This window comes from Pieris rapae, chromosome 10 (assembly GCF_905147795.1).
Source record: "Pieris rapae chromosome 10, ilPieRapa1.1, whole genome shotgun sequence".
NCBI classification, from domain to species: Eukaryota; Metazoa; Arthropoda; class Insecta; order Lepidoptera; family Pieridae; genus Pieris; species Pieris rapae.
In genome coordinates this window covers 4,479,746-4,621,597 of record NC_059518.1, presented here as the reverse complement: position 1 = coordinate 4,621,597, position 141,852 = coordinate 4,479,746, and the positions used below count along the sequence as shown (strand labels likewise).

Sequence of the window (141,852 nt, the reverse complement as noted above, 5' to 3'; positions counted from 1 at the left end):
ACAAGCTGTACAACCGACCGTATTTTATTATACCAAGGTTTAATAAATAAATAACGTTTTCAGAATAGTTCGTTTCAGGCCGAACTGTGCGGCGCGACGCCGACGCCGGCCGGCCGGGGCGTTTTAAAACCGTCTCGTGGATATGAGCCCTAAGGGTTACTTTATCCAGTTTTCGTATAAGCCTTTTTTATAATTTTGAGATTTCTATAAAACTACAGATACTTTTTGTGTCTTTAATTATGACATAATAAATGTACATTAATATAATAACATGAATACTGCAAAATTTAACGAAACATAATATGGTGTAATTATGTTATTAGAACCATAAAGGGATTCTCAAAGAGAAGTTACAAACTATACAATGAGAAGGCATCTATCCAATTGAATTGCAACTTGAGCGCTGAATGTTCAACTTGCGAAATGCAATTCAACTGTGGCTTCGAGTGCAAAGTTTTTTATAAGTAGTAAGTATTGTACACGTACTTTGAAGTACACGTACGCATACGCGGAAAGTGTTTTTATTCTATCGACCCAATAAAAGATCGCCCTCATTATATCGTTATATACTTTTATAGACAATACCTAATATTGATTGTTAAATGTATATATATAATGTAATAATGAAGAGGAAAGATGTACTTGTTTGAATGGCTTTAAAACCACTGGGAAGTTCTTTCACCATTAGAATGCCAGATTAACTATGGTGAACATAGGCGTGGGATGGGATATGGAATATTTAAACAAAAATAAGGGATTAGTATGAAAACTTCGATATAACCTAGGTGTGAGAAAAACACCAATAAAAATCCCTATACGTTGCGGAAACTATTGACAATAGAGTCAAGTTATGTTTTACAGTTTTATCGCAGACATCAATATACAAGAATCAGGTATAACACATGTCTAACTTTTTCATATTAATGAATAAAATAAATATGCAGCTGTGCGAAGACGAGACTGAACGCTGATCAGTCCATTACCTATGTTTTTAATTTTAAATATAAATAAAGGGTTTTTAAAAGCAAAAGACGGTATAAACCTGCTATAAATATTAATAAATACAATTAATATAAAGAATAACATAACTCGGTTAGTAGTAGTTTTAATTAGGCCTAGGGGAACTAGGTAATACAAATGAATACGAGACGTAGCGCTAACAATAATGAAATTAAGTATCAGATTTCGATTTTGATTTACAATATTTGAGTCATAATTTAGCAATTTTGACTTTCAATCAACCGTAAATAGCTTAGTAATCCTTAACTTTTAATGTACGACACGGCTAAAAAAGGCGGTTAGGTTTTTAAACTTTCAACTCAGGTTAAAATTATTGTATCATACATTTTCATTTAATAATGGAAACGCTAAATTGGTTTAAGAGATAAATAACTGTATTATTTGAGATTAATTTAAGAAAAATCATTATTGTGGTGACACTTATTACAAATTAATCTTGACAGGTTTTGTCTTTATTAGACTTGGATGTGTATATTGCATCTTATTTGTTTTAAAGGAAAGTAAAGGCTGTTTAAATTTCACTTGAAAATTGACCAACTGCTGACACAGCTCATATGGTTGTTCCAATTTTTAATAGGTAGATAGAGTTTAGAGGAAGATACACCGCGATACACCGACATAAGAGTTGTTTTAAATATATGTAAGTAGTACTTAAGATGTTGTTTCAGTATAATAAATCAGATTTAAATATTGCTTCGTCTTGTTAAATCTCTCTATCCTCCAACGTCCTACATGCCTTCATGATCCTGGTGAGCCTGCCCGATGCTTATCCCAACTAAATATATAATCATATGTTTAATTATCCAAAGCAGCTTACTAATACATACACTGTGACATTTACTGCATATAAATTTTAATACATATTTCACAGTATCAGTAGTACTAGTAGTAGTAGCCAGTTCCACTGGCTGACAAGCTGCACACAGGCCTGTAACTGCCATATCAAGTTTTTTGTATGGTTTATACTCCCTTTTCTGTTTCGTCACAATACTTAATGTATAAGCAATGCATAGAAAAATCTGTTGATTTAGTCACCACTCACAGTCAACTTTATTTTTATACATATATTATTCTTTATTTTTTTTTATCACTAGGCAAAGCTCTATTATATATAGTAACACAAAATGCTTTTATATAAATTTGATCTATTATTGAATTGTCTTCTTGGATTCAAAGAATATTGAGGTAAAAATGAATATTGTAATCGAATGTGGCTCACGCATTCCTTTGACATATCTGAATATTGAATTTGTTACGTCGTTAGATGAGCAGCTGATACAGCTGTCAAGACATATTAATATAAATAAAAGTGACTGTTTCTACCACCTTCATTTATTTTTGGAATGAAGAAACTGTTCCGTATCTGTTGTTTAAAATCGTAATCAGAATCGTATCATTGTTATCCCTTATTCATTCAAAGGTTCAAATTTCCAAACACTGTCTGTAACAACTGACGTCGGAGGTCAGACACATACTTAACGATACTTATTGACTGCTTCATTTGTTTATTAGTGGTCTGACCAATTTATAAAAAAAGCGTTGTTAAGCGCCTACCGCGTTACCGCATTGTTAAGCGATAAGTACTTTTACAATGAAAACTAAAAACTGTAGTTGGAAGTTTAACTTTTTTATATATTTTTTTAAATTTATTATTAACAGTAATTGTCATGTATTTTAGAATAGATGGATTATAAATTACACTGTAGAAAATGTATTCTATATTATGAGGTACTTACATTAATAAATAAATAAGAGATGACATATCTTTTGACGTATATCTTTTTTCTTATAATGACGTAACAATCCGAGCACAAAAACGTTACATTTATAAATAAACACTGATGAAAAATTTAAGAGAAAATATTCTAATTAAATTGATTTTAATTCGACTATCATTTGTTTCAAATTTAAAGTTATCAAACCGTTTAACTGTGGCTTCGTTGTTTTGTGTACATGACAGCTTAGACACTGGACTATGCATATTTTTAAGAAAATTCTTGAAAGAATTGCTTTAAGTGTGTTGTATTTCTTTCTAGATTCATCTCCTAGTTGCAAGGTTCCATGGTGTAATGGTTAGCACTCTGGACTCTGAATCCAGCGATCCGAGTTCAAATCTCGGTGGGACCTACTCTTTTTACTTTCACTGTTTACTTTTCATAAACAAATTACTGATATTGTTGTAACTCTTTAATGGGCTATTCTCAAATGTTAAATATATTCGATTAAACTACATTTGGACAAGCTTTTTAAAACCTTAAATAATATCTCTTTTATCATATACTTACTTTATTTTAAAATTTAAATTGTAATGAATAATTATGTTAATTATAATATATATATATAGACTAACACGTTTTATTATTATTAAAAAATGAAAGCAACTCACTTTCATCTCTGTCTTCCGTAACCTATCTCAAATATATCCAGTTCTGGTGCAGAACTAAAGATACTCTCAAAAAAGAGATAATAAGCGGAATTGATGACGCTTTGTATGAAAATGACAGTTCAACTGTGCCAATATCCTATGTGAAGATCTATGTGAAGATTTTAACTTACACCAGTTTTAATAATGATTAAAAAGCAATTTGATTTGTTTTAAAAATAGACATGTATATTTTAATATTATTATATTTATTTATTATATATTTGGTTTATATTGATATTCAAATATGAGTGTAAAGAGCGAAGAGATTGCATTCTACCCGTCGCCAATAATGGATTGTCTTCGTAGCCTTTGGTTATTGGGATTCAGATGGAGATCGATCGACTGTCACAATCTGATCTCAGATTGTTATCAATCTGAGATTGTGGATACATTATTGGGTTCGGGCGTAAGTCTATAATCCAAAATTATTTCCAATCCAGATTTTTTGCGATCGACCGATCGAGAATCTGCATAAACTCTATATGAAAATCCCTGCTTTGTAATTCTTGTAAAAAATGAATTGGTCGTGCCTCACGTGGTTTCGTTTTACGTGTTGCCTTAATCCTTTTATTAATTATAGGGTTCGGGTGTAAGACAACAGGGCATGCTTCCGGGATTCTAAATACTCTTCAGGCACATACCTACAGTCCCAGCAACTCCAGCAGGCCAATGCTTACTCTACTAATGATTAACATATTCCTAATTATGACTACTACTCGGAAAGTTCTCAGCCAATACTAGATAACTTTTAGAAGTATGATCGATGATAGAGAATAATTTTGAAAATAAGGCATGTTTTAATATAATATTGGTTTAGGCTTCGCGTTTTCATTAGATGTTATAATGAAATCAATTTCGCTTAATAAAGGCTCGGCTTTAGTGTTTCAAACTAATCTCAAACTAAACAGAAATTGTTTATGGAACATTGAACCGTTTCCTATGTTAATTATTTTAGTATGTACTGCTACAGTTCATTACTAATAATAAATGTGAAAGCTAAGTGAGTTAGATACCAAAAAACCTTCAATTAAATTCAATTCAAAATCATTTATTCATGTAGGTAACTTAATGTACACTTATTAACGTCAAAATAAAGAAATATACATAAAAGCTTCTTATTTTACATTTACTGCCAGTTCTTAAATCAAGGGCATAGAACGGAAGAGAAGAACTGGCAATAAACTCTCCGCCACTCTTTTTAATCGCTATGTTTTTTCTTTTACGTTTAGTAGGTTAGTAGTAGGAGCTGTAAACATTATATATGTTACATATGACATCTTGAGTAATAAAGAATATTAAAATAAATTAAAAACAAAGATTTGTCCTCTATTAGCAGAAGGGATTTTGAAATAGGAGCACGCACTTACACACTCATGGGAACAATACGCAGTTACGTAAATAGAAACAACTGATATTACCGCATACACGAGTTCAAGTACGACCAGTCACATAATTTCCTTTTAATATCGGTATCTTTCTGTATTATGAAAAAAATTAAGGCTTTTTTTTTATCAAAGCCAAGCCAGTCAAAATTGTAACAATGTCCAATGTCAATTTTAAAAGCCCCAAGTGACACTTATGCCAATATGATAGCGAACATTCCAAAAAAGTTTTTGAACATTCAAAACCGTATTTTGCTTGTTGCTTTGCAACTCGCGTCGTAGAGCCACAAGCCAATACTTGTCAAATTTTGCGATAATATGCGAAAAAGGTATTTTGACAGATTCTGAGGTTCATATCAAATTAATATAAAACTTTCCCATACAAAATTTAATTACCATAAACTAAATAATAATAATAATTACACACATCACTTCTGTGACCTCCAAATAGTTGAATATCCCGCAGATACTTACAATTTGGTAATCAAATCAAATCAAAAATCATTTATTCATATAGGTAACATAATGTACACATATGAACGTCAAAAAAAGGAAGTTCCCAAAAAGGACGCTCCATACAATACAAATTTATACATACAAATCGATTTTCAGCTCCAACGAGCAAAAATTGAAACGGAAACACCAAAGTATTTAGTACTTATGGCGGCCATCTTTTTTTCTGCGATTTTTTTTCAACTAGTACCCCTCCTTATTAATTGGTTTTATTTTATAGTATAACCTGTTGTGAGATACATTGCAATTTAACGGCACTTATAATCTATGTCACCTCTTCTTCCATCTTTCACAGCTATGATGTTTCCTTGTCCCATAAACAACATTATTTAACTGAATATTATATGGGATCAGATGGAATTTCTCAACACTCGTACCACGTATGAGGACATGTTCGCTATGACACGTCCGATATTGATGTGTTTTTATACGGCATTTGTTTATTATAGTCAAGAACAATTCACTTTTCGAAAAAATGGTTTCTTATTGGATTTTCCTTTGTATAGTTATATGTTAACAAATTTTTTAAATACATATTTCAACGGAATCTAATGACTTCTCTGGAACATTATTGTCTCTCTGTTTGTTTAATCTGCGTTTTTGTATTCATCGTATTATTCTAAAGTTTTTAGTTTTAAGAAATGGCAGCTCTTAGTGATTTCATGGTGTGTACCTATAAAAATGTTTAAGGTATTAATGAGTAGGTACTATTCAAAAAAATAACATGAAATTCATACACCTTTAACGATATGCTTTTATGATTAATTTATTTATAAGTTCTAAAACAACGTGTATGTATAAAATTATACAAGAAAATATGACGTCATATCAATTATATTAGAATATAAACAAAAAATTAAACATGGAACCATTGAAATGGCACAATAAAGTAATTAAATCTACGAGTAAGCATGATATATCGAGTTAAAAATTCCTAATAATTAACATTTGTTAGATTTATTTTATTACTAAATTCTAAGCTTTTAAAGCTTTTACTTAATCAAAGTACAGCAAGCCGTGTTCTAGTGCCAGACCCAAATTCACTGAGTGGATTCATTCATATGTTCTAACGAACTGTCGCGACATGAGGGTCATCCACATCACAAGTTTGTACTCCAATTAACTAACTCGTAACGCGAACCGTGTTGTTTTAGTTCCTAGCTCTTTGACTATTGAGTTTGTGGTCGACACTTTAAAACTTCATTACGACGTTGATGATATTGAGTCCGTCAGATAAATGTGTAGGATAAATTTCATGTAATCTCCTATAGTAACACTGGAAATATGAATGCCAAAGCAGAAGAGTTAAAAATATATATTTAAAGATTATATTATTCTACTGTCTAATAACATTTTAATTGTGGTTGGGTACTGAAACAAACTTCATAGGATTTCCTTATTTAATATCTAACTCTTATTCACGACGTTTTTCTTAGCTTTCAGTGTTACATTTTTATAAAATCAAATTAGTCAATATAAACAACAGAAGTTTATTATTTAAATTTGTCTATTTTTCTTATTACAGAATAAATAATCAAAACTTCTCTTAAATATTCATAGACTCAAAAATAGGCAGATTCGGTTTTCGGTCAAATACACAAGTAACAGAATAATCGTCGCTAGTACATAGTACATATATGTGTATCCCTGAGATTCGTATCACTAATCAGCTAATTAATACGGGCAAAGGATATCCCAAACCCATTGATAACTTATCAGAGGGACACACTTGGATTTATTAGAGAAAATCGCTTTTGAAATTTCCACACGATTGGGTAGACGCTATTCAACCAATTCTTTTGCAGATATAAAAATCCGTGAAGACTTGTCTGGCTTAAAAAAGGTAGATACCGTGATTTAAGGGATAACACTCACAAACATATCTATCATTGTTTTATATGTAAGGTATGTTGTAAAAGATATGTTATAAATAGAGAGGTCTTAATGGGTACCACGTAATGTTCCATCAGGTCCTCCAATAAGTACAGATTACAGATAATTTTTATTATAGAACGTATATTTATTTTCAGAACATAACCAAAAGCAATTGGAGGTTTAAACGATCATGAATAAATGGGAAGGGAATACAAAAATATCTTGTGACATTTAAAGGCCTCTTAACAGAATTTATGGTGATCGTTATAGGACAACAAGTATACATATATGTGGAAGTTTGCCAGGATACAAGGTGTAATGCCCAAGAGAGTGTTTTATTACTTTCGTCTTGATTATTCAAGAACGTAATCAATCTACTTTCAAATTTTACAGTTTTGTTTGGTGTAGGATTTGGTACATTAACATTTCATGACACTCCAGTCCTGTCGGAAACAATTCTAGTGCGATTCCAACTGTTCCTGCACACATACATCATCTATGTAGTATATTAGTTTAAATTTTTCTCAGTAACTATTATCCGCCATAGCCCTTGCTACTTGGAAACTGTACGTAACTTTTTAATAGTTCTTATTTCATATATTATAAAATCCTCATCGCACTGATGGGTGACAGAATAGTATCGTTCTACTGAGTGCATACAGTGATGAGATGTTGTTTATTTATTTATCATTATTTTATCCCACGCAATGTCGGAACGATACTACAGAAAGTTGCTAACAAAATCTAAGCATAACGTCGGATATCCTTTCAGAGGTCACGTCAAAGTTTCAGTACGGAAAAGAACACCATTCTTAGTTTCTTACTTCTAACTTTTAATAGTAACAAAAGTTGGCTAAAGTTTCGACTTCTTGAGGAAGTGTAAAACTTTTAAAGATTTTTATAAAAAATATTTAAATTTATACTAACTCTATAAAAAGACGTTTAAACGGTATTTAATATTTTAATAGATTTATTTCAACTGCGTGGTTGATTTGTATAGTTTAAATTTAAATTATTCAATTACTACCAGAACACACGTGTTTCTCAAAATTTTACAGCGCAAATTATCGTGCCGAAACCTTGTAACCAATATGATGTTGTTTTTCTTATGCAAATATTATTTAATATATAAAGCTTACCAACCAAAACATTTGACTTGAAAGCACCTTCATACCCAAATGTCACCATAATTATCGCTTTGTCATGAAGGTACGACTTCTGAATAATAAATCATTCTGGGTCCGTTTAAATGATCTTTGGACCGACTCGTTTGACCTTTTGGCTCCATCCTTTTACACCACAGATATGTAATATTAGAAAATATAATATGTCATAGGTGAACCACCAGATGTTAAGTGATACCGCTACTCTCAATGCCAGAAATAATTCAACAGAAATTAAACATATAATTTATAATCGGGGAGTACAAATGATTTTGGTTCTTCGAGACAGATTTTAAAAGTAATTTATGTTTATCTATGAAATATGAAATATTATTTACATACCAGAATATCTTAGTACATGTGAGGGGGAAAAAGCAAATTATATTAATATTAAGTATAATAATTTACCTGGTTTTAAGTGGTCTGAAAACCAATGTAAATATTAATTAAATCGATTGCTCTGAGACCAATATTTCAGTTTAATAAATATGCACTTACTGTCTAAATTCGACGAACTTTTAAGGTAGTGTCATAGATAATTGTAGACATAGATTGGTGTGTTTCATGTGTACATAGAAAATAACTATATCTATGACTACAGTATTCAAATGTCGAAATCCGATATATCTTCATTTGATCGTAAAATATATCGCGTGAGCGGTCTAACCAAGCTTTTCCATAGCACCGAGTGATACGAACTGATAGTTATCTTTTAACAAAATGTTAACTTTATCGGGATTTTCTATTAAGAAACAACATATAATTTAGATCGGATCAAGAAAAGTAATTTCTCGTTTATTTACTGAACTAAATATTTAATATTTTATTCATATATCTTTCGTATAATATATATAACCGTTCTAAGGAATATTCGAATTAAATATAAAAGGCTATTCGCCTGAATGAAAAGTAAAGATTGACGACATAATTTCATAATTAATATATAAATACCTGATTAATACACAAGATAGTACTTTAAAAATCCATTCGCTTGTAGTTTTTTCATGATATACATCAATAACTTCGCGTATTTATAGAATATACGTATCCTAAACCTTGTTTACTTTAATTTACAGTGAAATTGAGGAAACAAATGTAAATAAAACCGAAAAAGAAAATTTATCTATTGCAATTAATATAAGCAATAAAAAGGGCTTACAGACAAAGTTGGGTTCTTTTCAGGCAAATGAGAAATCTTCAGAACATCTTTTGACGTCCTTTTCAGCGTATCTTTTAGTTTACTTCGGAGGTTTATATTTATTTTTCACGAACATCCATTTATATATATATATATATATATATATATTCTGATACAGTATAGACTTTTACGAAAATCATTTGTTTGATTACTAGTCGTAACAGGCTTTCGCTGACTGCGATTTCCAATAATTACATAAATCCAGTTAAGTAAATAATGTAATCAATTTCCGTTTGTAATTCAAAAACAATGGTGATGTTTGTCTTGTTAATCATGGAAGTAGATTGATTTATACAAACTGGAACCTTATTCAGGTTTCGTTTTTATACTTTTCTGCATCTTTTATAGGTGTTTTAATAACAATAAAAGTTAATACCAAAAAAATATAATAGCTCCCAAATTTCTTGGTTATCTAAGATTTAGGGCCTCATAGCCTAGCGGTCTTTGTATGTGGCTGCTATGGTGAGGGGTACTGGGTTCGATTCCCGGTTCGAGGGTAAGTTTTAAATTTATTCTCGGCCTTTAGTAGGGTTGTATGGTACCGGGCAAGTGCTTAAACCGTACATGGAAGGCATGGTTGAATTTCTGTAGTATGCAGAGGGCATCGAACTATAGAAAGGAGACTGTGTAGGTTTAGAACAGTGGTCAGAAATTCAACATTCCTTGGTTATGTAAGATTAATTATTTAAACGATACGTTGTAATGAATTTCACTGAAATAAACCAATAAGGAGTTTTTTGTAACACTCGTTTAAGTAACACAAAACTAAAACAAAATTACTAAGGATTATTTCTTTAGACTACGAAATCCTTCGTAATCCGAACGTCTTGAGTCGCTGTAAAATAAGATAACTCATCAATCACGACTCCTTTCACAGTTTTGGCCAAACAAATTGGTACTGAAAGCTTCAAAAGATTTTTCTTTACGAATCAAAAAAAGAAACCATGGAAAAATATATGAAAGAATTGACAAGAAAATACACTTTGTATGTTTATTTATCATGTTTTTTCTGTTATTTGATTGATTAAAGTTATTATTAGTTTTATTTACATTACAAATTTCGCTCCTCTGCATATTTTTTATTTTCATTTTTTTATTGGAGTTGATTTGAATATAGCTTCAAAGCGATAAGAGTGGTAATTGTAATTTTCAATGGTTTTACTATTTTTTCTATACCATATAATTATTATGCATGAATTATTAAAACTTCCTTATATTTAAAAAATATCTTTTAGCTAAATTTTTTTTTCATAATTCTAATATTTTTATCTAATCGAAAATAAGTGACAACATAATAAACAAACTGTCACATTAAATATGAATTTATACCTAGGTGATTCATAACAAAAATCTCATTAAATTTCAGCCATTATGAAAACGAATAAAACAAATCATTCACCCGTCTTCCGCCCACTGAAAGTTTTCTTAAACAAGAATGAGAATAAGAGAAGTAGCGCCGAGCCTAATTTAACTTTAACCAAACAAAACTCGATGCTATGAGTGTTAATTTTAATTAAAAAGAGGTATATAAACACAAAAACAATGTAGATTGGATTCAACAAAGGGTATTTTATAATAAAATACCCAGACACAAATGTTCAAAATAAATAAGCCTCTAGTTATAATATTTATTGAGCATTTTCTATATAATAAGTGATTCAAAAAATGTCAATTATTGTAATACTGTAGTTAAATTGGTTTAAAAACTTTTCTTTGTCACATGACAAGAGATACATGCCATATTCTACAATGGCAAAGAGCCCATCTCTTGCTCTGTCTTCCTTTTTGTTTGCAGACGATATATGTATATAGAATAGGAGGCCTATGAGTCATAGACACGCTGATCTCTGAAACCGCCAGATTAGATTGAGTAAGGTAATGTAATTAAAACAAATGTTTACATATATTATACTGGGTGTCAGTAAAGGCTTAATATTAGTAATGATAATTTTAATTATTATTATAACAATAACTAAACTGACTTTTAGTACTCAGAAGTTGGAGCTTTGCTCATTCTAGAAAATTGGACATTTATTTAAATTACAAGAAAGAATTTTACGTACTCGTATACTTCAAAGCATTACTCCATTGTTTCTGTGGCATTGGCATCTTAAGAATTTGTTTAAGCTGTAAAGGATGCCTTTCGTTTTTACCCTTTTATCTCAGAATTGAGATTGAATTCACGTATTTTTAATATCGTCGTCATATGTACTTACGTATATAATCTTTAGTAAGTTGAAAATTGTATAATTTGTATTATTAATAGTAATATTTTATTTATGGGTGATTCGTTCTACTGGCAATCACCTGTAGTTTACAGCTGCCCTGTACCTGAAGAACAAGGGTCTCGATATTGGAAAATAGCAGTCAAGCCGCACCTTATACAATTTTTCAGCCTTGTAGAAGTGTTATACATGCAGCAGGCTTATATATAAATCACGTGTCACGCTATCTACCTTGCACTTGTTCTGCTACCATTTCCCTTGAATAGTTTACTACTATGTTACTAATTAATATAACAATAACCTTAGCCACAGCAACACTTGGCCGAGTCTGCTTGTTATCTATAAAGAAAAAATATGTTTAGCTCGTAAGTGTCTAACGTGCACATTTTCTTTTCTCTTTTAAAATAACAAACACATGCGTACTACATATTACCGCCACAGCCTGAACTATAAAATAAACATATTGTTAGAAAATGGTAGCATACTAGAGAGTGTATTCGCTATGAAAATCCATACCTTGATATCAATATTAGTAGCATATTCTTTAATAATTCACATAAATGAAATGAAACTGCCATCGCGGCTTAGATATTATTTGATAGATGTTATGTCATTATAGTCTTATATTATTTTATCACTACATAATCACATTATTTAAATATGTGAAAACGTTATCAAACTAATATTAATTAAAATGTTTCACTGTAATCATCATTAATAGATTAATATCAGTTTGGTCAGATTTTTAAAAAATCTAATAGGAAATTTTGAAGGAATATTTTGGTAAATTATTATATTTCTTGTTTGCCATAGAAAATGTATTTTTACTATATATAATTCCAGATTAAAGTTTGGTATTTTTTTATCTAGCGTCCATTTAAATAATCTTAATAACATAACTTTACTATTTAAGGATATATTAAATATAACATAGTGTTACGAGCTAGGGGATCGGATAGAAAACGCCGTCGAATTATTCAAGGGTTTATTTCAATAAAATCTATGAGGAATTCGTTTACACTAATATCTTGAAATTACGCACAGAAAAACACTTATAACACACACAATGAAACACTGTCACTAATCACTTAAATCACTCAGTACTTTATCACTGGTATCACTTAATCGCACTTTTTCTCTTCGCTGTTTATCGCTTGGAATCGCATTCAAAACTGAACTGAGTGATCGCGTTTTGGCTCGCTTATATATCCCTGGGAAGAATCTCGAACGATGTTTCCGATGTTTACGAGAACTTTCTAGGCGGGAGCGCTACTGAGTAGCGATCGCCTAATTCTAGAACGCGCGTACTTGCTATCTCTTTCGCACACTGCTACGTGCTTGTCGTACGGCGTTCTAGAGTTCTCGGTCTAGCTTCGAGAAGGTTCTTATCTTTTCTCTCTTTCGCGTATCAAACCGTGCTTGTCCCACACCTAGAAAATTCGTTCTAGAATATTCCTTCATCGAAGGGCTATAACCAGGCCTGAAAACGCCTGAAAACGGGTCTGCTGAAAAGTGTACCATTCGTCTATACGTGTTGTGAAACCGACTGAAAAAATGTTTCAGCCTCCTGAAAACTACGGCAACATTATGTAAATTACGATTTTCTAATATGTGATTGACCCTCTCCTGAAACGGTCATAAATCATATTTCAGCCTGCTGAAAAGTTCTCTAAGTAGTGGAAAAATCTAAAAACATTGCAGTTGACCCGTCTTCGTAACACTACCCTCTCCTTAGACATGCTCGTCCCGAGCATCATTACTTCCTTTATAGGGCGCCAATCGATTTATGTGAACGACTTTCGGTTTGCTCCTTAAACCACTCATTTTCTTGATCCGGTAAGTAACGTCATTAATCTTCGTGACTATCGTGTATGGACCGTCCCAGTCGGCTTGAAGCTTTGGTGATTTTCCTTTGCGTTTTGTCGGGTTATGGAGCCATACCTGCGAGCCTTCTTTAAATTCTATGTGATTCGTCTTCCTGTCATACCTTATCTTCGTAGTCTCACTTATTTTGCTTTGTGATGCTCGTACGTGTTCATGGATTTCATACAGTCTATTACGCAGATCCGCCGCATATTCTGTAACACTCTCCGGGGTGTCAGGTGGTCGTCCAGTTACAATATCTGCTGGTAATCTAAGTTGTCTCCCAAACATGGCTAAAGCAGGTGTAACGTTCGTTGTTTCATGAACCGCAGACCGGTATGACATTAAAAATAACGGAATATACTTGTCCCAGTCCTTTTGTTGGCTGTCCACCAATTTTGCTAAATGCCTTTCCAAGGTTTGATTAAAACGTTCCACCATTCCATCTGACTGTGGGTGATATGGAGTAGTCCGCGTCTTATGAATTCCCATTAACCGGCATACTTCTTGAAACAGTTGAGACTCAAAATTTCTACCCTGATCACTGTGCATCTCCAAGGGTACTCCAAATCTAGAGAATACGTCATTTACAAGTATCTCAGCTACTGTAGCTGCCTCTTGATTAGGAATAGCGAATACTTCGGGCCACTTTGTAAAATAATCCATAACAACCATGATGTACTTATTTCCTTTTTCTGTTAATGGAAATGGTCCGGCTATGTCAACTGCTATCCTCTCCCATGGTGCTCCGACATTGTATTGCTTCATACTCGCTCTAGTTCTCGTCTGTGGGCCTTTAACAGCTGCACAAGCTTTACATTTCCGAATCCAGTCTTCTACATCTTCGCGGCAATGTATCCAATAAAATCTCTCTTTAATTTTCAGAAGAGTCCTTTTCACTCCTAAGTGCCCGCCTGATGAGCCATCATGATACATTTCCAATATGTTGCGAACCTTGGATCTTGGCACAACTAACTGCAGATGAGATGCATCCCCTCGAGTATTTTCCCATTTGCGACATAATACTCCATTGTGAAGAACTAAGCTATCCCATTGAGCCCAGTAACTCTTGGTCGTGGTGCTAGTAGATGCAACGTCATTCCATCGCGGCTTGATAGCTGAAGATTGCATCCAGTCCAGAATTGGTTTAATGTCAGAATCTTGTTGTTGCTCTTCCTGAATTAATCTCCCACACCAATCTGGACTAATGGTGTCTGTCCTTAGTATCCTTATATGGGCAACCTCTCTACCTTCGTGTCTTGTACAATGTTTGCAATCGTCCTCACATGGCCTTCGAGACAATGCATCTGCGTTCCCGTGGGCTCTGCCCTTGCGATGTTCGGTAGCAAAGTCATACTCTTGCAGTTGTTCGATCCATCGAGCCACTTGTCCTTCCGGATTCTTGAACTGAAGTAGCCATTTTAATGCAGCATGATCTGTTCTAAGACGGAACTTCCGACCTAACAAGTATTTGCTGAAGTGCTGCAGCGTCTTCACAACAGCCAGTAGTTCCCTCCGAGTGACACAGTAGTTTCGTTCTGGTTTCGACAACGACTTGCTGAAGTAGGCTATTACTTGCTCGTGCTCACCTTTTACTTGTGATAGTACACCTCCAATGCCAATTCCACTGGCATCTGTATCTACCACAAATTCGCCATCTGGATCCGGGTAGCCTAGTATCGGAGTCTCACATAGGTGGTTCTTGAGCTCATTGAACGCATCTTCGCACTCTTTGTCCCATGTGAATCGCCTCTTTTCTTCGGTGAGTCTGTGAAGTGGTTTTGCAATATCCGCGAAATTTTTCACGAATCGTCGGTAGTAAGAACATAAGCCTAAGAAAGCGCGGACTTCAGTTTTATCTTTAGGTACTGGCCACTCCTTTACCGCAACTATCTTATTGGGGTCTGTTCGAACACCATCCTGTGATATAATGTGACCCAAGTAGCTGACTTCTCTTTTGAAAAATAAACATTTCTTAGCACTAAGTTTCAGGTTGGCTCCCTGCAGTCTGGTGAGCACCCGTTGAAGATTCCGTATGTGATCATCGAAGTCTTTCCCAACGATGACTACATCATCCAAGTACACTAAGCAGGCTTCTCCTATCAGCCCTGACAGTACTTTCTCCATTAGTCTTTCGAAAGTGGCAGGTGCATTGCAAAGCCCAAACGGCATAACTTTAAATTGCCATAGTCCTTTTCCAGTTGAGAACGCTGTCTTCTCTTTATGACTTGGGTCTATCTCCACTTGCCAGTAGCCACTTTTCAAGTCTAAAGTTGTAAACCATTTGGCCCCACTTAAAGTATCCAAGGTGTCATCTATTCTAGGTAAGGGATAACTGTCCTTCTTCGTGATATCATTAAGACGACGGTAGTCGACGCAGAACCTTAAACTGTTATCCTTTTTCTTGACTAAAACTACTGGAGAACACCAAGGGCTAGAAGATGATTCAATGACATTATGGTTTGACATTTCCGCAATCATCTTGTCTATATTCTTTTCATATGCGACAGGTACTCGTCGCGGTCGCAAACGTATTGGTGATTCACTTCCAGTCTCAATTTGATGTTTGACTACTCCTGTTCTTCCTAAATCTCCATCGTGTGTAGCAAACATGTTTGAAAATGTATTCAATAGTTTCTTTGCTTTCGCAATTTCTTCTTTCGTCAAAGTTTCCTTACAGTCCTCCAATACTGCTTGAACTATCTCGCGTTGTTTACTGACTGTATCATCTGTAGTGATAGCTCTATAGACGTCGTACCCACTTTTCAACGTGTTGCCCTTTAGAGAAACTACCTCATCTCTACACTTGAATGTGCCGTTCTTCAGATCAATCTTACAGTTGTAATGCTTCATGAAGTCTAAACCGATAATACAGTCATCCACAATGTCAGCAATTACCACCTTGTGTCTGTATGATCTCCCACCAATCTGAAGGTAGCGATACCTTCTCCTCGAACGGTTATGTGCTGGCCAGTAGCTGTAAGGAGCTGTACATTTCCACCAGAAAGACTTTTGTAAAATGATTTCAGAAGTTGGTATCTGATAACTGTCCGGGAAGCTCCAGTATCAAGGGTTAACTCACACCTAGTTCCGTTAACTTCTCCGTCGATGACAATGGTATTCCCATCCTGAGTTTGAGAGATCATAACTTTTGGGGCCTTCCTTACAGATCCGGCCAGCACCCGCCCCGTGGTCCTGGCTTCTATTCGTTTCCCTGCCGCTGTTCAGCGGCAGTCACATCCACTTCTTCGGGCTGCCCACGTCTTGTCTTCATTTCACTTTGGAGATTTCTCTTAGGGCATGAAAACCTCATATGCCCTACTTCTCCACAGAGGTAACAAGTGGGTCCACGTTGGGAAGTACGTTTTTCCGTGACAACCCTAATACGGTTAGGTCGAGAATCCTTGCAAAATGTTTCCACTTCCAACGCATGGGCAAGAGCATTCTTGAGGTCCTTATGATGTCCTAGGTTCACAGCCATTCGAATTTCACGGTCACGAATACCGTCGACGAAAGCTTGAACCAGCATCTTGTCTGCAACGTCTGGTGAGGATGCGTAGGCTTTCCTAACCAGCGTCTCTATTTCTACTCCCCATTTTTGCAAGCTTTCATTTGATTGCTGTATCCTATCCTTTAATTGAGCCCTATAGACGTGCTCTAAGTGTGCATCTCCGTACCGTGATTCCAGGGCATCCAGCAGTTGCTTCAACGTCACTTTACCTGTCTTGGTATCTAGTATGGTGAGGGCTTCATCTCGCAGTCCCATAATAAGGGCGGTGACAGCTTGATCGTCATTCCACCCGTTTGACTCTACTACAGTCTCAAACTGTACCTTGTACGCGCCCCAAGAAGATTTACCATCAAAGGGAGGCACTTTTAGATTTCCAGATGGTGCTACAGACGTTACGACACCCGTGGTCTTCAAGCACTGCATTTCATGTTCCAATCCGAGAATCCGTTTGTCCTGTTTCGCTAGCTTGCTATCCACGTCAGATTCCAAATTTTCAATTTTTTTATCAACTTCTTGTTTAAGATCTCCTAATTTTTCTCCTATATGACGAGCCTGCTCCTCCATCATACGACGTGTCTGAGCCTGTTCTTCCACCATTTGGCGTGTCTGTTCCTCTTGACGTCGTGCCTGTTCTTCCATCATTTGTCGAACTTGTTCCTCCTGATGCCGGGCCTGTTCCTCCTGACGGCGTGCCTGCTCCTCCATCAATCGTCGTGCCTGTGCCTGTTCTTCCATCATTTGGCGCAGAGCAAGGAGGATGTTGGCGTCGCTGCTTTCGCCCATTCCGCGGTTCGCATCAAAACTCTGTCTCCGGGCGGCGTCACGTGCTGCTTGTGCCCTTGTCTGCACTCCCTCCGCAGCTGGAGACTCTGCTACAAACTCCTCTGGATTCTCCCTTGGAGTAATTGGCATTTTTCTATCCCACTTCTGACACCAAAATGTTACGAGCTAGGGGATCGGATAGAAAACGCCGTCGAATTATTCAAGGGTTTATTTCAATAAAATCTATGAGGAATTCGTTTACACTAATATCTTGAAATTACGCACAGAAAAACACTTATAACACACACAATGAAACACTGTCACTAATCACTTAAATCACTCAGTACTTTATCACTGGTATCACTTAATCGCACTTTTTCTCTTCGCTGTTTATCGCTTGGAATCGCATTCAAAACTGAACTGAGTGATCGCGTTTTGGCTCGCTTATATATCCCTGGGAAGAATCTCGAACGATGTTTCCGATGTTTACGAGAACTTTCTAGGCGGGAGCGCTACTGAGTAGCGATCGCCTAATTCTAGAACGCGCGTACTTGCTATCTCTTTCGCACACTGCTACGTGCTTGTCGTACGGCGTTCTAGAGTTCTCGGTCTAGCTTCGAGAAGGTTCTTATCTTTTCTCTCTTTCGCGTATCAAACCGTGCTTGTCCCACACCTAGAAAATTCGTTCTAGAATATTCCTTCATCGAAGGGCTATAACCAGGCCTGAAAACGCCTGAAAACGGGTCTGCTGAAAAGTGTACCATTCGTCTATACGTGTTGTGAAACCGACTGAAAAAATGTTTCAGCCTCCTGAAAACTACGGCAACATTATGTAAATTACGATTTTCTAATATGTGATTGACCCTCTCCTGAAACGGTCATAAATCATATTTCAGCCTGCTGAAAAGTTCTCTAAGTAGTGGAAAAATCTAAAAACATTGCAGTTGACCCGTCTTCGTAACAATAGCATAACAATCCGATAGCCCAACATGTTCACACATATAACACTTTTTTATGGGACTTGGTAAAGCAGCAGTCGCTTGATGTTTGCCGCTACCCATGGATACTCGCTACACTAAGAGGTTTGGAAGTGCGTTGTGGGCTTTAATAAAACCTCTTTTGAAGACCTCTATATCTATAATATCTTATAAGTCGGCTTAACTTTGTTCATGGATCTTTTCAATAATAGTAGATTTTCAGGATATGTCTGTTATCTCGCGATGTTCACGTTTGTTGTACAATGATTATGTGGTGCACTGCGTCACACCCTTATTTTTCTACCTATTCTTTCGTATACAATAAATATATATAATGTATTTACTCGAATGAAGTTAATTAGAAATTAACATAATTACCATTTCAATAATTCCATTTAATCAATTCAGCACATTGCGAATGAATTTAATAAATCATACGTGAATGTTTTCATGACAATGCGGCATTTAAAATAGTTATGATAGTTAAATCTTGGTAAATTATATTGCTAGTGGGCATTTTTTTAAATTACAAAAATAATCAATAATTGCCGACACATTAGAAAAATTATTTTTACCATATAAAACTATTTGACGTATAGACCATGTCGAATGCAATTCAAAGCAACAATTAATAATATTATCCCAATTCTTGATACCGGTCAATCACCAATCACCATAGGGCATAGACGATAGTCTAACGTATCGTATACGATATCACTGTACCAAAAACAATTTACTTCAATTGTTAAAATAAAAATAAAATAACTCATAAACTAGAAAAAACTAAAATTATATTCTAATCGTATTTAAAAATGTTAATAGGTAATAGCTTATTTATTTTGTTCTTCATTCTTGTATATTATTCAAGTCTCAAACGATATTCTTTGTATTATCTGAAAATCCTTGAAATATTCTGATGCGTCCATAGTGTGGGACTTAAAGAAATGATGAAATATGTTTTGCTCAAATCCGATAATATTTCATATATTCCCATGGATATTTCCATACAAAAACCCTTTAGCGACGAACCACAGTGCACATTATATTCAGTTAGTAAAACAATATTGATTATTTGCTTTGAGCTTATAATGCGACTCGTGGAAGTAATGAAAGTTTTCGTCTTCTGTCATCAAATAGCTTATGAATCCTCGCATCAATATCACAGTTAAAGCAAGTTAATCATGAGTATTTTTTATTTATATTCTTACTTAATGACATACCAATTATGTAAATGTATAATTGTAAATTAATACGGAATACAACTTCATAATCCAAAATGTTTAATATAAATATTCCTGAACAATAACTGGAATTTGATGGTAACATTTCCTTTGCGACCTACCTGAATTTAGAAGCGAGAGCTTTTCTCTCTTGTACGTCTTCCTTGTAGGTAGAAGTTAAACATGAGTTTTGCAGGTAACTTATGGTTCCATTAATGGTTTAACTTATACGTTTAAAGACTGTGGTATTTTTGGTAAAACCTCTAGTTTGAGATATGAACGGAAACCAGGAGTCGGCAAATCACAATACAAGTTTGCCTTTGGGACAATGAACCCGTCCACGCTACTGAATTGAGATAATATTCACTCGGGGGATGCAGTAATAGGGTATATACATATATGTACGTATAACATTTCTCCTCTTCTCCGCCTCAGATATTATATTATACTGTTGCCTATGCCCTTGCCCGTACTAAGTTAAATAACATTTTGACGGTTTTACGAAACAGCGATAATTTATTTTTTGCATTCATGTAAAAATGTTATGTTTAAATAATTAGTAATTAATATTTCTTAAAGATAACAACATTAAAAAATATGTTTTATCTTAAAGCTTCATTATTCTCATTTAAAATTATAATTTCAGTTTCAAAGCCGAATTAGCTTTCAAATACACGTATTGCTTTATTATGGTCTTCATAATAACCGCACTTAGAGGCTGTAAATAATACCAATTTTTAAATTTTTGCTAGTATAATTTAGTTTTACACATATTATCCAGTATAAGTTGAGACCCCTCAAATACATACGCTCCGTGAAGTATCGATAACGAGTATTTTTTCAGACTAAACGATAGCGTTGAACAATTAAAATTCTGAATACAAAATTGAAATAATGAATTCACTATATAATATATAACGTCCTGCCATGCTTTAGTGTGGTTAGGAGAGTTGTAGAAAAGAGTTATTTACATTACATTAATTTACAAGTAAGTACCAAATTATTAATTAATATATTAAAAAAGGAAAAATCGTTACTAAAGACATATCAATAGAAAACATGTCATTCAATACCAGTATAAAAAGTGTAATTGCGAACAGGCTTACTGCATTTAACTTTGAAGACGTGAAAAATCTACTAAATTGTTAAGGCTAATTATAATCAAATAACGCAGTAAATAGATGCTTTTTAGATTTATATTTAGACCCCTTTCGTCTTACCGTACTTTTTATATTGGTTACTAAGATTAATAATGTAACCACACCCTTTCAAACCGAATGGATTTGAATATGACGACAACAATAGCATTAGAGCAACTTATAATGTAGCGGTTTAACGTTAACATTTCGTTATAAGTTGAATAGCTTGAGAGGTTTATTGTGTGGCTATTTTACTATATATATATACGGGTTATTACCAAATATGTTATGTAAAAAAAGATGTCAAGAAGTATTTGAAGAAGCGGGAAGACTCTGATTTTTTTTAGTAGGAGATTTAAATTCTTAGTATTATTTGTTGTTTGAAATGTTAAATTTCAGTTTACTTTTTTTTTAAATGTATCTTTGTTTATTAATGTAGTTGCTTTTTTCTGTTTTTATACAAATATTGTTTATCTATGTTATCTGCCTTGGCGTATCTGTCTCATTAGGTATATGTATAAGTATAAGCTATTAGATTAGATATCTATTATAATTAAATAATTTTTTGTCGCCTTCTAAAACTCGAAATAGGATAATCAACAATCAACATTTTGTTTAAAGGTTTAAAATTACACAGCATCAAATTTATTCGTGGCTTTATTCCCTTTACGCATTTCTTAACTAACACTCTTTTACCGGTACACCTTTAAAAAGGCTTCAACTATTTCTGGTACTAATGTTGTATGTAAATGTAAACCTCAATATTTGAGCGCATAGTCTAAACCGGGCGAAATTTATATAAATCAATCTAAAAACCAAAATACCTTCATTCAGTCTTAGGGCATGCTTATGAATGTCAGGGTTGTTTATAAAATTTGTGAATGAACAAGATTACGCCAAATACATTCAATACATTAAAATAGAAAATAAACTGATAAATTACTCTGCTAGGTAGGTAAGGTATTTAGATAATTCAACATAGTTTACTTCTGCCACGTATATATTCATAGTTTCTGTAGCATGTGTAATACATATACAAATTAAACTTCGTAGCCTCAATTTAAATCCTAGACAAAGCTGGTTCCAGCCGAAATACTACTATGTATATGGACCACGTGCTATCATAAACACAGCCACAATGAAGGCTTTAGTGTATTTGCGATAGTGCCTTTATAGGTTCCCAGCAATGAACTAACGGATAATATCGAGTAAAGTACCGTATTTATGTACCCGACAGCCGATAAGCTGTTGGTTTTAGTTTAGGCTTTCGGAACACACTACAAAAAGGACGCGAATATTTTTTCTTTCTTTTCTTTGAGTCTTTGATTCATGTTAACTGATTTAAATTGTTTTAATTTTGAATTGTTTTCGATTTACTTTTAAAGAGAATATTTAATTTTATTGTCTAACTGGTACAAAAAATAAAAAGTGGCTTTTAAAAAGTCTAAAAAATATTTATTCAGCGTTTATCTTTGGAAAGCAAAGGTTCCTTACGTTAAAAACCAATTATTATGGAAAATACTTCTTCATCCTTCTCATGTTAAAAGATTACAAGGAAAATTGGCTAAATATTGAAATTGGGGTTCAATTCTCACGCTTCGAACACGTCTCATAGCTAAATAAGGTACTGTGTTGCGGTAATGAGGTATCAGTTGAACTCATGTACGAAAGTGGAAGGGTGTTTATTAATCAAGGACTTGTAAAGAGAATTAATTTTATTTCAAATAACATTTATTAATTGTTGAAATTTTTTATTCATAAATAATATAATTTTTTTGAATAAATAATTGATTTTTAAATTTTGAAGAGTTCATAGTTTTGGAAAACATATCATTTTTAATCACTTAAAGTCTATTAAACATTCCAGCTTTAATTCCCCAATGGCAACAGGAAGTAGATAGTACCTTGTTTCGTATGTTTGTACCATTACTGCGATTACTTTTTACGTCATCATGGTATATCGATATGTCAAACCTTTGTGGTAATAATTATTATACATGGGTAACACTGAAAATGATTAGAACTGGCCAGTAAACATTGCTAATAAAAACCTTTTTTGAATTTCAATTTTAGAACTGTTTGGTAGCCTATATATGTAGTATACTGCATTCATTTGTCATTTGTTTTTGTGAATTGGCGGCAAATCTAAAACTCTTGTTACACGTGAAAATAAACCTAACGCGAGAAAATTTTCGGTGACTGATATAATGACTATGACTTTTGTTGTGGGCTTACTCAACAACAAAGCTATGGCAATCAAGAAAAGTATTGGCAACATTCTACATTAAGCCGTTCTTCATTTTCTAAACACTTTCAGTGTTACCTAAGTATATAAGGAAAAGTAAATCGTCTGAAATTATTATACTGTTTTGAGTTTTCTTCAAGTGTGGCTAATTGATACTAAAGTATATAAAGGATTGACTTGTAGACTTATAAGTATGGCCGCAAGAGACTGACCACCTTGTTGTTTGTACATTTATGATAAGTGAAACGTCTACTGGATATCAATAATATGGCACTATATCTTCTAAGACTTTGGTATAGAAAAATTCAACTGCGCAGAAGAATATTCAAACGCTAAGCATTTTACTTCGACGATGTGGATAATTTAATTTATATGTAATCATTTTTTTATGTTCCTATACCACACTATTACACAATATGTAATGTATGTAACTGGGAAGTTAAAGGCTCCTAAAATATAGTACTAACTTCATCAAGAGTAGGCGTTTGGTGTTTAGGCAATATATAAATTATAATTAAGTAAATAAGCAGTTGTAACAGTCATAATTTATTCAATGAAACATAAATATAACATATGTAATTAATATTATTAACATATGATATTAATTTTATTGTGAAAGACACAAGGAGTGGGATAGTTGGCACTATTTGTCGAATAGTGGAAGACTATGAATGTGGCCGGATTTAGTAAATACCCACTATTCGTACCGTATACAGAAATTCTGATCTGGGGCGTTTTTATTTTTCAGTATACAATAAATGTTAAATTATATATTGTTATTACTTCAAATCCTAACCCCACTTTTAATAAATCTCGAACCTACATTATGGAACTAAGAAAAAATATGTTGTTATCAAAATTTCTTCTGAATTTACTATATTTTACGTTTGTAACACAGAACAAATTGACATAATCAAGTGAAGTGCCCGCGAGTCTGTGGAGGCACCAGCCAATTTGAAAGGTATGACTTCAACAAATTGAATTGTTGGCTTGGAGAAGAAATAACTATTTGTAAATAATGTCAGGGAATAGGGTTATCTCTACATTAGGCTGAAATTCAGATTTAACACTGAGCAGTCTGAATTTTAAAACTTCTAAACACATGATTTCTTATTTTATTTATTTATTCACTGACAGGACAGGTCCAGTCCAATTGATAGACTGAAATTAAATAGACAGACCTACAATTATATACATAACTTTAGCTAATCAGAGTTTAATACGTGAAATAAATAAACCTTGTACGTTATATTATTCAACAACAACTTGTCTACAAAAATAAAACTGTTCCATAGAGATGTCGCAGGATGGTAATTCAATATTCAGACGGTAATAAAAAAAACAATTCAATAATAAGATTTACGGTGGATGGATTTATTTACTAACGGGTTTAATAAATAATATTTACTTGAAGGATACTTCGTGTTGATAACCCTAGTTCTACCCGATTCAATTAGAATGATTTATTTGTTTGAATATATAATAATATTTACCAAATATTCTGAACAAATATAGAGTAACGTGGAAATTTGCAAAATGGTTAAATTATAAGTTATTATTGCTTTTTTAAATGTATATGACATTAAACAAACAATAGATTTAAAATTATAAAGCACTTTTAATCGATAGCGACAACTTCTATATTTAATTATAAACATATTAGAGCGTGTAATAGTTACGTTACTGTCATTTGCCACTGTCATTATATCATAGAGCTTATAAATTAATAATGTCAAAGTCAATTCAGTTCATACGAATTAATTTGATTTGTCAACTAGATCCATAAATTTAAGACTATTCGACGGTTGATAGTTATAGTGATTCATTGTTATTATTATTATTAAAAGTAATTTATTATGGCGTTATTGTCATCTGACATTATCGCAGAGCTTATACAGTACATTACAGTACAGTACAGTACAGTACAGTAATACCAATCCTCCAAATTTATATATAAAAAAAGTTTAAAAAGGCTGGCAATGGCGACGTATGAGTTTCAGGCGACGTCTAGTCAGAATACGAAATTCCAGCCGTATCACCTCGAAGTCCACCGATCCACAACTGAGCGCTTTACAAGTCAGTTTTTGTCGCGCACCACTACTCAGTGGAACCAACTGGCCACTGGTCTTTAGGACCAATTCATAAAAGGTCGGCAACGGAGTCGCTCGAATGCTCTCTGGCATTGAGATCATGGGCGACAGTATCACTTAACATCAGATGAGCCCGTTTGTCCATACTCTATAAAAACGTTTCAATTACCTACCATATACAAAACAGTTACAAAGAAACTATTTCTAATCGATAGTATTATATAATTTACATGATGGAATCGTTGACGGGTGTATTTTCACACCTGTAATATAAAGGCATGATCCTATGTTCAATAGTATATGTCTTTATATGACAGGGATAAGCTGTGTTATTAAGTTTAAAGGGATTAATAGCTCTCCCGAGCAATATTAGACGTGGTACACTGATTTGTCCCGATTTATTGAACTAGTGTCCTGTCTTAAGTTGGATTGCATTTCAACATATAATACTAATCACGGACAGACTGATCAAATTCCCTCTTTCCGGTAGAAGCGCATCGCAATCCTTGATTCTCTTTTATTAGACATTTGTTTCAGGATATTTTCCTTCACTGAAAGAGAAAATGGCTTACCATAGTGTCATAAGATTGACAATGTACTGATCGCTGTCCTGTGAAAAAGAGTTTGATAAAATCTGCTTTTATAGAATATATTTAAATAGCCATATATAGTGTGACCAGCTCAATAAAGCTGTAACCGATACAAATGGTTTGAATGAGCCTGGGGTCACATTACCTGATAAATGTCTCTCAGCCCCTTACAATACTTGGGTTGCTATATTGAAGCAAATATGGCGGCGAGATGAATATTAACACTATAAAGTTAGCTAGTTTGTATTTTGAATGTGTATGTTTAGGTTTGTTTTTAAAATTTATTTTTATGTGTAGTTCTAGATACACTGAATACCATTGGTTTTATGATATCAAAGTATCCATATTCGGCGTAAAAGTTCTTGGACAATTTCAGTATAAGTCAGAAGAATTTCGATATCAGAACTAGACTTGCAAGAAAATAAACGTGTACAAAATTTTATTTTAAATAAATTAGTTAACACATTGAAACTAGGGTTTCAATGCGTTTAGGACCTCCAGTGGCAACCAACATACTAAACACTTAAATTATTTACATTAATTGCCTGTGACATTTTTTTAAAACATTACTTAAGTATAATATTAATGGGCCGGCCGAAGAGCTTCCCTTTGCATTGGTTAACAGTACACCATTGTTCCTTCACAATGTTAAATAAATAAAAAAAACATGTATACGTTTTTACAAGTGATCATTAAAACGAAGTAACAATGTTAATTTTTACCACCATGTTTAAGAATAAGACGTCCGAGTTGAATATTTGCATCTTACGCGCGTTCTACGTATCTTACAATTACTAAGGGCGCTGTAATTTTTTTGCATGTTTTTTTGTATATATGGTGCTGTAAGGAACCCATCTATATTTTTGAAAGAGAACTGTTACGATAAACAAACACTGAAAGCTTTGCTCAAAAAAAGGTCAGAGGCATGGAATGAACCCTTAATTTAATTATTTTTCATTGAGTACTCTATACTTTCCGTGCTGGATGAAAAATCATAAAAAAATTGGATACATAAAAAAACGACTGATATGATTTTATAAAAACGAGAGTAAGTTATATAGGATTATTACTCACGTTTTTATACTATTACTTTTATATTATTCTATTACACGTTAACAATTGCATTTGATTGATAAGTAAGGCTAAGAAGGAGTATTTACTTCTTAATAACCATGATTTCATCTTTGAAGGAGTTATATAGAAGATATATTTCCGCTCCACTTCATCCAGTCTGCCGTTGACAGCTCATCTCACATGGAGTTGGAAACTGCAATATGTCAGACGCACGTCCTTTTAACAATCTTTTTTAAATGTATACTTGCAAAACTCGATACGTATTTTAAATTGTGAAAAATTATTCGAAATTTAAAATACGTAAAATATTTAAAATTATAGGGATTGTTATCAAAATCTTCTCTAATATCTGGAACGTAAGTTTAAAACATTACATTGCAAATCCCACGCATGCCAAATTAAACCATTAACGTTTAAATGTAATTCAAGCACTTAGCTGTAATTACGATCTTGCTTTTATAGTATGAAGAATTAGGTCGACTTAAGTATATTAAGGTTACAACCAGATATTTAATAATGACTCTAGAATCACTATTACTATAGTCATATTAGCAAATAAAAGAAATCAGTATTAGGTTTGAACTGATTTGACTTTGGCGTTTATAATTTATAAGCTCAGTGACATGTAATAACAATAACGGACAGTAACACCACGCCATCTGTAAATTTTGAGTAATAAGATCAACAAGAAGCAAAAAAGATAAGTACAAGCCTAGTTTATATTCATACTAAAGTTCAAATTACTACCCGAAAATGTACTAGAAATCCCTACTTTGTAAGACTGTTTATTAGACTGACGCAGTGCGTTTGTATTACTAGGTATTGAGGAACTACGAAAGATTTGTACTTATATTTACCTTGGAAAACGATTTTCTATAAAGTTTTTTTTATACTTGAGTTACTTAAATACAATACTACTATAGATATAGTGAGACATGTAAGACGCATTGCAACTTAATTTAATAAATAGGATTTGTGAATCACTAACATATATTAATAATCATAAAATTCGACAGTTAAATATTAAAATAGGTTTTAAGATCATTTCCCTCACAATGTCGGTATAATTTTAAAGCTCATTTACGATTTTTATCCCAAACTTCAGTATAATGTAGATCGCGATCAAGGGAAAATATACTTTTGATCATGCAGATTTGACTACGTTCTGATAAGGTATAGAAGGCTAATCCCTTACTTGTCTATGAAAGAAGATTAAAAATAGACCTAAATATTGTCATTAAGTATTATATAAATATTATTTACTAAATGTATACATATATAATACAACAATGACCATATACCAGGTTCCCTTCCTGTTGAATAATTTTATTTAAGTTTTTAAGTTCAAGAAATGTGAAAAATGTCAATCTTAATTATTTATCATACATTATTATTAACTTGTAAAAAAAATTTTTTTTATATAACTTTGTGTTGACAAGCAATTTAGCTTTACAGGAACTATTCAATGTAGCGGGAAACTAAATTTATATAAAAGTTAAATGTTCGATACGTACATTGTACACCGTTGTTACATTGTATTACATTACATGCTATTCAGACTATGAAGGTAAGAACCCAAGGTAAATTTACCCCAGGCTCTTACCGCTCTACAATTGAGCCCAGTGGATCATGTTTGCGTTCATACTGGGTTCATATTGCGTTTATTCTTCTAACTCAGAAGTACTTAAATCCCAATTCATATAAACATTGAATACAATTGCATGCAAACTTCAAACGTTCGCCAATTATTCAATACAGTCACTCGAGTTAACTGCATCGTGTAAACAGCACAAGAATCGAATTATCGATCACAAATACAGAGGGAAAATGAATCTAACTCGTCTGTTTGCTGAATTATCAAGTCAGCATTGGAAATGGAATGAGTAGGTTTGGTTTTTAATTATACCTCGATACATGTTAACGATGAACATTTGTGCTTTCTTTCAGGACCTACGCATAAGCGGTTCTATAGTTTTCCTACTTCTATACAAAAATAATTGTATGGAGATAACTATATCAGCGTTTTGGTTTTCTTATAATAATATAGTCTATTTTATTTTCTGTATGATAACAAATTTGTGTTGTCTATCGTAGATGGTTTTCTAGAAGATTTCCTTTTTTCTAATTTTATAGACACTCAATTTGGTAAGGGAGTTATCACTTTTCTTCAATTTCGTTTTATTCGTACTTTATTGTTCACAGTATCGTTACATTGTTGAACCGTTTTATTTCGACGAATTTGTATAAACAAATTCGTCTCTTTCTGCCAAATTGAGATCAGGCTATAATGAAAAAAGAGAGCAGTCTCACTCGCAATCATATTGCTATTGAAATTATTTTAAATTACTTAAATAAAATTGATACTGTTTTAAAATATATATTTGTGTGTTGTGGGTGACCAAAAAACAGTTATTTCATGAAGCATAGCGCATGTTTAATATAAAAGGAATATAAGTTGTAAATAAAAATATTACTTTAAATTAGCAGACTTACAAGTATAGTGTTAACCTCCACAACCTCATCAGTATTTGGCAAGCAGTTTTATAGTGCATAAAACGTCCCGGTACATAAGTATCATTGTTATTTATCTCCAGAAAGATGTTTGTAACAGCTTTACAACCAATTTTATAACATATATATATCACAAGTTATTTTTTAATAAATAAAATCACTTTGGACCAAGCAAATGTACAACAGAACCATGATAAATTATTTCTATTGGATGTATCGGGAAGAATAAAGCGAGGAACAAAGATTTTATACTAACAATTTCATTTGAAGTGAAAAACAGCCATTAAATTTCACTGAAGCCATTTTTCTGTTATCCATAATCGTTAGTTAGTTAGTTAGTTAGTTAGGTATTAAGGTTTCATTTAATTATTTAAGGCTTTTTAAACATATTTAATAAAATAATAAGTTCAAATATAGTTATGCATTTCACATTTCATTTTTTTTTCATGTAACTAAACATCACATTTTTTTTATAGAACAGGGGGCTCACCTGATGTTATGTGATACCGCCTACAATGGACACTCTCAATGCCAGAGGGCTCGCGAGTGCGTTGCCGGCCTTTTAAGAATTGGTACGCTCTTTTCTTGAAGGACCCTAAGTTGAATTGGTTCGGAAATACTTCATGTACAGTATTTACAATTTTATGAACCTAGATATTAAAAATAAATAAAAAATTTATACTACATTAAATACATTAAACAGGGTGATACTGTTCATACAATGTAAAAGATGGCAATGACTCAAGTCAACCCCGCCCAAAAACTTAACTTATATCAAAGCGTTTATTTTCCGTAAAAAATCGATTAGTAACAAAGAATGGAGGGATCATTGAAGAATGAGCCGCCAGCGTGGTCACATTGACGTATTATTTAGCGAAAATATCTTGAAAACACACGGGAGTAGAATTCGAACGGTCACTGTAAAAGTAATGATTTAAAAAAAATCTTCAGGTACATGTAACCGTTCAGTACATCATTGTACTTTGCCATTTATTTAAAAATCTGTTTCTGTTATATTTGCATGACCTGACAATGCTTGCTCACATGGATCACTCAATTATATGATAGAAACGTCAACTAGTGGTTGTATGGACATATGTATTTGAATGTCAAAATCATAGAAGTTAGAATCGTATATCTAGTAATAATCATCTAAGTCATAGGTAGATTAGTAAAAATATCTTTAACATATTAATGTAACAATTGTTAAAAACAAAAGGCATACATTAATGAAACAATGAATGAAATTAAAGAAAAACCTTGGCGATTAAAAAGAGTTGCAGAGAGTTTATTAACATTTATTCTCTTTCGTTCTACGCCCTTGATTTGAGAACTGTATATGTGAATGTAAATTTACAATTAATTTCATTTTTTTACGTTCATAAGTGTGCTCGTATGCCTACCTGAATAAAGATATTTTTATTTGATTTGATTAAACGTGTGCGCATGAAATCTATAACGGTATTTCGCAATATACTATAAAGTTTTTCCGATAAGAATAATGTTTTTATATCACTCGATCATAGCTTCTTAGTAAATTATTATACTATAATCTGATAGTGTTATTGGCGTGAAGAATCTTAAGGAGTTTTATCTTTTGTTATTGACGTCCCTCAATAAAAAGGCTTCTTAAAGGCCGGCAACGCAGTAGCGTCCCTTCACTGCGAGTACGCTATGCACGTTTTCTAAGTAATTACGTATATTATATACGTGAAGTTAATATTCGAATATATAATGAATGGTAAAATGTTATGCAATAATTACCTATATTTATTACTAGATTAACATAAAAGAAAATATTTCACGTAGGAGCCATACATAATCCTTTTGCTTTTTTCAGTTTCATGAATTCGTTAATAATTTATAAAAAGGAATATAAAATTGTAAAAGAATAAAATATTCGATAAGGCTTCACAATGGAGAGCGCTTACCCGGATATCCGGTCTTTGTGGGCGAGTTGAGTATCTGATAATCTAAGTTTTAAGTAAGTCATCGTCGCAAAGTGAGCTTTATCACATATAATGTATAACATTACCAAATAAATCATGAAAAAATTTATTTCTACACTATAAACTGCATGTACTATTTGTCTGAGGACGGCGTAAAATCTGGTAAAATATTTTTGTTTCAAAAGCACAGTTTACAGAGTTTAATAATAAAAAAGATTTTGCATTAAAGCCTATAATTACCCGGTTATATTCCTCGTCTAATCCGTTTCTAGTGAAGTACTCTTTGATAACAACTCCATTTTCTCTATGCAAAGAATTTCCTGTTTTTACATCAAATACAAATTCATTAAATGAACTCTAATGCAATATTTGTTTTGTCTATGAAACCTTTTAGGTACATGTTATTATTATAACATAAGGAACTATTAACTAATGCGAACTTGTAAGGGTTTTGACTATATACAATTTTAGCTTAAAGATATTTAATATCTGATTTGACGTATGCCTATGCCTTAGCTGTCGTAAATGGACGTCCATAGCTAAGGTACATAACCGGAATTTCGAACATATTGAAATTAATCGAATTATTGAAATTTATTTACTATTGGGCAAATTCGAGAAAATATTTTTCTATATTTTGTCACAAGCCATTGGATATGTGATTACTAACAAAAGCCTTGTATGAGCCATTAGTCAAGTTCGCGATATTTTCTTTTTTCATCAGTGTCACTCACAATGTACCTATCGGTGTGTGAACACCTTTGTCGTTCAATGCTTTGTACCTCGGTACGTCTCTTAATGAGAAATCTCTATGCAGTTTTTCATGTTTCTAGTTATCAATAGTCTTTGTTTCAGATAACATTTTCAGGTTATGAAAAAGTACTGAGAATATGAAAGTTATATTTCACGGTTATAAAGATTTTTAAGATCAAGATTAAAATAAATATATGCTTAAAGCCGATCGTCTAATTGCCTTCACAATTATAATCAATGGCATAGACGACAAGTGTGTCTACCACATCTATTATTACGACTTTAGTATGGAGCGTCAAAATGGCCTTACGTTTGAATTCCTTAATTAATCTTGAAGGTCCATTTTAGACAGTCTCGCTACCACTCTGACTAGCCCAGGCGAGTCCCTATGTCAAGTACGATAACCGTCGCGCGGGCTTACATGTGCGCACTTTCAACTTGTTTTCTTGAACATTCCGAATGTTCTTTTCAAATTCTTAAATGGAAATAACGAAATATATAGATTTTTTTTCTCAAGCTCTAGCCTGATCATAAGCAAGCGACACATATCACAATTAAGCAAGAGGTTTCGGTTTACCTTTCGATTTTCATTTGTTAAAACAATATCTATCGATTTCTATCATTTGGGGATAGTGTAATTGAGAAAAAAACAATTAGATAGCAACAATTTTTAATTTTTTTTTTGTATTTTTTACTATGCATTGTATTAATATATTTTTTAAATTATTTGTTTTAAACTGAACAATACATCTTTTGTTCATTGTTTTCGCTGTGGTAGAAAGATAATTTAAGTTTTTCCATTATCCGTGTCGTTGACTGTTGAGCTAAAATTAAAATATATAAATATTAAAACAATTCGAATAACGATAACAAAGATTTTTTTATTGTTATTATATTGATAAAAGATCGATTATTATACCCATAACCTCTTGTTAGTATTTTTGTTTACAATATAGGAAGGGCCAAAAATCGATGACGTGAATCAAATGATTAATCATTCAGCTATAACGAAAATTTATTGATAACATATATTATATATATATTTTTTTTTGACACCAAAAATATAGACGAGCCAAATATTTTTACCCTTGCCCTTTCATTTTAGCATAAATGAAAGAATTACTAAGAAACTGCTAGAAAAACGACGCTATCGGAAAATATCAATCATTCGAACCCAAAGTATAACTTCTCCATAATATTACAGATTCAAATGCATACATGCATTACTCTAGTGAAATTGAACCCGCTACCCTTGTCATGCAAATGTGGCTACAAGATTGAAGCTCAGTGCAATTTGTGGAATGAAAATCTACTATTTCCTATAGACGGAGTTAACGTTTCTTGGTAAGCTGTTTTGAGAATGTATAACGATTAGTTCTTGCCTAAATTATCTACTACAATAAAATATAGGTAATTTTAGTATCTTTTTTACTTATAAAATAACTAAGTAAATTCTTGAGGTCTAATTAAACGCCTGAAACGGAATAGAGTTAAAAACCGGTCCCGCAAAATTGTTTAATTGATCTTTCTTTTAGAAGGCTGGATAAGGCTTGGATGTGTTTTGTTGTATTTGTAAAATCCAATTAACATTTTGGGTATAACATTAAGTTTATAAGCTCATCAAAACCATTTAGTCTCGTAATGGCTTGTACATTTAAAATTGAAACTAATGCATGGTTACATCGTAGCAACCCTAACACGCCTAATTTAAAAGCTTTCATTGTATGAAAACTCGGCACTTTTACGTGTATTTTCCGAGCGTTTTCAATCCAACCACTCTTAAGTAATCCTGTGTCCTCTAGTTAACGAAGACTGATGTTCCCTTTTTCACACAATTTCAGGATAGTTTTAAATACTTCGCTAAAATTTCTAAACCTTTTTATCATGGAAACATACTCATAACATTTTATTTTAAGCGTGATATTATGTTGATTGCCATCTTAAGTAACTTCTTGATGGATTAGTAGTAGTACCTATACCAACGAACCGTACTATGATGAATAGTGTAGTTGCAGGTCTTGGGTTCGAATTCAGGCAACAATGTGTCACACAATCAGATAAAATATGACCAGTGTACTTGTAAAGCTGTTTGCCTCAAACAACGTGTACATATACAATTATAAAGAACTGTTTGGTAGTTTGCTGTACGACCTTGAAAAATAAAACATCAGAATAAGGAAAAAATATCGTCTTAATTGACACTACTATTTTCAGAAAATGGAAGGGCGAAAAGTGATATTTGATGTATATGGTTTTTCTGTAATCTTTTTCTCATAAGAAAAACACAATAATGTCGGGCCTGACGATGCCTCATATGTACGCGTTTATTATATTTTTTATCAGTTCTCAGTATCATTCGGTTACCATATTCGTATTTGTCAAATAAATAAAAACGTCTTGAATCGAAATAAACATTTTTATCTCGTCATTTATCTATTTCTATCAAACACATCAAGAGAAGAACATTTTATTAGTTCAAACCAGTAGTTTCTGAGTGCAACCAAACAAACAAACAAGTTTCTAATAAAGTTTAGATAATATTATAAATACAATTGGAACAATGCTTAGTCTCCCGTTGTATGATAAAAGGCTGTATCTAGATTATAAAGTCCTTCACCAAGGCTTTATAAAATTAAATGAAAATGCCGCACAATGGAATGATCATATCATCGCAGCCTCCAATAATCTCTTGAGATTCCAACTCCAAGCCATAATTACTAGGCTTCTATTTCTAGGTCTTTTATCCTCACAACAAACTTTAGAACTATTCTCATTAAAAATTCTTGGGATCCAGTATAAAAAGGTGTTGACTTAGATAAGAGGGAATATAAAAGGATACACTTATATGATAGCTTTAAAAGTGATTTCTTGACATTTCATAAAATAAGTAAATTTACATTAATATTGTTTCTCTTTTGCGGTGTAACTAAAATTGTTAATTAGCTTCTTTTAGGTAACCAGAGAATTATTAAGGAAATAACTGCTGAGAAAACGACTTTTTTTTAATAATAGTAACATAAACACAAATCTAAGATATTAATTCTCGTGTCACGGTCTTTGTAATTAAACTCCTCCGAAATGGCTTGACCAATTTTCGTGAATTCTGTGAGCATATTCGTTAGGTCTGCTAATCGGATAACATCCATTTGTCATCCCCCTAAATTAATTTTTTAGACTAAACTGTTTGTTTTAATTTTCTTTCTTATGATATAGCATACAAAAATTAACACTGCCCTTAATTTTCTAATATACATTTTCCAATTTTCTAACAAACTGTTATTTGATATTACAGGTTGGAATTTTAATGAGCAAGTCGGAGAGAAAACTTCTTCCTAGAATTCAACTTTAGAAACTCTACATTATGAATTTTCTAATAATAACAAAACATGTTTACATCCACCTAGTCCAGAAAACTGCAGCACTGCTTTACATATGAAAATGCATTATTTTTTTAATAATATATAGGTATTAATGTTTATACCCATATATATTTATTGGCTTTTATCTGTCTTTAATCTGTTTGGCAACGAATCTATGGATTTCCAAGGGAAATTTCGCCACTGCTTGCTCCAAAGATTCTTTAAGAGACTCAATATCGCCGTATCGTTTAGTTCAGGCCATGTCCTACATATTTTGAAGCCTAAGGGGTTGCGGTCTGGGCTAGATAAGGGCCAGTCTTTAATTCTTATAATGTCCGGAACGTTGCTTTCAAGCCAGGGTTAGGTAGTTCGTGCCTTGTGATCAGATGCAGACTCCTGCTGGATAGTCCACTGTTTATTTTAAGTTTTGCTGAGAGGTTTCATATGACCCAAGACTCTATCTTCTATACACTTTGCTTGAAGCTTGCACTCCTTTTGTGACTCCTTAATAAGACACCTTTATTCTTGAGCAGCTTCTCTAAGCAGAAATGTAAGCGTAGACCTTATAATTTTGCTTATTGTAGTGTACTGCAATCATTAAATTTTTTCGCAAAATCAAAGGATTTTTTGAAATAATATCACGGATATTTCAAATTCATAATAATAAAAAGTTGAAAAAAGTTAAGTTATGTAACAGAATTATGGCCACATTAGTTAAATTCTCGGTTAATAAATGTCACGCAATAGTATTACCTCTATACGTATATAGTGTACATCAGATTTTTTGACCTTCAGACCCGAGGTCGTTTGTTCGAATCCCGCCATTACACCATTGGAATTTTCTTTCTGTGTGCCTAATTAACACTTGCATCTACGGTGAAGGCAAACATCGTGAGGAAGCTGGTTTGTCTCACACCCAAAAATCTACAAAAGGGCTACTCGGCCAAACTTTCAAAAAGACTAATGCAATCTGTGGGAAATACCAATATAGAGTTGCAACGACACTGGTTTTTATTTTTGATATTCGAAAATTGTATACCAGCTAGCTTGGTGGTGTTTAATCAAATAATGTACTACGGTATTATATATTTAAAAGATTATAAAAAGTATACAGTATTTATCTGCACATTTGCACTTGAGTTTATCAAAGTTTAGTAAAAATTCGATTTTTACTAACAAAAATTTTTAATTTCAAAAATTTACTTATTTTTTTTCCATTTCATCCATCTCAATTGACTGAATCGTCAAAACACCCTTGTTTTATAATGATAATAAGATGTTTTCTGAATTTTACTTGAAGAACTTCTTTATTTTCGGTTTTTATTCAATTTAGGCCCGTTAATCAAACGAGGATTAGGCGTAATAAAAAGCCTTGTTCCGAATTGAATAATCCAGCTATTATTGAATTAATAAAGTATTTTTGCTTCTGCCATTATATACAGTTATTCCGTGAATTATAATTTGATTTCATTGACCCTGTCTTGGTAGTTACAGGACAAATTAAATTATTTATTAACATAATTTTGATGGAAAGTGAAATGTAAATAGAGTACCTTTTATTTATTGTACGATCAAGCTTTATTAATAAAACTTTGATCCTTGTTCATTTAAAAAGATGTGCCTGAGAGTGCCAAAACTTATTATTGAGGTGCACTTAGATAAAAGAGGAAGAAAATATAAACGTTTCACCAGTGTTTATAGATCGGGTACTAAATGCCTCTTAAAATCTTGACCGAACGACCTCGATGTTACATTGTTGCTTATTGACAAAATATTTTTGTTACATTGAAGGATACTAGATAGTTCTTATGACAGTTGAAGGTAATTTTAAAACATAATAAACAGTTTCGGGTTAAAATACAGCTCAGCCAGTTTACTCTTTTTGTTTTTAAATATTGGATGTTAAGTTGATAAAAGTAGAATTAAGTATAACGATAAAAAAGAATATTTACTATAAATGAAGAACCACAATGTGATTATAACAAAATATATAATTATTTCAATAACTTAGGAGTATACTGACGAAAATAACTAAATAGAATAACCAATGTTAAATCAAAATACATGCAGCGATTTTACCTGTGTACTTTTTCATAATAACTGATGTATGATGCTAAAACTGACAGTAGTAAATGTGATCTATTAAATTGGACGTACTGTAGTTCTATTGATATATTTATAAGTATCATTTCGCAATTTGTAATAAAAACTTTTTAGTCCGAAGGAAAAAAGACTTTAACACGTTAACCATGAATTTAATATTATTTTATTTGTATTATTTTTTATCCCGCTTAGCATATTAAATTCATCATTGACGTGTGTTCTGCCTCATTATCAAAAAATCTACGACGAATTTTCCGTTGAACTGTATTTTATGAAGAAAATATTTGACAACCTCTACGTAGTTAAGTTACTCCCCTCATGTAACCTGAGATAAGCAAACAGAAAAAGTAATATTCGCCACTCAGAGTTGAGTACTCTTAACCTGTATTTGAAATCGAGATCTGATATTATCTGTGCCCTGGCATTGAAGGATCACCCGTCAATATTAATGGACAGAGTTGCGTGATTTTGACATAACAAGGGAACATAAATTAATATATTATTAACACGAATGTTTCGATACGACGAGTATTCACACCACATTACTTAATATTATACTGTTAGCTAAATGTTAAAAACAGGCGTTAATTTTAATGTTAATATTGTATCAAATATAAGTGTAAATAGATTTTCTTAAAACTTAAAAAAAAAACTTAATATAGCTAAATAATACATTCCTTTTGGGATACTGCACTCTTTGAAAGAACAACTGAAAACTTTTAAAACATATAGAAATTCTTTTTGTGTAGTATCTCACTGACCACGATTACTATAAAAGATTTGTACGTCAAAATATATTAATAATGTAATCTGTGCTACATGAAATTGGACTAAATAAAGACTTGCAGACTAAATGCGTTTATTACACTGTCAAATGGTTTTATTTAATCTGTATAGTATCACGATACAGAACTGTATTTAGAAAGTAGGAGGTTCATTTGTAACACTTAATAATTTTTCTTAAACGATTAGAGAACCATCTAGTAACGCAGCTTCATGTATTGATTAATCAGTTGCCTGCTGATAGGAAAAAAAAAGTCGCATGCAAAATATTAATCCAAATTCCGGGTTAAAACCATTCCCGTCAGACGCAGACGTCTCTACTCACAGCATGCATTTATTCATTCGAAAGTTTTTACATCGGGTCGGCTTTTAATTTGATTTTTATACGCCCCGTAAGCCCTGCATCGTTACTGTTATAATTACACTTGTAAATCGATAGTGATGGCTCTTTTTGCCAAACAGAAGTTAACAAAAAAATTCGGTTGCGGCTTATATTATACGTGGTGTACCTATTGTAAACGTACGAGGCTTGTTTGGACTATTTCAAGTTGGATACTCTAAAACTTAAACTAAAAGTCTATACGTACCTACGGCTCGCTTATCTGCTAGTTTAAATGGTCCAGTGAATAGGCTATCTCGTTCTTACATCTTTATTACAAACATGGATGAAAATATTGATGTGTTTTACAGTCACCAACATTCCGTAACTTTGTTTTGCAGTCTCTTAAATCTTAATGTGGTTTAAGTTTGAATTTTTGTTTGTTTATTACTGTTACTTTTTATCTTTTTAGTTATTATAAGAATAATTTGTTTTTTGTTTAATTTTTGTTTATTTTGTGGCCGTTTCTTTTGTTCCTTTGATATATTGCTTAAGTTCTAATGTAATTGATGTGTATTTGTGATGTCATATTTCCTTGTATTTTAGGCATACACATTGTTTTAGAATGTATCTTAATATATATATTTCTTGTGTGCGTGTGTATGTGACTGAACTCCTCCTAAACGACTGGACCGATTTAGACGAAATTTTTTGTGTGTGTTCAAGGGGATCTGGGAATGGTTTAGATTCACAATTTTGTTCGCTGGACAATATTTTTTTAATTAATTTTCAATTTATTAGTTGTTGTTGATTTTGGAATGTTTTACATTGGATCCGACAGACGGCGCTACCATCGCAGTGTCAAATTTTAAATAATATTCGAATTTTAATTTTAGTCTGTCCCGAAATTTAAAAAATGTTTTGTTATCATTGTGTTATATCGTGTGTGACCATGTGCTGGATCGTTAGATATTGTCATAACATTTGAATAATAATTTTCATCAAAATGGCTTATTAAAAATTGAAATTTTGAAATTAAAGACGTGTAGACAGGACAACGTCTGTCGGATCCGCTAGTATATAAATAAATAAATTATACAACATAGGCCGCTATGCTGTATAGCGAAATTTTCTCAGACCTCAAGACCTCAAGACGGCTTGCTGGGCAGAAATGATGAAGAGGTAATCGCTGAAACCTGAATCTCCGTCTTTTAAATCATTTTACAAAAATGAATAAAAAAATTGAAAAATGTTTTAATTGTATCGCATTTGAAGCCGATACTTGACAAACTATGGTTTAGTACTGTAGATGAAAAATGACGGTAAAATGACGACTGTAACGATTATAATTCATAAAATATATTGCTAATAAATTTAAATAAAGTAATACGAGTCATGAATGCTTTGTACATAACAGCTTTGGAAGCTAATAAAGCTTTGTAAATAATAAAATTGCGGTGGTAACCGTTGATGTGAAATTGTGCAGAATTTGAGATTGTTTAACACTCATGTATCATTCAGAGCAATGTAATCCGATATATGCTAACCAATTTCAAATTCACGAATTGGTTGTAATTTTATATATGTAGAGAGAGAGAGAGAGATGAATATGTTTATTAAATAATAGTATAATTACGGAACAGCAAGATTTATCATTGTAGTACAGTTATGTCAAACCTGAAATAAATAAGGCATTGAAGTAATATTAAAGGACAGTCTTATTTTCAATTAAATAAGTTAAGACTGCCTTAATTATTATTATTTGTAATACTAAGCTTTCTGCTTTACTGTTTCACGATATTATCTTGAAATCCACGTTTAAATATATTACACAGAATTGATCAGCCATATAATTTAAAAGTACTAAAAAGTTTTATCATTATGTTTTTACTATACCTAAGCTTCAACCTTGGAACATTTGTAGGACGCAACCGTGTAATTTAAAATTCATGTATGAAAACACTCCTTTCAAACAGCAGTACAAATCAAAAGGCAAACGTGTTAAAAGCCAAACCTCAGTCAGCTATTCAGTTTTATTTAACCACATACGTTAACAGGGTGTGCAACGTGGTGTAGCACTATTTTGTCAAATACTTAATTAGTAAAGGCAGGAAAACCGCACATTGACATATAAATGTGTGATAAAAATATATCTGAATATTGTGGTCAGCAGCAAGGTAACATCTGGATTATCCATCTCCGGCATCAGTCTAGAGTCTCTCTTCTTGAGGTTTAGATCGGTCATACTCGTCGATACTGAAAATAAAAACCCATCAAAATAAATAATACAATTTGTTATGAACCGATTCTCAAAGTGAATTTTCTTTTAGATTGTACTAGGTTAGGTAGGCACTTGCAAACATTCTGGTTTTGCAGGTGTGGTACTGGGGTGCACTGTGTGCAATGGGCACCGCGGTTCATCACTTGACGCACCTGCTCCTTTGTTTCCCAGTAAAAAGAGACAACCCTATATCTTACATAATTAGCGCGCACTCACCCTATACATTAACATCCATAATTGTGGGTAAGTATTTATGAAAAATAACTTTCTCTAGAATTACAGCGACTGGGCAAAAGGTTATATAAACATTATTTCGTCCATTAACGGTCTTGAGAAAATTAATTACTCGTCTTAGTAAATGTTAATAATCAGATACCTAAGACAATCAGATACTTATGTAAATATTTTATATAATGGAGATACACGTGTGAAAATTACAGAACTTAATTTCAGCGCTAACCAGATTTGATTCTTCATAATCGAGTAGCCCGCAATATCGCCACGCATAATCACGATGGCATTCTTTGTATTTTGTATGAGTCCGCCAATTGTCCGCGAATAAATTAAAAATACTAAAACAATATGTAGCAATTAAGAAAATAGTAATAATAGCAAATAATCACAATTTTATTGTAAACCAACAAATGATCACACACAATGGTCCTCCGCTGTTGCCATGTTGGTTTCTGTGATTAGATAAGCCAATATTAGATTGATAAAGTGTACAATTGCACTATTATTCTTTACAAATGTATGTATATCTTAACAGGATGTCCAGACCGATAGCGTATAGGTAAGTATACTCTGAAATGCATTTTATATTCGGCCACACCTTGGACATGAACCCGTCTAACCAGTTATTTATGTTTGATTGATCTACACCAAACTTTTCAAAAGCATGTCCTGCATGGAGAAAATTTTATTGTTAATTAATTCTATATAGAAATATTAAATAAAAGACTATTTGAAAATTCAATATATTTTAATTTAAGTTTTTAGTTATAGTTTCAAAATTACTTACTATGTTTCATTAATAGTTTCCAAGTAATTTCATTCTTAAACCTATGATTTATGTATGTGAGATTCATAAGAATTTTTAGAAAGGCTGGATTAAAAAAAACTCGGGAACACTGGTCTACAATTCTGTAGTCCTAAAAAAATCTTCAGATACTTGCGGCATTGGTCAGTTATATGTATACAGCTCTATATATCGCTACTAATTTTACAAAGTTTTATACTGTATTGTGCATTATCTGTATGAAAAATAAGCAATATGCCTCTCTTAACATAGCAAGACGTATGTAAAAAACAAGTCACATAAATAGTACATACCTTTAGTTTGAGTCGAAAAGAAAAGCAAAGACATAAAAATAAAACGTATTGCCTTTATGGCCTTAAAAAAATTTCTTACCCTTATTCTAACTTAACTCCAAACTTATTTGAAAGGAAAATAAATCATTTTCTTAACACTGAACAAACATAAGTTACAAACTGTCTGTAATGATCAATTTTCGCGCACGACCTCATTTGTACCCTAGTCCCTTACATTCAATTTATACGAAATGGACTGGATATAGACATTGTTAGTCTGAAACTAGACAGACGCAATCAATTCACACGTTATAAGGTCTGACAATCTATATTATAAAACTAGTTATACATACCTTTTATATATGTGTTTAAATTGAAAAACTTTCTGACACATAACTAAAAAGGATATTTACTTTAAAATAAAGTGCACTAGCCCACACACAAGAATTCCCTGCGTCGTGAGCAGCTAGTATTTTCCAATCATTACGGGATTTGACAATAGTTATTTCATAACACATACATTTTGTATATCAACTATTGTTGCACAATAAATAAAATCCGTTTTAGCATAGGAATGGTTGCGAATATGTTTAAGATTGTTAGTGTATGTATAAAGTTTTGAATCGTTTGTGAAAATTTGTTTTTAAGAAAGATAAGTACTTAGTATAAAAGTACAAAGTGAGCTAGTAGAGTCCCTTAGGCAAGGTTCCGAAGATTCTGACAGCATTCGCCGTTTGAAAATTAAATATATTACGGGTCTGTTTCACAATGTATGGATAAAGTACCAAATAGCTATGCAATACATACATTATTCGGAAGATAAGTTCCGAAGAAATTTTGCGCTACCTGACAGTCGTGAAACGCAACAATACTGTTTATCTTACCAATAAGTAATAAATAGTTTATTTAGAACTTATCCGGACATTGAGAAACAGACCCTATGAATATTTTATACTTAAAACCAATGTTTACTAAAGGAAAAGGTTACAAGAAGTATTTTTTTCATTAATTAAAGAGCACAATGACACGAAAATTCAAAAATAAATAAAAGTAAATAATGGATGTAATTTTACACAAAGCATCAATTGCTTAATGATTGCTGGATTGAAGATAGTATGATTGCAAAACGTGATTTGATATAGCATCGACCAATTGGCGTCAAGAACAGAAGTGTTTGTGTCAAACATTTGCTCGACTCGACAAGACTTGGTCGAATTGTTTGACGTTCACAGTAGAACAAATGATGCTTTATTTTAAGTTCAAATAAATCGCTAGCAAACGAATTCCTTCAAAAAGTTTAATAAAAAAAATATACCAAATGGATTTTCACTGGACTTAAGGAGAAAGCGCAACAAACATACGCAATATGCCGAGTGATTTGTTCGTTTCGTCTTATTTACCTACACTATGTTTAATATTAAAAAAAAACTGAATAACATTTAAAATTTAAATTACTCGGCTTATGACTACTTTGTCTTTTGCGAATAATTTTATAAATCAGGTAATTTTAAAAATAACCGTTTATTTAGGTATACATACATGCCACATCACAATAACAAGATTTAATAAATAAAGGCGAAGTATGCAAATTTGCGGTCATTCTGATGAGAACAGTTTGTTTCATATAATGCAAATATTAAAAAAATGCAATACCGAATATTGAAACCACATTAAACTACTAAATAAAAAAATTGCGTGCGTATTAAGTACGTATGTCAGAAGTAAAACTACTTTGTAAATAAATCATTACTAAGGTTAAAGCCCCAATAGATCATGTACCAGTCTATGATCACTCCATGAAATTGTATATCTAAATCGCTCTCCCCTTTTTCATCGACAGAAACGCTGCACATCTTCGTGACGCCAATATTATTATTATAGCGTTTCATCCGTGAAAAATTTTCCCTCATGCGCCTAAAGAAGTTTCACTTCAAAAATCATGTCGGTAAAAATATGAAAGGTTGTCAATAGTTTCGGATAAGATTTATCTTATTCATAAACGTACAAAGCTGAATGTTAAATGTTTTGTCCCGTTCGTTCACATTAAAAATGATTCGAGTGTGATAAGAACATCCGATATTTTGAAGCTCGTACATGAGATCGTTAATTCCGGACAAATTTCGTTTTCTACGTGTCAGACTTACCTCACGGTTTCTACTTTGAAAATAACGATTCATTTCATAGGACAACAAACAATAAATCTTAGAGTGATCGTCAATTGACAATGCCATCTAATACCTAAGTATTAAGGTGGAAAATAGCGTAGCTCGTAGTTTCTCATAACAATTATTTGTGTCAGACTATTGTGGCCATTCGGCCGAACATTTGCTATCTTGATGGGACTAAGTGCTGGAAAATCCATCATACGTGTTTGAAACAAAACACTTGTTTTCAACGATGTAGGCGTGAGGATTTTCTTGGTTATGTATTTCAATGTCGATCAGAGCGTGAGTAGAAAGCGAAGTATTGGGGAACATATTTTCATTTAAAATAGATAGATGTCTAGACAAGTATTTTTCATGAATATAGGACTGATATCGATGCCATGTGTCCAATATACGCGATATAATTCTCGATTTAAATTGATGAATTTAAATTTAATAAACCTGGCAAAACTTAAATATCCTTTAAATTTTAATTTAATTAATTCATTATCGTATATTTATTTGATTTGTTGTCGCCAGCCTAAATGTCCGTCGTCCGGAAACGAACCCAGAATTTCTGGTTCATTAACTGATAAAGGAAACGATAGATATGGAGCATTAATATTTCAGTTATATTAAATAAAAAATGAGTCATATCTGTCATGTCATCCACTAACCCACACTTCGTAAGCGAGATGGCCTTCCCTTCAATGAAATCCTGGATTTATAAAAGCTAACTATGTTGATTAATTTAAATAATCGGATATATTTATTTATTTTGCTGCCTTATTCAATCGCTCATAGCCTGACGCAGATTAAACATACCATGATTCAGCCGATCATTTTGATTCCATAGTAGTGATACAACATAGTATATGGTAATAACAGATTCGTGATTTATGTCACGTAAAAGCGATACGTCAGGAAACAATTTGCACCCCGTGGCGAAAGATATTTTTTGTCAGTTGCAAATGATATTGGTTTATATCAATGGTAGTTTGAAGAGTGGTTTTGGAAGATATTTTTGGTAACGTCAGAATCAGTTTCATGTTACAAAAATTTACGCATCGATATTTGTTAGAACGGCTGAAAATTGTGCTATTTGTATTATCAATATATCTTTATAATTATATAAAACAAACTCCAGGGTCATTTTGATTTGTTGTATTTGTCTAGCTGTCCCGAAGAATAACTAAATAAGTTAAAACTTTGTAAATTTGACGAAACAAATCCAATACAAAATCTTCATGGGTTTCGTAACTGTGAACATTTAATCTTCATCCCCACAATATAGTAACCTCTACTTTCAAATTAAACAATGTATGAAAATAAAGATTGAAATGAGAATAATGGCGTATATTATTAAAATGTAATGTCAATAATTAAATGAGATTGCTTTATACTTTGGTTGTCATACTCTAAATAAAATAATGAACTTAATATTAATTGTATTTGCATTACTTTCTTAATATAATAAATTAGGTTTAGCTAAAAGTTACACGACATTTATTGACTGTTAGGCGTACGGAATTCGCCTATATAAGAATTATTAAAAAAAATATCACTCACATTCGATGTGTTCCTATATTATGTTGATTAATTTTAATGTTAAATTTCAGTTTACTTTAGTTTTGTTTTTTTTTATGTATCTTTATCTATTAATGCACTTGCATGTTTTCTGTTTTTTATACATAAATTGTTTATCTATGTAATCTGTTTTGGGTTTCTGTATTGTCTTAGTGTTTTGTATTATAATATATTTAAGTATAAGCTGTTAGATTACTTATAATTAAATAAATAAATAAATTAATTGTAATTACCTACAAACTCTGGCAGAAGTAATTATAAAGATTAACAAAGAGACCCATTGAACACACACTCCCGATTAGCCATTATGGTCCCATTAAGTCACATAATTTAAGCGAAACTTAACATAATTACTCGTTTCCAGAACTCCAAATAATTTAATTTATTAAAGGGTAAGCAGCGTATTTGAATACGAAGTTAATTTAATAACCAAAATACGGCGACGTTTTCGCATTTTGCGTAGTTATTTTTGTCACTTTTCGCGGCATAATTTAATGACATTTTTGATATAATTAAAGTTTTCTTATGATTTTGGCTAAGGTAGTTGCTTCTTGGCGTGTCTGTTTTGTGTTGGGTTTAAGGCAAGTGATTTGTAACACTAATGCTGTTTGAGTCTTAGGGGTACCGGTTACCTGGTATAATGGCAATGACTGTTGAGGAAAGATAGCAATAAATTGAAAAATTGTGGAATTTTTTGTGTTATATATAAAATAAAAAAGCTATATTATTATTATCTCCTTGGTAGGGCAGACGATATACTGTATTAAGCCACGCAGCCTCTGCCCACTTCAACATAGCTTACGTTTCAGCCACAAATGAGCGTCACTGAGATAGTTTAGGGCAGCCACGTTTCCTATTCCCTTTGGGAATCCTATCTAGTGTCTGGTTTGGGTATGTCCTTGAGGTCCTGTTAATGAATATGTCCTATCCGTTTACATAGGACTATCTAGTTACGGATTATACCCTATACATCGTTAGCAAATATGATAACTACACTCTTCAGCTACAAATCACTACGATGACGTTATACCGCTCAATCGCTCAACAAAGTTATTTCGACCACTAAAAAATACAGGTTTTCCACCGTAGTTCTGCTTTCTACATATTATAGCATTTTAAGAAGTGTTTATTTAAAACTGAATACCAGGTAATGACTTTGAAACGCCCCATTCTATTGACAGAATGCTTAGGCCATTATCGCTTAAATTGTTTGGAAAATCGATTAACAAGCAATTACCCGCCGGAAACCGTTAAGCGATGTGGACTGTGGTTAAACTATGGGTATATAGTTAATATCTATTTACAATTAGGCGCAGTTGCTAAGTTGCAAGAAGGAATATTCCCGTCACAAAGAACTAAAAACACTCTTTACTATACTTTGCAAACGCGACTCGCATTGTCAAACTTGTATGAATTACTTATATACACGTTTGTAAAGTGGCCAATTAAATTATTATAGAGGATCATTAAATATTAGTAAGTATCTATTAGATAATTGAATCCATTTGAATTTGAAATTTCGCGACCAATGTCCATGCAACATGCATTTCTCGAATCATATATAATCATTGACTTTATAACATTCCGTTCAGAAGATAGTTCTTTGAAAATTAGGTATCAAAGGATCTAAGTTTTGACGTTTTATTAAATCAGGACATTCTTACACTGCATACATTTTCTTATTATTCTTATTTACTTGGTGTATGTAATATATTAATTATAATATTACAATATCAAAACTTATAACAAATTTCCCAGATAAGTTAGTTATTACATACTTTTTTATTTTAATAAAATAAAATTTATTTATTTGAAATTTCTAATATGTCGAAATTTATAGATACATATTAGGTAGGAAATAAATAATTTCAAGGATGAAAAACTGGATTAAAGTACGAAAGCTTTCGACGAAAAGCTAAAAATAAACTAAATTTTAATTAACTAAAAGATCTGATAAACTTAAACACTGCTTATCTTAATAGATCCGTTTAATCAAACCGAAATACGCTTCGGTAGAAAATAAGCTTATATCAAAGGCTTTTATTATTTCCTCCTCTGAGAATAAAATACTTTACAAGTATTTCGAAAAAGTAAAAATAAAGTATTCGAAACAATAACGTCAAAATAAGAAACTGTAAAAAAAGGAAAATCAATCAAAAGACGAGGATAATGGTTAGCAACTTTAAAAGTGAATAAGTCCAAGAAGATAAAATAAATTGCGTCTGCCCCAAATACACGCTAATAAACTTTATGTTCCGTTTTCTGTTATATGTTTTTCTTAGCTACTTATTGATCAATACAAATTATTATGACTTAGGCAATATTGACATTATTGGGTAACAATGACACGACTCTCAAAAAAATATTTTCGTACTTGTTAAATATCCATTACACTCCCTTTGCCCCGAATGATTTATACCGGCACCCCTCTGACGCAACATCTTAATAAAAGGAGAAGGACAACGCACACCGGAGGCTTTTGATTTTGATACTAGCCTCGGACCTCTCAAATTATTTGAGAGTGTCCTGTTATATTAAAAAAAACTTAAAATAATATAGTTAATTGTCGCGCATATTTTATCGGGCTGCCTTAATTATAATATTTAATTAAGTTATCAATTATTTTAAAACTGAATTAAAGCATTTAAATCCATTTTGTTTTTTTTGGGGTTTCACAGCTGGCCTTCAATTTACTTTGTACCTAAAGTTTATTTCATACACAACAACAAAATGAAAATATATTTTTTGTATAAATTTTTCAAGTGTGATATTTATATTTTTTTATTTCATAAATTATAATACGTTCAAGAATACCGAGCTATCAGAGTGGGGCACTGGATTGACAAACAAAGATCAGGTAAAAAAACATTTAAAAACACAGTTTGAAATAAATCGTAATCGTTACGTTTTCGTGTTTTTTTTCGTCTAATTACGACCGAAAATATCGAAATTGTATGCTTTAAAGTCTTAGTCAAATTTTGTGTTGACCCGGTCCTACAAGAACCTATCGGATCTTGTATCTAAGGCTCCTCGGATCAAAGGCGTATGTTCGGTGGTGAAAATGATAATTCATGTAACCCAAACACTTAAAACGTTAATTTCACCTCCTGCTCCAGCACTTTTAATTCGTTGTAAATCATATATTTTTAATTCGTTGTAAATCGTATATTTAATTTAAAATTTAATAGCAAAAGGTCGAATCACTATGTACCCAAGTTAAATACAAAAAAAATACATACAATAAACAATTGAATTGATTTAACCTAAGAAGACATTAAAATAGTATTCGATGTTTGTCCGATTCCTAAGTACAAAGGTCTATTATTTATATAAGAAGATTTGCTTGCAAAACAGTGGGCATGCGCCTTTTTATTTTTATATCACCAAGATACCTTTGATCTTGGGAAAATTTTCTCAATCCACACGTGTGTAAATATAAGGATGCCACAAAGGAACCCGTGGAAAAAATGTTTTTGTTTTTTTTAAATCAATTTAATTATACTCAAAAATAAAAATATGACATTAATGATAATTAATAAAAATAAGTCTAAATATATATAGTCTAGATAGTAAAGAATGTGGCACAAAAGGTAATGTCTTATAGGTTGAAAAAAATTGAGAAGTTGCAGGAATCTTGGGCTTTATGGAATAATACAACAATGATATTTCATTTTTTATTATAATGTACATTCTTAAAATATACCGAACCAATAAAGAACCCACAGTTTCAATCTTAGCCACTGATACTTTCAGCAGTATATCCAAGTGTTTCAAAAGATAATATCCTTCGTAATCCGTATCAAAAATATTTTGTTTTGCTTTTCCCTAAAATGATATTTATTATTTAGTTTAGTTGCTTAATTTTATATTTTACTAGCTAAATAATAATTAATACAAAGTTGATTATTTTGATTAAGATATTATTTAGTTTAATATCACTTATAGATATACATTTTGTTATTTCAAGATTGCCTTTAACTGTAACAATTTAATTTATATAGTCTCTAGCGTAGAGCAGGCAACATTGCCAGACTACATTGTGATGCCTATGCTGCTATGTGCTGTATTTAATTGCTTCATGTAATTACCCCAACAATCATGTAATAAAGTTGTTTATGATTTTGTTTATTGGCAGATTCGGCACAGACATTTAAAAAAAAGATCTCTGATAAACATTTATTATGATCACTCATCACATTTTTACTGTACATATAAATAAAATAATTAACACCACTTCCAACAAATGTTTAAATAAAAAATAATAGTAAAGAGCCATACAAGTACTATAATCCACTTAACAGTGTGACCGATTTCCGTTGCCTAGGTAACACATTTGAAAAGTCATACGTTCCATCAAAAGGTATCTAATTACAAGGCAGAATACGTAGAGGTGCATTTGACCCATGTCACAGGTTTCTTAAGGAATCTTGACGTTGATTCATTACCCGTAAAATCATGATTATACCCGACATATAATGTACTCCGTAATAATAATTTTTTTGAGCATAAATTACTTTCTTATATAGATGCATATTAAATTTATTTTGTGTACATGCAAAAAGGCTACAATTAAAACAAATACGGGTAGTGACATTTTTATTTATTTATTATATATCACAGTATGTATCACATCACATCACACACATATCACATAAAAGTATGTTATATTAGAAAACCGCGCTGGTTTGTATTAATGTAACCATGGCAGTCTTGTTTAGGAGCCCGACAAATGCATATAAAAGTAGTGTTTTTTAAATTTAGAGTTTATTTTGTTTGGCTGTCTAATATCTGTTTGGGTAGACTATTTATTAACCGCAGTACTCGGTAGCAAATACCTCAACGTTCTTTCGTGCAAATGGTCTCTCTACAATCTGCGCTCACATATTGTTACTCGTTGAGCAAGGAAAGCACCAGCTATGGCTTTTTATAAATAACTAGCGGCTCGGCCCGGCTACTCACGGATAGACATTTTTTTTTTAATTTTCACATAAATAAACAATAAATGCAGGACAAACCTTAACAATAATGTATCGTTGGCTGGATTATTGAATCAAAAATTAAAAAAATATGAAGATATATAATATTTTTTACACATACAATTTTTGCAGTTTTCTACTAAAACTGCAAAAATTGATGGATCCGTATTTTTTCATATTTAATGTAGGTTGTGTGTTGTGTATGTGTAGCATTCAAATTGTGAAATTTTTAAAACCGGTCCGGTATGGGTGAATTCGTTACAAATAAACTCAAATACAAATTTTTTCTCTTTATAATATTATAGTACAGATTTATTATATTTTCCTAGAGAGTTAAAGAAATATTATTTTTAACGTACAATTCTATTGAATTATTGTATTCATTCTTTGTTAATAGAAAAATTTTAGATGTGAAAAAGATGACAACTGTTATAATGTAATCTTATAAAAGTAGAAAAGTGAAGCTTTCAGTGAAGGTTTTGTTTTCACTTCTCGGATTTAACCAAAATAAAACCATCCATTTCTTTCACTTTTATTATATACTATTGTTAGTTATAGCTAAAACCATATAGGTTTTTATAGGTTTCACTAATTTGAGATCGTTTCAGTATCTAAGTAACACAATTTTTACGATGATGTCGTGTTATTACTGTTATCAAAGTGTCATAACTTTTATGTAATAGCTTTTTTAACGTATGTTCTAAAAAATACAAAATATGGATTTCACATTTTAATAACGTTCATCTGTGGCATCGTAGTGGATGAACCAATTTTAAATGTTTCCAGAAAAGTATTATGTAATTACAAATCTTAGATATTGAACTTTGAACGAAGGTTCAATCAGTAAAACGGTTTTCTTATACCCATAATCGTTTACGAATCAGGTCAATAAAAATGGGGCACATTGTGTCTTGTAACTGTAAGTGGGGCTGACCGGAGTTAAGACTTCCAGAAATGTGTAATTACAAATCTTACTATTTAATCTTTGAACGAAAGTTTAATGATTAAAACGGTTTTCAAAATTCACAATCTTTTATAATTGGTCCAGTTCAATCAGTGTTGGCCTAGTGGTTTCAGCGTGCGACTCTCATACCTGAGGTCGTAGATTCATTATTTAACATTTGCTCGAACGGTGAAGGAAAACATCGTGAGGAAACCGATTAGACCCAAAAAGTCGATGACGTGTGTCAGGCACTGAAGGCTGATCACCTACTTGCCTATTAGATTTATAAGTGATCATAAAACAGATTCAGAAATCTGAGGCCAAGACCTAAAGAGGTTGTAGCGCCACTGATTTTTTTTTACAATTAGACCAATAAAATTGAGTTGACATATTAACTAATAGTGGATTACTTTTCTCAACGATGACATAATTATTGAATCATCGTTCTTGTATGGAAATTAGGAAACAATTGGAAACGGACGAACAAAAATGTGTCGTTCGTAGAATGCGTCGTTTACACAAATTGTTTGAAAAATCGATAGGTTCGAGCTGTCTAAAGCTGAAATTGTGACATTTACGTGTACCAATACTAGACGTATAATTTGCGCTAGAATTATATATATTGCAATATAAGATTTCTTAAAAATTGTTGCAAAGTTTATACTTTATTATTCTCATAAATTTAATTAAGATTTTGAGTAAATTGTGAATAGAAATAAACAGTAAAAATAAAAAGTAAATTGTGGCTCCATAGTTGGCATCTGTTTCATAGGTTAACACCGCTTACCAGGAGCTCCAGGAGCCAATTAAAGGCCACAGAAGGCAACATGAGCTGACACAAAATGAATTAAAGAATTGCTACGAACCCTCTACTAACACAATGCTACGAACGTTCTACGAGAATGCTACAATTCTTCAAAGGATTAACATTTTTAATTCAATACAAGAATATTTTTAAAAAGGTTCTGTTATTTAAATATCGAATATAACCTTGAATAAAATAAATCGACTATGACTTGAGTTGCATTTTAATTAGTGCTTTATAAGCGTCGCGTAAGCAAATTACTAACAATAGTTGACTAATTATTCTGTTTGTACAATACTCTGTGCTAATTGCACTGATTGATCCAATCATTAATTAGGTTTCAATGAAACTTGCTTTGTTCTGAATTGTTGATTTGGACATATAAATTCGCTCTATAGAACTCAAATGAAAATGTTAGCTCAATTTTGTTACAACACATTGATGGGTGATATGTATATGCCTGTTGATATCAATTTTATGGTGCTTATTTATTTGTTTTGAAACTTACCCTTACGTTTGAGGCTTGTTAGCGAGAGTAGAAGTTTTCAGAAGCCTACAATAATTTCGATATTATTTGTATTAATTAGTATTTCGTGTAGGAATATTTACATTTAGACGTTGCTTGCTTAGTTGTCTGGATAATAATTAGGACACTAATTATGTCAGAGCAAAGCTAAATCATATTATAAATCATCTGGTCCGTATTGTTATTTGTCTTTATAATTAACTTACATATAGTATAAGTATTCTTCTAGAATATATATATTCTAGAAGAGTACAGGTTGTGGTTGGTAGAGTATTTATACTTATTCCAGAACAATATGCATTTGTTGAGTTAAGTTTTGTTTTGTTTTTTATTTACTTTTTGGTTGCTTGTTTAATTTTTAGCTAGCTTGCTTATATTCTAATACAATTGATGTGTATATAATTTGTGTTGTCATGTTGTGTTTCTTGTATAATTTTATGCATACACGTTATTATTGAAGTTATAAATAAATATTTGACAGACATTTACTAAATAATCTAGTTTCCAATCAATAGTCACATTTTCGTACAATTAGAATAGCTGTAGGTGGTGTTTTATTTAACTATAAATTACATACTAAACTAATAATAATTTAACTAATTTTCATCGTACTAAACTTTACAAATAGCTACTGTTATTAGTACTTGATATTAGGATAGCTCTTATGACATTCTTAATCGTGTTTAAACCGAACCAAGCATTGTGAAACACTACATAATCCTATGCTTAATGCCGCAAGCCCACAGACTTGCGAAAATATAAAAATGAAAATGCTATATTCGAATATAATAAATCTTATTATAATATAAAATAAACAATGCCTCGTGACATGGGTTTTTTCTGATCTGTACTTGATAGCATAAACTACGTATAAAAGAATTTACTTTTTAATTTTAAATTATGTGTTTTGTCGGGACATTTGCCGTTCTTGCGTGCACAGCCGTGCAGCTAAACCCGTAACCCTGATTATAATTAAGTAGCCGATGTCTGCGTTAGTTAATAAATGTATATGTCATATTAAAAAAATGAATATTCTTAGTGTTAAAATTACAACTTTAGGTATACAAAAAGCATTACCTCAGTGCACAGATAAATTATTACGCTTTTGCTAAACCTAGCCTCACCGCTCACAATAGGAAAGAATTTTTCGCAATAAAGTCGGCCATTGTACTGCACAGACAGGTTAGGAATTGTCGTTCCTTTTTTGAAAATGATTTATTTATCCCGCCGTGTTGATATTGACAACAATTTTTATCTGTCAATTTTATTCGACATTCTTTTTTCAATATACGTTTATATTAACTTCATTGGGTTAACAATACTTGGGGCATTATTTAGAAACAAGTTCTCGTTCACGTGAACACGTTTTGATCGAAACAGTCTTTCGTTGTTGAGTATGGTAGTTGCTGTTCTTCCTCTGACTGCAAAGGAGGAGCCTTGATCAGTGTAACTGGCCGGCCCAAAAGCCCTAGTACCTAAGGTTGGTGAGTGGTAAATATCCTTAGCAGCCGAAATTACTTTGTTATCCCGTTTCAGGGCATGACATCGTAGTGATAGTGCCCGTAGGTTGTAATGTCGCAACAAATAGTGCTATAAGATTGACAGCTTCAGTCTTTTGGTAGATTTAGATTTTTCAACAACGAGTGTTTGATATAGCTTATATTTATTTTTTACCTTTATAAAATTAGATCTAATAAAAAATATACCTAGTTATGGTTATATAACAAAAGTTGGGGAAAATATCAATTTCAACAAATTTTTATCTGATTTTGTTACGAGGGGATTACATTTTTACTGAAATCGAGTTGTTTTGCATAAAGCAATTCTCGTAGCGATTGACTTGTAGCGTCAGCATTTATCGCATAATCCATTTATAGCTTTTTCGATAATACCCAAAATATCATTTTTTGTGGTGCATCTAGTTTTAAAGGCGTCATGAAACAAAATCAACGGCAGACATAAATTCGTCGAATTATGTTTTTTTAATATATTGAATATTGTTTAAGATTTTTAAGTCCCCAGCATAACAAACAAAAACAACAACGAACAAACATTGAATGCAAAATTACCGAACGCTGTTCCACAACAGAGTGTTTATAAGGAATTATTTGCCACCACCGCAGTGGTCGTAGGTTCAATCCCCGGCTGTACACCAATGGACTTTCTTTCTATGTGCGCATTTAACATTTGCTCGAACGGTGAAGGAAAACATCGCAGGGAAACTAACATGTCTTAGACCCAAAAAAGTCGACGACGTGTGTCAGGCACAGTCTGATCACCTATTTGCCTATCAGATTTAAAAACGATCATGAAACGGATTCAGAAATCTGAGGCCAAGACCTAAAAAGAGGGTTGTAGTGCCACTGATTTATTCATTTTATTTGCCACCACCGCCAGATGGAACAAGCTGCACACCGAGGTTTTAATAATGTAATTATTAGTTCATTGTCATTATTTTAATTTTATTTTATTATTTATTTTCTCTATTATTATTGTAATATCCTTTAAATGTAGTTTACTATAATCATTGAAGCACATACATGTACAGTGATTTATGTACGTTGTGTATTCTTTGTATGACAGTATGTGTTTCGTAGTGTGCCATTTTAATGCAAATAAGAATTAGGACGAAAGCTGAGATTAAGATTACATGCGTGTTTTATGATGTGATTGACGACTGAAGAAATTCTCTTGACGTCATTTTCGGTTTAGTTTCAGTCATAAAAATAACATATATTTTTATTTGTATATTAAGTAAAACATCAATAATCTTACATACTAACAAAGCTACACCTAAAATAAAATCAGTATCAAAAAAAAAAAATTAAAAGCTAAACAACTTGTCTATTAATAATATCAAAAGTCATTGACCAATAATTCTTAATCCAATATAATGAAATGTCTAACTTGAATAATATCTCGCGGAAAAATATATTAAAGCACATTTTCGCTTCTTTGAATTTTCACACCCACATCGCATATTCATAAAGCGAAAAGAATTAATGTTTCAGCCAAAATTTTCATATATTTATAACTACGTCGGTGTTGGTCCCCCACAATGGTGTTTGATTTCCGGCGAATAATAATTTGAAATTATTTGAGATTAGAAGGATTTATTTGTATAATTACTTTCTTGTGCGTATGAAATAATTGATATTTCGCTTGCAATTTACCACAGTACCTCCCGATCTTGTTCCATTGTACGCATTGTTAATCACTATATGTTCATATAATTATAACTAAAGTAATGTAAACACTTTAGTAATTAAGAGGACCAAACTTAATAAAGTATTTCTTACGGTTAACTTAACAAGAAATTATTAACCCATAAACTAAGGACGCTCTTTAGCGGACAATGAATAAGTTACTTTCACAAACTTAGTAATTTTAACTTCAAACAATTATTGGAAACTTGTCGAATAAAACTTTCATAGACTAGATGATCTCATCTAGCATCTGCTACCCAGTTTTCTTCCTTTATCTTCTCCACTATCCCATTTCTTGGTCTCCGTTGCCTCTTCGCCGTCTCCAGGGTCTCTGTAAGTTTGAAAATATCTTAAGCCATGCTAGTGGTAACAGCGGTAAGGATGACTTACTCTTACTTCGTTCATTTCAATGAACAGCATATGCCTACATAGTAAAAAAAATGTTTGTTTGGTTTTGTTACGCTTATGTAAATGTGTGTGTACTTATGATTGTAATAAATAAATTATTATTACATATATAAAGTTCAACCATGTAAGTTTAAATAGCCAAAGCAAAAGTTTCATACAAAAAATACATGACGTAGACTATTACGATCCCTTAATCGATTGTCAAACGCATGAAAGAGCTTAACTTAACGTAACCAAACGAATATTATGTAAGAACACTCAGTATTGCTTTTAAAACTCGAAGAGAAATAAAAACATGTTAAAGTTCCATCTATTATCATTACTGTAAATACACATATCTGCCAGAACTTGCACAGGCTAAAGAAAATATGCTTCACACAGCTTGTAATTAACCTAACTATAGATTGTGCAATTAATTTACCGCAGATTGTTATACAACAATAATATCCGTCACTAAAAGCCAAATTACCAAATACATAAAATTCGGTCGAAAGTTAAATAAAACATTACAATGAGAGCCATTTAATTGCTTTTAAGTAAATCTCGTTGAGATAAACTACCAATTAATCCAATGATAAAATAATTCTTTCTGACTGCGCATATAATTATTGTTTTATTTGTTTTACGAAAATAAATTACTTAACACTGATATAATACCTAGGTAACACTGAAATTTTTAGATTTGCCGCCAATTCACAAAAATAAATGACATGCATTCATTATGCAATATACATTATGTTACCAAAGGGTTCTAAAATTGAAATTTAAAAAAGTTTTCATTGCCAATGTTTCTAACTGGCCAGTTCTAAACATTTTTAGTGTTACCGACGTAAGTTGTATGATCAGCTAATGCAATGAGCGCACAACACCAGCCGTGGTGCCTGCCTTCGATTCTCAGCCAATGGATTTACCATTTGCTCCTAATCCTGCGCGAAATTAATACTTGCTCATACGTTGAGGGATTTTAGCAAATATTGACGGCGTATATCATATAATAGCGAACTTCGTAGAGCCAAACAAGATGATGAAAGTCGTGTTATTAAAGCTGGATTTAATTTATTGATTTTAGGAAAGTAATACAATAAACGAGCAGTGTTGGCCAAGTGGTTTCGGCATGCGACTCTCATCTTTGAGGTCATAGGTTCTATACCCGGCTGAGCACCAATGGATTTTCATTCTATGTGCGCATTTAACATTCGCTCGAACGGTGAAAGAAAACATCGTCAGGAATCCGGCACACACTAGATTTAAAAAAGCCGACGGCCTTCGACACGCACAGGTGAGCCTCTGAGACGCAAACCTAAAAAGGTTGTAGCGCCACTGAAGTATTTTTTTTTAATACAATAAATACAAAATAAATATTAAGTTCACTTTTATAGAAATGAACACAAAAAGAAATAAGTTTCTGAAAACACGCATAAATATTTAACAACCAATGTATATTTAATCCTTTCTCATTTCTTACATTATTATACAATTCCAAAATTACTCCATTATGTGAATATTGTGGATATACCTATCTTTATACGTTCTTTAATTTGTGAGAGAAGAGTTTGGTGACGGGTGAACATTAAATGGTTGACAGTTACGAAGCCCATGAAAATGTTATAATGGAATTTTCTTTACTATTATTTTATATTTACCTTAAATACTTAATAAACCCATCGGTCTGGTCCGGTCCGGTTTCGAACAAACCCGATTTTGTTTCATATACTAACATACGTAAGATATTACCCAAGACTATATCATATTGTACCAACGTATGCTTGGCCATCTGAGATAGCAAACTAGTACTACTAATTCATAAATATAAATTAATTAAAAAAAACTGTCTTACATAATATCAAGCTCATTACTCTTTAAACTCTATTTATGAATTATTTAATATTCTTCATCCATTCAAAGAGTCCTAAGGATAAGAGGATAAGTGAATTGACCCACACGTGTTCAAAAATCTATCCATTATAGGATCAAGTGAGTACATGTGAAATCCCTCTGTTACACCATATTTACGTCACTCAGGTTAACAAAACGGTATTTAGAGTTCGGATACAATCCTGTTTCGACCCTTTTTACACTGCGATGTAATTTTGATGTGTAACACCGTCTGTAAACCTCCTTAAATGTCAAATAATTAAGTCAAACCATATATGGACCCTTAGATGCTATGACGAAAGATTTGCAAGTGCGCTGGATACTTTTTATTAAATTGTTCCTATAGTGGACTATCTTAAATGATTATGATATGTAACGTATTTTTTTTTTAATTCATGTAATTATTTTTACTTGATGTTACCTTGTAATGGTTCAGAAACAGAAAAAAACGAAATGTGCCAAAAATATGTGTTTTAAAAGGACTACTATCTAAAACCCAAATGTAGAAATATGAAGTTATTTTGATACACTGAATTTAGATTGTTGCATGTTGTAAAGTTACTCGTTTACAGCGATTCGTATCGCTCTTCCCTGAATACAGAGCTGGTACTAGGGAGCTCTATCCAAGGGGTGAGAACAGTACTCCATGTGAGTTAATAGTTGATACAGTTCCAAGCGACGGCACGGAGTGAAGTACCATCTTTGAGCTCACCAAGCTCCTTGGATGCTAATTTAGCGCTTTTGACCAAATGACCGAAAAACGTCCATTTCAATTGTCCATTCCGAAGATGGCTGTGGGTTTAAGTAGAGTATCTTCGAAGGAGAAATAGGTTATTTTTGGCGGAAAATGCGTAAACTTTTGTCATCTTGAAGTAAAATTTTATTTCGAAGGGATCCATGTAGAAATTAGAATTAGAAGTCTTAACACCCCAATTTAGAGTTTAGATTTCTGACACCAGCATATTCTTGTCAATCACTACGTTGCATTACCTGTATTTAATTTATGTTATTAACCGGTACGGTGTGATGTAACTCCACTACACATTAGTTATTTCACGTTACATAAGTACTACTTAAAGCCATCCTTACTAAAACATAAACCGACTTTGTAGGTCAGTTTTCTGAAATATATTCAACCCTCGTTCATAATCTATTAAACACAACATGTTAATACTTCAATGTATGTATTTTAGCAAAGAACTCACAAGACATGTCATTTAAAACTTCGACAGTTAAACCAGTTAACCTGTGTTCCATTTTCAAAATGTTATCTTAAAAAAAATTAAACGAGTTATAAACGTTAAGTCATTATAAGTGTGACCGCTTCTTTAGATACTTCAAATTGAATAAAAATATAATTAATTATTACTTTGCGGTTGTAAAAACAGACCTACAATGGCAGTCGTAATGAAATTAGGCAGTAATACGTTACACATTAACTCAAAACTTAAGCGTGTTCGGTAGTAGCATAAACACATGTTGAATTTGTTAAATATGTTTAATGGCATTGCCGAGACAAATATTGTCTTAGCGGATTTCGGTATCCTCCATTCTTGAATTAAAATTATCTATATCTAAACAGTTTTGATTAAACAATTTCATATATATTAAGTATCTTTAAGCGAATCTTTGTGATACAAATTATAAGTTTAATCAATAATTACCAACTTATTTCTGCGGGTTTTTTGATTGGACTTCTGGCCAATCATCATCTCAATTTTTTCAAAACTGGAATCCGAGAACTTATCGGTATCAGTTAACAACGTTTAAAACCACAGAGCAGGTGTACTAATTACAAGTCACAAACTTCTATCACTTTAAGCAGGTAAATATTCATTTTTCGTCCATATATTTGTAAAATAACATAAGCTGTGGCAGCGAGACGGGATAAGAGTCGAGACGTTTTCACGTCAAAAGATCACATTTCATGTGGCGTTTTAAGACTTCTGTAGATATTTTTGATATTTGCTGTAATGTGCAGAGAATTTGTATTTTAGTTGCTATATTTTATCTAAACTCAACACGTACTTTACGATGCTTTTAATGGTATATATTGTATAATTTTATTTCAATATTGTTTTCAAAATATGTTAAAAGTATTTTACAACTTGAATAAAGAATGCATTAACTAATGAAAATCCTTTAAATTTTAAATTTAAAACCGGACAATGAAACTGTATGTTGTAAAAATGGAAATAATATAGTAAATAGGACGTGATTATTTTATAGAATGCATAAGTGTACTCAAAGTTTGTAATTTAATTACAATGCTGTAAAATGAGTTTGGATTTGGGTCCCTTCTGGAATTCAATATTCATTAAGGGATTTAATATTGTAAAATTTTAAAATTTAAAGTAATTGTTAAAATTTTTACTGTTCTATCAGACAAGTGAACATATAGAACACGGTAAGTAAAAAAAAACAAATTAAAAATAAGTTTAAACCTTTAAACAACTAACTAAAGTAACGAACTTAGTTGCAATAACTTTTTTTAATATATATCTCTTCAATAGCACTATCTCGTCAATAGAATAACGATGGACAAAAAAATACAACATTGAGAACACTTTTGAATACTCATAAATTTCTGATGAGTAGCATTGGATCTATGATATATAGTATATGATATATATACTCATTTATTAAGTAACCATTTGATTCGTCTTAAACTATGAATTAATGTTTAATACGTACTGTCATTTAAAAATTTGAAAGAAAAAAAGAATACCAACAAAAACCATCTAATTAAAAATTAATTATAAATATACATTTAATGCAAGTTCACAGATTAGTATTAATTGTAGCAGACGAAAAGAATTGGCAATAAAGAGTATCTTCTCCACTTCCTAATTATTAAGAGAATACGAGACTTTAGAAAAAATGCAAATAAAGACGGGTTAAAACTTTACGATCCTTACAAAAGAATCTTAAAGTATTATTGGCTCTTCTTCCGTGAATAAAATTAAAGAATTTGATCATTCGGCACTTTCGTAGCTGGCGAAAGAATTATTGTTTGTGGTTAGAAACCTGATCTAACTTGCCTTATGTATTATCATATATATAATATATTATCCAATTTCGTTGCCATTTATTCAATACTATTCGCATTAGACTTCGAAGGATAATATTTATAAATCCAGTGGCGCTCCAATCTAGTTTGTACAAATTGTTGTTCCTTCGGCATGGTCGGCAACTCACCGACGTTGCAGGTGACCATTGGCACCCATGAGCACCTTATTTAAGTGCTTGCCCGTTTGCCTCGTGAAATCAGATCTTCAAGATGTTATTCTTTCTTTTAGAATTACGCACGTAAAAAATGGGATTCAAACGTATGTAACGTAACGTAGAGTTACGTTACATAATTAAATAGTACAGTTAAAATATACGTATTCGACTAATGAAATTCAACTAAAATAAGCTGCATAGTAACATAAAGTCCATTGACTCGTATCAGCTGTTCTGTCGTAATGGATTCGTGAATTTAATTATTCAATATCAATGGCAAGAGACCGAATGAATCAACTATTAATTGAATTTGTTTCAAAAGGGAGATGAAAAATTGGGCTTTGTCACTTCGTTGTGTAACTTATGATCTTATAAATTTTTAGGAGCGACCTTTTTTTTAATTAAATTTTTGTTTTAATTATTTGATTCCATTTGTTTTAATGATAGGAAAGGATTGTAATTTTTTAAAATTGAGAATGACAATTAAACAACTGTATGTATATAGCACCTGTATCTTGATAAAAAAAATTTAAATAACTCTATCCATAGTTGCTTGTCGTTTAAAAAAATCAAATACACAACGACACGCAATACTCGTCGAGCGAGTTTGCTTATCTTGCCGAAGCCGCGTACAAATTATTTGAAGAAATCTATTAGGAATTTATTTTAGGCAATTACTTAATCAATTACCATTTCAAATTCGCAATATTGGAGTGTTTGACAAATTCAAAAAGGCATTAAAGATGCATGTTAGAATGAACATAGCTGACTAAAATTGTTACGGCTAATGGCGACGTGTATCTCGCTCGTATATAATATATACATATTAATATTAAGTTTCTCATGTAAATAAAATATTTCTGTTTTGTAATGAGAACAAAGTTCTTTAAACATTTAAATTATATATTTAGTACAGTTAAATTCGAAAACTTAAATTATAGACAATTATAGGGTGATTTTACACGTGTGATCTGTACGTAATGATAAGCTTCTGTACCTAGCATACATTTATCGTTTAAACTAAAATGACTAAAGAATAATACAAGAAAATCGAGTATTTGTATGATACAAAACCCCAAAAAGAAGGGTTACAATTCGACATTCATAATTGTCATACACACATTTAGTATAGCCATTTTCCGAATTCAGTTAATAATTACACTCGGTTTCAATATCTTAACTATTTGCGAGTTATTATTATCTTTGACAAGCATTTTGGTGCCTATTCCTAAAGGGTAGGGCTTTTATTTTATAGGCGATCAAATCCCTTTAGCTGGATTCAAGTACATATTTATATACGATAGTGTCAAGATTTTACAAGAACTCGTAGATATTTTATTCATAACCGACTTCTAAAAATGTATAATATTTTAAAGAAGTGCGGTTTAGCAACAAATACGTGGACGTAGTAAAATTCTAATTTCTCCAATTTTTTTTTTCTAACCGTCATTTCTGTTTTATTGAATACACACAATAATACTAATTTACTCGCCATGACTCATCTCACTCATTTATGACCTCTTTAGCTTTAGTTAACTCAATCTAGCATTACTACACTATCCTAAGTTACTGAAATGTAAATAACAAACGAGAAAACCATTCAGACATCCAATATAAGCGATGTTACACGAAATGGTGCGTAATGAGAACATGAACACATTCGTTGGAGATCTTGTCTTATTTATGTCTGCAGTTAGCACCTACATTATCTTTATGTTTTGGCTAATATATTCTTTGTACTTTTAGATTAATTTAGTTTAATGAAAACGGAATGTTTCTTTACTCGAGTTTTAAAAGGAATCTGTTTGTAATTGATGCAGTCGTAGGGATGGATTTTACATTGCTTTTTATTTATTTACATTAATAGATTCCACAATTGTCAAATCAAAATATGGTGAGACAGAGATGTTTTTCAGTAGAATAACTTCTGCTTTTTTTATTTACATTTTATATGTTTAATAACAAATGCTTGCAATCATTTGAAGTTGCTTTTTTGTATTTATTTATTTGAACTAGTCGGTACATCAGCTTCATGAAGATAAATAAGGGGGCGTTATTGCGATGACATTGAAGAGAGTTTATTAGACGTGACTGAAAGTAGAAGTAGACCCAACAATTGCGCTGTGTTTCAGGTACCGAAGGGTGATCAACTACTTGCAAGAAAAACAAATGTTTACAAAACTCATAAAGAAATCTAGGCCCATATGTAAGAGGTTATAACAGTACCGGCTTTTTATGTATATACATACTTGAAGTTCGTAGCTCCACTGTTTTAAGTTTATTTTCATATTTTCGTATATTGAACAAAGAGACTAGTTAGAATTCAAACATCGACAAATTCAGTTTTCCGTGAGCACGTCGAACGAAACTTAACCTTTCTTCATATTGATTTCAATTAAAACTTAAAAGCTTTTGTTTCGAGTCGAACAGTTTCCGAATTCCATTTGTTTTTGGGATTAAATGCGAAAGTTAAATTCTCGATTCGTATTTGAAATCATTTTAATTTAGTTTATATTGGTCTGTTTTAATCTATAAATACTACATACCTATGTTAAGTTGCACTACAATGGCACTACAATGGCAGTTCTTCTTACCCGCTCTACGCCCTTGACTTGCGAACTGGTGTTAAATGTAAATTTACGATTAGTTTAATTTGTTTTTCTTGACGTTCATAAGTGTACATGTTTACCTAAATGAAAAAAAAATGTTGAAATTGTGTCTTGTGGGAATCAACATTAAATTATCAAATTTCTGCAGCTGTTTCATTCGTTATTTTATGAGCGCTTGTCGTTAGAACAAACGATGCGCGGGCGTCTTGCGCTTTATGTACATAAGATGCCATTTTGTTGTACATTATATAATAGCTGCTTTAACGACTGAGGGATTGAGAATTGGAATACTACAAACTTCTTCTTCTTCTTCAACTCTTTTGTACTCGCCATTCGCTGTCTGAGGAGCCAGTTTCCTTGCCATGGCTTCTTCAATCATACGAGCAAGGGCACAATATATTGTATAAATAAAGCTTGTTGAGAAGTACCCAACATTCGCTCAAGTACATAGAATTAATTTATTTGACGGTAATGTTTTTGTTTTTGCACTTTTTATAATTAATATTTGTCATGATTTAAGCAAAAAATAACTATCGACACAAATTGCTATTCTATTAAAAAATACTTATTTATAAAGCATTATATTAAAACTTTCTCTTCTGAAAATCGATAATTTATCTTTGTCGGCTAAAAGTGAAGTATTAATTCAATGGTAAGTATTAAAGTCAAAATCAAAATATCTAATTGTATCTAAGTGGCGCTTCAAGGGTTTTGGCCTCAGAATACTTCGTTTAATCATTTTATTTCATAATAGGAGGTCATCCGCTCTAAGTAACGCTGATTCTTACTCGAAGACATAACTATATATACTACGACATACATACGTATGTACATATATACGTATGTACATACATACTATGTATGTATATACATAGCAGTTTCATATAAAGCATTCTGAAGATAGAATTATTGTTTGCCTTTACGCCGGATCCAATTAGCAGGATTCACTTTTCGTTGTATATTTGTTTGTAAAATGAAAATAGTTTACACCCCGTCTAGGGCTGCCGTCTAAAATAAAAAAATACCATTAAAATTAAACCTAAATTATATTTTGTTTCATTGTCAGAATATATTAAGTTGTTCAGGTTAAGATTATATTCATAAAGGAGTATCATAACACTGTGTTAAGTAAATAAATCACCTGGCTCTTGCAATTACAGAGTAAACGCAATTTAACAGAAAATTATGAAGTAAGTACTTTAGATAAAATAGTGCAGTTACACTGCACTATTTAGAAAAAAATGTTATAATTTATTGGTTTATTTAATCAAAGTGACTGACAAGCATAGTTTCACGAGATTATTTATTAATATTAATATCGATACCTCCTAAGTATACTGAGTCAACTAACAAATTTAGGTATTTGGGTTTTTTTATATAAACGTACATAATGAACCATGATCTTCACGTTAGTGCAAAAATTTTTTTAAAAAGAACTATAGTTACCGAGATAATTTCACGTATACTAAATCAATTTCAACATCTGTTAAAAATCGTACATTGTATACTGATCCAAATAACGTTGTATCAGTGTTCGCGGGGCGTGAGAAGGGACGCATTGATACAAGTTTATTTTGGCTCAGTATACGATGAATGACAGCCAGGGCGCATGCAACTTAAGTTAATATGCTCCTTTCATAAGTTTCTTCCAAGCAGTCAAGAAGATAATATTGAGACTACAAATATATCGGTTTGCAAAACTATGTACTTGGGAAGTCTTCTAAAGCGACTACCGTGAGACAGGTATCGAGATATATCAGTTAATACAAATATCAATATATGTTTTCATAAACCCAAAAAAGGTGTTTGTGAACAATGTCACATTTATGAAAATAACAAGCAAGTTACCCAGACAGATAAATAAAAGCATGAAGAGCATTTAAAAGAAAAAGAGGAAACTAGAAAACAGAAGATACAGCAGCATTTGATCATCAAAAGTGTCTTAATGTACCTCACGGGAACGTTAGTACTTTTTATTATAAACGGAAACTTATCTTCTCACGATATTCAGTCTGGGATCTCGACAAGGTTATTGTTTTTCATGGCATCAACAGAAAGCAAAGAGATGTGCAAATGACATTTCTATATGTGTTTTTAAATTTATAGAAGTTTCGCTTTCGGTCAGACAACCGTGGAAGCCAATATAGAAATAGGATTGTTTTCTTAATGTATCTGTTAGCTACTTCGCAGTTCTGTATATATATTAGCCATCGCTTTCTAATAGTGGGTCACACTCAAAATGAAGGCGACAGTATACATGCTTTAATTGAAAGACAGACAAAATATAAAATGCTTTATACGCCTTATCAATGGTATACAGCTTTTAAATTTGCTATATCCGACGAAAAACCATACAAAGTTATTGAAGTGTCTCAGGATTTAATAAAAGACTTTAAATCAAAGTAAGGACTTATAAACAACTGGACAACTACTAATGATGGATCTAAAATGCCTTGAAACAAAGTCACGGAAGTAGTTGTTAAAGTAGAAAATCCATTTAGAATATTTTATAAAACGAGTTACCAAGATGATGCTTACAAGTAGATAGATTGTGTAAAAAAACCTAAAGCTACACCAAATCGAAGAGAGTTGAATTTTAACATAGATAATATTTCTTAGGCTTATCAGACCCATTCCTATTTACCAAAATAAGTACAAACACTTCATGGATCTTTGTAAGACACTGGTGATTCCTAAGGAGTATCATTTGTTTTCTTTTAATAATTTGATTTCAAAAAACTCTAATGGAGCAGATGACAGTGATTCAGACTGATTTTTTATACGTTAAATCTTTAAAATTTTCATTTATTTTGATAAACCATAAGGTTTAAAGCTATCCTTTAAGCGTCCTTAACTTTTTATATATTTTGTTATACATTTATATTATTTTTAATAATATTGTTTAACGTTAGTTACTATTTTTAGTTCCTATTACTTTTATTGATGTTTGTTACTTTTTATGAAACTTTAATGATACTACATTGATAATTTGTTTTAGTTGCATTGTTAAACTTGTAGCGTTTAGTAAGGCTAAATAATATTAACAAAAAGGTTAAAAATTAAATAGTTATAACTAAAAATACATTATAATTCTTAAAAATGCGTTGTTTTTGTTAATGAGTCTACTTCTTCCTAGCTTTTATTAATTTCGTAAGGTATTAGAAATAAAATTAGTAATTAAAAAGCCTCGATTAATTATATTAGTCCAGTATACGTTGAGGTTTAAAATTCTAACATAGCTAATTACTTTCCTAGTATAATGAGTCAAGTGATGTAATTTCAATATTTTATTATTAAGTGAGACAAAAACCCCGAAGCTAACCAAAAGTAAGATGATAATAATTAAATGATAATCATATTCCATAATATGTTGGTGTAAACTATAGATTTTGATGTACAACGTACATGAATATAACTGGTAGTTAAACCATTTTACTATTGAGTCCCGCCCGTGTATACTAAGTCATGTACATAAAATAGCATTTAAGAACAAAAATCAGCAAACTCATGTTATATCAAAGAAAGAGCTTTCAGTCTTTATTACAAAAACATTAAATTTATTCTGAATTAGTTTGATTTCACAAAAATATAAACGATTTGCCTTAAAATGGCTCTCCTGTAAAATTACTAAAATGTCAGTTGACTCACTATACTTAGGAGGTATCGATATAATATTCTGTAGAGAGTAGGTATACCTTACAAAAAAATCTCTTGATTTTGCTTCTAGCGTCATGCCAAAAATATGTCCAGCATGCGATCATGCCTAGAAATATGACAAAAACGATTTGTGATAAAGTATGTACATAATTAAGGACCTTAAAAATATTTGGTTTGCTTGATCTTTTGTTTAATTATAAGGCATAAGCTTGTTTTGCTTATATCTTTCCTTTGAGTATGTAATGCCTTTAATATAGGATGTTCTGCCTACCTACCCTGTACAAATGTGCCAAAATTGTATTAAATTTTTATTCCAAAAATGGACGATGTATATTGTGTATACGACATAATGTACATAAGTAAAATAAATACTGTTTTTACTCAGACTTTTGTGTCAGTTGCGACTGTTTTATTAAATAGTTTTTATAAACGTTTGTCAGTCGACAGCCCTAACGGCTACATTGAATATTTAATACTTTACAGTCCGAGACTTCACGTACAATACTGCAAAATATGAAAGGATATTTACCAGAATAGCGTGTTGATTTACAAACTTTTAAGCTGGTTGGCTACTTAAATGCTTCTAGCGATTTGGATTTATGGAGCGACTCTCATTTCTTAAATACTATGTTCAATCTCCGGCTGTGGACCACCAGAAAATACGTCACAGTGGCCATAGACCCAAAAAGTTGACGATGTGTGTCGGGCTCAGAAGGATGATCACCTATTTGTCTATTGAAAAATAAATGATCGCAAATCAGATATAAAAATGTATGGGTTAATATATCTGATATGGCATTGATGTCCTTTATACCTATGAAATTAACCACAAAACTTAGGAATTCACCAAGTTCTTGAATTGCTATATTACAGCCACTATTATCAGGTTTAAAAAAACAAGTTTGATTTCAAAGATAGTGCTTTATTACAGATACTATACTCCGCCGAATACAAAAACATCAACAATTTAGATAAAGAAGATATAAGAAGCTTAACAGGTATTTGACGAAACATAATGCGGTGCTAACCAAAACAGCATCTAAAAAGGATATAACATGGATCTACAGATATAAGTGCTTTAAAGACAATTGCTTGCAACACTTAATATCAATTGTCACTGCGTTGACAGCTGACATTTACATTACACATTTATTTAACGATCTTATTGTTTAGTAGAATTCTGGACAAATTGTTATAATCTACAGCCAACCGTTGGTATCAAAAGCCGCCAATTATTATTAGGCCATGATGCGAAAAGATCCATTTCATACCCTCTTCATTGTCAGATTATTGAATATTTATTATATCAGTCCTTACTTAAAAGCTAATGGGAATTAATAATCACACTTTGTACATTACAATTTTAAATGAATATAATAATAACAGTGACTGATGTAGGACTACTAGTATTTGACTTTGCCTGTGGAATCTGATAGGGCCGGGCCTGGATATAAAATTCACAGCCGACTAAGCGCGAAATATGAGTTAAACTTAGCGCTAAGTCTCGCTTCGAAATATAACCTTTATTTAATCTTACCCTCGGAGTTGTTTATTAAACATTAGATATTTACTAAAATATCTCTTACTGCCATGTAATTTCTTCCAGAGTCGTTGACTAATCAGACAATATTTCGTAGCGACTTATGTTCTTATGTCGGCAAATATAATTAGTTCATAGACGACTTTGTTCACGGCTACTTGAATGTAAACTTAATATACGGATGAACAAATAGTTCCATATGACCCTTAAAAGGTTATTGGTACAGGCTTCTTATATAATCGTAATAGAAATTGCAAAACATTTTTTAATTTAATTTATTCATAGTTAACTAATTTCTTTGTTATTCAGTTAATTAATTAAACGCGTAAAGGATTATGATTTATGTTCCTTCCTTATTCCTTCATTCAACGACAAACATTTTATGATATTACTTTGGACCGTATCGTTAATATAGGACCGAGTACGTTTTATGTAAATTGTGCGCAATTTTCAATGAAATAATAAATTTTTTATGCTATAGTATTATTAATAAGAAAAACACGATTTCTTAGTCGGGACCTTTAGTACAATTCCTTCTATTACCAAAATAGTGGAAGAGCTTCAGCCAATCTAAGCTGCGTCTGGAAAATTTAGCGTCTTTTATCTTTGTTATATAATATTCACGACATAAAAAGTAACGACGCACTTCCTCGACTAGTGAGAAACCGTCCATTTCTATCAATTCACGATGAATAGAGACAAATTGCATTTCCTTCGTAAATAAGAATTATTGTCAATATATATTTTTATTATGTCTCGACAGATCCGTTGAACGAAAAAATATCTGCTTTCTAAGAATATTTCACTTCTATATTTAATTTTCAATTATTATCAAAACTAATCATAATGTTAAAGTGTGATTATCGCCGAAGACATCTACATGAGGTATCTAACAAATAAATTAGCTTAACTAAGGCCGGATGTGCACGGACGACCATCAAATCGTCAATCCACATCCGACCCGACTTTTCATTAAAGAAGGTTACACTCGAATAATTACACATTCAGGTAAACGAGGCCGTTACATCTCCATCCGCATTGAGGCACATCAATTATTCATAACGCAACGTTCATGAGGGTCTATAAAACTGGATATTTTCCTGCAAAAATGTTATTCCCGGTTTGTTTTTCAGAGCTTAAATATATCTCATGAATAAATGTCGTATTAATTGCCTAAATCACGTTCAATGCGAACAGCAAAGGAAGATTTATGAGAAGTTTTGCATACCAATTAAAAATAGATTTGTAAAAGGGGTAAAAGAATTAGCTACTGTGAAATCGGAAGTAAATTAAACTCACATACATAATATAACAAGACAAGACTCATCATGTTTATTACGTCCATACGTTTCCTAATTTCGTTTTAATTTCATAACATCGTGACATCATAAAAATACAGATAGAAAAAACATGTTAATTTTTATTCAATACAAAGCAATAAATCTCGCTAATAGTGATTAACAAGTTCTGTTCTGTTAAGATTAATGTTGCGTAGTCGTTTGAGTGTAATCCCCTTTAAAATGCGACTAGACCGCGTTACCGGCGCTGTGGACGTTGCCGTTAACACTCAGGGGGATTGTGTTGAACTCGTCTTCTAGATCATCCGTTTTCCTGTAACAAAAATATAACCTTTAAAATATGTCTAATAAATGTTAACATTTTAACCATTTTAAATATATAGACACAAAATAAAAGAAAAACAGTGGGCGCGACATCCCTTCAAGGTCTGGGACTCAGATTTCTGTATCCGTTTCATGACGTACGTTTAGGTCGAAGGTTTTGGTTGATGCTGTTTCCTCACGATATTTTACTTGACCGTATGTACCAGAGTTGAAATCAAAGAAAAATATGTTTACAACACTAAAAGATCAACTTCAAATCAAACATCTAATGTATATACATATTAATTACGCTTGAGCCACGTTCACTACATAACTACTCTGTAATGAGCGAATACTAGCATCTATATTAGCTGAAGGGCGACGTACAAGATCAAGTAGTACTGCGGTAGTACTCTCCCTTATTAAACTTAAAGTGAACGAATATGAACGGCCTCTTCCAGGTAATCTGTAGGAGCAAAAATATAAAATGTTGAAGAAGTAAAAGCACGAAACCATCTTACGTATATGAAGTTAATAGTTGAAGAAGTCGCAAAGTCTGGACAAAAGACAAGTAAGACCATACACGTCCATAAACGTACAACAAGACCATAAACTACACAGTCTATGGTTTACTTGTACTCCTGGTATATACCAAAACAACCGCTTGTAAAAAATAAACGAAAGGATTCAAATATAGGCGTTAACAACAAACAAACGCCTAGAATATAACAACAAAATTTGGTACTAAATCTCAATAATACCGAAGGGAATAATCAAAATACGTGAATGTAACCGGCTCATAATCCATTATAATTAAATGAGTATTTAGAGATAATCTCCCAAAAATCCAATTAAGCCACGTACTATTGGGATAAAGTTGGGAACTTGAGACAAAGTTTAGCTCGCTTACCTGTAATACCTCTTCCCATTTCTATAGATAATGTGTTCTTCAAATAGTTAAATTATTTCGAAGTAATTACTCGTAAAGTGCGCATAGATACAAACTTATCTAAAATCTTACTAGTTTTGCCATTTTCTCTTCATAAAAGCCGTCGTCAGAAGTCAAGGAATATCATATAAAAATCCTGAAATTGCTTAAGGCCCTCTTCGAGATTAGCAACATATTTTGCGATATACTTTTATCTATACAGATAGTTGTTTTTGCTATACTTTCTAATATTATCTAGTGCATGAACAACGAGTAAAAAATTATGTATTACTAGCGAATTTTTACAATATGTGTATGAGGCCAAAATTTTCGAGCCGTGACGCTTCGCAAGCTAATGAAGTGAGACGCGGACTAGATTGACGTAAAGCGAAATACGAAAAGCTGGAGTTTCGTTTGATTGTGAGTCAACATTATCTAAGTCCAATCGCACACGCTAAACGTCGTTCTGTGTGACCTGTGATGTGTTATTGTATCAGATTCTCAAGCGTTCTCAACTCTCTTTATCTACTAGTTTCTATATTTTATTATTCAAGTTTAAATATATCTATACAAATATACTATTTACATCAACAGTTCTACGCTCTCCCATAGCAAATAAATATACGTACATATTGCTAATGTTTTAAAGCCGCAATCGCCTGATCTCTGTAGATAGAAAAATGAGCTATAAATGAATGACAGCAAAACATTTTATTCACACCATTGCTGGTGTGTAGTGCGAAAGCGAGAACCTCTCTTTGAACCAACGAGCAAGCATGATGAATGTCATGAAATTGGATGAAGCGAGAGAGGTATCAGGACTGTCGGTAGAGATCTGTGGTCTCTGTCTACCTCTTCGGAAAAATATAAATAAATAATGGGTAAATTTTGTTCGACTGTCTCGCTATGTATCAGAGTGCCTAGAGGAACGACCCAGGGAGCTTATATACTCTCCCTCCAAGCCAGTATCACTCCCCGTATCAAAAACAAAATATAACAAAAAAACATTTAGATTTACTGCCAGTTCTCAAACATTACATCATACTCCTCGTCACATGTAAAAGCAGTTAATTAGTGTAGTAAAAATATTGTATAGGTAAATGTTTAGCCATCTTGGCTACTTTTCAGCCTGTATACTATAAGTTTACGAAAACCATAGTGCATAAACACATTCTATAATATTACCAAGGTTTCGCAAGGATGTGGTCCGCAAAATACGTGCTTTATCGTAGGAGAATATTTAATGCAAAATTCTGTGCAGTACTGTGCAAGTTTGCATACCTCAAACGGGTAATATCATATTAGCCTCTTACAACCTCCGTGGCTTAGTGAAACACATGGTTCATATGCCGTTTGGCATTCGAATGGACTAAAACTCAACTTCAAGGTTTGTAGAATGAGGCAGCAAAAATGTGGGTAAACTTATTCATTTGCATACCAATTCTTAAATGGCCGGCAACGCATTCGCAAGTCCATGAGTACTTAACATCAGATGAGCATCCTGCTCGATTGCCCCACGTTCTTATAAAAAAATATTTAACCTAACAAATCTTAACAAGATTATATAGGAATAATACTTATTTACAAAAAAACATAGGCTACTTAATCTTCTACTGCTTCGGTATTTCATACTAACACAAATCATTTTTCGGAAAAAACATCAAAGTTAATTCAATTGTCAAAACACTTTGTCGCTTTCTCCGCGCTACACCATCTTATTTCGTTTGCGCAAAATATAAATATATTTATTTTTTGGTAGTTCAACTTTCTGCGACAATAATTTTGTACACAAACGGTTGAGAAACTCTATAAGATCTATTTACAATATGTGCCCTCTTTGAACTGAACATCAAAAATAATACAAATTGTACACTATTCTTTTAAATTTAGCATTCACGTAAAGAGGATAGCATTAAATTGAATAAAAACAACGGTAAACGAAATCGGATTTAGATTCCAAACCACGAACAACGTATCTAGTGTTCGGTTCGTTGTCCCTCACAAAGGAACTAAAGGGATTATTGCTGGTAATTGGATAAGTGCCTTGTTCATTGGAACGCAATTGCTCATCGCAGCGTTAGTAAAGGCTACTTTATTCGAAATAGATTACTTTATTCCATAAGTCATGCTAGAGCTAAAACTAACAAGATTGAAAAAAGTACATTTTTAAGACAAATAAATAATTAAAATTCTCTTTGTTGTAATAAGTCTCTTCAAAATCTTTAAAACACTGAAGAAATTACGATTTACTTTGTTGCGTTGTAATCGAAAAAAACTATTCGTGATTATAAATTAAGTATAATCCTGATACAACTCGATTTACGTACCGTAAACGTCAAACATTTGACATTGGCCTCATAGCCACCTGAGTCCTCTAGGTACTAGGTATCGTGTTCGATTCCCGGTTGGATTCCCGCAAATTATTTCTTTAAATTTAATTTATTATCTGCCTTTGGGAGGGTCGTGTGATACCGGGAGAGTACTTAAACCGTACATGGGGGTCGAATTATTAAGGCTAGCAATGTATATATGCTAATAAATATACTGAAGTTTAGGATATATGTATTAATGAAATGAAAGAAATGCCTAGTGCGAGTTCAATGTGCCGGTAGGCAGGGCGCACATTTTTTTTGGTGCTATAAAGTATAATACTTGGCTTGACCGTGTCGTTTAGTGGGTATGCACAGATCGTGAGTTCCACACATAACTCTCCCATTTTACGACTTTCTATAACACCAGTTTGCAGTTTGATTTGCTATTTTAAAAGGATACCGAGAGATTTAACTCCGGGTTTTTCTCTTGGCCTTCACCCTCTGTCTTCTTTGTCGATGAGTAGGGATGCCCATTCAAATTTAATGACGTGGAATAAGTGATGCCTATCTTATATTCCAAAATAAACATATTTTATTTTATCGCCAGAGGCGGTTAAAAATACGTTATTGATATCCAAATAAAATATACATACCGTTTTCTGTATTTGTATATAATGAGTACGATGAATGCGTTTCCGATGAACAGCGCCGCTATCAGTAGCGACGGGATGACGATGTCTGGAACAATATCATACATATTAAAAATTAAAATCACATATATGATATGATATCATAGATTTGCCCATAATACATCAAACGAACTCCTAATTGCTATAACAGGCTAGCAATAGTATTAATTTTCATATAGCATTAACTGCAGAGACTTCTATAAAGTAAGGATTAGATTTGGATAGATTATAATGATTTAATGTTGGAGATACTAACATAGTATATGACGTAATAATTAAAAAAACATATTTAGACATTTACAAGCGAGTTTGACATGGCTGATTGTACGAGTTTTAAAACACCACTTACAAGGCAAATCAATTTACTAAATTTAAGAGGTAATGGAAATATTGGTCCCAAGCGCAATACACCTAGTAAAAAAATATTTGGCAACATTTTCTTTCAAAGACCCTAGCACAAACTAGGGTCTTTGTTCATAGCCATGGTATAAGACGGTTAGATATTTAAATATTAATCAAAGAAAACAGAGAACTAACTATTCCCTATTTAAGTTCTAAAAGGCCTGTCGAAGTTCTGAAGTATTAATTGTTTGCAAGTTGTGCAACCGTCACTGACCGCTCAAACTGTGATAGAAACAGTTCGTACAGAACTAAGTTACGTTATGGCTTTGTTTTAAGATATAAATTTAAATTTTCATATATAATGGCTTACAAATGCGGTATTAATAAATTCGTGTGAAATTAAAATATTAGATTCGGGATATTCGAGATTCGAGAATAAAATATGTGTATCGAGCGAGTCCAGTTTATATTGGCCTATAATTTGCATTATTTGCCTGCTACTGAAGCATTTCAAATACAAATTTAAAGGCGAGCCACTAAAAATTAGTATCTATGGGCTGCGATGACTGGCCTTTTTGGGAATATGGGATTCCCAAAAAATATTTTAAATGCCCCCGATTTTAAATGAAACAAAAATACAATTTAGAATTTAATTAGCTATAGTAACTTATAGATAAGTTACCCATAAAAGTATACATCGCAGACTTTTATAATATGTAAAATAGAAACAACATACAAGAAGTCAAAAGTGTGTAATTGGTTAGCTATTTCCAACCGATTATTTAATACATTAGTATATCAAACACAATTAAGACGCGAATTAAGAACCCAAATCACCGTCATTACATCACGAGCCTACTAATTGTATTCACTCTGTATAAACCAAGGCAATAAGATTTGCATATCTGTTTTACGTATAAAGAACCGGAAAGTTCGTTAAGTTTCAGTTATTGCCTTTCGCCATTGATGTTAAACTATTTGTATTAATAAACAAATCAGTGGCGCTACAACCTTTTTTTTATAGAACAGGGGGCAAACGGGCAGGAGGCAGAGATAAAGTTAAAGGCTTTGACAATTGTCAAAACGTTTGAAATTAACTATAAGACGCAGACGCAGCACTTAAAACTCTTATCCTACAGGTTCTTTATCGGTTATACCGCCAAATTAAAATGCTTATGAAAGGTTTCACTCATTTTCCATTCCACAGTAAAATGTTTAGAAACATATTTTGGGGAAAGCTTCTATCAAAAATTCATGAAGCTTCATCTAAAAAACTTTTGAATTTCCCTTCGTAAAAATTGACGCGTTCAATTTTATTTTCGGCTCTTGTGAACTTTGGTATAAAGATTGGGCATTTTAGTAATATACCATTTTGTCAAAAAATATCCCCTTACGAACAAACATACATTTTTGACTTAAAGGAGTCTGATTCCGAGGGTAAAAGGTGCCAACCAATTTACAACGATTACCTAGTTTATTTAATTTTTATATATAATTGACGTTAACTTACCAACTATCATATTTCCCTCGTTGTGCGGCAGTTTTGTATCTTTATCGACCTCTGGGACAGAATAATTTCTGACGACCACCTGAGGAGTCGTCTCTTCTGCAACAAAAACATATGGTTATAAAAACAGTTAACTTCCAAATGTGAACCCCCTTCTTTTTTTAAGTTAGTTAATGGTCCCATTTGAATGGATACACCAAATGTATTAAACCATAGTTAGGTTTAAAGACTTTATTTCTTAAAAAAGACAAAAATCTCACTTCCATGAGTATAATACTTTAGATAAACATTACATTGTAGTCGTTCTTAAAATAATGCAATAAACTTAAAAGTAAAAGTAACCAAAGACATATTAATAAAAAATAATTATAAGAAATGTAGTTAAAAGTCATTTTGTCTAACAAATTCAATTAAATCTGAATTAAAACACCTGTGCGTCGACCGAAAATACCGTCATATTTCGAATAATTTTTCTATCGGGATATAGGTATTATCTTAGTTAATTGCAGATGAACACATCTTGTCTAGCAACATCTTAAAATTGTTATTTTTTCGTTACCTTAGTTTTATTAAGTATTCTATAACTAAAAGCAAATAGCAAAAAAGTTATTTAAATTATCTACACCGGTTACGTCATAGCCAACGTTGTGTTGAAAATCATAATTGCCGAATTTACTTAAATACATTTAATTTATAAGTAAACAAATGTAATTAACAATACGATGATGGAGCCCGTCCGGAGATAGCTTAATTATTTGTCCTAATATTATTTACACGAAGTCATAGCATAATAATAGGCCATTCAAAGTAATTTGATACATGCTATTGACATTTTCTGTAATATATCGAAAGGGTCCAAGGTTAAAAGGCAAATTGTCGTATTGATTAACATGGCAGTAACATTGTTACATTTTAAGCTTCTTCATAATTTTTTCATAAGCTAAAATGTAACCTTTTAAAACATCGTAATAAGGTTTTTACTACTTATATGTCTTATTCTGAAAAATTAATCAGGCAAAACATATGCAGTCAAAAGTTAAAAGAGCAATATAAGGATATGCGAGGCGTATCCGACAGCGCTTACAAATAATTCAACGTGTTGTCTAAATAATTAAACCTTTTTCCATTTACCATAAACCCAATTTTAACCAAAGATATCATAATATATTGCAAAACATGCAATCGGAGAACAAATATGACTTAAAAGTTGTCAAACTTTTCGATATACGATCCTAAAACTGTCTAATAGTTTATAGATTTTAATTAAATTCGTAAACTATGTTTCTAAATCTGTACCAAGGCTTCATTGTCTACAAAACCTATTGAAAGGCCACTAAGTAACTTAAGATGTAATACTTTGCGACAGCACCGCTAACCGCGAAACACAGCACATATAATAAGAACTTTCTCGAATGTGCCGTTGTTAATCTTGAGGACCAATTAATAACTTATTTATTAATCGATGTTACAGAGTAGGGTTGCTGCTATGACCACAATACAGCGAAGGTACGATCAATACGACCTTGGACTCTTTAGGGAGTACTTGAACAATATAATTTTCTACATTCGCCGTTCTGGGCTGATGTGGTTACGAAACAATTTAGTATCCCACCCACGGGAAATATTTACCGTGATTATTATGTATTAATATTTTACGAAAAAGGTAGAATCCTTGCCAAATGGGTATTTTTTTTTATAGAACTGGAGGCAAACGGGCAGGAGGCTCACCTGATGTTAAGTGATACCGCCGCCCATGGACAGTCTCAATGCCAGAGGGCTCGCGAGTGCGTTGCCGGCCTCCTTTGGGTATAAACCGAAAATAATAAAATTCAAGACCTGCTGAACAATGTTGATACTGTATTCGTAGCAAAAATAAATTAGCCGCCTCCGTAATTCACTAGATGAAACGATCTTTAAAAGGATCCTGTCGAATGAGGCTCTACCATAGATATATTTTTTACGCGTAAGATAATTTTACTGTACTCTATCAATCGAGTATGGAATGAGGGATGGTATAAGATTACGGGAAGTTCAATTACAAATAAAAGTTTTAAAATCGGCCTTCACAGTGCTTGTACATTGTATTGTATTTTTTTTCCAAACTATCAAAGCTTCCTCAGTCATGCACCAGAGCTGAATATATTTGTGACTGGATTGGGAAGTCTACGAAATGAGTGTAAGTTGGTTTTAAGCAGAAAAAATTGTCAGTAATTAGGTAGTTTAAGGTATTATTTAGTCTATAATTGTAGTTAGAAGTAGTAATGGGGCACATTTGATCGTCGATATGTTTTGAATCGGGTAATAGAATCAGGCTTCGCTGCTTGTAAAAACAACCTTTATTTCGCTTTAAACAAACCTCTGGGAGAAATGTAACGTATGTTACCAAGAAAACAATAGCGGCTATTTTTATTTATATAACATGTGAAATAATAAAATACGTAAAAGCTACTTTTTGATAATAGAATATCATCAAGGGGCAATATTACCATTTACAAATACATATCAAATCAAATCAAAAATCATTTATTCATATAAGTAACATAATGTACACTTATGAACGTCAAAAAAAATAAATATACATTAAATGATTCTAATTTTACATTTACTGCCAGTTCTCAAATCAAGGGCGTAGAACGGAAGAGAACTGGCAATAAACTCTCTGCCACACAAACACATACACAGATATATGTCGTAAAGTAAGCGAATTTTTATCATTTTATAGCCGTTTCAAGTAGCTTATTTGATATATCGTCAGTGACGCGGAATTACACTTTTATTACGTCATGTTTCTTTAATAAATATTCGTAAACTTGTTCATGTAAAAAATAAAATAAAATTACAGCGAGAATTCTGATATTCTACTAAGACTAAGAATGTGAAATAGACAATGCTATTTTATTCGTCTCTTGGATGAGTTATATAATAAAAGATTTACCCAATAAAGATAGATCCGGAATTCAATCTAGCTCGTAAAATAATTTGGAGAAGTTTTTGCTGAATGCATTACTCAACGGTGATTCTATTTCATTTGAGTACTAAATGTCTAGGTCACGAGTCTGCAAATAGGGTTGTGTTAAAACCTTTTTATTTTCACGTCGCAATGAATTTTCATATCGTAGCGACCCTTTGTAAATTAACCGTGTCCCTCGGTAATGAAATCATGCAACCTACAAGTTAAGTTCAGAATATGCCGCAAGTTTCATATAAAGTCCCAACCCCAAGGACATAGTTTCATTAACACTTGTTAGCTATAGCATAATTTAACTTTCTCAACTACCTAACATTAAGATTCTTATTGATTACATTGTCGTATTTATAAGAGCAAGTTTCAATTAACTTAGTTCTTATGGAGTATGAGTTACGTAATTTCTTAAAGTTATTAAAAACCAAAGCCAAATTCAGAAATTACCAATACTACGCAGTGATTATACAATTTTGTAAGATTAAGTATTAATCTACCAAACTTCAGTTTACACTGTTTGATTAAATTTATTTAAATGATTAAGATCAAAGAAATAAAACTGACTCAATAAAAAAGACCTTTGAAATTTATTTTATAACAAAAAAACCAATTCTTATCCATTGTAAGATGATGATAGACTATATACACTATCGATAGTCTTCTATATTATTTTTTTAGATAAGCAATTTTTTAGAACTTTCCAGAGAGCCTGAAGGAACAAATCGATTAAATTATGACAAAATTTCAAACACGTGATGTCAAAATAAATTTAGCTGTTCAATTCCATGCTTTTAACGAAAATACACTAATATAACCTTTATTACATTCCGGAGATTCAAAACATTTAAATCAACATTTCAATTATACATGTAATCAAAACTGTGCGTATACAAAATAACCAACCACTACACTATTGTTACTAATTGGCTATAATCCCTTTGGAACACGAGCATATCCATTTTAATACTGTTCTGTTTGAGTTACATACTCAAAGTTTCATGCACCTTTCATTGATATTAAACAATTTTTTGAAAGTTTGATTTCAGAGAGAGATATTGGGCAGCAGTGTAATATTTAATTTAAACAACGATTACAACGATTGTTACCCATATATCTGTTTCTTCTCATATTTTTTTAGGTAGGTAATCTATTTTATGTGCTGGATACGCCGGGTCCTTATTAAGTCAGAGGTAATCATTAGGAAGAGGTATCTTACCCTATATTAACTCAAGATGTCAAGATGTCATATGGAACATGGTCTAATGGTTGCAGCTCCTTACCAACGTTGTGTAAAATAAAAAACTTGGTGATTAAAAAGAGTGGCGGAGAGTTTATTGCCAGTTCTTTTCTTCCGTTCTACGCCCTTGATTTGAGAACTGGCAGTAAATGTAAAATTAGAACCATTTATTGTATTTTTCTTTTTTTGACGTTCATAAGTGTACATTATGTTACCTACATGAATAAATGATTTTTGAATTTGAATTTAAAAGCTTCTAGCTGACACAATACTTGATTTACTTTATTAGGTACTAGCTGATCCGGCTAACTTCGTTCCGCCTAACTTTAATTATACTTATTTAGGATTTCATTAAGGTATTTAATAACATTAATAAAAAAATGCAGTACAGAAATGTTTTATTTCTTGCCATTGCGAAAGAAGAATGGCAGTTTTACATATTCCCTCTGGCCTCTTCTCTCTAACGCCAATATTGCGATACTGCACGTTAAATCACTTTCTGATATAAAACATTTTTTCATGAGGTAACACGTCTTAGATCAAGATCAAAGCCTGGTTATGCATCTCCTCATTCTCCTGACGATCGGAATTTTTTGAACTGACACGAATACGATTTAATGGCCAATAATCATGGGTAGTTTTGTCTACAAATACAATGTAGACCGCTGTTTACCTTCTTAAAATTTATTTATTTATTGTTATCCGATGACTAATGCGATATTTTATTACTTATTCGACTATTCGGAGCGGAGAAGAATCCACCAAAAATCTACATTAACATCGGTCCAGCCGATCTTAAATTATAACTGTAATCTTAAAAATGGTGTAACTAACACGACTTTGTTTTATATATTTAAGTTTGCTGGTCGGCTCATAATGTTTTCCTTACCCAATGAATAACTACCAATCTCTCTATCTAATCTACTCACTCAAATATAAAATCGATTGGTACAAAATTGATGCCTTTAAATGCAAAATAGCCTAGCCAATGCAGTATTATTAGTGTTATACTCGCCTTTAATCGTCTTCCACAAATTATAGGTATAAGCATTCTAAGCAAATAAAATTAATAAAACAAATAAATTAAAAGCGATTATACCAATCACGATTTGAGCGCTCGGAATTTAATTTTGTATTTCAACCAATCAAATTCTTTAATATCATTAGAAATCATTTTAATCTGCATTCGTTATTAAATTGAATATGAATAATTTATAAACCCGCTTAATGATTTTGGGGATTGTTTACTATTGATTACAATTGAACAATAATATTCAATCAAATCTATAAAAAGGTCAAGCAAAAAAAAGCTTTGAGAAACATTTCATATGTAAGTGAAGATCTTTCTCTTTGAAGCACATGACAACTATAAAAACTACATGATGTAGTATTGGGCCAATTCAATGTTTTGAGTCTTATTACTTATCACACACACACAAACACTAATTTCTCCAATGTTTTCTTCCTCCATTGACGGATAGATTCATTTATTACGTGCTCCTACCTCCCATGCCTGCTGCTAATAGAGGACAAATGTTTCTTTTTAATTTATTTTATCATTATTGAAGATGTCATATGGAACATGGTATAATGGTTACAGCTCCTTACAAACGTTGTGTAAAAGAAAAAACTCGGCAATTAAAGAGTGGCGGAGAGTTTATTGCCAGTTCTTCTCTTCCGTTCTACTCCTTGATTTGAGAACTAGCAGTAAATGTGAAATTAGTAGCATTTAATGTATATTTCTTTTTTGACGTTCATTATGTTACCTACATGAATAAATGATTTATGAATTACTCAAAACTTGATCAGCTATGACAATTGTTATATGTAAAGCTATTAAGTACGTACATACTTAATGCACCAAATAACTCTGATCTGAGTATTTCGTAAATAATTTAAAAACGTGATCGAGTGGGCGACCTAATACCGCCGATGTCAAATCTCTTATCGCTTATATGACCTAAATACAGAGGAGCACTTAGGTTTTAGTGTTCATATTTAGTAACTTAAAGACATACTACTTTTAATGACCATATTTTTTGCTGGTTTCACCCTGGGTTGACTACCAGAATTGGTATCCACTTCTGTCTGGCCCCCCATGCTTAGTCAACTTGCCACCAGCAAGCGGGATGTAGTTTACAACCTTGTTTGGGATGCCTTACGGATACCTGTACGACGATATCATCATTCTTTCCCTTTTTATATTTAGATATATATATATATATATATATATATATATCGTAATAAACCAAACTTTCTCATCATGGTTTCTATTGACGAAAATGCAATGAAGACTCGCCTTGCAACCAATACACTGTTTTAATAGCAAAGAAACTGTAAAGGGCACTTTAATTACTCGCAGACAAGTAGTATAACAATATATATGCGACATATATATTAAGTTTACCTTTCAGTTACGAGACGATACGAGAAATACTGCAATATAAATTTTATTCCGACAATTCTCATCTCCAAATATAAATTCTTCTCTTTCATAAACCGCTTGACTATTTCTAAGTCGAAGCTCTAAAAGGTATCAACCTTAATGTTTCGCCGCCTTATTTTTCTCGCTTACTGCACGCAAAAGCCTCCGTACACATGTGTATATACATAACTTCTCAAGCGTTAGACGTCCTCAGACAGCCCATTAATTAAAGCAATTGCATCGCTTTAAAAATCTGTCATCAAACCCACCTCGTACGAGTAATTGCAGTGTAATTAAGACCTCGTATTTCGACATTGTTCTACTGCAGTGCGCTTTAATTGCACGTCATTTCAAAAGACCCGTACAATGGAACTCTAGTAGGAAGGATAAGATATGCCCTAATGGGCATTGTCGCATAGAGAACTCACGAATGCAACTTGTCAAAGACGAAAGAAGTCGGTTGACGGTAAACTGAAATTACATTTAAATCAGTTGGATCACAATTTCTTAGTTCACGTTTAAAAATAACTAGAAAATACATCCCGCATTGATAACAAAGAAATATAAATCAACGTCTATAAACACGGTTTTTGTGCGAACCAAGTAAATGAATTATAAATAAGGCAGAATCAGATCAAGATCAGTTCCGCTACAAGTAGTATTAACCTAGTGGTGTGATCATGATATAGTGGTTTGATCCCCGGCCGTGCACCAATGTCCTTTCAATGTGGTGATCTGACACTCGCTCATACGGTGAAGGAAAACATCGTGAGGAAATCGGCATGCTGTGGACCCAATAAGTCGACGTTTGTCAGGCACAGAAGGCTGATAACCTACTTGCCTTAGAAAAATCAAATGATCACGAACCAGACACAGAAATCTGAGGGGCGCTACAACCCTGGACAAGACCTCATAACAGTAAGTAATTATTAACTGTTCCTTGATCTAAATGTGTTTAAAAGTAGATCTGGCCTTCCTAGAGTTTTGCTACGAGAACCCATCGGTCAGGATTCGAACCCACAGTTGACAGTCGCGTGACGAGCCCAACACAGCTTTTACTTACCTACAGTTACATTATAAAGAAATTATAATACCAGGATGATAGATGTTGGTAATAACAGATAACGAGCCGTAAGTCAGAGGGTAAATAAGGGTTGGAATCGGCATTCTCTCACGCAAGCTTTAGGTGTCAACCCTTAATCAACTCTTGAATTAACGGAGGATCAACTGCTCAAAAATTAATATACGACAGATTATTACCATTATGAAACGTTTGTACCATAAGCGTTGGAGAAACGAAAATTGCCTGCAAGATTCAATATACAGTCAACCCCTGTGACCGTTGATTTGACATGTATTACGCAAACAGATTTTCTGCAATTTATCCTCCCTCCTTATGTCAGTAAAAGTTAGCAAAGCCTTCAAAAATAAAAGTACATAAACTTAGTATTTTTTGTAGGAATCCTGAAAACGAAACTGCATTTCGTTTTCAAGCAAAGACAATGTGTGGGTAATATGTGTAAAAAAGTAAATAATTACGCCCCAATTATAGTGATTATGTAATACCGGCGGGGCCGATGGGGCCCCATATATAATAATACAAATGTGTTTTTTCTAGTAAACGGCGTGAGCATAAATATAATTCATCTAAAAGTTTTTCTCTTAGATGTTGTTTAAATAAATTGTCTGGCATCAATAATCTGTATTAACTTAATAAGTATATAAAAGTTGGTCGAGTTATATACTTAGGTAAAGAACTCTAATTTATCCCAATTACATGAACATCTAAGCTTTCACATTAATTCTATTCACAAAAGATATCCTGAGCTGAAAATACGATGGAGTCAAACTTCAGACTGAAATGACAACAAATTGTTCTTATGTTACAAAATGATAATAGTAATGTTTGTAAGATTTAAAGGGGGATCAAGTGTATTTTACGCAGGCATATGTATTCCCTTTTTCTTGATCTAATGTACTCATGTCTTTCCATCACATGGTTTACACAATTCGAGGGAAAGAGACGAGTCGACTTTCAGATCGTGGATTGACAATAAAAATATATTTTTAAAAACAAAGTCATCTATTAAGTAAACAACTGTGTAGGTAAACACAGGTATCTAATTAATACAAACTATATTATTATACATTGATATTAGAGGAATGATTTGATTGTTACTTTATTTTCATTGAGTAGGTTTTAAAACTATTGATCCGTTTTCATTACTAGAATGCTACATTATCCCTGTGAACATAAGCTAAAGAATATTATTAAAAAGTTAGGGATCCCGTTTGATAACTTCGATTTGTAACCCAAGGTGTGAAACCAATATAAATATTAATTCTTATATCTCTTCGAAATCAATTTTCAAAAGAGTGTAGTAGAGTTTTCTACAAAAAAGTCCGGCATAATATAAAATAATTAGACAAATGAATATCCAGCTGTGCGTAGAAGGGACTGAACTCTAGTTGTTAAATACATTGATACACTTAATTAACAAAGACGAAACTTGACGAAGACTATTTTGTTTTATTTGTTAAGATATTAACCTCCCATTATTCTGGATAAAAAATACCTTTAAGCAGAATTTATATACAAACATGATGGTGTATAACTTATTATTTTTGCTATCACTATGTACGAATTAAAGGTCACAAAATATCATATATTATATATATACACGTCAGATCTCTAATCTATGACCTCTTATTAGATTACCGTAGGTCTTATAAGTAGCTAATGCAACTGATTAAATGTGTTTTGTAAGGCCTACTATACACTATCAAGTACAATAAAAGCATTACATTGCACTAATATATTTTGTTTGATTACCGATTTCAAGTACTCCTGGTTAAAATATAGTTTGCGTAGGTTAGTCTATTTTTATAAGGTTATATAAAAATGCATATTGAAATGGAAAAGGCATAAAAAAGTGAGCCGTTACATGACGCACATGTGAAATATCGAAATTATTTTGTACAAGTCATATGCACAAAACACATTACGATAGGCACTAAAACTTGCATAATGAAAAGATAAAATATTACGATTTTCAGATAATTAATAAATAACAATTATTTTCATTAAATTATAAAAAAAATATTCAAAAATTTATTACAAATTGCGACATTTAAATTCATTTAATTACATACATATAGAATTTCAAAAGTTAGTTCCTTGTTTATTATTATATATTACGCTGAACATAGTTTAACATCATAATATGAAAAATTACACTGCATTTAATCCTTGACACAAAAGCTCATTATGAACGTGGCAATTCGAAAAATTGACGCAAAAAGCTCTGACGAGGATAAAAGCCGTAATTCACCCGCAGCTGATTACTGAGAGAATTCTTTAATTAATACAAATTACTGTTTTGTAAGCGTTTATTATATTGCCTTGGAAGTTCTTAAAACTTTTTTCAATTTAAAATTTAAGAATTATAGTCCTATTTGTATATACTCGTTATTATAAAACCTGTAGTATGCAATAAAAGAAAACTCAGCTGCAAAAAAGTTAGTCGAGCACTATGTTGACGCGATCATGATTTTAACAGTTTTTAAATATGGTTTTAATATAATAATCCTTTATTGAAATATACAATTAAAATGATTGGAACACACTATATGTGTGGCTATGTGTGCGTCATAAATCTATAACAGCTTTGGATTATAACATTTTATAAGACTCTTAACTTCAACTAACAAATTCCCATGTAGAAAATGTTAAGTCCTTTATGTATGGAACAGAGTTAGACAATGGAAAGATTTTATAAATAAGTTTGGGTAAAACTATTTAAAAACAAATCATAAGTGCTACAACTGGGCCGGGCCTTAGATTTCCGTATCTATTTTATAATCATTTGTTTTTTCTAATATGCACGTAGGTATCAGTGTTCTATTCCTAAGACACGCCGTCGTCTATATCGTTCTAAGGCATGCCGGTTTCCTCTCGTATTCATTTACCGTACAAGCGGCTGATAAGCTATTGGTACACAGCCGGGAATCGAACCTACGATCTTACAGATAATAGTCGCACGTTGAAAGCACTAATCAAAAATTACTTTTTTCGAAAAAAAAGTAATGTTATAATTTTTCTTGTGACGTTCTTTTTTCGTAGATATATTATGTTCTTACTGAAGTCCATGGTTTAAAATTAAATCTTATACAAAGCAATAATCATAAGGTACGAACAAAGTATTTAAACTCAACTGTAACATCAAAAGGCTTTTACACGTATGCCGACAGTAAAACGTCTTTTAATTAATCCGAGTTGAAGCCGCGCCATGAATTATGACTTTATAATTCGAAAGCTCGCATCTGTAGCAATAAAGTTTTCGCGACATTTATGTTCGGAATTTGAAATAGACAAAATTACTTTTCTGTCCTTTGAATAATGTTTACGCCGGATGGTTGTGTGACAGCCAATTCGACACAGGACCATAGATTATACACTGTAAAGTCAAAGATGGCGGTCAGAGACTTAAAAAGAACGTGCAGGAATTTCATTCTTGAAATGCTATAGAATGCCTAGACTACGAAGGGCTCTTAGATAAGTAAAAAGAGCATAATCAGTTTTAATGAGGTTTAAGAATCTTTAAAGTTCCCAGATAAAACTGAAATAAGATTTTTTTTAATAAGATATATAAAGAAATTGACAGGATTAGTATTCTTGCTCTATATGTACGACATTTTAGAATCAAAATAGCGTTTAGTCATTAGGTAACACAATAAACGTAAATTTAACAAGTATTATCCTAGAACAGACGAGAAGAACTAGCAATGCACTCCATTTTTTCTCCAAGTTTCTAGTTTACAACAAGTAAAACATACTTTGAAGTAGTTAATTATTATAATAAAGTATTTACGCGATTGAGATAAAACAAGGCCAGTTAGAAAGATTTTCCTTGGCTTGTCTTGACTGCCGAGGTTAATTATAATCATAGATAATGATTGAATAATAATGTATTGAGTCACCGTGACCACGCACGCTGTAAAGCACGCGAGACGTCGCGGTCGGTTTAAATTTAAAATTATGTCACATAATTATAAGTTTAAATACAATAATACATAACTATAATCCGTAAAAAAGTGATTCCTTTAATCTATTGATTTAAATTCATCGAATAAAAAGATTTTGTACTCTTAAAATTTTCTCGTTTAACAGTGCTCAAGACTAGATCATGTTGTGGTTATCCATTTCACAGGTTCTTACCTAGTTTGGAAACCAGTCTCCCAATACTGTCACTGTATTATGAATTATTATTGTTTATGTTTAAGGGAGATTTTTAAAATTTATTCATTTTATAACATATAAAAAAATTAGCGTATAATTTGTTTGATGACCATATAATAAATGAAAGGTTGATTCGTAAATGTGAGTAATTAAATTTATAAAACAATTTTGATGATTTTTGTGTATGTTCGATTGTATTCGAGTTAAGATTTACAGTTACAGTTTTTTTTCTATTAAAATATGTGTACAGGTCAACGTCTGTCGGGTGCGCTAGTAATAAAAACCCTTACCTCTAATACGATTTGTACGAAAAATCTATATTTTCTATTATTTTTTAACTTTACTTTTTATGAATTATTAATATTTTTTATTATTAGTAGGTGTAAAAAAATTGTTAATACTCTATATTTGATTGTCATTTGTAGGTTTTATTCAAAGAATAAAAATTATTAGCATTATTTTTTGCGTGAACCAAAATCTGTCAAAAATACTGTTTAAACATTCATTCAAAATACATTAAATTATATTCTCCGACCAACAAAAGCTTTAAACTGCTTTCAACTAAAATCCAAGCCTTTCAATAAACAAACCAAACTGAAACAACGTTAAAATAATTAGAGAAACAAATATTTAAATTTAAGATGAACAATATTAAATAATGGAACATTGTTTAAACAATTTAAATAAATAATCTATGATCGTAGTTTTAAAATCAAAACTAATATTTTCATAATGATATCTTAATATGTTCTATTCCCGATAAATCATGATAAATGTCAACGTAAAATTTATTTGTAATTATTAATTACTTTAAATTCATTTATTTAATTCCACGGAAACAAATTTTAGAATTATTCCAAATAAATAATTTTATATTTGTATTATCGGTTAAATTAGACCGGTGATTTTTTGCTTTAAAGTATTGTGGGCTAACTAAGAAATTAACAATTATCTGTATGAAGGTAAGGGTTTGTATGAAAAATATTAGTACACAAAACTATCAGGTCCGGTACTCTGTAACTTCCAATAGCGATACCAACGCATGCATTTCGATATAATTTTTTTAATAATCGCGCTGTACAAAAACTCGGAATCACTGTTGAGATTTCCGAATCAGAAATCCCTTTCTCTTACGTTTTGATAGGTACTAATTAGTTATTACACTACTTATTAATAGTTGTCAAACCCATGGTAGAGTCACTGAGATGTAAAAAATTAAATGCATGTTACATGTTGTATGACACATAGTTATAACCCAGTTAATTATGCAAAACAAATTAGTATCGTAATATACAGTAATAATGTTTCGCCTTGTAAGCAAGGCCTGGGAAATACACGTTGCCTTATTTACTTATCTAGGAAAATATACCTATTTGTATACAGTATAAACTTAGAGATTCAAATAACCTGCTGCTAACTTTATAAACATGTAACTAGATACTTTATTTATTCAGCAACAGAATATTACAGGAAATTTGTATAGAAATAAGATTGAACATGACATTTAAAATCGCTACTTTAAACGCAAAAGTTGCGTGCAACAGTTGAATAAATTAATGAAATCACTGTTGCCTGTTACTTCGTTCGTATTTTCTATCTATCCTACGGGAATATTTATTTTCAGGATAAAAAGTAGTGAATTCGAGGCCATTCTATTTCTGTGACACATTTCATCAAGACACGTTCAGTCTTACAAACATAAGTAACGAACATTCTTTCAATGTTTAGTAAGACTCAGATAATGAAAATATTAAATTACTAAATATATTATAAGCTATTTATTATTGCATTAATAATATTCGATAATAGCTATAACAAAGAACAATTATTCTTATCAATGTTGATAACAAATTGAATGAACTAATTATAATAATAATAGAAGGATAATATGAGAATTTAGCATTAAAATATGAATGTATTTATTCGTGCATGTTTTTAAACTGTTCTTCAAGTGAAGCTGTTTAAACTTTTAAAAACTATGAAGTTATCTACAGAAATAACAATGTAATAAAGCTTAAACTAAACTTTATATATAATAAAACAAATAATTTCCATCATCATTTACTAAAAAAACGACAAAGCATAAAGCATAAGGCGAAAGCTTTATTAAACTTTTATGAATCGTAGTTTAAAGTAAAAAGCATAATTAAAAAAAAGAGCTTACGTTCATAAAACTTCACAACACAGAAAGAATAGAAAGAAATTAATAATCATATAAATATCACAGTAAATAAAAAAATTAAACTCACTTATAAAACCACGTGCTAAATGACACGAGTGACAATGTAATGTCGGGAAAGAACCACCGCGAAGTCTAAACTCACAATCACGAATGCCGTCTGAAGAATCGAGGAACTCTATTCTATGAAAATGACGATAATCTTCAATCGAAAATAATCCTTATGCTTACGTTCATAAAGCCGCAAACACCGAAGGACGTGTTATTTGTAAATAATCACATTGAAACCGAAAACATGTTGCTATTGCATTCATCCTCATGATTTATGGAGTGTTGGAAAGAGGAAGGAGAGAGTTTTACGCGCATGTGCATTATTATAGGGTGACAAAACTGTCACGAGGGGAACTTTTTGGAAACTAAAAATTAATTATTAAATAAATTAAATAATAATATATATTTTTTTATTTTCTTATCTAATGTGAGTTTATAATAAGTAAGATAAATAGTTTTTTATAATACTTTTATCTAACTAATAAAAAGGTAAGAATATATGTGATAGATATTATGTCAATTACGGATATACTTCATTTTTATGTATTTATTTTTTAATCAAGATTCTAGATAACGACCAGTTTATTTAACTTTGAAAAACTAAAAATATATTGTGTAAATAATAATACTGAGAGTTATTTATTACTGTTTAGTAAACTTGTAAATAAAAAACTTACCGATACATTCTGGAACAGTATCATTCCATCTATTATCATCATAGCACCATAATATCCGCGCCCTTTGCCGTGTGTCGATGAAAACAAAATTCACATCACACACGTAGTGCGCTACATCTTCGTTTCTATACACAATGTAGCCGTTAGATGGCGCTGATACAGTAACACACCCTAAACCTGTAGATGAAATAATACCAATGTACTAATACACCAGCACCACAATACCGATGCCGTTAAATTAAAAAAAAATATATTATGTGGAAAGTATTTTTAAGTTGTTCTGACAGCCTGGCAAAGATGGCGCTTAACTAAATACACAAGCAAACGTAAACACTCGTAGTTATCAAAACCTCTGAAAGATGGCGCTGTATCGGCTGAAAAACTGACACAGAGCTTACACATCTATCACTCACCCGCACGATCTAGTGCGCGCGGAGGACTCTGATGCCTCATAAAATTCCACACACAACTAAACTAAATTAAACTAAACAAATGGACTGTGTCTTTCTCGCCGGCAAATCGGCGCGCACAAGACTTCGTCAGCAGGTCTCTCGCTGGGCTTCCGTCGGGTCAACCGGGGGTCTCACCCAGTGTGGAATGACCGCGAGTCCGGTACGCTATTGCCGTCGTGGGGGACTCTCCAGCCCCACCAACACACAACAACGAGTGCTGCGAGAGCGAAGACGCTCCACAGGCCCGCCACAACGACCGCCCAGAAACTGACACCCCCCAAGAAGACGGCATCCGCAGACTTTCACAGAATATTAAAAAAAATTACTTACTTTTATAATGTAACAACACGCCTCTCTTTGGGAAGGCGCCCTTAGATCTAGCTTCAACTAATACTTCAACAGTGTTTGTTACAGAGAGCAAGCGTAATGGCATTTCAACTTGATCACAGCTGCTTAGAAGAGAATCACCGTTTGAATCATGCACTGCAACGTAATCAGTGCAGTTACTTTCAAATGGGCCTATACCTGCAAACAAATAATATGTATTAATCTTGACCTTTGGTTGTTAAATTAAAAAAATATATTTAAAAGATTAAATAATATTTTGTTTTACAAATATGATGTTTTATATTTGGTAAAATAGCATGCATTCCTAACTAATTTAATCAATTGTTATAAACAAATGAAAAATTGCCAGACGAAACTTAATTTAAAAAAATCACTTTTAATTGCTTCTTGCGATTCATAAATAAAAAAAAGTTTTACGTCTATATAAATGTAATTTCTTTATATATCGCGTATAATGTCTTTATATACATTATCTTTAATTAAAATTTTCTCGTGAGGCTTCCAATTCGCGAGCCGTCTAAAAAATGAACTTACTTCTTAAACTAACATCAAGCAAAGTAACTCGAATTCGTTGCTCTGGATGTGCCCGGAGTTTCCACCGGCACTCATCTCCGACGTAGAAGTGCGGATATCCGGGTGTCCGGATGTAGCCCTCGCTCTCTGGACCCCTATCTGCCACCTGCACTTCGCGGTTGCAATAGTGGACTGATAGGGAATCTAAACAAAATTATTTATATTATTTGCGCGTAAGTAGAAAATTGTTTTATAATGTTCAGTTTAAAAAAAGAATGTAAGAGAATATATTCTAATAAAAAAAAAATTCATCGAAGTATCGGCAAATTCTGAATATGCTTTATTTAAATGTCAGCATATGTAAGTTCCCTTTAGAACATTCTCTTTAAGGGTTCAAGGTTACACGTAAAAGCCTTATCATTTCTCACGCAACCAATAACCTTTATGTAATTGATACTTTGCCGCTGAAATACAGAGTAAAGAGAGACGAAGTATTGTGAATTCTTTTATATTTACGCAAATATAACATATTTAAGCAAGTATATAAAATATATCTGAAGTATTTCCGGGCCAATTCGACTTAGGGTTCTTCAAGAAAAGAGCGTACAAATTCTTAAAAAACCGGCAACGCACTCGCGAGCCCTCTGGCATCGAGAGTGTCCATGGACGGCGGTATCACTTAACATCAGATGAGCCTCCTGCCCGTTTACCCCAGTTCTAAAAAAAAAAGTTTGTCCTTTTTTTAGCGATATATAGGATATATTTGCATTGTAAAAATGTCCATCTCTGTTAAAAGTTTACGTAATCTTAATATGAATCAAAGTCTGGTTTGTTCGAAAACTTATAAGACACGGCGACCGAATTTCAAGGTTTTCGATTTCTAATATTTGTCTCCTTCTTCATTTGTTCTCCGACAATGCCTTTTTATAATATTTACGTTTAGTGTGAAAGTATGCTCCTATAAAACCGTACTTAGGACAGATTGTTGTGATTCTCAATCGGAGATCAGTCTTGAAGCACCAAAAGATTATTTTAAATAGCTTCAGCAATAACTTTTCCGGTACGGTAAACATGGAGAGGAAACCAGATTTAGGGTACGATTCAGTGTCAAGTTAAGTATGACTTCTGTATGTCTTAACACGATGTCCCAACTCGGAATAACAGCATTACTCCTAAAATAGGACAGTGTGTGTCAAATCTGATTATCAACTTGCCTTAAAATAATTATTAATTAAACAGAAGCAAAGATCCATGAAAGGCTGAAACGCTACTCAATTTTTATTCGATTGTGGTGAAATTGTATAGAAATTGTAAAAAAATATATAAAGAAAAACACTTTTTTAACGGATTGGAGTTATGTAAACTTATAAATATTTAAACATAATTTTAAATTAAACCAAAGTTTCGCGTGCTTTACAGCGTGCGGGGTCACGGTGACTGAAGACAAAAGGTGTTGAATGTCAAAAAAGTAACACAGCTGTAGAAAATGTTGTAATATCTGTATTTATTTCCCCGGAGTTATGTTAATAAAAGGCAATACTAAAAGATGACATTTTCCACCTACCATAGTTAATATGTTTTTAACTGGTTCCACAACAATTGTAGAAAATTGAACTACATGGATACACGCAGTGCTCAGTGGGGTCTGATGACTTGTAGTTCAAAATTAATTTGAACATCATTATACAATTACTACACGCTATATTAATTCTTAATTTTTTATTCTACCTACTTCATATTTTTGTGTTGCCTTATTATTATAAGCTTAAACTTGTTTAACGGATATAAAATCTTTTTCATTACATAGGTATTCACGTCTATCACAAATATTTTCACTCCAAATACATTAATAATCTAACTTTTGATTATGTTTATAGTACGTATTAAACAGTCAATGTCAAGGACCGCGTTAAATAAAATAGATTAATTTGTATTGAAAGGAATATTCAAATGAGTACGTGTGTGGTGTGATAAGCGAATGAGTAGTAATGAATGGGAATTGTGTTATATGTATTTTATATATTATCGGTATATCAAAGTAATGTGTTTATATACTAGTTATTAAGGTCTTACTTTTGACATGACACACACAAACAGTCGTTTTGAGGTGTGAAGATCTTCGCCGATAGAAATAGAAAAAGAAATCTATTTTTTTCTCATGCCTCCTAATAATTGGTAGTCATCCTTTTTATATTTATCCTTGTGCATTGGCAACCTTAACAATAGCCATCAGCCACTGTTGGATGTTTGTAGTCATGACATATAAGATATATATTCAGTTAGTATTTTATGACATTAACCGCCTATCGTTTGTCGTCTGGACTCATGGTTGCAGTCTGCAGATAAATTTTACAAGGTATGTGATTTGCTTGCCGTATCTTTTCGCACATTCACGATTAAGAACGAAACGAGTTTCGAAATACATGAAATAGATAATGCAACAAAAAGACGCTAGGTATAAAATTGTACTCAACGTCGTAATTTTGACACAGGCTAAAAATGAAATCAGAACCGTAATGAAGCATCAATAAAACTAGTATAGTCTAGTAGTAAACATGAACATTGACCTGTATGTTTAATCACAGACTTTCCACCTTCAGGTGACTTATGAAAATCCTATTATACCTAAGAGTCTCTCAAACTTTGCTGAATTGAAAATTTCAAGCACCCCCATTAAAAGCGTTAAGTTACCGCGAATTTTCATAAAATTACGGCTTATATTGCTGACAATTAATTATACTGAAATGAGATATTACAGATAGAGAACAACAATTCATTATTATTAAAAAATCATTTTTAAAATTTGAATTTAATTAATAGCATAAGCGAGTCAATAAATATTATTTATGACCGTAGTATCGTCTACAATATTGTATTATTGTTATCGACAAATTACACTTACATCAATAACAATCTAAAATCAATAATATAGATAATTTCTTTTAAAATATAGAAATCGGTGGCGCTACAACTTTTTTAGGTCTGAGCCTCAGGTTCCGGAATTTCATGATCATTATGTAAATCTAATTGGCAAGTAAGTGATCAGCCTCCTTCCAGCGAATCTTAAATGCGTACATAGAAAGCCATTGGTGCACAGCCGGGTGTCGAACCTACTACCTCCTGAAACCGATGACGGCGCACGTTAAATCCACAAAGCTCTTGATAATTTCTTTAACATAAAAAAAATTACTACTATCATTTTTTATACTTATGCAGTACTAGTTTTTTTTTATCATTTTTCTTCTGCCTCATAATAAGCTGCTACTTAGATATATTTATTGTGAGTCAATAAACCTTTGGCGGAGCTTTTACATGTCCTTTTATACATATTATTATTTATATATTTCCTTTAGATTTTATTTTATTTAATTTGAGTTACAGTTGCATGTTATTTTAAGTTTATTTTTATTTATTAATTAGACACTTCTTGTACCCTGGGTACAAGGAGGTGTTTTTTTATTGTTCCATATTAGGGTTGCCTGGACGAAATTGCCCGCCTTTTAGTTTTAAGGCCGCCCGTTGCTTAATAACTTATGTAACCTATTTACTTTTTGTTTATTATATTGTATATTATAGAAACGAAAAATTAATTAATAAATACCAGTTAATGACGGTGTTCCTTACACGTACATATAAATTGAGATTATATAGATTATAGAACATTTACCCAAACAGAAACATAAACTCACCAAAATGACAATTGTCTATGAAAACAGAATTCGACACAGACACTAAATCGGATTAATTGTACATTGGGCATTGTACTGCAGCCGAGGGGATTACAATCGATACATTTATCTAAATGTGTGGAAAAGATTTTATTATAGATAGCCACAATATCGTGTTAAACTGACAAAAATATTACTGCCACAGTCAGAGTTTATTCAGAGTAAATAGTCAATGATAATTAAAGCGATTTTTATTCTCCCATTCATTCTAAAATCATGGCATGCTTTGATTTCAAACAAACTATCATCTGCTAGCTTTCCGTTCACCCTGTCTTCAGTTCTGCAACAGCACTGAATTTATTTGTGACAGGGATAAGAAGGCTGAGGGATTAATGTTAGATGTTTTTATATTGGAGTAGTAATTAAACTTGATAGTTGTTTAATATGTAGTCTATATACTGTGATAGCTCTTATAATTATAATTTTATTTTTCGATCCTTTTAGTTTATATCTTCTTTTAGGTATATATATTTTAATGATTAACCTTCATGATTTCTTAAAAAATCGTGTTCTATAAAAAAAACTTTCAAGCATAGCCCAGGCATTACAGACAATAATAATTATAACTTTTTATTATTATTATAAATATTATAAAAAGTTATAATTATTATTGTCTCTAATGCCTGGGCTATGCTTGAAAGTTTTTTTTTATAGAACAGGGGGTAAACGGGTAGCAGGCTCTGATGTTAAGTGATGTGTATAGCCCATGGACAGTCTCAATGCCAGAGGGCTCACGAGTGCGTTGCCGGCCTTTATGAAGGACCCCGATTTTGAATTTTGTCTGTCTGTCTGTCACCATCTGTCCACTGTCCTTTTATCCAGGGAATTCATACTGGGAAGAGTCTTTTTCTACATTCAATCAAAACGCATAGTATTTTCATATAAGTATTCACCGGGTTGGAAAAACCTCACGCGTTCAACCAACACAGCTCAATAAATTATTATAGTAGAAATATCAATACTAAAATGATATCATTATTTTCGCACATATAATGGATTTATTATGCGTATTGGACCATTAAGATCAAATGACATTGGGGCGTGGGGTAATACGTTTTAATACGTTCTTTTTCATATATTTTATTCTCTTTTCGTACATAATACATAACAACTTAATTAGAGAGAAATCATAGTATTGAGTCTATTTTGTTTTTTTGTAAAATAAATATACGTATGAATAATGTATAGTATTTTACTATCGTTATTGACCAAAAACGACTGTACACTTAAGTTGTTTACATTTTGATTTGTAAGTCCATACACAGTGTACCAAAGCACTTTCTTTACGATTACAAAAAATGCCTTATTTTTTTAATAGTTGTTAAAATTATCATTATACATAAACACGATAGAAAAAAAAATATTATTAACCTGAGATAACTCCAACAGTTAATATAATTGAAATAACAACATTTATTGCTTTAAACAACGCAAAAACTAAACAGTAGAAAAGTTTTAATAAAAATTACATTCACAGCATTGTATATTTATTTCTCACAAATTTACAATAGGTGGCGCTAGCAACACCAAGTTAAGACATGACACAGGCTGCATCCATGACAATGCAAACCGTTAAGCAATGTGTAGATAATTTTATTAAAACGACGTTTAAATGTGTATATTTTAACATGCAATACAGATAAATAAAAATAAATTCGCTTATTCGAAACTGCAATTCATCACTATGGTTCCCCATAAAATACGCACGTGTCAACAACAATAGTTTACTCCAACACCCTAAAATTTTAACATTTTGGTATCAGCCATTTCACGTGACCTACCTTACTGTGTAACGGTACTGAAGCTCGCCGTTAAATTATTCAAACCATTGAATTTTAAAGTTCAACTTAAACTGGCGGACGTGCTTCCCAAAGCAGTTTATTTTTACTATTATGGCTTTTGATAAGCGGACTGAATGTATACGTATTATCACATTGTCACGTTAACGTTCGTGTAAATAAATGTACGCAAACCTAGAGGAATTGTTAAATTATTTGAAATGGTTCTGTATGATGGGTAACAGTTAATGTGTCTTTATAAAAATGGTACAAAATAAAATGTGTTTATTTTGGAAGATAAGATACAGATATCACTTATTCCACGTCATTTAATTTGAATCGGTAGACATCTCTACTCATCGGCAAAGAAGTCGAAAGCCGGCGTAAAACTCTCGTTCTGTTTTAAAATAGCAAATCATCAAACAACACTTATTTTAAAACCAATATCGCAAATTAATTAGAAGTAGCCTGCCTAGCACTAGTCCCAGGCCCTTTAACGACTAGATACTCGTTAACTTTATAGTAAGCCTTTTTACGCAGCTTTTTTAAAAAAAAACATCAGTTCAGATTTGAACTTAAAAAGATCCGTTAACCTACGTAATTCGTTAATTAAAATTATACACGGAATCATATGTGCCCTTTTCAGAAGGTTAGTCCTAGCTGTGGGCACATGAAGTAACGGCAGATGAACGCCATCTGACGCAGCCTTTAGGCACATTAAAACTAATATTAAACTAGTTAAAACTATTAAATACATCACGAGCGCGAACTCTCGGCGTACTCTAATCTCGTCGTAGCCCACAGAACCAAGATTAATAATACTTGAGTGGGTAAAAGGGTCATAATAAAGATGTGCCTGAAAATGTTTTTGTAAATTATAAAACACTCCCAATATTAATCAAGTTAATTGTATTATCAACTTCCCAACACATGAACTAAAACCCCATCATGCATACTCTTCAACCCTTTTTCTGAGGCCTGAGGCTTCGATTTGTTATGTCAACATTTTCGTTATAGGCACGAGTTTTAGTTATATCACAATACATGATTTTGATACACGTCATAATTTTTTTGTGTCTGAGACATGCCAGTTTCGTCTCGATGTTTCTTTAACCGTTTACCCTAGTGGGAGTGCCATGCTGTTGCTTTCGGGCTTCAGCCAAATGGGCAGGCACGACCGGGGCAGTACCACTGTCTCACAGAAAACCGGCGTGAAGTGATGCAATAGGTTTATCTTATTGTACTCGCGTTTCGTTCGGTGAGTGAGACTCCCGGAGCCCATCCCCCCCCCCTTCCCCAGAGTATGACGGTGCAGTTTAAAGAAAGATTACCCCAGGGGGGTACCACACGTGGAGAATCCCCCTCTGGGCGTCCATCATCGGAACAATCAGTATCCGGTGGTGGATGCACAGGCTGCCCTTCGTATTCTGGGGTGGGCAAAAACTGCGCTCTAAACAAAACATCCAGTTCTAGTTTTAGGTTTCGATCTCGGGGCAAACGGAAGAATTCGCCGAAGGCAACCCCTTCCACGCTCACAGTGGACTTCACCAATGTTAGGGGGCTCAACTCAAACCTAAGCGCGGTTCACTTTCACCTTGAATCTGCGAAGCCGGCCTTATTCTTCCTCACTGAGACTCAGATATCCTCCCCGGCTGATACTTCTTACCTCTCCTACCCGGGGTACAAATTGGAACATTCATTTGTGCCGCGGGCGGGAGTTTGCGTGTACGTCAGAGAGGATATCTGTTCTCGTCGCCTTGGGACGCTTGAAGGAAGGGACCTATCTAACCTCTGGCTCCGCATAGACTGCGATGACCATCCGCGATTCTATGCGTGCCTGTATAGGTCCCATAGCGGAAATGACGAAACTGACCGACTCATCGAGCACATCCAAATGGCTACAGATTCCCTGCTTGAAAGGGTTCCTACCGCCGAAATCGTGATACTTGGCGATTTTAACGCCCACCATGCCGATTGGCTGGGTTCTGAAACCACCGATCACGCGGGAAGATCCTTTCACGACTTTGCTTTAGCCTACGACCTGACACAAATGGTCCCTGCGATTACGCGAATACCAGATGTGGACGGTCATAAACCCTCTTTGTTGGACCTTCTGCTGACTTCGCATCCGGAGAACTATCAAGTCTCCGTTGACCCGCCATTGGGTTCATCGGATCATTGTGTGGTCCGGAGTACTGTGCCATCTACGCGCCCTTCGCGGTCGCGCTTTTTGGGTTTTCGCCGTATTTGGCACTACAAGTCAGCAGATTGGGACGGGATGCGGTCTTTCTTTGCGTCCTACCCTTGGGGGCCTATTTGCTTTTCGTCTGAAGCTCCAGATTCCGTCGCTGCCTCTGTCGCCGAAGTGGTTCTGCAGGGAATGGAACTCTTTATTCCTTTTTCTGCGGTGCCGATCGGTGGCAAGTCTCAGCCCTGGTTTAAGCGTTCTTGCAAGACAGCCTCGCGTCGAAAGCGAGAATGCTTTAAGGCATGGGCAGAAGCGGCGAAATCTCGTGATGCTAATACCAGCGAACTCAAAAAAGCATATAACTCAGCCTCCAGGTCCTTCAAACGGGAAATCACTAAAACAAAGTCAGAGCACATTGCCAGATTTGGCGAGAGATTGGCCCAACTCCCTTCGGGGACTCGAGCCTTCTGGTCTCTAGCCAAAGCTGTCCAAGGGAATTTTTGTCAGCCCTCCATTCCACCATTGCACAGGGAGGATGACTCGCTGGCCCACACTGCGAAGGAGAAGGCCGACCTTTTAGGCTGTCTCTTCGCGTCCAACTCGACTTTGGATGACCGAGGGAGATCACCACCGAGCATTTCACGGTGTGATTCTTCGATGCCGGAAGTTACATTCCGGCAACGTGCTGTCCGTAAAGCATTATCTTCCTTGGACATACATAAGTCGAGCGGGCCGGATGGTATTCCTCCAATTGTGCTGCGTACTTGTGCTCCTGAGTTGGCTCCGGTCTTAACGCGCCTTTTCCGGTACCTGTACTCGCTTGGCACTGTCCCGGAGTGCTGGAAGATCGCATCGATACATCCGATCCCTAAAAAAGGCGATCGCTCCGATCCGTCCAACTATCGCCCAATAGCGATAACCTCCTTGTTCTCCAAATTAATGGAATCCATTATTAATTGCCAGCTCCTGGAGTATCTGGAGGGCCACCAGCTGATAAGTGACTCTCAGTACGGCTTTCGTCGTGGTCGTTCGGCTGGTGACCTTCTTGTATACCTTACGCATAGATGGGCGGAGGCAATTGAGTCCAAGGGGGAGGCTCTAGCGGTTAGTTTGGACATAGCGAAAGCCTTCGATCGGGTGTGGCACAGAGCACTACTCTCGAAGCTTCCAGCCTATGGGCTTCCCGAGAAATTATGCGATTGGATCTCCAGCTTTCTGGCCGATCGGAGCATCAAGGTCGTCATCGACGGAGCATGTTCCGACCTTAAACCCGTGAACGCTGGGGTCCCACAAGGCTGTGTTTTATCCCCGACCCTGTTTCTTCTGCATATCAATGATATGTTGCAACTTAGCAACATTCACTGCTATGCGGATGACAGCACTGGGGACACTCTTTACACTGGCCGGGCAAGTATTTCTCGGGCAGATGTCGATGAGTACCGGAACAAACTTGTGTCTGAAGTAGAAACCCTACTACGTGGAGTCTCTGACTGGGGCAGACTAAACCTAGTCCAATTTAACCCCAAAAAGACACAAGTTTGCGCGTTTTCCGCTAAAAAAACAGCCTTTGTCGCTACTCCTCTTTTCGAAAACACTCTCCTTAAAGCCACAGCCAGCATTGGAATACTTGGCGTTGACATATCGAACGACGTTCAGTTTCGCGGTCACTTGGAGGGAAAGGCAAAATTAGCCTCCAAAAAGCTCGGTGTGCTCAGCAGGGCGAGACGGTACTTCACTCCGGGCCACCGCTTGCAACTATATAAAGCGCAAATTCGGCCCCACATGGAGTACTGTTCCCACCTTTGGGCGGGTGCTCCCCAGTACCAGCTTCTTCCACTTGACCGTATTCAACGAAGAGCGGTTCGAATCGTTGACGACCAAAATCTCTCCAAGCGGCTTGATCCTTTGGCTTTGCGTAGAGATGTGGGGTCTCTCTGCATCTTCTACCGCATTTACCATGGAGAGTGTTCAGAGGAGTTGTTCGGATTAATACCTGCAGCTGAGTTTCATCATCGGACGTCGAGGCAGAATACGAAATTCCACCCGTATCACCTCGACGTCCGCCGTTCCACAACTGCGCGTTTTTCCAGGCAGTTTTTGCCGCGCACCACCACTCTGTGGAACCAGCTGCCAACTGAAGTATTTCCGAACCAATTCGACTTAGGGTCCTTCAAGAAAAGAGCGTACCAATTCTTAAAAGGCCGGCAACGCACTCGCGAGCCCTCTGGCATTGAGGGTGTCCATGGGCGGCGGTATCACTTAACATCAGGTGAGCCTCCTGCCCGTTTGCCCCCTGTTTTATAAAAAAAAAAAAAAAAACCGTACATACAACTTTCGCAAATTAATATACATATTTGTACGGGATTCGAACATACGAACACAGAGTTGAGAATTGCACGCTTAACCACTAGCCTGCTTCAAATTGGCCCCTAACGAAGTATTATCAGACACGTGCCCATTTGCAGCCCATTCAGGAAATCTCGAGGGACATGAGGTTTTTATAACAAGGGTATGGGCTCATCATTTTCATAAGAAATTTCTTGTTATATTAGTATGTAGACTGTAAGATATATGTCGTAAGACCACTAATAAATAAACATTATGTATCGTCTTTATCACGCACAAATACATGGAACAAAATATTTTATAAATAAAACCGTAACATTTCACACCAGTTTTAACGTATTTTAATTAGCGTAATACACCAGTGGTCATCAATTATGATCTCGATGAAAAACCGTTTCCTTGAACCAAAACTGGATATGCATCCAGTTTTGGTGCAGAGGAAACGGTATTAGTGAAAGGTTAAGAGGGCAAGTCATAATCTCAAAAAAACCCTAGCATATTAAATATAGCATTAATACATACGATATTTTATAAATTAAATTTACCGCTTTATATTCGTTTCGGTATATAAATAAACTCAATAACACCATTACACGCATTATAGATTGGGGTCTAATATTTTTCTATCGAACAATTGACAAGCGGTTTTGATAGGCGTGACGTCACAAATATCACGCATCTGTCCAAAATCGACGAATCGATTTCACGGTTGACAGCAGTCTTGTGGTATGGCGCTGTCCAAGTTTAAATTAAACACAAATTGTAGATAATTTTATTACACACAATTTCCGTGAATTTTTGATAAGCAATTTACAACTTCTATTAACATATTGACCGCATCATTAAATGGCTTTTATAAAGCTGTAAAAATCCAATGGCATTATGGTAGCCTTCTACACTCCATCTGTCACATGCCATCGATATTTGGATTTGAGACATGCCGGTTTCCTATGAGTACATAGACATAAAGTCATTTGTACAAATACGGAGATTGAAGCTATGAAATCAGCAATAAGAGTGATTTAATACATCTGTAGTTATTTTTTTTTATAAGATGTAGGGGTTGCCTTCTCTCACTGGAGCCACAAAGGTCAGCGAAATTACTAAGCCTCCCGGCCTTTCTACCGTTATTAAAAAAAAGAAGGGCCGTTTTTGCGAGTCGAAATTTCTAGATGCCGTAATCTTTGCCGCTTAGTCTATAGAAACGCAATTCCACATTTAAAAAATATTGTGTGTATATTTGTATTGCATAGCAAATAATTGTGGAGCATGATTTCGTAGTTTTTGAATGAACTAAATAAATAGGAAACTCACAACATATCTAGAAAGTCATGTTAGTTTACACTATATATATCTTGTGGTTATGAGGACGTAATTTGTGTCACAGTGAAACTTGCGATGTTGATATCTTAATTTATTATTAACCTTAAGATATTAAAATAAATTGTTAACTCTGAAGAAAAGAAAATGTTTTAACTGAAATCTGCGTCTCATTGAGCATTAAATACTGATATATATATTTCCGGAAGGAAACGAAAAGCGTGCGCATTACGACAGGTATCGCAACACACTATGCAATAATATGTACTAAATCGCTATATTGCGTAATCTCTACAAAACTAAAAGCGATGAACTGATTTTCAATTCTTCATATCCTAGATAGTCCATCAGGCACTTCATAGGAATGAGACGGCAAGTCATGGAAATATGTAAATCTATGTATTAATTATATATATACTTATATCCTGATTAATCTTACCATCAAAACATGCATATTTTATGTATACCACGCCAGGTGACCAGCTCTCTGATGGGGGGTAGTCCTCGGCCAGTCTAAAGTTGCAATGATTCACTCCTGTACATCTGAAAATGAGATCATTAATAATGTCAATAAAAGGAAATACGTAAATATAAAAATCAGAAATTGAATCATTTGCATTATTCAATTCCGAAAGTCAATAGACTTCTTTTGCTTTTTATTTACTTAACTTGAAACTATTTTCTGTGTTTGAAAAACTAATTTGAACCCCTATTTATTCGTTACGCGAAATTAATTATCGAGAAACCACTTTATTCTTTATCTCATTTATGGACCATGGAAGATACTAAAGTATATATATAGGATCACATACATGTTTATTATATTGAGAACTCACTCTAAAGCCACGCGGCACAACTTTCTCTTTCAGTAAGATCAGCAGAATGAAATGCTGAGGGCTTGAACAATTTGGTACGCTTTTTTCATGAAAGAATCTGCCAGGTGATTGTTGCTGTTTTTAAATCTATGAAATGCCGTAACATTTTCGGATTATATTTCAAAAGATTTTAATTAGGCTACAAGTTTTTCAACGACTCGTAATTAGTCTTTCATTTTCTTGAAGCAATAAAAACGCATCAAATATCTAATGACTTCAACCAAATTCAGACCATAAAACCTTTTATTTATAGACGGTATCTTAGATTAATATTAATAGATAAGAAAAGGGGAACACAGAGTTTTACTGTTACGCGTGTGATACTTGATTAGCAGTATAAGATTTAGATATTTGAGGACTTAATCACGATTTTCAGAAGTGGCTTCAGCGTGCGACTCTCAAACCTGGGGTCGTAGGTTCGATCCCCAGCTATGCACCAATGGAGTTTCTTTCAATGTGCGCATTTAACATTTGCTCGCACGGTGAAGGAAATCATCGTGAGGAAACCGACATGTCTTAGACCCAAAAAAGTCGACAACCTGTGTCAGGCTGATTACTTACTTGCCTATTAGATTATTTTTTTAAATGATCATGAAACAGATTCATAAATCTGAGGCCAAGACCTAAAGAGGTTGTAGCGCCTCAATGTTTTTTTTAATTTAGATTTTACACTCATTGTTGCTGTAGAGCCTAGACAGAGGTAAAAACATTATTTCACACTGTTTCTTGATATGATGCAACAGTTATATTTCTAGGTATAAACTCTACTTATTTATATGAGAAGTAAATAATAAAGGTGATATCGGGCTTAAACCAAGCGTATACAGTAGGTATTATTAATTAAAAATAATCATGCGATAACAATTTTAAACAAACATAAATATCCAGTATAGACAAGTTATTCAAAATGTAGTTTAAAATATTTGACTTAATACTTGATATAAATTATGAACAGTTTGATTATAAAATGATTTTTTGCAAGTCACATACAGAGCATGTTCGTTAGAGATTACATTTTCCAATTTCCTTTTACCTTTCGGGAAATTGAAGGGAAATTAATAGTTTCAGTTTCCGAGGGTTTTTAATCACGAAGTAGTTCAGTGGAAGTAAAGTAGGAAGAATATAAATGTTAATATAAATTATATTAAAGTTGAAAATTATATTTCAGAATAATAATATTAAAAAGTGGTTGCCTGGAAGAAATCGCTCTAAAGCGATAAAGCTGTTGCTTTTCATGAAATTATGTTCAATTTTTTTATTTTATGTAATGCAACGAAGTGTTAATAAATAAATAAATAAAAAACCAATGGACTATATTATAATAGTCTCGTTTTTCAATCGTACATGAGAAATGAATTCGTGTGTTCGAAATTCTAAAGCTCTAAAAAGCCTCTTACAACGCTTTTAAATGCCGGAAGCAAGCGCGATGCACCGAGCTGTGTTCCGGTCGTCACGCGCATGTAAACATGATAGTGCCAAATGATTTGGGGGCAAACTCACTAAAAGACACAATTTAAAAAGATACTATTTATTTATTATGTTTATTATAACTCACTATTACGGTTACCCACTATGTCAGTCGTTAAGATTAATCTATCGTTAATACAACAAAACAGTTTGAATTTAGTTAAGTGCGATCCAGTGGTTAATGAAATTATAATATTTATCTGCCACCAATGTAAACTGAAAAGTGGGTTTATGGTCGCTCCATACATCCTCCTAGGGTTACATTCTACCAATGATAGAAATATAATAACTAAATAAATTATTAAATAAATAAATAACTATGCGTGAAAGCCAAACGCACTTTTGCATTTAAAATATTAGTCTGGCCGCGAAAACTTCCGGCCTTTATTCCGGTCTGGCCCCTCACCTGGGGTGACGTGCAAAGTGCCATGCAATTTGTTTTATTGTCTGTACTTATCAACATGACAGGGTATTTTATCGGTAGGAAGCTTTTGATAGTCATACTTTTTAAACACGATCACATAACTCTGTCATCAGCCCGAAAGATACCTTAAAAACCACTTACAAATAACAGGTCAGGCACACATTTTATCCGATTGTGATAAGGATAATCATGTTTTTATGTTATAGGAGGCTCATCTGATATTAAGTGATACCGCCGCCCATGGACACTAACATTGTCAGAAGCCTCGCATAGCCTGCCTTAAATATTAGGGACAATTATGACATTTAAAAACTTGTTCAACATTCGTCAATTTTAATGAGTCAATTAAAATCATTTATTTTATTTTAGGCCTATTAAAAATCCACTTTTGAATGTCAAAATTATAAGTTCAAAAAATTAAAAATAACTGAATAGTTGGTACCAAAAGGTCGTTTAATATAGAGAAGAATGGGAACTCCATACTTACACTTTTAAAATACTTCTTACAATATTTTGCATACATTGATTTGATCATTATACATATGTGAAGACCATGTAGGACCTATAGAATACTACTATACTAAAATATAATAATAGTTTAGTGTTATAAAGAACCTTGCAGCAGATATCTAAATTATCATATAGATACATGCTTCTTCCAAATATTGCAACTATAGATTATACATTTTCTTTAAAATAAAAAATAATACAGTCAGTGTGTGAGTAACGTCAAAGTTGATTTCTTTTTGAAAATTAACAATGTTTTAATTTTAAATAACCAAATCGTTATATTATATTTTAACGTAAAATTACTTAAAGAAAAACACTTTTTAACGGATTATAGTTATGTATTATTGTATTTAAACTTATAATTATTTGTACATAATTTCAAATTTAAACCGACGTTTCGCGTGCTTTACAGCGTGCGTGGTCACGGTGACTGAAGACAAAGGTGTTAAATGTCAAAAAGTATTACAGCTGCAGAAAATGTTGTGTTATCTGTATTTAACTATAATCCGTTAAAAAGTGTTTTTCTTTAAATGTGTAAAAGTTATGTTAATAAAAGACAATACTACGTAAAAGTACTTCTTGTAATTACTAACTATACTATTCAGGACAACTTTTATAGTACTGAGATTTTATACTATCGCTCAAAGGATGAGACCCAGCAAATTTGTAAAGGCAACGTGCAACCATCAAGTTTCATTAAAGTCTATTCATCTGCAATGTATGTCGAGAACCGGTGAACTAGATACAGAAAACTGTTCCGACACGAAAGTTTTTGAATTGTATCACTCCTGTAAACCATTACATAGTACAAGCTTTTTGCTATTGGATTCGCACCCTAATGTTAAATGATAAAGCCTGACATGATGGATATACACTCAAACGTACATGCATCTTCATGCTTGGTATTCATAATAAATAACAAAACAAACGGTATATCTAAAATAAAAAATGATGAATCAATCAAGTTTCAGTGGCTAGTATGAAAGGAAGAAAAGTGAAACTCTTATTAGGTTATTTTAAGCACAAGTTGATATTATCTTAAGTGTAGTAAAGACGAAGAACCCTGGAGCTCAGCAACATTGTCTGAGCTAATAGGAATATCTCCACCCGCAAATCCTTCTACAATTTATCTGCTCATAGTCAGAAGACTGATTGCACGATGTGCTCTTGAAAAATATAAAAAGAAAATATCTTAAGTGTATTTATTGACGCCTCAAACCTCTAGCCAAGCCATGTATGCAGACCGTGTAGAGACAAAATAAGAAGCCATATACTGTTACAGAAATAGTACCGAGATATACATTTTTTAGTCATGTGCTGCATTAAAATGCTCTTTTTATATATTCGGGCTATAGTCGGCAATGATGTAGCCACATATTTCATTCAAAGTCTAGCCCGTGTAGAGGCCGCTTTAGACATATTGTATCACGGACTTTTATATATTGATGTCTTCCATAACACTGTAGTGTCTACACATATCACTTTGCTTTGTTGTCAATAGTTTCCTTGACGCTATTAAGGAATTTTTTTTTACACTATCGTAATTTCATATGAAACCCCAATTATTTGAAATATTGTGTAACAACCGCTATGTTTATTAGGGATAACGTAGGATTCCAATGGGGAAATAATTTTTCAAATCAGATCTGAATTTTTGGAGAATATTCATTGCAAACAAACAGTCTTTTTTTCTTTCTAATAATAGTAGAAATAGGAAATACAAATTTTAAGCACCTTGAGCTTTACAATTGCATTGAGCTTTGAGAAAGGTATTAACTTGATGCCTTAAATTACGTCTAGCCTTGGCCCGATAGCTAAAACTTAGGTACTCATTAGTATCACGCGAATACCTCATAAAATTTGCTCGATTATTTTCTTTGTTTTATAAGGCCGTGATTAAATTTATATGCCTTGGGGGTTTTAAAGCATTCGTTATGTAAAAAAAACGGTGTATGGTTTTAATACAGTTGACATGGGCAGTCCTTTTGGATACGTTATGTTTACATAATTTATTATATAATTACGCATTTGTATCCGTTTAAGGAAGTTTTAATTAAATGTATATTTTCTTCAATTCACGATAACTAATAAAAATATTACGCGTTAATTCATTGATCTGTAAATAAAACTATTTATCAATAAAAAAATAAAAGAATTACTTTCGAAGGAATCATTTACTATTTTTTTTTATATGAAATAGATTTTCGAACTTTCCCTCGATTCTTTGATCCTCCTTTAAAAATCATTAGATCCTTGATAGAGAGAAATATCCTTAGTGCCTTGAGTATCTCTAGGTTATCAATTAATTATTGTTTCATAATCACGTGCCTGCGTATAATTCAGAACCACGTATAAATCCTCAAACGCCTTTATATTATTATGAAAGAATAAAGAGCAGTATTTTATACACTCGGTTTTCTTATTATTTATTACCAAGAAAAACTACATGCGTCAGTACTACGGAGTTAGAAAAATATTTTTGCGCAAATTGCCGTAATAACCACTGGATATCGACGTAAATATAGATTAAGGCACTCAAACCATATTTTATGTAAAATTTATAGAGCTTTATGGTGCAAAGTTGTTTTTATTTAAAATTATATTTCGGAAATTTTCAAATGTTATCTTTCGCCGTATTTAAAAATAATGTATCATCATAGACAATAAATTCTGTTCTGTTCCACTTTTAAAGTATTCTTGTCTAAAATAAAACATTTCCCAGGACAATACTTTTTATTATGGCAATAGAATTAAGTGAATACTCAATCCCAATCAACCTCGTTTGAACAAGCAATTTCTCAACGGACTTTTATTTTATCTATGCCACGTGTTAATTAGTTCAAATGATTAATGAGCGGGAATCCTGCACGCCTGGATATTCGTAACTTTAATAATTTTATGTTCTGGCAACTTTATGACAGGATGTTTTTAATAGGGTTTGGTTATTGTGGTGAATATAAAACAATTAAAATTAAAACATAATTACTGTATTTATTGCTGTGTAATATTAATTAAAGTCTCTTTTTGCTAGTATTTAATTGATTTATGTATAAGTATTAAAAGTAATATAATTCAAATTCAGTCACTCAATTTTTTTTTTATTACAGCGAATATAGCAAAGAGTTTGTAAAGTGATAATTACTCTATTGAAGTTAGTGTATTGTTTTAAGATCTGATTTCGCTAAATATATATTATGTCTGGAAATAAAGTGTACAACTTAAGAGGAATTTTAAGACTGACATCGTCTGAAAATTTACGAGCAGAAAATTGAAAATTTTCACACTATGTCAAACTTTATTACAAGGACTGAAAACTTTGACAGATATCTTATAGAAATTCGGCTTTTATGTGCGTTTGAATTTATTTTTTTATGTGCTTGGAATAGACCTCCTCACAATAGGGCGTAATACGAAGTTTAGAATAAAATTTGATACCTAGTATAGTGTTGTATTATTGAGGTAACAGAAAACCTACGTGACTTTGCTTACGCGTTAAGGATTTTCCAATTTCGATTAAATAAATCTTTATACAAACTACTATATTCTTTATTTTCTTGTTTATTGACATACATTTAAATACTTGGGTCCACCGCATCGTTAACAGGTTTTATATTTAATTGTTACTGACTAAGTTGTATGGATTAAAAGAACTACCTGTTTGGTTCTCATTATTATTAATAAAGCATACTATTGTATAAACTGGTGAATAATTTTCTTATATTTATTCATTATCCTCTCCAAAATATGTACCTATTTATTTTAATAATTACCTATAAGGAGGAAAATTATTCATATACTAGCGGATCCGACAGACGTTGTCCTGTCTATACGTCTTTAATTTGAAAATTTCAAACTTTTTTTAATAAGCTAAAACATTCTGGACCATTTTGATGAAAATTATTATTCAAATGTTATGACAATATCTAACGATCCAGCACATGATCTACAATAACACAATGATAACATAACTTTTTTTTAATTTGATCGCAGTGCTAACTGTCGGGACAGACTAAAATTAAAATTCGAATATTATTTAAAATTTGACAGTGCGATGTTAGCGCCGTCTGTCGGATCCAATGTAAAACATTCCAAAATCAACAACTACTAATTAATTAAAAAAAACATTGTCCAGCGGACAAAATTGTGAATCTAAACCATTCTCGAATCTCCACGAACACACACAAAAAATTTCATCAAAATTGGTCCAGTCGTTTAGGAGGAGTTCAGTCACATACACACGCACACAAGAAATATATATATTAAGATTATATGGTTTATGGTTATGATTCATTCAGAATCATAACCACTTCTAGCTTTAGGAAGTGATTATGTCCGTCACAAAAGTGACAAACTGGGCGAAAAGCCAAAACCGATGACCCTAATTATGAGCTGTCAAACATTCAGAGAAATGCGAAATGGTACTTTTGAAGTGAAAGAACTAAATATGATTTGACGTGAGTGTCAAGAATTGTTTGACTATTTTGGATATTAGGTAGACGAAATAATTGTTTGACCAGGTCTCAAAACCACGACCTTTGAAAGTCACGTTATAATGTAGACAGGCAATATATGTAAATATAATTTATATAATGATAGATGACGATATATTTTAACACTTTGATTTGATTTAAATGGCAATCTTGCGTGTCATTTTCATATATGTACATATATTAATTTATTTAATCAAATTTATAGTAAAATAAATCGTGTTTTTTTTTAAACCAGAATATATCTACTCGCTACAGACTACATTCAAATAAAGATGAAATATGACCCCACATATCGCTGCTACGACGTAAAAGCTCGAACTGCGTAGAAAGCCACGTGGTAGAACAAAGGTCCCCTTGCCCTATATAACGTCCCAGACTTCCCACACAATTATTTATATTTATTGCACGCATATACCAGTTATTGGATCCATACTTTCAGTGCGTAAGAAAGGATACTTACGCACATTGGAGGATTCTCAGCTCGGATTAGGGACACGCATAGCTAAAGGGATTCCGAGAATCTAGTTTTCTACTACTATCTATATAGAAATATTTCCACATGAATATGATGCTACATTCAAGAATTTTTAAAACAATGTTATGATAGCTCGACGCTACAATTCATTATCGCGCTTTTGTTCTCGTTAAAGCTTGGCTGTAGTCTCGTGTATTGTTTCAGGAGAAAATAATTGTATAAAGTGACGTAAATAAAGTGATCCTAAAGTGTATTTTATCTTATGTTTATATTTTTAAGTATATTTAAATTCTTTGCATTTAAACATTATAATGTAAGTGAAGTTGAAATCTTTCTGACAAAGATCAAAGACGATGTCACTTAAATATTCGAGAAATTTGTGGATAAAAATACATAGCTACAAAATTTAGCTCACCTGATTGAAAACCTAATTAATATCCGGGAATTGAGGGTATACTTCTTACCCTCCAGGGTATACACCGTTTTAACCTGATGATGTCGTAGATGATGAATATTATAGTTTATGTGTTTTTTTTCCACAAATTTTTCAGATATTTAAATCACATCGTCTTTGATATTTCCAAGCAGGATTTCAACTTACGTATTTATTAAAATGGTTTGCTTTTAAATAATAAATTGTATCGATTTAATTTAATTACATTTAATAGATTTTGGTTTATTAGATAGTTGATAAGTTGTTAGCCAAAATGCAAGTTCCTTTATAAATAAATAGCATAAAATTAAAATTCTCTATTACACGTATAATATGGATAACTCACAAAAGGCTAGAAACCTCATTAAAAACTTAACTAAGTGGAGACTAGAAAACTATCTTGCTATTTTTATGCTTGTACAAAATCGCAGTCTTGTGAAAAGATAAGGAGTGCAGTGGGACTTTAATTAAAACTTTGCTGGAGAACTGAGAATCGTAATAAATTTTACCTTCATGTTAGCTTAAGACGTTATATGTATATATATTTCTAGTAGAGGGCACAAACGATCAGGAGGCTCACGTCATGTTACCGGATCCCAGAAGACTCGCAAGTACATTGCCGGCTTTTTAGAATTTGGTAAAAGTATACTAACTTCAAAAAATTATCTTGCAGCAGTATTATTTTGCGGTCAAACACAACTGCTCCAAGCAGTCGTAGACGACAGCATTATGCGGTCGTGTTGCAGTTGTGTCTTCAACGCGACCGATTCACAGCAATCGGTCTCGACTGCAACATGCGGTGCGTCTATGGCCAGCCTTACTCAGATAGGACAGATTTCTATCAGGGTATAACCTGAGCTGACGGAAGAGTAATAGCGCTATGTACCGAACCGTAAGTATATTTATGTCCGAACAGTTCCGTTGTTCAACAGATTAATCAAAAAAGATAACAAATATTTTAAATATTTACATGCAAAAACCTGGCTATAACTGGCTCGTGGAATTCGTGTATTTTTCAACAATAGTCGTTTCAATATGTTTACGTAATAAATCATAGCAACTTTAACAAAACTGTAAAAAAATGTAGTTTTTTTTATCGCCGGGGACTACAATTTATTATATGTAAGGATTACGCGACAAAGACAATTGTTTAAAACATTCTCTAAGACATGGAGCTTATTTTCCTTAAGCCAATTACTTAGTGGACAGCGAAGATTACGCGTGCAAATCAGGTTTGCAGCCATTAGGGGTATCGCATATAAGCCGGACTTTTTATTTTTAAAACAAGATGATACTACCTTATTTCTAAAGTCAAAATTCGAATGACGACTTTCGATTGACGTTCGTTATTTCATCTGAATGATTCGATATTTGTCTCTTGTAGATTCCATGGAATTTATAATTAATATCTTTTAACGAAGTCTACGAATTGTTATAAAATGCTACCATTTCAGATTAAGCTATCCTAACTTTCCTAGTGCAAATTCAGAATTAAACCGTAAAATTTAAATTTCATTGCGCCAGTTTATTAAACAATTTCGAAAAAAATCATTTTTTATTCTATCTACGTCGAAATAAAAAATATATCCTTCGTAAGCAATCATTTTTCGATCCATCCAAACTCGCAAAAAATATATTCATTTTTGAAACACTTTGAACCAATTTCCATCAAAGTCAAAGGCTGCCCTTTAATATTTATTTATTAGGACATTTTTATACAAATTCAACTTAGATAAAAGAGAATAACGATGCCATAACTATCAGTGTTATAGCCTGTTTGATTTAAGATGTTTGGGAAAATTAATGATAATGATAACTATGGTTATTATCATTATTTTTGGTTCTAGTATGTATTTAAAACATTGTTTTACCGCTATTACCTAAGCTTATTAATTTCCTTTGTATTCTGCTAACTAAAAATATATATTACTACAATAACTTAAAAAATATAGTCTAAGATGTTTCCATTTATAAAAAAAACGGTTAACTCATAAAATTATTAAATAAAATACATTTATGTTAGAAAACAAAGATATCATATATACGCAATTAAGATTATTATAAAAATACAACTATATAGTTATATACCAATATATTTTCAAGATATTATAAGGACGCTGATATAAACCTATCAAAGGAATTTTGCAAGGTCTTCATTAAATTTATAAAAATATCGTATGTTAGTAAATTAATGAAAACATTGTAAGAATAAGAAAAGCTGTATTTTTTTGTAACACATTATAACAATTGCTTATATTGTAAAATACTTTTGATTATCTAATATTTTTATATTATATTATACTTTTAATATATAATAGGCTGGACTGACCGACTCTTTCTTTTTCTCTATTAACAAATTGCATGCTTAAAGAAAAATGTTTACAATACAATTATAAAGTAATAGCCAGATACAAAAACTTATGATGATAAAAAATTTGTAAAACGTAAATATGAATAATTGAAAACATGTATCCATGAATATTATTAAAAAAAAAACACATTTTCGGATCCAAGTAGTATGCAGGATATTGGGTGCCGATTACTTGGATCCGAGAACTGGAGATGGCAATGGTTTAAAAAATGAACGGGATGCTCGCACGTATCGGAGAAAACAGAACTTAATGTTAACACACAGTCCTTAAGTTTAAGCCTGTATAGTAAACATTAATCAAATATATATTATAATTAAAATTCTTATTCTATTTACCTTGGAGGTATGCACAGCGATTTCTGTTAACCTCTCGTAAAAGTGATTCTTTTCACAGGTGACCGCCAGTGCATTGAAGCCAAAAGCCAGACGCGGAAATCAAATCAGAGATAAGATATCAAGAACAGTAATATATATATAGATAAGAATAAAAAAACAGAACAAAAAGAAGTAATATTTAAACGCTTGAACAAGCTAAACTAACACTGGCATTGTGCCAAAGATGTGAAAACGCAAAAAACACCAAATCATTCGACAACAAAGAAGTCAATATAAAGCAATATCATAAACCACTCAAACAACAAAATATACATTAATCTTAATACCTATACACTTTACATTTACGTGAATAAAAGTTTTACGAGGTTAATAGTTAAAATTTGTACTCTAAATTTGTTACGAAAATTACATAGAACTTTGTTTTTAACCAGTGTTTACAAACTTATGTTGCAGCTTCAGATTTCAGAACTGACTTTTCCATAAAAATCTAAGTACTTCTTTGTCCATTTTTTTGGCAGCTATTCACAAAAATAAACACATACGTAACCTTAGTTCTCAATTACTTTTTTATGGGTGTATGTACCATGTATTTTATAGCTGACTTGTTTGTATTTCAACAGATTGAGAATATATAATCCAAACAAAAAGTATCAGAATATGCAATATTATTTAACGCGGAAATTGATAGTTTTATTCATTGATAAGTTACGATATCCCGCTTTGTTTAAATTAATCCTGTGTTTGCAATCCTGGCCTTGATAACTCAGAATGTACAATAAAAATATGCTGTTTGTATCCATTTGTTTTTTTTCTGTAAAGAACACACACTCAAAAGTGAATTGTTTCAATTAAGGAATAGCTCAATAAGTCCAATAAATTCAACAGTTAATTTTCCATAACGGGATTCTATTACGCTCGTTATAAATTAGGGTTTTGTATCATTGTATATATTGTCAGTGTTGAACTAGTGGCATATGCGTTCGACTCTTATTCCAGAGGTGATAGGTTCGACCCCGGTTTTGCATCAATGTTCTGCGGAAGGACTCGATCTACGTATGAATTTTACACTCGTAATCGCGCATACGGCAAAGGAAGACACCGTGAGGAAACTGGCATTTCTCAGGCCTAAAACAGTCGACAGTCGCTCAGACAGCTGATCACTTATTTGCCTATTAAAAATAATAATAACGGCCCAGAACTTAAAAGGTGGAAGTGCCTCACGTATTTGTTGTTCTATCGAGAACACTATTTTGTTGTGTAGTAAACAACATTGAATCCTTTACAAAGTAACTAACGCTTATTATATTTAGAAAAACACAACAACCGGCACAGTAATCTAGTTTTCTAATTAAATTGTCCTGCAAACTAATCTGTGCGGCTGTGCCAATTCCAAACAATTGCAAACCTATTACAGTTGTTGAAGCCGTACGAAAACAATCAATACTCTTTAGTAAGATCTTGTTTCAATCAAATCCAACGGTTTGTTTAGACTGCGATTACGTAATGTCTGATCAAAGGATTTTTATGCGCAAATTCTAATATTATACAAAAATCGTTGAAGATTGTTACACGATTTAGTTGTTATGAAATTCTATCAATTAAGCAATTGTTAGAATTCAATCATTTCTAATTTTCAAATGTTTAGATGTGTTTTGATATTGCTTATAGTAAATAAGCTATTTTGGTGGTATTAATTTAACTAAAGGATAACCGAAAACTTTCCGTGTATGGTAGATTAATGCAGAGGTTTAATAATTGTTTCATTTTCAGTACTTATTCTAACAAAAGAAAGTTCTTAGAAAATAGTAGCTCACGGTTACCGTAAATCATTGTTCTATAAATATGCATTGTGGATTTTTTTATAAGAAAACCTGAACTCTATTGTGTAGATGTAAGAATCAAAATGCCTTGCATTGAAATCAATTGGTCCACAAAAGTACGTATTTCAACTTTGAACGCTCAAAGGATTGTTCAATGAAAGAATAGAGATTGAAATTGGAGCCATTCTATCGGGTTATATTGGACATGCATTGAAGATTTATTGAAGGCTAGACTACCGAGTATGCCTAGTAGAATCATGTTTTATCAAAGATTCTGAATCAAATAGTTTCTGTTAAAGAGTAATATAATCTGGAAGGTTTTGACGTTTTCAAATATTAATATATCATTATTTCTTCAACTGTCAAAGCGTTGCTTGAAATGGAAACAAACATAAATTGATGATGACATATAGTTGCAATCATTTGTTTATTTTTTATTTTTTTTTAAAGACTATATATGTTTCAAAGTCTTATAAGTTTGTGGGTGTTTTTATCCTTACTGTAAAATGTCGAATAAAAATATTTTTTAAAGTAAATAATCGATAAATCCTTAAACATTTCAAATTAATGAAAATGTCAAATACTATTAATTGACTTAATACAAATTACAAGCCATTTTCTCCTAAATTAAGTAACCGAAGCGCTCCCCTTATTGGAATTAATGAATAGTTTAGATAACATCTTCAATTATTGATGTAGGGCTAATACACGGACACCAACAAAAAAGGTATATTATAAAAGTATAAAAATACCTGGTGTAAAAGAATTTAAAATTCTTTCTTCTGAAACGCCCTCTCAGAAAGTAGGCTCTATCTCAGTTTACTGACCAAGGTTATAAGTCTCAGGTGTCTTTATATTATGTGGCTTGTGCCACTTAAATTATAACGAAACAGCCCGTTAAACACCTAAAATTTGTTCGAAAACTTATAATTTCTAATTAATTAACTAACATATACAATAAATACATAAGATAAATTAAACAAAAAATGTCTTCTGTAACGGATGGCCTCTTTGTTACTAAGCTATGCCTTCCATAAAACGATATGTTTTTATCCTCGCTAGCCTAACTAGAACCCTACATTAAGTTCTATGTAGATAGCCCAAATTTAGTATGGCCTCAATACTGCCTACTGTTTGCCTAATTATTACTGCTGCTAATGTCATTTTTCTACTCCACATAATAAATCAAATATTTAATATAATAATTATAAAACTACACATTTTCTACAATCTTCTTTAGACAAACCTATGTGAAAATTTAATCTTTCCGTTCAGAATATTAGAACGGTAGTACAGATGAAAAGTTAAATTACTTAATGATAACTGTACTCATTTAGACGCATAATAAAACAAAATAACTAATTTAATTGCCTCGTCTATGAAGTTTATATTTAAAGAATGTGTATCTGTTATCTTTTTAACTCATCTTGTAAACACACGTAACTAAATGATGTTCAAGAACGAGGCTTCTTATTTTTAAAAGTCTTTCGTTATGAAACTGTTTCTAAGATTCTTTATATATTAAGTTGAATGTTATTGTATAATGACTGACGTTTTTCGTACTAATTTAGGAAAACACAGATTTACATCTGTTTCTGGCGACATCTAAATTCTCTCAATATAATGCATACAAATAAAAACCATTTTGAAAAAAGCCATGTGTTACTTCAATTATATTAAATGTGTTTTGTGTGATCTTAGGAATTAAAATTAATAAATAAGGCAGTGGCTTCACAACTTTTTTAGGTCTGGGCCTCAAATTTCTGTACCTATTTCATGATCATTAGTTAAATTGATATTCAAGTAGGTGGACAGTCCCCTCTGCCTGACACACGCCGTCGACTTATTGGGTTATAAGACAAGCCGGTTTCATGATGTTTTCCTTCACCGTTCGAGCGAATGTTAAATGGGCATATAGAAAGAATGCCCATTGGTAACACCCGGGGATCGAACCTACGATTCATCATCATCCCTGATGAGAGTCGCATGTTGAATCTTTCTTACTAATAAACTTTTTGAAAGTATAATACAATTTTATAGAGGCGATTCAATAATTTAACTCATTTTTCTCACTCATTTCACATATTCATATTAGGTAATGGTCTATAAACCAGATAGTATGAAAATGAAACCGTAAAAGCAACTTAAAGTGAATTGCGATCACCTCGTTTAGGCGGCTACACCCGATATGTAAAGATGTATGTTTCGATTGCCCTAGAAAACTTCGAGATCCAAACATAACTAACATCTGCGAGTACATTCAATACGATCCCATTTTTGTCGGCTCTCAAAATAAAACAAATCTACCTGAGTATCTGGAACGATATTAAACATTAGTCTATCGACTATGCGAATTATTTAATCACTGGACTAGAACGTGAAAACATTTTAAAGTAAATGAAAAATATTTTACGCTTGTATAAATATAATAACACTATACCAGTCTACTTGACTCATGATTAATGATCGCTTTGAAAATTCTAACACGGTATAGCGTAACACCTAAACTATTTTAACTTATTTTAGTGAATTTTTTAAGTGAAACTATATGTACATGTTGTATTTTTAAACTTCGACAATTTTATTTCATAGGATAAAATATGTTAAAGTTTGGCGTGTTTATTTATACAGTGACATAAGAGATAACAACATTATGCTGGTAGGAATCTAAAATGACTAAAGAGGAATCCGTTATCCGAGCCATTGATGATATGACAGGTAAGTTCGAAGCGTATTGTGTCAACTGTCATCACGTATTAGACTAGAAATCCTGCTAACCAATTGCAATCAAACGCGCCGTCGCGTCGTTTCGTCTTATATGTCACGTTTTCACTTCTATAGAAAACCCATTACTTACATTAAATGATTCGCGATTTTGATAACATAACAAAACTCATGTTTTGTGTATAAATTATGTATCCAAAAGCGATAATACTACATAGATTTCCGATATCGAAAATATTCTCGTAATTCTTTAAAAACATTGATATTAAATACAAATTTAACTCATTAAGTTCCATATTAAATTGATACTTATATAAAAAAACAGGCGAATGAAGAGCTTTAATGACGCTTTTTTAAATACTCAATCAATAACAGTTGACCTCAAGCTTAACAAGAGCGCTATAAATCTTGTTAAAGCAATTAATAAAATCCGAAACAAAGAAATCCCGACAAATTCATGGACTAATTCTTAATGGGACCTCAATTAACGTAATGCGTACCTTTTTAATCTCTTTTATTGTAATTAATCAACAATCAAATATGATTTTATATTTGATATAACAATTTCGATTGCATTTAATAAAAATAAAAAAAATGTTTATGTGTGTCCTGTCTTGCCTTCATATTTTTGGATAAGAGAGAATGGCGTGGGCTCCAGAAATCACCGAACGTAAAGAGTACAGTTTAGGCGTAGGGACCTGACGACCCCATCGCCCACTGGTGAAATAACCTGTGAAAGAGGTTATTTCACCAGTGCAATCAGTCAACCCCCTTCCTAGTGGGAGTGCCATGCTGTTGCTTTCGGGCTTCAGCCAAATGGGCAGGCACGACCGGGGCAGTACCACTGTCTCACAGAAAACCGGCGTGAAGTGATGCAATAGGTTTATCTTATTGTACTCGCGTTTCGTTCGGTGAGTGAGACTCCCGGAGCCCATCCCCCCCCCCCTTCCCCAGAGTATGACGGTGCAGTTTAAAGAAAGATTACCCCAGGGGGGTACCACACGTGGAGAATCCCCCTCTGGGCGTCCATCATCGGAACAATCAGTATCCGGTGGTGGATGCACAGGCTGCCCTTCGTATTCTGGGGTGGGCAAAAACTGCGCTCTAAACAAAACATCCAGTTCTAGTTTTAGGTTTCGATCTCGGGGCAAACGGAAGAATTCGCCGAAGGCAACCCCTTCCACGCTCACAGTGGACTTCACCAATGTTAGGGGGCTCAACTCAAACCTAAACGCGGTTCACTTTCACCTTGAATCTGCGAAGCCGGCCTTATTCTTCCTCACTGAGACTCAGATATCCTCCCCGGCTGATACTTCTTACCTCTCCTACCCGGGGTACAAATTGGAACATTCATTTGTGCCGCGGGCGGGAGTTTGCGTGTACGTCAGAGAGGATATCTGTTCTCGTCGCCTCGGGACGCTTGAAGGAAGGGACCTATCTAACCTCTGGCTCCGCATAGACTGCGATGACCATCCGCGATTCTATGCGTGCCTGTATAGGTCCCATAGCGGAAATGACGAAACTGACCGACTCATCGAGCACATCCAAATGGCTACAGATTCCCTGCTTGAAAGGGTTCCTACCGCCGAAATCGTGATACTTGGCGATTTTAACGCCCACCATGCCGATTGGCTGGGTTCTGAAACCACCGATCACGCGGGAAGATCCTTTCACGACTTTGCTTTAGCCTACGACCTGACACAAATGGTCCCTGCGATTACGCGAATACCAGATGTGGACGGTCATAAACCCTCTTTGTTGGACCTTCTGCTGACTTCGCATCCGGAGAACTATCAAGTCTCCGTTGACCCGCCATTGGGTTCATCGGATCATTGTGTGGTCCGGAGTACTGTGCCATCTACGCGCCCTTCGCGGTCGCGCTTTTTGGGTTTTCGCCGTATTTGGCACTACAAGTCAGCAGATTGGGACGGGATGCGGTCTTTCTTTGCGTCCTACCCTTGGGGGCCTATTTGCTTTTCGTCTGAAGCTCCAGATTCCGTCGCTGCCTCTGTCGCCGAAGTGGTTCTGCAGGGAATGGAACTCTTTATTCCTTTTTCTGCGGTGCCGATCGGTGGCAAGTCTCAGCCCTGGTTTAAGCGTTCTTGCAAGACAGCCTCGCGTCGAAAGCGAGAATGCTTTAAGGCATGGGCAGAAGCGGCGAAATCTCGTGATGCTAATACCAGCGAACTCAAAAAAGCATATAACTCAGCCTCCAGGTCCTTCAAACGGGAAATCACTAAAACAAAGTCAGAGCACATTGCCAGATTTGGCGAGAGATTGGCCCAACTCCCTTCGGGGACTCGAGCCTTCTGGTCTCTAGCCAAAGCTGTCCAAGGGAATTTTTGTCAGCCCTCCATTCCACCATTGCACAGGGAGGATGACTCGCTGGCCCACACTGCGAAGGAGAAGGCCGACCTTTTAGGCTGTCTCTTCGCGTCCAACTCGACTTTGGATGACCAAGGGAGATCACCACCGAGCATTTCACGGTGTGATTCTTCGATGCCGGAAGTTACATTCCATTGTCCGTAAAGCATTATCTTCCTTGGACATACATAAGTCGAGCGGGCCGGATGGTATTCCTCCAATTGTGCTGCGTACTTGTGCTCCTGAGTTGGCTCCGGTCTTAACGCGCCTTTTCCGGTACCTGTACTCGCTTGGCACTGTCCCGGAGTGCTGGAAGATCGCATCGATACATCCGATCCCTAAAAAAGGCGATCGCTCCGATCCGTCCAACTATCGCCCAATAGCGATAACCTCCTTGTTCTCCAAAATAATGGAATCCATTATTAATTGCCAGCTCCTGGAGTATCTGGAGGGCCACCAGCTGATAAGTGACTCTCAGTACGGCTTTCGTCGTGGTCGTTCGGCTGGTGACCTTCTTGTATACCTTACGCATAGATGGGCGGAGGCAATTGAGTCCAAGGGGGAGGCTCTAGCGGTTAGTTTGGACATAGCGAAAGCCTTCGATCGGGTGTGGCACAGAGCACTGCTCTCGAAGCTTCCAGCCTACGGGCTTCCCGAGAAATTATGCGATTGGATCTCCAGCTTTCTGGCCGATCGGAGCATCAAGGTCGTCATCGACGGAGCATGTTCCGACCTTAAACCCGTGAACGCTGGGGTCCCACAAGGCTGTGTTTTATCCCCGACCCTGTTTCTTCTGCATATCAATGATATGTTGCAACTTAGCAACATTCACTGCTATGCGGATGACAGCACTGGGGACACTCTTTACACTGGCCGGGCAAGTATTTCTCGGGCAGATGTCGATGAGTACCGGAACAAACTTGTGTCTGAAGTAGAAACCCTACTATGTGGAGTGTCTGACTGGGGCAGACTAAACCTAGTCCAATTTAACCCCAAAAAGACACAAGTTTGCGCGTTTTCCGCTAAAAAAACACCCTTTGTCGCTACTCCTCTTTTCGAAAACACTCTCCTTAAAGCCACAGCCAGCATTGGAATACTTGGCGTTGACATATCGAACGACGTTCAGTTTCGCGGTCACTTGGAGGGAAAGGCAAAATTAGCCTCCAAAAAGCTTGGTGTGCTCAGCAGGGCGAGACGGTACTTCACTCCGGGCCACCGCTTGCAACTATATAAAGCTCAAATTCGGCCCCACATGGAGTACTGTTCCCACCTTTGGGCGGGTGCTCCCCAGTACCAGCTTCTTCCACTTGACCGTATTCAACGAAGAGCGGTTCGAATCGTTGACGACCAAAATCTCTCCAAGCGGCTTGATCCTTTGGCGTTGCGTAGAGATGTGGGGTCTCTCTGCATCTTCTACCGCATTTACCATGGAGAGTGTTCAGAGGAGTTGTTCGGATTAATACCTGCAGCTGAGTTTCATCATCGGACGTCGAGGCAGAATACGAAATTCCACCCGTATCACCTCGACGTCCGCCGTTCCACAACTGCGCGTTTTTCCAGGCAGTTTTTGCCGCGCACCACCACTCTGTGGAACCAGCTGCCAACTGAAGTATTTCCGAACCAATTCGACTTAGGGTCCTTCAAGAAAAGAGCGTACCAATTCTTAAAAGGCCGGCAACGCACTCGCGAGCCCTCTGGCATTGAGGGTGTCCATGGGCGGCGGTATCACTTAACATCAGGTGAGCCTCCTGCCCGTTTGCCCCCTGTTCCATAAAAAAAAAAAAAAAAAAAAAGTACAATAAGGCGAACCTATTGCATCACTTCACGCCGGCAACAGCATGGCACTCCCACTGGGAAGATTTTGCGCGATTGTGCTGATGAAATAAAATGTCTCACAGGTTATTTCACCAATGGGCGATGGGGTCGCCGTAACACCAATATGTATTTTACGCATTTTGTGAAATCTAATTATTTCCATTTTAATATACAGATACAAAATGGTATTTATCAGTGCAATCCGAAGCAAACAGCTAGTCTATATAAGGCATAGAAATCGAGATCGCACACGTACAAGATAGTCGAGGGATTAGTACATTGATTGCTACAAATATTTGCTCGAGTTGCCAGGCATTGAGTTTACTTATAAGCTTTGGAAGTAATGAGTTATTAATAACAGTTTATTGAGCGAACACGTCAAAATGATATCATCTTTGTACGTGAGAGGTAAAGACGCGTTTTCGTGTTTAAAGATTTTTAATTTGATCTAGGTATATACAGTCTTTTATACGTAAGACTAATTCCCATTGGTAAACTTAGTTTGAACTATGAAGATGTAAGATCTTTTTAATCTATAACGGTCATACATCCAATGCTTTTTTGACATACCCGAGCCATTAGTGTATCTGTTTACCTTACCCTCAGAGTCCGTCATGAACTTTAATTGTTGCTTTTGCCACTACTAAACCCACTTCATAATAACTATCCAAAATTCCTCCACACGCTCACTAATGGACAAATAATTTGACATTATCAAACAAGTACATTAATTTAAATAGCTATGAAGCTTTTAATGTATTTATGAATATGTGGTTGAAATGTTTTAAAGTCCAAACAGTTTCGGCAGTATAGTGTATAAAATGGGAATGCGGCATAATTTTATGAACTTTGATAACCCTTGACTCACGATTTAATGATATAAACAAATGCATTTACATTCAATATAAACACTTTGAACCAAATATATGATGGATACAATCTTTTTACATAATAACAGCGAAGTTCTTAATTTTTTTCTAAAATGTCTTCAATAATTATAGATAATTTTAACTATGTAATATATAAACGTGGCACCTGTAAAAATATATCTGTTATAACAACACGATGAGTTTAAAGTCTCTTATTGTATACTCAGTGTATATTGAATTTATTTTCTTACCCAAGGGAATTTGTCTTCAATTGGAAATGGTCTGCTGCGGCCTCAACGCAATGTGAATAATAATTAATTGCATAATCTGAATAATTTTACTTTCAAATAAACACAAAATTATTTAAAATACAGTAGTAAACTATTTACTACTGTATTTAAATTATTTAAATATAATATTGAGTTTTTATTACATACATTTTTGTAGCTCGTTAAGTCATAATTATTGGAGTTGTTAATTTTAATTTTGTTTGTTATTTTTGATCAGTCATTACAACATAAAACTTACATATTGTACTAGTTTCCACCTAGACACTATGACCCCGCTAGAATGATAGAGCGACTTTCATGAACTACCCGAGATGATTAAATGTTTAATGCTCTTCCAGTCTGAATAGCAGAGATTCTGGTGTGGCAGGAGATTCGCAAATGCACTACTACCTCAAAAAAATAAGCAAAATTTAGTCATAAAACTAAATCAGTCTATTTGCACTCTTTTAACTCAATCTAGTCTCTTATTTGTGCTAACGCTGTGATAAAAGAGTCAGATATGCAGATATTTATGACTGGCGTGGTCGCTGTAGGACATTAGTTATATAGCAATTTTAGACCCACTGAAAATTATAAATCAGCTGGTATCAGATTCTATTTTATCCTTTTATTATATATATAATATAATATTATAAAGAGGAAAGGTTTGATTTTTTGTTTGTTTGTTTATATGAATTGAATAGGCTCCGAAACTACTTGGCAGATTTGAAAAATTCTTTCACTGTTGGAAAGCTACATCATTCCTGAGTGACATAGGCTATATTTCATTTTCAAAAAAATAGGCATCCTTACTAAAATTACGATAACATTAACATTTGTTTATTATTTGATACAATTCTAACAGATGGCGCTGAGTTAAAGGTAGTAGTTTGGCAAGACGACGTTTGCCAGGTCAGCTAGTTATATATATAATTACCAAATACATATTCTTCTAGATAAAATTGAAAAACGTGAATAACTAAATAATCACCCCAGTGTTCAGACCTTAAAAGTTCCGAAACACTTAAAGACTATGCGATGATAAATATAAAAAAAAATTGTGTAGTTATAGTTATGGTAGATAAAATTATGATCTGTAGCATTACCTAGTCATTTATGAACAATCGCTTATAATGTCAATCATGCGAAGAAAACAAAAGGAACGCAATTACTAGAATTTGCTGATCCGGGCGGATATTAGATATAACGATGGCGCGTCAGAAGTGAAAGATCGTTGTTTCTGAGGAATGACAAACAAATTTTTAATGCAAAAAATGTTTTGGTGTAGTCAAGTATATTGTTGGGCGTAGGTAGCAGTTTAATTTACTAACTTCCCAAATTTATAGAGGGATTGATTCAAATACATATACATATTTGCAAAATTCTTGCCAAGGTTTTTGCACGGATACATATGAATAAGAAATATATTATGTTAATCAATAAACATATATACATATGTAGAGTGCGACTTTACAATAAGTAATATTATGTTGACATAATTTTCTACTTTGCTGGTAAAAAACTAAGGTAATATTCATTATCAGTCTTAGTGTATTATGTATTGACTATTGATACTATGTTCGTGTGTTCGAAAAAAATCAATAAAATAAATATATATTATTTATAAATCATACTTAATAGTAGTTAATTTTAAGTTAACTTTTCATGGTATACTTCATGGTTACATATGAGCCTTCTGTCAGTTTGGCCATTGTAAAAGCAATAATTTTTTTATATGCTGCATCGGCAATCTGTATCTGCTGAACCCTTAAGAAGTTAACGATGGTTAATATAGTGGACCCGTTTTGAATACACCTGCAAACAATTTTTGTAGATGGACTCAAATGCAGTTATAGAGTACATGCGTTACAAAGTTCCATTTCCGTTTTGTTGGTAGCATTTTTTCCTCAACTTAATGAGCGATTTAGTGGGCAACTTCATTCTGTTAATTTTGTGTCACGGTGCGCGCGCATCGTAAAACTTTACTCTCATCAATTTTTCATAACGCGCCTAAAGAAGTATAACTTCAAAAATCTCACTTAAATGACATGTAGGTTTATAATGAGAATGAACTTCTTAAAACTGAATAACAGATATTAAATGATTGTTCACATACCTATAACTCAATGGCGCTCGCAAGTTGTACGAAAGATCTCTGGAACGCATTCGTCGGCGCTTATCTCCTTCTCGCCAGCTGGCATAACTTCTCGCAAATGACACTGCACTACACGTCACATTTACAAAATCCACCGACATATCAACACTCTCCACTGTCTCATTTACACTCTCAATTCTCGAGTCGAACTCGAAGGAAGTATTCACATTTGTGTAGTTCTCGAATGTGTGATTTGTCAACTCGAACACTCCGTTATGTTTAGGACTAGAATAGATATACACTTTGTCGAGTTCCGAGTCATTTTGAGTTTTGATCAGATTGGCGTGAGTGAATGTATCGTTTCGATAGTAATTTTCAAGGGTTGTGTACCAGGCTTCTAGGACTGCAATATGCGTGTCCAACTCACGACACGTCAATCGAAACTCGTAGTCATGGCAACGTTGTTCTTCAACGATCTCTGTAAAAAATATTTAAAATAAATCAAAATTAACCCTCAAAGAGCCAGACAGATGTTGTAAGGACAGTGATAATTGGGTTTCTGTGCTCAAATAGTTGAACAAAAGTAAGTATGACAGGAAAAACATATTTAAAATTATGTTTTATTCTACTATAATATATTTAAACTATAATGTCAATTATTTAGTTGGGCTAAGAAGATTTTGAAAAATATAATTATTAATACAAAAGCCAAAATTAAGCCTAATAAGAAAACTATCAAAATATTGCAGTTTGTCGTGTTCATAATCAAAGTCATCATATTATTAATTTATCTCTGACAAAAGGTAACTAACGGTAAGTATAGGTAATATAACGTCTCCTCCTTATAAAAAAAAATAACTGTATGGAAAACCCGTTAGAATGATTTGATTGATTTTTTAACTAATGCGCTCTTCCTGTTTAAATCCTATAACCTACATTACGTTCAACGAATATTAATGATTCAGGACATATTCCTAACACAAAACTGTCCCAAAATAGATTTTATGCATTGACACAAAAATGTGTATTTATTTATTAACACTTCGTTATATTACAATATAAAAATTGAACATAATTAAATGAAAAGGAGGGCAACTGACGGCCTTATCGCTTTCGAGCGATCTCTTCCAGGCAACCACTGTGAGTAAAGAAAAAAAATGTTTTAAATTATATAAGGTTGGCAAGAAGTGTTAAGAAATACATGTTATATATGGTGATTAAGAAGAAACTAAACAAAAATAAAATAAAAAAACTCAACTGATACATGATACGTGAAAAACAAAAAATGAAAAGGTGCACATGAAACACGATAATCTAATTCAAGATCAGTATCACGTCAGTTGTTACCTAGTACGAAAGTAAGAGAAACGATGTGGACAGGTAATTTAAAGGAAGATAGTGAAGGAGCTAAGAAAATACAGCAATCTCTTAAACTTACTACTTACTTACTAAGAAATTATTAATGAATTTTGTATTTCTAAGATAATGCCAAATGCACAAACCGTGCGGGCCATAATTAAAAATGCTAATGCCATGAACTACTCTGGGGTTCCGAGGCTTGAACCATACAAAATTACGAAAACCATAACACGCCTTCTATAGATAAGATACTATGACTACTGACAAATTATAAAATTACTAAGGTGCAAAACCCAATGTTGGTGTGGAGATGAAAAATAAATTGCAAAAAAATTACATCTTTTTTCTTAATTCGAGTTTATTGACTGAATTCATATGAATCTAGAACTCGCTGCTATTTTAAAGAACTTTACGATTCATACATTTTTAAACGTGTAACGGTGAAAGCTAATGGAAATTTTTATACCTTTCTTTATAGCGAAATACGTTTCTTGTTTTATGATAATTGGATAAGATAGTTGACCTAATTCTGGTTCAGTAGTCTGGTACTCTCGATTTCTCCTCACACGGTAAGAAAGGTATTTCGGAAAAATGTTTTTCGATTCAATTGAATTCCCTTCCTCGAGAAGATCTTGATTTCTTGATTTTTATGATGAATAAAATTGTAGTTGCAAATTCGGAGCGATTGTTATTATCACTGTCGTCCGTCACGTTAATTTTAAATCCGCATGTCCGGTGCACTAGACCGCGCGGCAGATCACCTACACGCTGGACTAATCAGATTAGGTCCGCCGTAGGAGAATCACTGAATCAGTGCAGCAGGATGACTATAGGCAGCGGTGGCGGAACGTCGTGAAGCGCATCACATTTGCGCCTTCTACCACATAGCAATCACGACCGCTCTGGCAAGAGCGTACCGAATGAGAAGAGAAGATGTCCGGTGCAGTCGCATGAATTGAGTCGATGAGAGAGCATTTCAAACTTAACGATCGATCCAACAAATTGACACATTTGATTATTGAATATTTTTATAGAGGGTATTAGAAAAAAATATTTTAAGCTTTAAAACGGCATTCTACGTACTGAGAGTCTCATTATTAAAATTCATAAAAAGAAATTTCTACACAACCTTAGTATACAAACTTTCGGACCTTTTTGGCTTAGTTAACAAAGTATTATAAACTCAGCTTAATCCCGGATTTGGAATTAATTAAACAGCTCCAACATAAAAGATTTTTGGTCATATAACAGACATCAGTTAATATTTAAATTAGAAAGAAACATTGTGAAATATTCATAAGCAGTACAAGTATTACCTTGAGTTTTATTATTTTATTAATATGAATAAATACTTTATTTTAAGAGTATGTAATATCATAATTTATTTTAAAATTAACATGTGATAAAAATACTACATTCATATTTTGTATATAAATAATTTAGGCTAGGCAAGGCTTAATAAATAACAAAGTCTGTGTGTCTGTGTTTGTGACATCCCATGATTGGATAATGAAATATTTATTATACTGGAATGCTTAATTATATTATATTATGTTACTTTAAATTTAATTTAGGTTGTACCCTGTGTAAGTAGTGATTGTTTAATAATCATTGACGTTTAATACAGACTTAATGAATATTTAACAGAGCTACTGCAGACATTGGACAATTATCCTATAATACTAGAGCAAAGGCCAGTTATTATACATGCACAGATTGGGAGCAGTCAGACTAATGTAATTTAGCAGTAGCAGTGTGCATTGCAAAATAACCCTCATTGTCTATCTCTTTCATTCTTAACCTGTGCTCTATAGTTATCTCTTTCCCTTAGCTTTACCCTCAAGCACTCCCAATTTGGATCAAACGTTTCCATGGCAACCATCTCAAACAACGCCATTTGTTGACATCACCAGTTAATAATGACCCCTCATTTGTTGAATCGTTGTTGAATTAACCCTTTTTGAGAGCTCTATCAAAATTGGATGGATTAATCTTCGACATGAGATTAATGTGACAAGAAAATAAACGTTAAATTAAGGAGTTAGAGAATAATTTGCTTTAATTTGTTAAAAGACTGTTGCATAAAGGGATATTTCGTATTTTAACCTCTCAATTATAATTTAACATGAACGATATGACGCATTTTGATTTAAAAATGCATTGCGATTTCAAGTAGCTCAATCGAAAATTGAATTAAAATAATTGTTCAGAATTCACATGTATTATTATTGATGTAATCAATATATTGGTATTCAAGACATAAAATGTTATTCTTTTTGTATGTCTTGATGAAAAAGCATAAATAAAAGTTGTATTTTAGTACAATTTTCGCCAATGTTGCCAGTAAATTAACATCCCTAATTTGTGGCAAGGTTGTACTTTGCTGCCAAGTTAGTTTTGGACGTCTTCCTAAAACGTGATGTCGCATAATTTAACTTACAAGGTCTTTACTCTTTTAACACATAAAATTTAAGACTCCGCATTTTAAAAGCACTTTATTTTTTTCGTATGCAAAATAACCCTAATCTATTTAATGTGTTAAAATCCGTTCAAGACGTTTAAAAAAAAATTCAGTCTCAACGGATATCGTATCTAGGTGTATACTTAAATACGAAAGATAAAATGCTGAAATCATTATCTCTCGTTAATTACATTCAATTTTAACAGCCATAGTTGTTTTTTTTCTAAACTAATGATTATATAACTATAAGGAACCAAGTATGTTTATGTTTATACTTAGGTAGTTATTACGAGTATTATGACGTAGGTTTCCATTCTCAACTAGTCAAAACATTTACCTAGGCATAGCCAAGCCAGACAGTTAACCCTTCTAAAGCCCTACATACTACGATTTTGTAGGAGGCACTTATCTAAATGTTGGCGCCCCGAATCAATGACGATCGTAAAACAAACTGACACAATGCCTTTAATAGCCTAGATGGAATAAATTGATATGAACACTAGAAATGAAGTTCTCCAACCTTCGTAGTTCGGATTCGGTTGAGCTTTATTGATACTGACGCAGAAAATATTATGAATACAATGACTGTACAGTGTTCGTAGATATATTTCACTTTTGAAAATCGATTGTTGTTATTGTACTTGTTAGAACAAAAATCGCTTAATATATTTAGTATTATATATTTAATATTTAAAACATTTTTTATAACAACTGAATACTGAATTCATCACTACTGAGCAGATGTACACACATGCATCGCAACTCCCTCAATATTCATAATCGCGACTTAACATGAAGACGTTTTACATCTAACAAAAGCACTTGTTGTACAGACTTCGTATTGTCAAAATTTTGTGAAGGGAGCTGTAGAAATCAATTCGTCGTACAGAACGTAAGTAGTTGAGGGTGCTACCCTAGGAATGAGGGTATAGATACAACATATTTGTTTCCATCGTGGAATGGATAAAAAACTAACCAAACGTCACTAAATTCTTCCCGAAAATATTAAAAGGAAATGGCAAAATAATATTACATTATTATCATCATTCAGATGAACGCGTTTTAGCCCAAAACGCTCCGATTTCGATTGAACATTCGGATTATCGAGCATGTTCTGAAAGTTCATATTTGTCACCCTTTGATATTAATTTTTCCTTAGTTTTTAATTTTTTTGACATTGACTTTTCGTAATTGTGACGTTTGCCTATAAGTTCTTGTCTCTCTAAATCTTGTAATTTTTCCTTTATATACCCACATGTGTTGGTAGAGTAGCCGTGTTCGCCGGCTTTTAAAAAATAAAATATACGGAATATTTATGATATTAAATATTTCAAACTAAGTTGAACTCTTAAGGGAAAAGCTTTGCAGTGCCCTTTACCATAACATATCGCACATATTCATAATCTTGTGAAATGTAATAATTTAACACAGTTTTGCCACTTTAGCTCAGTTGATCCGTGAATAGATTTCTAAGAACTACTTAAGTGCAAATTTTGCTGAAGAACTCGCACACAGTAAACAAAATAAATACAGAAAATGATTCTGAATTCACACCGTATCGTGTTATATAATGGAAACAAGTTGAAGTTCTTCCTAAAGCTCTGATAAGCACGGACGTTAGAGACTGCAGCTTTATCAAGCTTTTTACCATTTTGCTGAGGTAGCTTAGCTTGAATAAACTTGAGTTAATATTGTGAATTTAAATATCTATAATTATATTAAGGGCCTATTTCACAATGTATGGATAAAGTGCCAAATAGCTATGCAGCACATAAATTATTCGAAAGATAAAAGTTCCAAATAAGATACTTCGAATTTCATGACGTATAGCGCTATCTGACAGTCGTGAAACGCAAAAATACTATTTATCATACCAATAAGTAACAAATAGCTTATTTGGAACTTATCCGGACATTGTGAAACAGGCCCTAAGTCTTTCCAGTTTGTTTATCCTCTGAATTGATTGAACTATGTAATGGAATTTTTTACGTTGTCTCACCTGATGTCAAATCAGATGTGGCCTATTAGAGGACATGCCTATCCAGGAGATGCCTATTTAACTGCCGATTTGAATGAAACCATATTAAATTGTCTAGGGAAGATTGAAGGGGGCAAAAAGTTCCAATCAAATTTCTTCGCTGTTTTTATAAGAAACGACAAACCAAATCGTCCAGTGCGGCATGTAGGTATGCCAACAACGAAGCGGTGAAACTCTAGAATGTAGAAAGTTTAATTCACTTCACATTCAACTTCATAAGTAAACATTTTGATACAAAAATGATATGTTTATATATTGTCATATATTATAGGTGGCATAAGATTGCGAAACAAAGGCTAAGCATACATTTATTGCGACTGAATGTGACTGAATGTACATGTTAAAAATAATATTTGAAACTTTGTTTCTGGTCAATAATAGATAACTTTAAAATATTAGCTTAGTAAACCAACGCATAACGTGGTCTGGAGGCTTTGATAATGATTACTTTGAGATAATATTGTAACATAATAACTTTGGATCAAAAATTAAAATTATGAAATCAAATGATCAGTCTTCACTTTATTAAGGGCTCACAAAATATAGAAAAACAACACGCCCTCCCAAAGCTATGCAATCGGCTCCCTTTAATCAATTATTAAAATGGTACTAGATTCACAGCCACCATTAAGGTAAATAAAAAATAAGATACGTTACAAGGGAATGAACATTGAATTCGTAAGTACAAACATTGAAACTGTTCTTAAAATAAAAAAAAACAAAATTGTAATAATTTGATACATTTATTGCTACGTTTATAGATTATGATAATTTTGGCTTTACTCATGACCTTTTTATTAATCTTTCTTTTTCTTTTCTTACTTTAAATTTTTGCAGATATTTTAGAAATTTTAATTGGCTTAAATTTCAACAATCAACAAACCGTACACAACATTTAGGATTAAAAAAATCACAATTTATAATTACAATTTTAATAAAAATATTTTCATACGTCAGTCACATAATACAAAATAGACGCAGATTAGACGAATCGACGATGACTAGTAAGGCAAGTAATGCTTGAAATTAATATATCTTCGCCTTTCTGTATACTGTCTTAAGTGTTTAATTTCGGCGGATGGATTTTAATGGGTTATAATATTATATTGTGTTATTTTTTTTCAATTTATCCCTAATGGGAAAGGCAAAGGACTTTAGTCCATACAGCCAAGTCAAGTTTATATTGTGTTATTTTATTATGACAATTAACACGTAAACATGTTTGTTTAGCAGGCAGGGTACGTCATAAAGACTGGTACGACGCCATCTTGTCTAGAGAATCGTTTTGGCAGGTTTAATTTTAAAAAGCAAATTCTCAACAGAATCAAAAATAATTTTTAGCTTCTATAATCAGTAATTCGAAATGGTTTTTGAACTTTGGTCAACGTAAGGCTATCGTATAATAGTAGTAGAAATTTCCTGATATTCAATCTTAGTTTAATCTAACTTTAGTAATACTCCCTCAATAAGTTTTACCAAGTTAGGTACCTACTTCTTAAGTTTATAAAATTATACTTAAGCTCTGTAAACTTCAAGTATTAGTTTCCAACATGTTCAATATTGTCATAAAACAATATAAAAAGAGTTTGTAACAGGAATCAATAAGGAGGCTCATGTGATGTGATACTGCCGTTGTCAAAAAACTCGCGTACTTTTCCGGCCTTTTAAGAATTGGTACGCTCTTTTCTTGAAGGACCCCAAGCCAAATTGGTTCAGAATATACTTATATACTTCTTTCCGCAGCTATCAGCGGTTCCACATTGTGGTCGAATGTAGCAAACCTATGTTAAAGATCTTTGTTTGGGCATTTCATTGATTTGAATTAATTCAAAACGTCATTAATCAATTTACATAAAGAAATCCACAACTTTATTTTACCTTATATCTAATGTAAATTTTAATGTTTTACGATATCAAATGAAATAGAATTTTAATTTTACAACACAACGATAATTCAACCATAACTCACGTGACACGTGTATTGACCGAGTTCCACAAAATGGCTTAACGTAACATGATTAATTGTATTTGTCTGTTAACGACGAGAAAGACCCTTCACACGTTCCGAATAAATTGACAGATTCAAATGTTGGTTTAATCTATTTTTAAAAAGAACAGACACACAATTATTTCGAAGAATAATCTTAGAAAAAACTATAGATATGTATGTACTAGAAACAAAAGAGTAATTGGTGCAGGCAAAATTATGGTTGTACAAAACGACCTTTTTACATTGTTTTTCAAGAATACAAACAATATATAATTAAAAAAAACTGAACATATTACAAATAGATGTTCTTTCAATCTTATATATCTCATATGGTAGAAGTGGAAGCTGTGTACAAATTCTCTACATTTACGAAAACTTCCGCGCACACGTTTGAAAAATGGAAACACACATATATAAATGACGATACAGCAGCAACAACTAACACAGATGTTGACAGGGCACTTCTCACGGTACCTTAAGAAATCAATCGAAAATAAATAAAATGAAGCCTCTCCTTGAAACATAACGCTCAAGAGACGGTAGTACATGTCCTGATTAATATACAGCATCCTGGCTACGATACAGTATCGAATTAAAAATATAGATATAACAGAAAATTAACTTAAATAACCACCATTAATAAATGTTGCTGTTATTTATATGTGCGTTAATAATATATAAATACACGTTACACAATACCTCCTGCTAAAGATTTACTTACAAAAATACATTACTAATAAGATAACAAAAGACTGTTTTTGATTTCTTGCGAAGTCCAAACAGACAAGTTACACTCTAACATAATTCTAACCATGCATACTATAATATAGATATATAATACCCATAAAAAAACCATAGCATAGGAATGGTTGTACAATATCGTCTACAAAATGTAGAGGAAAACCTTTTTGTAGTAGATGACAGGACATTTTTGTTTATGACTGTCCTCATACGGAATAAAATTTGAATTGTATCATAGGAGATTGATGCTTTTTTAACCATAGACAAAACATTCTTTACTATACTAACACACCCCTTCCCCTTTTTATAAGAGTTTAATCAGTCTTAGATTGTTTTTACGAATGTACATACCTAACCTTTGCGGTTAAGAAAGAGAGATCTACCCTTTAAAAACAATAAACGATGCAGAAATATTTCTAAAACCTAGAAGATGAACATGGACATGAACATTCACGGAACCAAATAGACTAGTTTACCGAATGATAACAGACACTATAAGAAGATTAATTTAGACTAAATTAATAATTTATACCCAAGTATACGTAATACCTATTCTGAATGATATTGCGATTTCCAATACATGTCATCCGTATCTTCCGGATGCAGCCAAGATTAATGGCTTAGTCAAGAATAGTGAACACTTTGTACAAATGTTGTGACAATGGGCGGTGTCAGGTGATGTATGTTATTGTATGCTCACAGATAACTTCGTTAAAATGAATAAATTATAAATACTAATAATAATAATTTAATATTAGCTGTCATTCCTTGGAGAGGGCAGACGAATTTCTGCATACATTATTTTACGTTCTAGATTCTAGAATATGTATAAAAAATATTTTTAACTTATTGTGTTAGTATTAGAATATGTTCTATGATATTGTAACTATTTTGAAGATGTTTTGTCCTTTCCTTGACTATAAATAACATTGAGCTTTTAAGGCTAAGCTATCTTCTAAACTAACCTTATGACGAGAATTGAAGTTCTTTTACCGCGAAACTTTTACCACTAAGCTATGGAGCGTATTATTGTGTAAAAGTTACTAATACAATAAATTTCTTTAAAAAAACAAAGTAAAATAAAACATTGTTTTGTTTTTTTCATCTAACTTTTGTACATCGTAAAAAATACATGTCTAAATATACATTTACTACCACAAATGTAATTTAACCCAATCACTCGCAAATAAAACATTTCTTTGAAAACGAATATACAAAATGTTTACCTATTATATAAAAATAAACATTATTCCGTTCAATAACTTCGTAAGAAAAATCTTGGCGCGATTCCATTCGCACTTTTTAAAACTGCATTTGCACAAACATTGTGATCGGAATTTTTGTATTCCCGACACTATGCAGTATTTGTACTAAACCACTAGAAGAAGGCCTCAAGGCCTGTTTATAAAGTGATTTTATAATGCGCCCACTAATGTTTTAAAAATGATATAGTAATTAACATTAATTTTTTTCTTGTATCGATGCAAAATCTTAGTATTGAAGGCGACTAATAATAAGTGCTTAAGAATTCTAAATAACAAGAATTACATCATATACTAAAAATCAGAATATGCAGTCCTCAATTCAATATATAAACACGCAATTTGGAATCACACCAAAACGCGAACGGCTAGTCGAATTGCAATAAATCGATACAGATAAAAAAATCACAATAGATTTCACCCTAGTTTATTGACAAACCCCAAGATAAAGAGTCCTTTACTCGAAATAAATAGATATTTAAAATCCATATAATCAAATTTAAATGAAGTTTATAGAAAAATGAATAAGTACCATTATTTGCCGCCGATCTATTCTCTATCTAGCAAACAGTATTTTCAATTTTATTAACAAATACCCGTCTATGAATGCAATAAATAAACGCACATTACACATATACTTTTGAACGCTATTGCAAAAGTTTCTTAATTAGAGCAATATATTAAATTTAGACAGGAATTTAAACCAAATTGTTATTACATAACCAACAAAGTAGCCTATACGTGACGGAGCTTAGAGGCTTAGATAGAAGTTACATAATACGTTGTGAACCAGCATAACTTAGCGTTTTAAATTAAATTTTTGTATCAACAACAATTAATAACTTAATATTGTACACAGGCGGCTAATGCATGATTTGCCTATAAATGAAAATTAATAATGAAACGTAGTCTGATACGTCAGAGGACTACAGACCATCCCAATATTTGGTAGTTACGTCATATGCTTTATACGTTTTAAGTCTTGTGTCGGTTAACGCTACTGGTCCGATAACAAACGAAGAATTTGATTAAAAACAATATAATTTATTTATATGTTTCAGATATAAAATTAAAAAGTGATCATATACTTTAATAATACTCAAGATATGTATAGGATAGTAAAAAAATCACTATAATCACAAATGAAGGTATAAATTGTCTGAATTATTTACTTACGACATTACATACCTGGATCAGCGGTGACAATTAATAGTAGGCAATTTCATTTGGGTCCATCAAATTAGGAGGCTTGGCCTATTTCATACATCAGGGTCATTATCATTAATTACTTACAGAGCTTTCACGAGTTTGTAGTCGATGAAACTATCTGTTAGATCTGATCAAGTAATCAGCCTTCTGTGCCTAAGGCATGCCGGATTTTGTTTGGGTTTTACACAGAAGAAAAGAGACAAGAAAGAAGTGACTATATGATATTGGCATGCCAGTTTGAATTGCCGATGAATTCGCACCAAGACATAGAATTGAACGCGCGAAATCGAACACGTTGAACAGTTGAGGCCAACACAGCTCAAAGAACACATATTAATGTCCAATTCCACAATTTATTTATTTACAAAAGCTTGCCAAGGCACACTGATAAATTACGTAAGAAAAACAAAATACAATTAATGGCCAATCACAACAAACACGAAGAGCGAAAAGATACATCGGCTCATAAATATAAAAAAAAATGTATAAAATAAAGGATATTTGATTTTAAAGTATGAGAGGTGCAACTATGGATATCCAGACCTAGCTTGATTAACAGAATGCTTAATCTAGATATCGGTGAGTTTTGGCCATAACGCGTTTTGCTGAAAGGAGGCAGAAATGGGATGATGGGATACCTGGGTATCCAGTGGGTAGACGACATTTTCGATTATTACGATTAAAGTGTTCTAGCCTGTTTCGTTTGGGCAACGACTTTTTGATATGCTACTACACAGTATCTTTTATTATAAAACTTGTTAGTAAAATGTTTCTCGTTTTCAACTTAATACAAAAAGTTTCTAGCACTTTTCCAAGTTAAGGCGAACATCCGAAACTACTTTTCCAACATGTGTCCAAGATTCGGGTGAATCTTGTATGCTGCTGTATACTATACCCATTTAAAAAAAACATCTTTGACGATAGAGATAAAATATAGAATGTAGACAATCAAGTAAAAATTAAAATGCAATTTGAGAAATGCTAAGACTTTTTATTTACATTTAAAAAAACTAATATAAACAAACAAGTATATATGGGTATATAAATGTATTTTTGTGGATGTGTGTGTGGTTAGTTAATACAAATTTAAATCCTGGCCACAAAGCGTACAACCCAAATTTGGGAGTTCGTTTTCTGGTGAAATAATTATTTCTCAGTGATGGTCATTGGATTTGTGAAGTTGTTTTTAAGTTTATTCTACTAATAGTAGATGCACCTTTAAATAATTCATAAAATAGCCCACGCTTTGTTGAGGTGCGACCATAGAGCATTTAAGTACAATCGTAGAATACAAATAATTGTGTAACGAGAGATCAAAATACACCGAGGACAGAAATATGAAATAACAATCCCACCACAAAACGCATAAAATTATTGTTTGACAACTAGTATTGTTTTACGTTTAATGCTACTAAGTAGAAAAATACATAAATCAGTATTAATAAAGACTTTTATGATAAACTAACGCGTTTTTTACGTAGTTAAAATCATAAAACAAAATGTAGCATTGCGTTATGCAAAGGCGCCTTGTGAAGAGACTTAAATCGATTAAAACTGTATTTTATCTTAAATTGATGATGTAGTTGCAGAGTATGATGATTAAAGGATGAACACATCAACTTGTATAAACTGACTTAAGCTCTATTATTTGTTACTGACCTAACAGCTATTTTTAATTTCTATATATGTATACTCATTTTCATAACTTAAACATTAACAATGATAGAATATTAAAAAAAATCTAGGAAATTGTATCATGTATAACAATATCAAAGTCCCAAAAAATAACGCTTTCATAATATTAATTTGAAACATTCAAATCATAGAATGTATTGCAAAAAAATTTACTTAGTGGTACTTAAAACCGGATAATATTAGGTATACTATATTGATTTACAATTTATAAGTCTTAATATTTGGGACTTTAAAAGATAACTTTACCTGGCTGGACACTCGTGTGCCTATAACTTATATGTTATCTTAAAAATAAAAAGGATGTTTAATGATTTTTTACCTATTAACCCATCAGTCCCGTAAAAATAATAGGCGATACACAGCAAACAAAACAAACATCGCGTATAAAACGTCTTCAACATTTTTCCAAAATATCATCCTTCGCGGACATTTTCAACACAAGGACACACAAGTCTGAAAAATATAAGCGGCTTTGCAATATCGAATTAACTCATCGACATCTAAATCCAATTTACGTAACGCGAACGGGCGCGGAAACAGAGCGTTGATAACACATCCGTCTCTTTCAAGAGTTCGCGCGGGACTAAACATTTTAAATGCGAATATGAAAAATATTTTCGTAGCTAAATTCGTAGCGTGTAGCATTTGGAAAATCCGTAGCACATTGATCGCGCTTATTGAAGCTTTTCAGTTCTTAGAAATATAATAAACAACTTATAAATATTTTGTGAAGTGTGGAATGTTTTACATGTCGTGATAGCAACAATACCTGCTACATACTGTACTAGTCATGGTA

At 32.8% G+C, this 141,852-nt stretch overlaps 1 protein-coding gene, 1 long non-coding RNA gene and 1 other non-coding gene across 3 annotated transcripts; 1 reads left to right on the top strand and 2 right to left on the bottom strand.

The window, feature by feature from the left end:
* The first annotated feature begins 3,075 nt into the window (after positions 1–3,075).
* Trnaq-cug lies at positions 3,076–3,147 on the top strand. The gene has a single exon. It is a non-coding gene; the product is annotated as a tRNA-Gln (tRNA).
* A 37,901-nt stretch (positions 3,148–41,048) lies between these two features.
* Positions 41,049–41,872, bottom strand: LOC110994238. Its single transcript, XR_002600212.2, has 2 exons — positions 41,791–41,872; positions 41,049–41,305 (listed from the first exon to the last, which is right to left on the bottom strand). It is a non-coding gene; the product is annotated as an uncharacterized LOC110994238 (long non-coding RNA).
* Positions 41,873–71,444: 29,572 nt separating this feature from the next.
* On the bottom strand, positions 71,445–141,628 carry LOC110994176. The gene is made up of 9 exons (XM_022260695.2): positions 141,376–141,628; positions 128,323–128,779; positions 105,404–105,507; positions 93,626–93,808; positions 93,074–93,268; positions 92,292–92,468; positions 77,525–77,620; positions 75,637–75,721; positions 71,445–71,753 (listed from the first exon to the last, which is right to left on the bottom strand). Exons 1-9 carry the CDS (start codon positions 141,455–141,457, stop codon positions 71,669–71,671), a joined length of 1,464 nt encoding a protein of 487 aa, XP_022116387.2. The 5' UTR covers positions 141,458–141,628; the 3' UTR covers positions 71,445–71,668.
* Positions 141,629–141,852: the final 224 nt, after the last annotated feature.

Excerpts from the sequence above, each read along its gene's own strand:
- LOC110994176 (XM_022260695.2), bottom strand. The coding sequence starts at position 141,457 with ATGTTGAAGACGTTTTATACGCGATGTTTGTTTTGTTTGCTGTGTATC. Across the intron at positions 128,780-141,375 it reads CGGGACTGATGGGTTAATAG|AGATCGTTGAAGAACAACGT; the intron begins GTAAAAAATCAT and ends TATTTTTTACAG. Across the intron at positions 105,508-128,322 it reads CGAGCGCCATTGAGTTATAG|ATGTACAGGAGTGAATCATT; the intron begins GTATGTGAACAA and ends TCTCATTTTCAG.